We start from the raw sequence: 140,645 nt of genomic DNA, 5'->3' as shown, positions 1-140,645 counted from the left end.
TATAGGCTAAACCTACTTACAGTGATGCCTGAGAGTCTCCCCCAGAAAACCTCTTTTGTGCTCAGATGTGGCCTCTCTCTTGAAGCCAACTCATCAGGTAAACTCACTGCCCTCCCCACTACGTCGGACATGACTCCAAGGGATATATATGTCCCTGGCAATAAGGGACATGACTCCCAGGGATGAACCTGGACCCAGCATCGTGGGATTGAGAAAATCTTGGCCAAAATGGGTAAGAGAAATGAAAATAAGTTTGCCATGGCTGAGAGATTTCAAATAGAGTCAAGAGGTCGTTCTGGAGGTTATTCTTATGCATGCATTATGTAGATACCCCTTTTTAGTTTTTGTGTGTTAGAATAGCTAGAAGGAAATACCTGAAACTTGAACTGTATTCCTAGTAGCCTTGATTCTTGAAGATGATTGTATAACTATATAGCTTTTACAATATGACTGTGATTGTGAAAAGTTTGTGGCTGACACTCCTTTATCCAGTGTATGAACAGATAAGAGTTATGGGATGTTTGGGGTATTCTTTTTCATTTTTATTTTTATTCTTACATGTGTTTTTATTTTGAAGATGCTCAAAAGTTGATTGTGATGAATGCACAACTATATGATGATACTGTGAAGTATTGATTATACACTTTGGATGATTGTATGGTATGTGAATATAGGTCACGAAAATTGCATTTTTTAAAAAGTACAACTGAATGAAGCTGAATATGAGAATGATAGAGGGAGGAAGGCTGGGGTCACATATGAAACTGGGAGGAAAGATAGACAATAAAGACTGAGATGTATAATCTAGGAATGCCTTAAGTGTACAATGATAGTGACTAAATGTAAAAATTAAAAAATATTTTTAGGGCCACGGTGGCTCAGCAGGCAAGAATGCTTGCCTGCCATGCCAGAGGACCTGGGTTCGGTTCCTGGTGCCTGCCCATGTTAAAAAAAAATGAAATAAATATATTTTTACATGAGGAAGAACAAAGGAATGTCAATATTGTAGGGTGTTGAAAATAGGTGGTTATTCATATTTTAAAACTTCAACTTCTGTGTAGACTGAAGCAAGAAATGTTTATTTGGTACAAAATTTATATTTTGACTAGTGCATTTTCTAATTTAACTTTATATAGACAGTTTAATTGATACCATTAGTACACATGACCTTGAATAGGGCATGAGATTTTGTTGGTTTGTCCAGGTTAGTGTGATGCCCCAATATATCCCAGAGTGATCTGAACAGTGAATAAAGAAGTATTTGCAAAGTCCCCTTGGGTCGGAATGGTGAGAAAGGGGGGAAATTCAACTTCCCCATATGGAGAATTCCTGGTATTCTTACAAGCAGTGGAGACAACCAAATCAATAAGCCAAACCCTCAATTTTGGGGTTTGTTCCTATGAAACCTATCCCCACAAAGGATAGACTAACCCTTAAAATTAGGCCTAAGAGTCACCCCCAGAGAACCTCTTTTTGTTGCTCAGATGTGGCTTCTCTCAGCCAACATGGCAGGCAAACTCACTGCCCTCCCCTCTCTACATGGGACATGACTCCCAGGGGTGTAACTCTCCCTGGCAATGTGGGACAGAAATCCTAGAATGATCTGGGACTCAGCATCAAGGATTGAGAAAACTTTCTCTACCAAAAGGGGTAAGAGAGAAATGAGACAAAGTGTCAGTGGCTGAGAGATTTCAAACAGAGAGGTTATCCTGGAGGTTATTCTTACACATTATATAGAAATCTGCTTTTTAGTTTAAGGTGTATTAGAAGGCTAGAGGGAAGTGCCTGAAACTGTAGAGCTGTGTTCCAGTAACCATGTTTCTTTAAGAAAATTGTATAATGATATAGCTTTCACAATGTGACTGTGTGATTGTGAAAGTCTTGTGCCTGATGCTTCTTTTATCTACGGTATGGGCAGATGAGTAAAACATAGGGATTAAAAATAAATAAATAATAGAGGGAACAAATGTTAAAATAAATTGAGTAGATTGAAATACTAGTGATTAATGAAAGGGAGTGCTAAGGGGTATAGAAAAAAAGGGGGAAACAAAGGTTAAAATATATTGGGTAGATGGAGATACTAGTGGTCAATGAGAGGGAGGAGTAAAGGGTTTGGTACATATGAGTTTTTTTCTCTTTCCTTTTTATTTTTCTGGAGTGATACAAATGTTCTGAGAAATGATCATGGTGATGAATATACAACTATGTGATGATATTGTGAGCCATTGATTATATACCAAGAATGTAATGTTTTTATGTTAAGAATGTTCATATTTGTGTGTTATGTTTTGTCGATAAAAATATATATATATATAAAGAAAATCTCTCAAATCACTAGCTGTATGCAAACTTAAGGAACAGACAGTGTTAACAGTTCAAAGCATTAAAATGTACAGCACACTACAAAAGATTACAGGACAAAAATAAATTTTAAAAAGAAGAAACAAGAAATGACCCATCCAAAGGAACAACATAAAAATCCAAAATCATCAACAAAGAAGATCAGATTTGGACATACCAGTCTAAAACTTTTTAAAAATGATGTTCATTTATTGTGTCCAGAAGTTAGGTTTTCTGTAGCACATAATCTAATTCAACCTGTCTGGATAGATCATTTAAACAATCCAAACACAGGAAGCCGGAATAACCTACAGTGGAGGTGCCAAGACAGCGGCTTAGCAAGGTGCGTGATTTAGTTCGTTCTCCAGAACACCTACTAAATAACCAGAAACAGTACAGAACATCTCCTGGGGCCACGTCAGTGACCGGACACACAGTGTACCCCAGTCTGGACCAGCTGAACCAGCTGCGAGAACTGTGAGTTCCCCAAGCTGTGGTGGCTGGCACCCCTTCCCCACAGGCTGCTTCCCAGACGGGAAAGGAAAGAGACTTTACCAGCAGCAGGGGCTGAGCACAACCAAACACAGATTGTGAAATTAATTAACAAATTCTGACAACTAAAAATAGGCCCCTAGTTCAGGTGAACCTGGTCAAAGCGGATGTTGCTCATTTTTGCCCAGACACCAAGGGGGCAGGCTGACAGAAAAAGAAAAAAAAAAAGAAACAGAGGTTTTTGTGGCTGTGTTTCTACAAAGACTTGACTGCCTTTGGATATAGTGGCAGGACTTCTCAGGCTGCAACTGCCCCAGGCATAGGCAAAAACAAGCTTGTTTGAGGGCTTATCTGGAGCCTGCACCTTCCCCAGGGGAGGGGTGAAGCCCAACTCAGGTGGAATCCCTCCCTTAAGGAATTCAGACACCAGGTCTTGGTAATTTGAAGCCATTAAAACCAGGCTACAACCTCTCCTCTGTCTCCACCACGCCCCAGCAGGGAGAGTCTGCCAAAGTTAAAGGTACTGCATCATCTTATGCTGGTGGGACCTACAGGCAGACAAGTGCCACATACTGGGCAGGATAAGAAAAACAGAGCCCAGAAACTTCACAGGAAAGTCTTTCATCCTGCTGGGTCTTACCCTCAGGAAAAACTGATGCAGGTGACTCTTTCCTCCTGACAGGAGGCCACTTTGGTCTGGGAAAATCCAGCTGGGGTCTATAATTCCTAAGTAGACCCTCCTAAGGGTGGGGGGAGGGGGAAAGACACCATACAGGCAGGGCAAGAAACAAGAACTGAAAAATTCTCCTCTCTTAAACAAAAGCTAAGCTAGAGGTCCAGAAAGCGCTGAACCGAATGTGAAAGAACAGACAGACAACAAATTCACCCAGCAAGAAAACCCTAGATAGAAGATGTGAAAACAATCTCCAGAATAAACTAATTAAGGTAATTAAATGCCTAGACACCAGCAAAAAATAACAGATCACAATAGGAAAATTGAAGATATGGCCCAGTCAAAGGAACAAACCAAAGATTCAAATGAGATACAGGAGTTGAAACAATTACTTCAGAATATACAAACAGACATGGAAAACCTCATCAAAAATCAAATAATGAATTGAGGGAGGATATAAAGAAGGCAAGGAATGAACAAAAAGAAGAAATGGAAAGTCTGAAAAAACAAATCATCAGAACTTATGGGAATGAAAGGCAAGGTAGAAAAGATGAAAAAAAACAATGGAAACCTACAATGGTAGATTATGAGAGGCAGAAGATAGGATTAGTGAACTGGAGGATGGAACATCTGATATCCGACAAGCAGAAGAAAATTTAGAGAAAAAAAATGAAAAAATATGAGCAGGGACTCAGGGAATTGAATGACAATATGAAGCGCACAAATGTATGTGTTGTGGGTGTCCCAGAAGGAGAAGAGAAGGGAAAAGGAGGAGAAAAACTAATGGAAGAAATTATCACTGAAAATTTCCCAACTCTTATGAAAGACTTAAAATTACAGATACAAGAAGTGCAATGCACCCCAAAGAGAATAGATCCAAATAGACATACTCCAAGACACTTACTAATCAAAATGTCAGAGGTCAAAGAGAAAGAGAGGATCTTGAAAGCAGCAAGAGAAAAACAATCCATCACATACAAGGGAAGCCCAATAAGACTATGCGTAGATCTCTCAGCAGAAACCATGGAGGTGAGAAGACAGTGGGGTGATATATTTAAATTACTAAAAGAGAAAAACTGCCAACCAAGAATTCTATATCCAGCAAAATTGTCCTTCAAAAATGAGGGAGAAATTAAAACATTTTCAGACAAAAAGTCACTGAGAGAATTTCTGACCAAGAGACCAGCTCTGCAAGAAATACTAAAGGGAGCACTAGAGACAGATACAAAAAGACAGAAGAGAGAGGTGTGGAGAAGAGTGTAGAAAGGAAGACTATGAGTAAAGGTAAAAAGAAGGAAAATTAGATATGACAGATAAAATCCAAAAGGCAAAATGGTAGCAGAAAGTACTACCCTTGCAGTAATAACACTAAATGTTAATGGATTAAGCTCCCCAATCAAAAGAAATAGATTGGCAGAATGGATTAAAAAACAAGACCCATCTATGTGCTGTCTGTATTCAGAGGACATGAGGGCAAGGACACAAACGGACATTTGCACATCAATGTTTATAGCAGCATTATTTACAATTACCAAGAGATGGAAACAGCCAAAATGTCCATCAACAGACAGTTGGCTAAACAAACTGTGGCATATACATAAGATGGAATATTATGCAGCTGTAAGACAGAATAAAGTTATGAAGTATGTAACAACATGACTGGACCTTAAAGATATTATGCTGAGTGTGATTAGCCAGAAACAAAAGGACAAATACTGTATGGTCTCACTGATATGAACTGACATTAGTGAATAAAGTTGGAATATTTTGTTGGTAACAGAGACCATCAGGAGATAGAAATAGGGTAAGATACTGGGTAATTGGAGCTGAAGAGATACAGATTGTGCAACAGGACTGAATATAAAAACTCAGAAATGGACAGCACAACACTACCTAACTGTAATACAATTATGTTAAAACACTGAATGACGCTGCATGTGAGAATGAAAGAGGGAGGAGGGCTGGGGGCATAAATGAAATTACAAAGAAAGATAGATGATAAAGATTGAGATGGTGTAATCTGGGAATGCCTAGAATGTATAATAATGGTGACTACATGTGCAAATTAAAAAAATGTTTTTGCATGAGGAAGAACGAAAGAATGTAATTACTGCAGTGTGCTGAAAATAGATCGTAATTAATATTTTAAAATTTCAACTTGTGTGTGAGACTGAAGCAAAAAATGTTTATTTGGTACAAATATATATTTTGACTAGTGCATCTCCTAATATAACTTATGTAGATAGTTGGTTGAACATCTTAAGTGCATGGAACTTTGGGTAGGACATGAGATTTTGTTGGTTTGTCCAGGTGATGCCCTGATGAATCCCAGAGTGGTTTGATCAGTGAGTGGAAAAGTATTTGCAGAGTCCCCTTCAGGGAATGGTGAGAACGGGGGAAAACTCAACTTCCCCAAATTGATTTCTTGATATTCTCACAAGCAGTGTGGACAACCAAAGCTATAGGCTGAGCCTCCAGTCTTGGGGTTTGTTCATATGAAACTTAACCCCACAGGGGTCAAGCCTACTTAAAATTAAGCCTAAGAGTCACCCTGAAGGGAACCTCTTTTTTTGCTCAGATGTGGCCTCTCTCTCCAGCCAACACAACAAGCAAACTCACCACTTTCCCCCTGTCTACGTGGGACATGACTCCCAGCAGTGTGGATCTTCCTGGCAACGTGGGATAGAAGTCCCAGAATGAGCTGAGATTCAGCATCAAGGGATTGAGAAAAACTCTAGAATGAGCTGAGACCCAGCATCAAGGGATTGAGAAAACCTTCTCGACCAAAAGGGGGAAGAGTGAAATGGGTCAAAGTGTCAGTGGCTGAGAGATTCCAAACAGAATTGAGAGGTTATCCTGGAGGTTATTCTTATGTATTAAGTAGATGTCACCTTGTTATCCAGGATGTAATGGAGAGGCTGGAGGGAACTGCCTGAAAATGTAGAGCTGTGTTCCAGTAGCCATGTTTCTTGATGATGATTGTATAATGATAAAGCTTTCACAATGTGACTGATTGTGAAAACCTTGTGTCTGATGCTCCTTTTATCTACCTTGTCGACAGATGAGTAGAACATATGGAATAAAAATAAATAAGAGGGGCAACAAATGTTAAAATTAATTTAGTTTGAAATGCTAGTGATCAATGAAAGGGAGGGGTAAGGAGTATGGTATGTAAAATGTTTTTTTTTCTTTCTGTTTTTGTTTTATTTTTCTGTTGTCCTTTTATTTCTTTTTCTGAATTGATGCAAATGTTCTGGGAAATGATCATGATGATGAATATGCAACTATATGATGATATTGTGAATTGCTGAGAGTATGTGTAGAGCGGAATGAGCATGTGTTGGGAATGTTTGTGCTTCTTTCTTGTAATTTTTTTTAATTAATAAAAAATTTTTTAAAAATACTCAAAATAAATTTAGTATTTGAAATGCTATTGGTCAATGAAAGGGAGTGGTAAGGGGCATAGAAAAAATAGGGGAAAGAAGGGCTGAAATATATTGGGTAGATGGAAATACTAGCAGTCAATGAGAGGGAGTGGTAAGGGGTGTGGTATGTATGAGTTTTTTTCTTTTTATTTCTTTTTCTGAATTGATGCAAATGTTCTAAGAAATGATTATGGCAATGAATATACAACTATGTGATGATACTGTGAATTATTGATGATATACCTAGAATGGAAAACCCGTATGTTAAAAATGTTCATGTTTTTATGTCGTTATGTTAAAACAAATTTTTTAATAAAAATAAAAATAGGAAATAAAAAAAAGCTCAATACAAACTAAAGAAAAAAAAGTAAATGGGTTAAACTTTGTTGTCAAAAGGCAGAGATTGGCAGAAGGAACACAAAAAAAGCATTACCCAACTAAATGCTATTTATTAGAGACTCATCTTAAATTCAAAGACATAAATAGGTTGAAACTGAAAGGATGGGAAAAAGTATACCACACAATAGTACCAAAAGAAAACTGGGGTAGCTATACTAATATCAGATAAAACAGACCTTCAGTCATAAACTTTTACAAGGGACAAAGAAGGACACCATATACTATAGACTTAAAATTATAAATATATATACAGCTAACAGCAGGGTCCCCAAATGAAGCAAATATTGACAGATTTGTAGGAAAAAATGGATGTTTCTACATTAATTAAAAGAGGTTTAAATGCATCATTTTCAATAATGGATAGACCATCTAGACAGAAGATTAATAAGGAAATAGACGACATGATACTCTAATCCAACTAGAGCTAACAGATATATATTGAATACTTCATCCAACAGCTGCAGAATATACATTCTCTGGTGCTCATGGATCATTCACCAGGATAGACCATACGTTAGATGACAAAACATGTATCAATAATTCAATAATATTGAAATCATATGATGTGTCTTCTTTGGCCACAATGCAATGAAGCTAGAAATAACAGAAATGGAAAATCCACAAACATGTAGAAATTAAACAATGTACTGTTCACCAATGAGTCAAAGAAGAATTCACACAAGGGAAATTAGGAAATATCTTCAGGAGAATGAAAATTAAAACGCAACATACCAAAACATATGGAATGCAGTGAAAGCAGTGAGAGGAATATTTATGGCTGTAAATGTTTCCAGTAGAATAAAGATTTCAGATCAGAGAGCTAACCTCAAAACTGGAAGATCTAGGAAAAGGCACAAACTAAACACAAAGCAAGCAGAAGGAAGGAAATAACAAAAATTAGAGCAGAGATACGTGAAATAAAGAAAAAAAGCATCAACAAAACCAGAGGTTGGTTCCTTGGAAGGATCAATAATTATTGACAAATTTTTAGGTATACTGACAGGAAAAAGAGAGGGGATAAAAATAACTAAAATCAGAAATGGAAAAGAAGACATTAAAACTTGATCTCTGAAAACCTTGTGTCTGTTGCTCCTTTTATCTATGGTATGGATAAATGAGTCCATATGGATTAAAAATAAATAAATAAAAGGGGGAACAAATGTTAAAAAATAGTAATAGATGGATACATGGGGGGAAATGTACCTATTGCAAACTATAGACTACGGTTAAAAGTAGTATTTTAATATTCTTTCATTAATAATTAACAAATGTACTACACCAAAACTATGGGTTAATGGGTGGGTGAGGGGGAAGGATAAGGGTTATGGGAGGATTTGGGTTTTTTTTTTAATTTTTATTTCCTTTCTGGAGTAATGAAAATGTTCCAAAATTGATCATGGGGGTGTATGCACAACAATGTGATGATGCTGTGAGCCAGTGATTGTATACTTCAGATGGTTTGTATGGTGTGTGAGTATATCTTAATAAAACTGTATTTAAAAAAAACAAAAACAAAAAGCTTGATCTCACAACAACAAATTAGATAACCTAGATGAAGTGAATAAATTCCTAGAAACACAAAATACCTACTGAAGAAGAAATAGAAGAGCTCAACAAGCCAATCACTAGTAGACAGATTGAATCAAAAACCTCCTAACAAAGAGAAGTCCAGAATCAGATGGTTTCACTGGTGCATTTTACCAAACATTCCCATCCTGCTGAACATTCATTCACCAATCCTTGAAAAAAAATGAAGAAGAGGGAACATTCCCAATTCATTCTATGAGGCCAACATCACCCTAATACCAAAGGTAGATAAAGAAACCACAAGAAAAGAAAATTATAGTCCAATGTCCCTTATGAATATAGATGCAAAGATCCCCAAAATACTAGCAAAATGAATCCAACAGCACATTACAAGAATTATACATCATGATGCAAGGGTGGTTCAGCATAAGAAAAATCAACTAATGTGAGGTATCACATTAAAGGAATAAAGGGGGGAAACGCATGATCATCTCAATTTATGCAGAAAAGTCATTTGACAAAATCCAGCACCCTTCTTGATAAAAACACATAGAAAACTAAGAATAGTAGGAAACTTCTTCAAAATGATAAAGGACATCTATGAAAAACCCACAGCTAATATCACACTCTGGTGAAAGACCAAAGGCTTTCCCTCCACATAAGGAACAAGGCAGGGACAATGTAATGAAAGTTCTGGATAGGGTAATTAGGCAAGAGAAAGAAAAGTTGTTCAAATTGGAAAGGGAAAACTGAAACTTTTCCTATTTGCAGATGATATGACCCTATATATGCAGAAAATCTTTAAAAATACAACTACTACAACAAATAAATGAATTCAGCAAAGTGGTGGGGTTCAAAATCAACACGTGAAAATCAATAGTGTTTCTCAATAGTAATGAACAATCTGAAGAAGAAATGAAGAAAGATATTCCATTTACAATAGCAACTGTAAGAATCAAATATCTAGAAACAAATTTAACCAAGGATGTAAAGGACTTATACATGGAAAACTGCAATTGCTAAAAGAAATAAAAGAAGATCTAAATAAATGAAAGAACATTCCATGTTCATAGACTGCAAGGTTAAATGTTGTCAAGATATTGATTGTATCCATAGCAATTTACAGATTCAGTGCAATACCAATTAAAATTCCCAAAGCCTTCTTATCAAAAATGGAAAACCCAATCAAATTTATATGGAAAGGTACGGAGCCCCACATAGCCAAAACTATCTTGAAAAAGAGCAAAGTTGTAATACTCACACTTACCAGATTTAAAATTTATTACAAAGCTATAGTAATCAAAACAACATGCTATTGGCACAAGAATACATATATAGAGAAATTGGAACCACACTGAGACTTCCTAAGTCAACCCTCAAATATATAGTCAACTGATTTTTGACAAAGATGTGAAGTCTACTCAACTGGGAAAGAACAGTTCTTTTAAATGAATGATACCATGAAAACTGGATATCCACATGCAAAAGAGTGAAGGCAGACCCCTACCTCACACCATATACAAAAATTAACTCAAAATGGCTCAAAAATCTACATTTAAAAACCAAAACTATAAAACTCCTAGAAGAAAACATAAGGAAGCATCCTTAGGACCTTTGTGTTAGGCAATGGTTTCTTAGACTTTATACTCAAAGCACAAGCAATGAAAGAAAAAAATTAGATAAATGGGACTTATTAAAATAAAATAAAAAAAACAAATTTGTGCATCAGAGGACTTCAAATTGAAAGTAAAAAGACAATCTACAGGATGGGAGAAAATATTTGGAAATATATCTACATATCCAGAATATATAAAGAAATCCTGTAACAACACAGTAAGAAACAACTCTATTTAAAAATGGATTGAAGGCCTAAGAGTCACCCCCAGGAGAACCTCTTTTGTGGCTCAGATGTGGCCCCTCTCTCCAGCCAACACAACAAGCAAGTGTACCACCCTCCCACTGTCTACGTGGGACATGACTCCCAGGGATGTGGAACTTCCTGGCAATGTGGGGCAGAAATCCCAGAATGAGCTGAGACTCAGCATCAAGGGATTGAGAAAAACCCTAGAATGAGCTGGGACTCAGCATCAAGGGATTGAGAAAAACCCTAGAATGAGCTGGGACTCAGCATCAAGGGATTGAGAAAACTTCCTCAACCAAAAGGGGGAAGAGTGAAATGAAACTAAGTGTCAATGGCTGAGAGATTCCAAACAGAGTCAAGAGGTTATCCTGTAGGTTATTCTTACGCATTAAATAGAGATCACCTTGTTAGTCAAGATGTAGCGGAGAGGCTGGAGGGAACTGCCTGAAAATGTGGAGCTGTGTTCCAGTAGCCATATTTCTTGAAGATGATTGTATAATGATATAGCTTTCACAATGTGACTGTGTGATTGTGAAAACCTTGTGTCTGATGCTCCTTTTATCTACCTTATCAACAGACCAGTAAAGCATATGGAATAAAGATGAAGAATAGGGGGAACAAATGTTAAAATAAATTTAGAGTGAAATGCTGGTGATCGGTGAGGGGGAGGAGTGGGGGTAATGGTATGTATGAATTTTTTTCTGTTTTCATTTTATTTCTTTTTCTGAATAGATGCAGATGTTCCAAGAAATGATCATGATGATGAATATGCAACTATGTGGTGATATTATGAAATACGGATTATATATATAGAACAGAATGATCAAAAGTTACAAATGTTTGCATTTGTTTTGTAATATTTGGGATTTTAAAAAAATTTAAAAATTAATAAAAGAAAAACAAATTTTGTAAATGGATTGAAGACTTGAATAAACATTTCTCTAAAGAAAATACACAAATGGCCAAAAGCACAAGAAAAGATGCTCAACATCATTTGCTATTAGGGAAATGCAAATCAAAACCACAAAGATATCCCATTTCACACCCACTAGAGTGGCTATTATAAAAAAAAAAACAGAGAGGAATGAGTATTAGAGGAGATGTGGAGAAATGGGAACACTTGCTCATTGTTGGTGGAAATGTAAAATGGTGCAACCACTGTGAAAAACAGTTGGCACTTCCTCAAAGTTAAGTATAAAGTGACCTTATGACCTGGCAGTTCCACTTACGTACCTATATATCCAGAAGAATTGAAAGCAGAGACTCGAACGTATATTAGCACCCTAAAATTCATAGTGGCATTATTCACAATTGCCAAAATTTGGAAGCAACCCAAGTGTCCATCAACAGATGAATGGATAAACAAAATGTGGTATATACATACAATGGAATATTATTCAGCCATAAAAGAGAATGGAGTTCTGATACATGCAACATATGGTTGAATCTTGAAGACATCGTGTTGAGTGAAATGAACCCTGAAGACATCGTGTTGAGTAAAATACAGCCTAACACAGAAGGATAAATACTGTATGATCTCATTAATATGAAATAACTAAAATCAGTAAATTCATAGAGTCAGAAACTAGAACACAGTTTACCAGGGGCTGGATCAGGGACTGGAATGGGTCCCTGCTTAACTGGAACAGAATTTCTGTTTGGGGTGATGGAAAAGTTTTGGTAATGAATGGTAATAACAGTAGCACTACATTATGAATGTAATTAACACCACTGAATTAATTATATATGTGAATATGGCCAAAAGGAGAAATTTAACATGTATACATGTTACATGTATACAACACACTACTAGAATAAATATTTTTTAAAAAAACAGGACTGTATAATGCTAACATTGAGCCCTAATGTAAACTAGGGACTAGTATTATTGTACTATTAAATACAATTGTAATAAAATTATTTCAGCAATTATAACAAAGGTAATACACTAATGCAAAATGTTAATAGATAAATCTATGTGTGTGGGTGTATATAGGCATTCTACATTTTCTGCATGATTTTTCTGTAAACTACAACTTTTCTAACTTGTATATGCATTTTTTAGAAATTGTTTTTTTGGTTTGTTTTGTTTTTTGCATGGGCAGGCACTGGGAATCAAACCCAGGTCTCCGGCATGACAGGCAAGAACTCTGCCTGCTGAGCCACTGTGGCCTTATATATACTTTTTAAAACAGTAAATTTTGGTTAAAAAAAAGTATTAAGATGGAAAAGAATATATAATGCAAACTAATAAAAAACAAACTACTGTGATTTTGTTAACATCAGACAAAATAGGTTTCTAAGTCTATTTGAATAGACTGCAAAGAAAATTTTCAGGGATAAAGAGAGTCAATATAATGATAAAAGGTCAATCAATTCACCAAGAAGACATAATAATGTTAAATGTGATTTCACATAAAAAGCAGAGCTTCCTAGTACATGAAGAAAAAACTGACATAACTGAAAGAGTAACAATCCACAATTATAGTTGAAGACCTTAATGCTCCTCTTCCAGTAGTAATAAAACGAGTATATAGAGAATTGAACAAGATATAGAAGAACTGAATGACATCGTCAGTCAACTGGGCCCAATTGACATTTTAGAGCCCTCCACTCAGCAACAACAGAAGACATTCTCTTCAAGTGCTTGTGGAATACTCACAAACATCCTAATGGAAGTCCTAGCAATGTAAAAAGGCAAGAAAAAGAAAAGACACCCTAACTGGAAAGGAAAAAGTAATTGTCTTTACTTGCACACACTTGATCATCTACATAGAAAGTCCAAAGGAAACTACCCCACAAAAAAAGCAATTGGTGCTAATAAGTGGGTTTAGCAAGATTGCAAAAGTTATAAGGTTAATATATCCTGGTGCTTTGGGGTGTAACAATCTATATATATCTGTTAGGCCTAATTTATAAGTTCTCTGTTTCTTTGTTGATCCTCTGTCTGGTTGTTTTATCTATAGAGGAGAGTGGTGTATTGAAGTCTCCCACTGTTACCGTTGAAACATCTATAGCTCCCTTCAGTTTTGCAATGTTTGCCTTATGTACTTTAGAGTTCCTTGATTGGGAGCATAGACAGTTATGATTGTTATTCCTTCTTGGTGCATTACTGTCCCTTTTATTAATATGTAGTGTCCTTCCTTGTCTCTTATGATGTCTTATGAAGTCTATTTTGTCTGATATTAGTAGAGCTACTTCTGCTTTCTTTTGGTTACAGCTTGCATGGAACATCTTTTTCCATCATTTCACTATAAATTTGTATCCTTGTTTCTAAGATGAGTCTCGTGTAAGCAGCATATAGATGGATCATACTTCTTAATCCCTCCCACCAATCTGTATCTTTTAATTGGTGAGTTTAGTCTGTTAACATTCAAATTTATTACTGCAAAAGCATTTCTTGAATCTGCCATCTTATCCTTTGGTTTTTTGTTTTTGTTTTTGTTTTTGTTTTGTCAGATCTATATTCTTTACCCTGTTTCTCTTTTTTTCCTTGAAGTTACCCTTCCTGGTAGTCTTCAATTCTGTGCCCTCTTCCAGACCTCCCTCTCCTGTCTTTTTTTTATTTTTTATTTTTTTCAGGCAACAGAACTCCCTTTAGTATTTCTTGTAGGGCCAGTCTCTTGCTGATAAATTCTCTCAGATTTTGTCTGTCTGAAAATTTTAATCTTCCCTCACTTTTGAATGACAACTTGGCTGAATAAAGAATTCTTGGCTGGAAGTCTTTCTCTTTCAGGATCTTAAATATATCATACCACTGCCCTTTTGCCTCCATAGTGCCTGTGCAGTAGTCTGAATTCAGTCTTATGTAGTTTCCCTTGTACGTAGTGCATTGCTTTTCTCTTGACACTTTCGGGACTTTCTGCTTCTCTTCAACATTTGATAGACTGATTAGTATGTGTCTTGGAGCAGGCCTCTTTGGATTTATTCTATTTGGGGTTCATTGGCTTCTTTGATATTTATATGTTATAAGGGAAATTTTCTCCCATTATTTTCTCAACTTATCTTCCTAACCCTTTACTCTTCCTTTCTCCTTCTGGGATACTGATGATTCCTATATTTGTGTGCTTCATGTTGTCCATCATTTCCCTGAAATACAATTCAAAAATTTCCATCACTTTTGCCATTTGTTCTTTTGTCTGCTCAAATTCAATTGTCCTGTCCTCTGGTTCATTTATTCTTTCTTCTACCTCTTTGCATCTGCTGTTGTGTGTCTGTCTGTAGTATATTTTTAATTTGATCTACAGTATCTTTCATCTCTGCTATATCTGCTATTTTTCTATTTATTCTTTCAAATTCTTTTTTATGCTTGTGTTAGTTTGTTAAGCTGCCAGAATGCAATATGCCAGAAATGGATTAGCTTTTATAAAGGGGATCTATTCAGTTGTAAAATGTACAGTTCTAAGGCTGAGAAAATGCCCAAACAAAGGCACCAACAAAAGGTTACCTTTACTCAAGAAAGGCTGATACTGTGCGGAGCACCTCTGTCAACTGGAATGGCATATGGCTGGCCTCTTGCTCCTCCCTTGCTCCTGGGCTCCATTGCCTTCAGCCTCTATTTCCTGTGGTGGTTCCTCACTTGGCATCTGGGAGCCTTCCCTTAGCTTCTCTGGGACACAACTCTGGTTTCTGGCCTGCTTAGTATCTCGTGGGAAGGCACAGGAGATGACTGCTGAGCACTGCATCTCAAATGTCTGGGTCTCATGTTGGCTCTAAAGCAACTGTTCTCCATGTGTCTGCATCTGTTGGGTCTCCAAGCATCTAAGGTTTCTTTAAAATGTTCCCCCTTTTAAAGGACTCCAGTAAACTAATCAAGACCCACCTTGAAACTGAAACACAGGAAGCACAGAATAAGAAAGAGATCCTTTAATCCTGTATAGATTATTGAAATGCCTGGAAACATCCTAGAATATATTAAGCAGATAATCAAAAACTATTGGCAAAGTCCCCTGAAGGAGGGGAGAAAGAATATGGAACTATTAAACCTTACTATCAGGGAATCCCCTGATACTGTGTCAAACTTCAGGGATACACAAATCAATAGACCATGCCCTCAATCATGAGGCTTACTCTTGTGAAACTTATGTAGGTAGTAGAGATGCTTAGACTACCTATAGGCCTAAGAATTACTTCTGGAAGACCTCTGTTGTTGCTCAGATGTGGCCTCAGTCTCTCTAAGCCCAACTCTGCAAGTGAAATCATTGCCCTTCCCCCTACATGGGACATGAGATCCAGGGGTGAAAGTCTCCCTGGCAACGTGGGAATTGACTCCCAGGAATGAATCCAGACCTGGCACCATGGGATCAACAATTCCATCCTGACCAAAAGGGGGGAAAGAAGTGTAATTAATAAAGTATCAGTGGCAGAGAGAGTTCAAATAGAGTCAAGAGGCTACTCTGGAGGTTGCTCTTATCAAGCTTCAGGTAGAACTTGCTTCCTATCATAACCTGTCAACCCCCAACCAGGACCATTCCAGTCAATCCTAAAGAACACCTAGGGCAATATATAAGATTCCACAAGAGTTCCAGGCACTAGAGTAACTTTCCAGAAACCTACAACCTCCTCAGATGGGTCCCTGATTCAGATAAGTCCTGAAACCTAGCCCAGCCTCTCCAGAACATCAGATAGTTCCATCTCCCTACCCCATATTAGTGACATATCCTTCCAATATAAAAATTTAGAACTGCCATAGCCCAAACAACCCCAAAGAGAGGTATGGAAAGATCAAAGGTGATGGTGGAATTATACATAGAAGATAGGACTTAAGAAATGACTGTGAATGCTGAATCCTTAAATTGATATTTCTTTTAGTCCTCCAGTATTTTAGAGCAGCTAGAAGTAAAATCCTAAAATTGTGAAATTGTAACCCATGTCAACCTATGAAATATGTTCTATGAATAATTGTGGTGCTGTGCTTTGAAATTTATAGCTTTTTTGTTTATGTTATTGTTCACAAAAAAAAGAAGGGAAAGAAAGTCAATTGTGATGATAAAAAAGTATTTAAGCCCTCTAGCCTCCTATATTCTGGAGGAGCTAGAAGGAAAAATACAAGAGGATTGTATGGTAGCCCATGACAAATTTTGGGATCTATCCTATAACCACTTTTTGAAGAGTGCTTTGAAAACCATTGCTTTTTTATTTCTTTACTTTGTATATATGTTATACTATATAATAAAAAAAAGTTTAAAAAATATTTAAAAATGCATCTTGGAAACTATTCCATATGGTACATAAAGAGCCAGCTGACATTTTAAGCTGCTGCATTGTCATTTCCATTTTATAGCTGTATTACTGTTTATTCAACCAAGACCATTGGTGGAGATTTATGTTGTTGACATTCTTTCACTATTAAATACAGTGGATTTAGGTCGTTTCACATACATGTGAATGCAAAAGGTAGACATGGAGGATGAATACCTGGAAGTGGGAATCTCTGGGTCAAAGGACTTGTGCATATGTAGTATTGATAGATCCTGTCAAATTGTTCTCCAAAAAGGTTATACCAGTTTACACAATCCAAGCAATAAAGAGAGCCCATTTCCCCACTTCTACATCGTAAAATACGTGTTACCAAAAAGTATGTTATCCCATGTGGTAATGTGAAGCTTTATATACCTCAGAGAAACATGTTGTTAAATCTCATACATGCCTGTGGGTGTGAACCTGTTGTAAATAGGACCTTTTGATGAGAGTTCTTCAGTCAAGGTGTGGCCCAACTCATGAACAATGGGATTTAATCCTGTTACTGGAGTTTATGAGAGAATGAATTCAGACACAGAGCAGAAAGCCACAGTAAAGCAAGAAGCTGAAATGGAACCCAGAAGAGCAGGAAGAGGTAAGGAGATGCTGCCATGTGCAGAGGAGCCCAGGACCAGGGATCACCAGCGACCAGCCCCAGGATGCCACAGACTTCTGGAAGAAAGCATCATTGGCTGATGTCTTAATTTGGACATTTTTCCCACCTCAAAATCATGAGTGAATAAATTTCCATCATGTAAGCTGGAAAAAAAGACCCACCTTGAATGGACATAGTCATATTTCCATCTAACCAAAAGTCCACACCCACAATTGGATAAGCCACATCTTTGTGGAGATAACCTAATGAAAGGGTTTCTACCCTATAATACTGAATCAGGATTGAAGGACATGGCTTTCCTGGGATACATAGCAACTTCAAACTGGCGCAATCCTCTTCTACTGTCTTCTTGATATCCTTTATATCATTAGCAAACCCATCGAATTTATTTAGGAGATTTATATGAACATCTTTGATTGGCTTTTCCAAAGTCTGTGTCTCCACTGGGGTTTTAATTTGGTCATTTGCTGGGCCATATCTGCCTGCATCTTCACATGTTTTGTGATTTTCTACTTGCTTTGAGGCATTTGATTATCTTGATAGGGTTATTTTGAAAGTTTGATTTCCCTCAGTCATCTAAGGTTTTGTATTTGCATGGGTTTCTCTTTTGCACTTGTTTCTTTAGTTATCTCCCACCAAAGCAAGGCCTAGACCTCAAGCAGGGGATGCAACTCTACTTAAGTATCTATTTGAAGTTAGACAGGTAGGCAGTTTACTAGACTGCACTTTGCATTTCTTCCAAGCTGATGGAGCTCTTGGGCCTCCTTTTCTCCTCAGGTCCTCCTTTCCCCACTGCAGCAGCAGCTGAACTGGATGGCGACCTGGTGCAAGTCCAACCAGGTCCACTGGTCCCAGTGCACCTGAAAGCCTCCAACCCCAGGGCTGGGGGTAGGCAGTGTGCATCTAAGCAGAGACTCTACTTGTGGGCCTGATGGGTCTGGTGGCCCCCAGACTCCCTCTTGGAATGACCTTAGGCTGTGGGACTGGGTATGTCATCTGCCCCCTGTCCACAGCCAACCTGGACATGCCTTCTGGCTAAGTGTGACACAGGGTGAGGCAGGGGAGTGCAGGGCATGGCCCTGGGGTGGGACATGTGGTGTGACATGGGGCTTGGGGCACAGTGTGGGGGCATGGGGCATGGCATGGGGTGTGGGGTCATTGGACAGCTTGCTTTTTTTTCCCCACCTCCCTACCTGTGGTAGTTAGATTCAGTTGTCAACTTGGCCACGTGAAGGCACCTAGTTCTGTTGCTGTGGACATGAGCCAATGTATGTGAACTTCATCTCTTGCTGATTACATCTGCAGTCGGCTAGGAAGCGTGCCTGCTGCAATGAATGACGTTTGACTTAATTGGCTGGTGCTTAAATAAGACAGTGCAACATAGCACAGCCAAAGCAGTTCAGCATACCTCATCTTAGCACTCGCAGCTCAGCCCAGGCCTTTGGAGATGCAGAAAGAAGTCACCCTGGGGAAAGTTGTTGGAACCCAGAGGCCTGGAGAGAAGGCCAGCAGAGACCATCCTGTGCCTTCCCACATAAGAAAGAACCTCAGTTGAAAGTTGGCTGCCTTTCCTCTGAAGAGCTAATGAAATAAATCCCCTTTTATTAAAAGCCAATCCATCTCTGGTGTGTTGCATTCTGGCAGCTAGCAAACTAGAACACCATCCATGTACTGCCAAGGCCTCTGTATGGAAAGGGGAGCAGTAGGCTCTGGGTGCTAGCTGGATGGTTTCTGTGAAGAGGCAAAGCAAGTTTGCCTGCTTCCAGGATCTCCAAGGGAGCGCCTGGCTATGGAGCTGAGAAGCTGGTATCCCAAGCCAGCTGCAGGGCAGGCAATGTCCTGGGCATGGCCTCTTGTCCCCGGTGGAGTCACGACCGTGCCCACTCACCCCGTTCTCTGTGTCCCAATTCCTCAGGTTTTTTATCCAAGACCTTCCTGTGTAGTGTAGAAAGCCCTCTCAGGTTACTCAGACCCTGGAACTGCTGTCCTGGTCATTTTTCTGTCATTTCTCTAGTTGTTCCATGGAGTAAACTCAGCCGGTCCTATTCTACCATCTTTCCATATGGTATTTTTAAAAAAAGTAAAAGAAAAGAGGGAGAGAACCTGATGCAAAGACTGAGTTAGCTGACAGCCTACCAGTTGTGGGACTTGTGAAATTTGTTCCATTGTTCACACCGAGGCTAGGTTCTTCCTGGGCAGCTCCCGGCCAATAACTGAGTGTGGCCGAGGTACCAGTGTCAGGCCAGCCCAGTGCCCAGCATTGCCTGGCCAAGACCTCCCCAGTGCTGCTCTGCAGTCAGAGGATCTTCCTATAACCAGTCTTCCTTTCTCCCTTCACAAGTGACCGATCAGCAAATGTCTGTGGCTCCTGCCTGCTCCTGCTTCCCCTCCCCTTCACAGATATTTCTACCAATAAATCTCCTGGATTTCTTATTCCTTCTTGATATGTGCTTTCTGGTGGGTCTGAGCTGACGGTTTCTTTTCAAATATTTGTTGCCATGTACTAAAAAACAATCATAGTGATGAATGCACAACGATGTGATGATATCCTGAGTCATTGATTGTACACCATGTATGAAATGTATGTGTGTGAAAATTTGTCAATAAAAATAGTTTTTAAAAAGTTCATTACCAATTTAATTTCCTCTTCTATGAAATGTTTACATTCTTTGCTAATTTTCTGTTGGGTTGTTTTCTTTTCTTCAAGGCTGTATGAGACCTTGGGCAAGTTACTTAACCTCAGTGCCTCAGTTTCCTCAATTACAAAATAATAATAATAATACTTATTGTTATTGCAATAACAATAGTATTCACTTCATAAGGTTGTTATACGGATTAAACAAATTTAATTGATTAGTACTTATAAAGCACTTAGAACAGTGCTTGGCACATATTAATTTCTATGTTCATTAAATAAAAACAAATAGTTCCCTAGATATTCTGAAAATCCTTTGTTAAATATGTTACAAACACTCTCTCCCATTTTGTTGCTCATATTTTCTCTTTCGGTATGGATGCAGTATTAGTTTCCTGTTACCACTGTAACAAATACCACATCCTTAGTGACTAGAAATTACTCATATTTATTCTCTCACAGTTCTGGAGGTGAGAAGTTGAAATGAGTTTTATAGGGTTAAAATCAAGGCATCATCATGGCTGGTTCCTTCTGGCTGCTGGAGAACAGAATCTGTTCCCTTGACTTTTCCAGCTTCTATACATTCTCTGCATTTCTTAGCTCAGAGCCCCTCATTACATCGCTTTTTCTCACCTTGCTTCCATCGTCCCATCACCTTCCTCCTTTGACCTTCTTACTCCCCTCTTCCAAGGGGAGGTACTAGTGTCAGGCCAGCCCTGTGCCCAGCGTTGCCTGGCCAAGACTTCCAATTACAACTGTGATTACAATTAAGTTCCCCCTAAATAACAAGGATGCTCTTTCCACTTTAATGACATCTGCAAAGTCCCTTTTGCTGTACAAGTTCTGGGAATTGGGAAGTGGCTATCTTTGGAGAATGAGTATTGAGCCTGTCACAGATACTTTTTATAGTGCAGAAGTTTTAAATTTTATATAGCCACTTAAGTCTATTCCTTTTTGGTTTTTGCCTGACATAAGTCTCCTTGGCACTCACACCCATACAACCCAAAGTACATTGTTCCTTTTCTTGAAGAAGTGTCTCTGAAGCCTTCTGACCTGCCTCCAGTCTGGACTGGCTGCTCCATGCCTGGTACACAGCTCTCATCCTGAGTTCTTCTTTCACCCTCATCCTAGAGAATCGTTCCTGCTTTCCTGTGTTAGGATCCTGCTTTTCCTAGATTCCACATGTTCCTCTTTCCGGGGTCACTTTGTTTCAGAGGAACACATCCTCTTGACGTAGATCACTGTTCCCGGTCATTCAATGCTCATATATTCCTGCCCTTTGCCGTGTAACCTCTGATGCCTCTCTGTGAATGAAGATACTTCCCTTCATCACTGACATCAGGCTTGGACAAAAGACTTGCTTTGGTCAATGGCAGGTGACAGGACCGCTGAGCAAAAGTTTAAGAGCCATTATGAAGTTCTACTCTTTCATCTTGAATTCTGATATGGAGATACTAGAGCGGGAGCAAGGCTCCGGAGCCACTGAGACCCATATTCAAGTGCAGGGATTTGGGAGGTTACTTGTTACCTCAGTAAGACTTAAATCTAACTTGTCTGAAAAGTGTCTTTATTTAATGCTTCCCACAAATAGTTTGGCTGGATATAATACTCTAGAATGGAAATAATTTTCCTTCAGAATTTTGGAGGCATTGCTCCACCATCTTCTAGTTTCCAGTATTGCTCTCTGTGGGAGCCATTTGAAAACCAGACACTAGGAGACAAGCCCAGCAGACACTGCCATGTGCCTTCCCATGAGATTCTAAGCAAGGGCCTCAGACACCAGCCACATGCCATTCCAGCTGACAGAGAAATCCTGGACGCCGTTCAGTCTTTCTTTGAAGTCAAGGTATCTTTCTCTGGATGCCTGAATTTGGAGATTTTTAAGGCCTTTGAAGTGTAAACTTGTAATTTAATAATTCCCCGTTGTAAAAATCATTCCATTTCTGGTATATTGCATTCCAGCAGCACTGGTAAACTAAAACAGGAGGTAAATATTAAAGGAATCAGGTAAAAGAGCTGAAAGTGTCTGTTGCTTTTCAAAAAATAGGAATGGGGCAAGGGAACGAGGCTGAAAACTGCTGTTATCTTAAAAATGTTGCAAAATCTGTTAATTCTTCGATCAAGTGACTCTGATTAAAAACTGTTTCAGGAACAGTCTGTTCCTCTGTAAAACAGGAACAAAATCGTTCTCTTATTCAAATAATGCACAGTCATGATGCAATGTGTCATACAGGCCCATAGGGGGGTTCAGGAGGGCCTTTACTGCATGTGAACTATGTGTTTACAGACCAGTACCTTTATTTTCTTATGTAAACTTTTGACCTTCACTCTATTATCTTCTTGACCATTGCCTTGAAATCCTAGGGATGTAATATTGTCAGAGATTTCAAGAAGTCCCTGAGAAAATTATAGGTTGGGGTGAGAGGGGTGTCTGGGGCGTGGTGGGGGTGGGAAGGTCAGTATAAAACCAGTGTAAAGGATTTTCAGGATTGAATGAATAATAATGTGGCCTTCCTCCTTTTTTGTGGACAAAAGAAAAACTCTTGAATTTCCACCATTTGCATCTTCCCTCTTCATTTGCATCTTTTTATAAAATGTAAAATATTTCTGATATTTTCCAGCAGATATCTTCGAAATTATCTTGTCCATTTTAAATGGGAAAGCTTCAAGAAACTGAAAATTCTGCTTAAATTGTGCTTCTGTTTTTTTTGTTGGTGGGTAGCATCATTGCAAATGATTGGTAAATAGGCTTAATTATAGAAATGATGAGGAGACACCGATATAAAACAATCCCATATAACTGGCATTCTTACAAAAGCCTCTCTCTTTAGGATATTTTGTAAACTAGCTATTTGCTATCCCTATCCCCACCACCCTTTTAATCTCCCAATAGATTTATAAGCTGTTAATCATTAAGTAGATAACATTTTGTAATAAGTAATGGGTGACATGCCCTTTGGAAGATCTGACTGTAATAAACTACATACAGAGTCTGGTGTAATCAGTGATGTTTAATTTGGCATCTATCCTTTATGGCAATAAAGGAATTTATTGATATATGTAGGGAGAGATCAGAGAGCAGAGGGTGTAGAGAAGAAGCCAAGTGGTGAATAAGAATGAGCAGTAGAAGGAAACAGCGAGTCATTGGAACTGATCTGAAGGAATTTGGAAGAGTGCAAATAAACTGCTTTAGAATCCAGTTTAAAAAAAAAAAACAATGAATTTGGGCATGTCTGATTGTAACCGAGAAATTGGGACTTAAGGGATGATTTTGATTACTAACTTATTGTACAGATAATCCTTTTTGCTTTCTGGTATATTAGAGTACACAAAGAGAAACACCTGAAATCTCTAAACTGCATTCCAGCTGCCTTGATCTCTGATAATGGTTGTATAGCCTTTGTCTTGTGCCCCTGTGATTGTAAAACCTTTGTGACTAACCTTCACTTGTACCCATTTACCCTTTTTTTTTTTTTACTTTAGAGGCTGGTGGTCACTAAAGACAGCCCCTAATGCTTATTAATGAAGGGTCCTGGGCCAGGCCAGAACTAACCCACCCCAAGTCCAAAATTAACTTGATAACCGAGATTGGTTCTAACCAAAGTGGGCCCACCTGACATGCCCAGTAGCTTGGACTTTAACCTACAAGCCACCTATACTTCATCATAATACTAAAAATCATGCCTATCATCACATCAAAGCCACCATTTTCTTACATACGTTCTATGACTTAGCATGTAATCAATCTGCGCAAGCTCAATTATTCTATCACCTCTAATCACATCATCTGGGGCCATTGTACTCATTATCCTAAAACCTACCCCTCTTTTAATTAATACTATAAAACTACCAGAATGACTGCAATTCAGGGAGACAGATTTTGGACTGATAAGCCATCACCATCCTGCTATGCTCCCAGTAATAAACTTTTTCTGTTTGAATCCCAGGCATCTCAGGAATTGGTCATTTAAGCACACCGGGCAAAATAATCCACCACTTTTGTTTGGTACCCAGAAAGGATGATGCCTGAGGCGCTGGAGCCCCACAAGCAGGTGAGCCAGGTCCCCAGCCTTTGGCGGGCACGGGTCTGAATTTAGTCTAGAGGCTTGGCAACCGGGGTTTCTCTGTTCTGCTGGCACTTACAAAGCTTCAACGAGAATAACCATTTAGAGTTCCATGTCCGGACATCTGACTGGGTGAGTGGGTCATCAGGGTAAAAATGGATCAGGGAGTAAATAGGTGCTTCCGGTCCCGTGGACCTAAGCCTGGATCATGCTTCCAGCATGATCCCTCTTGCTCTGGGTACCATACTGTAAGCGGTTTGAGTCCCTGACTGAAATTTGTCTTTAGTATACTCCTAGAAATGAGTAATCCAACAATTAATTGGTATTTAATGAAGTAGGCCTGTTTCAGTGCTAGCTGGTGTATTACCTAGGTACAGTAAGAGTTTAATGCTTGTTTAATTGTTAGCTGGTGTGTTAAGCATCTAATGCCTCTTTAGTTGTTAGTTGGTGTGTTTGATACACTTATTAATTGGTATGTTACTTAAATATGAAAAGTGTTAAGTGTCTGTTTAAATTTGTTAGTTGATTTCCTATTGCATTGGTTTGATCAAGTGTCCCTATCTGGTTACTGATTATGGAAATTCTCTAAAAAGTGAAGCTTTGGGCTGTATTGAAAATTGAAAAGATTTTAGTTATAAGTCTATTTAAAAAGGGTTTATTTCTGTAACATAATCTGGCCTCAACATGATTTAAAAAGAAAATACTACCATTACAGTTAAAATTAAAGATATTATAGTTAAAACTGTTCTTTAAAAAGGTAGAAATGGGATGAGATAATATATTCAATCTTTTATTTTTGCCTCTCAAAAGATCTTTCCCAACTGTCCAGGTCACAGCTTTTAGTGAGTTAGATCTAATATTTGAACGTAGTTAAAAGAAGAGTACAGGAACTCTGAAATTCCAGGGGCCTCAGCTAAAACTTTCAAATCCAAGTTCAACAAGCCAAGCTTCATTCTTTCTGTGCAACTCTCCCCGCACCCAGGGCCTAAGCACCTAAGGCCAGAAGGAAGGTCTGGGTGTGGAAAGATGGAGAGGTATGGTTAAGAATTCTTTTATTACAGGCCTGGAGATTAGAAATGGTGAGCATAGAAAACTTTGGAATAGGCCATGTCTGTTAAAATTATTTTTTCCAATAATACCTTGCAATAGAAATCCTAGTAATCAGATCATTAATAAAATATGAATAACCTTGGGATAGGAGTGATTGAATAAAATGTAATCACCAAATTTCAGTAAGTGAAATGAAAAGGCTTTTGAAAGATGTGGAAAAGTCTTCCTGGATTTAGCTTGGGACAAATTTAAAAATTGCAGTTTATTTTCCAGAACTTGATAGTCAATGTACTTTTAAAATTGTTTATACCATGAAAACAAAGAAATTTTTTTCCAACCTCCAATAAATGAAATTTGTAATAAATTTTTGAATTGAACAAATGCAATTTTATTCTGCTTGGATATATTCTCCCTAAATTTATACAAGCGAACTGATCAAGTACTATAAGTGCATTCTCAAAATTCCTCTTAAAAATAGCCTAACTAGGGGTGAGATGGTAGTTCAGTGGTAGAATTTTGCCTGCCATGTGGGAGATCGGGGTTCTATTCCCAGCCCATGCACTTCCCAAACAAGCAAGCAAGCCAACAAATGAAAAACCAAACAAACAGAAATTCAACAAGTGGTGCTGCAATAAGGGGCTATGCACATGGAAACAGAATGAAATGTGATCCCCACCATACAGCATACAAAAACAAAGCCTAACTAGATAGTTACATGAATTGAGCAATCCTGGTAATGAGGGCACTTATAAAATGTAATAAAATAAGAATATGCCGATGCTTCAGATATATCCTATTTAAGAAATCAGTTCAATTTAATAAGAAATATAAATGGATTTTTTATAACCTTGATTACCTGGATTTTAGAGAAACTGGCTTTTTAGTTACTTAACCATTTGTTACCTCCGTATGTAGAAGAATTTGGATTTGTAGTGGTTTTGTTAATGTCAATCAGTATATTTCTATTAGTAAATGCTGCCCAAAATAGGGAAAACATTATTGTTAGTTTCAAGGAGTTTATATTCTAGTTAGAATAAACATGTACTTTGGCATAATATAAGACAATAGGAATAAAGGAATAAAAATACTGGAAGAATTTTAAAAAGTAGATAAAGAGTAACCTAAGAAAACCTCATAGAAGAGATGACACTTGTTAGACCTTTAAATAAGAAAGTAGCCTTTAGAGCTCTGAACTAGTTTTTTGTTTGTTTTTTAGAAGCCGTAACTTAATTTTGTGAACTAACATATTCTAGGTATTTAGCATTTGGCAATAATGTTGAGAAAAATTTGAGTTTTAGATATTAAAGTTAAGGTTTGGATATAAAGCTCTTAAATATAGAAAAGCTGATTGTATTTTAAACTTGAGGCTTTCTGACCTTTGAAGGCAGTGCTATATTGGACTGAGGAATTTTAAATATATTATATATTATAAAGTAATCATTTGTGTGTTGTGGGTATAAAGTATATGGATGCCTGGCTATGTTGTAAACCCAAACATAAATTTCTTCCTTCTTCCATTATTCTGTAGTATCTCTGTCTCTTCTCCCCTTCATGAATACTGTTATTGAAAGAAAGTATGCATGGTCAAAGAGCTTTGTGAATTTGTTGCCAAATTTATTTCTGATTATGTTCAGTCTAAATTCTATAGGTGGGGTAGATAGTATCTTTATTATTTCCCATACCAAGGTGATCATATTCTCTGAGTGAATTGTTTGTACACTGACTACAAGCCCTGAATAAATATAAAAATTTAAGAAAGTCAATAGAAGTGAATTCTGTCTGTCACAGTCAGAGCTGATCAAAAATTTAATAAGCCTGTTTATCATATATTAAGAAAGGCTTTTGTGTCAAACTGTGTATTCATACAAAACTGAGGTTTAGTTTATTTCTGTAAAAATAATTTGGATTGTTAGTCTGCTCTTAAGGTAAAGTTTTTAAAAGTTTTTCTTAATCATACAAGAACTCTGCCTAGAAAACAATGATTTTACACCAGAATAATAGCCTTGTTAATGTGTATGTTGGCCTTATTTCAGAAGTCAAGTCATCTCACTGTTAAGGGAAAAACTATTACAAAGAATTTGTTCTTTCACTTTGTAAAAGTAAGGTGCTAAAATAGTTTAACATATTGCCTGGGAGGTGTTTGGGAAGTATTACAGTGAGTAAAAGGATTTTCTATCCTGTCTTTAGTTACATTTATATGAGTAAATTTTGATGCGCATACTTTGAAATTGTTTAGAAATTTCTAGAGACTTAACAATGTCCATGTTATATCCTGATGCTAATCTGCATGATGTTAAAACAATGGTATAATGTTATTGGTCATGGTTTTAGTTCTTAGAAAAAGGTTATAGATCATAGAAATAGCCAGATTGACTGGTCATTTGCACTGCTTTGCTCTAATGCTTCTCTAAAAGTATATGTGATCAGCAATAGGTCAGAGGCTTATCTGCAACAAGGAGAGACTTTTAAAAAAAGAGTCAGGACAAATGTATCAATTGTATTTTATCTGTTAATTAACATAACTCTGGTAAATGTGTAAAAGTGAAATAGAACAAACTTTGGGCTCAGTTTGTTAATATAAAACAATGGGCTAATGTTTTTATTTCTAAAAGTAGCTTAGTTTGAAATGCTTATAAAAATTAGAGCTTAGATTGTAAGTATTAACTGTTATCTTTGAATTCTGAAATGTTTGCTCTTTGTGTAATATAGTTGTTCCCTGGAATTGTAAGTATGCGTGTGACACCTGAAACTCAGATTTATTCTCCAGCTCTGAAAGTCAGCATTGCTCCACATAACAACTGTTAAAAAACAAAGCAAACAAAATTGAAAAAGATCAAAGTCCAATTAAAGATGTGACTGAAACTGATCTTGTTAAAACTAATGTAAATCAATATACAAGGTAAAAAAATAATATAGTCTGTATTTTAAAACTTTAACTTTTGTGTGAGACCAAAACAAAACTGTTTATTTTGTCCAAAATTTAACTTTTCTGTTGCACACTATCTAATTTAACCTGTCTGGTCAGTTTATTTAAACAGCCTAGTTCAGCTTTAATTGATATGAAACCTAGAATAAGGAATAAAATCTTAATATTCTGTACAAACTAATGTGAAACCCTAATGCATTTTCAGAGTATTTGGGGCAAAAAATGAAAAGTATTCTCAAAATCCTTAGAGGGACTGGAAAAAATAGAACTATTGAACTTCCCGACCTTGAGAATTCCCGACATTTTCTTAAGCAAGAGGAGCTCTCAATTTAATAAACCAGGGCCTCAATTTGAGGCTTGCCCTTATGAAACTTATCTGAACTTACTTATAATTAATGCCTAAGAGTCATCTCCAGAAAACCTCTGCTGTTACTCAAATGTGGTCTCTTTCTAAGCCAAACTTTGACCTTCCCCCCTTTATGGGACATGATTTCCAGGGTGTAAATCTGGTGCTGGCATTGTGGGACATGCATCTCAGGATTAAGCCTAGCCCTGGCATCGTGAGATATGACTCCCAGGGACGAATCTGGCCCTGGCATCATGGGATTAATGACCAAAAGGGGGAAAAGAAACAGAGTTTCAATGGCTAAGAGATTTCAAATTGAGTCAAGAGGCCATTATGGAGGTTACTCTTATGTGCCATATATTGCAAACTGCCACAATATAACAATCCCCAAACAACAGTATTCCTGGAAACTCTGAAAGTCTTAAAATTTTACTTATTGTTTGCTTTTCAGAGACTTAAATCCTTTGGATTATTCCAATACCAGATAAGCTTTGAAACCCAGAGATACCAGCCTTTCAGAGGACAGCAACCAGTTTCATCCCTTTGCCCTTTAACGACAATGCCCCTTTTCAGCCTTGAAGAAGTTAGATGAAGAGTCCCCAGATATCCCTCAATATTGAGAAATAATCATCAAATGAGAGGGAGGAATTATAACTGAGAAATTGGGATTTAAGGGATGATTCTGATCACTGAATTATTGTATAGATGTTCTGGTACATTGCTTTCTGGTACATTGGAGTAGACAGAGGGAAACACCTGAAATCTCTAATTGTAATCGCCTTGATCTCTGATCAAATATAAACCACAATGAGATATCATCTCACACCCACCAGAATGGCCATTATCAATAAAACAGAAAACAACAAGTGCTGGAGAGGCACACTTACCCACTGTTGGTGGGAATGTCAAATGGTACAACCACTGTGGAAGGCAGTTTGATGGTTCCTCAGAAAGCTAAGTATAGAATTGCCATATGATCCAGCAATACTATTGCTAGGTATCTACTCAGAGGACATGAGGACAGGACATAAACGGACATTTACACACCAAGGTTTATAGCATAATTATTTACAATTGCCAAGAGATGGAAACAGCTGAAATGTCCATGAACAAATGAGTGGCCAAACAAGCTGTGGTATATATATACAATGGAATATTATACAGCTGTAAGACAGAATGAAGTTATGAAGTATGTAACAACATAGGTGGACCTTGAGGATGTTATGCTGAGTGAGATTAGCCAGAAACAAAAGGACAAATACTGTATGCTCTCACTGATCTGAACTAACAAGTGATGAATGAACTTGGAGAATTTCAGGTAAGAACAGAGACCATCAGGAGATAGAGATAGGGTAGATATAGGGTAATTGGAGCTGAAGGGATACAGATTGAGCAACAGGACTGATTGTAAAAATTCAGAAATGGATAGCACACTACCTTACTGTAATACAATAATGTTAGGACACTGAATGAAGCTGAATGTGAGAATGATAGGAGGAGGGCTGGGGGCACAAATGAAATCAGAAGGAAAGATAGACGATAAAGACTGAGATGGTACAATCTAGGATACCTAGAGTGTACAAGGATAGTGATTAAATTTGCAAGTTAAAAAATGTTTTCGTATGAGGAAGAACAAAGGAATATCAATATTGCAGGGTGTTGAAAATAGATGGTAATCCATATTTTAAAACTTTAACTTATGTATGAGACTAAAGCAAAAAATGTTTATTTGGTACAAAATTTATATTTTGACTAGTGCATCTCCTAATATAACTTATATGGACATTTAATAGAACACCGTAAGGACATGCAACCTTGAGTACGGCATGAGATTTTGTTGGTTTGCCCAGAGTAATGCCCTGATAAATCCCAGAGTTATTTAAACAAGTTTCCTCATGATCAGATTCATATTGTGTATTTTTTTGGCATGAAGAATGTTCCCTTCTCAGTGCATCAGGAGGCACTGAGCTACAATTTTTATCCAGGAGTGTCCCACATACACAGTATTTTTCATTGTACCTGATATACCTGGAAACTTTCCAGAAGTTCATAGGGTGGCACAGTCTTTGTTCTGAATTTTCAAATTATGATTCATTCAAGAGATCACATGATATCCATTTTTTTGCTCAATAAATCTCTCAACGGTTTTGGCCAAAAGCAGTAAAAATCTGAGTGTTTATGCTTGCCCTGCTGAGGTGGACTCTGTGACTTATTAATTTATTGACTGCCTGTATGTGTATTATACTTTGAACTATCCTGCACTATCTTAAGTTTGCTATTCTAATATTGGGTAAATGATCTAACCAAAGAGAATGATATTAGGATACAGGAGTGAGGAATGAGGTTATCATCACACTGCAATTTTTTTGGGGGGTGGGGAGGGTGCATGGTCCAGGAATCGAACCCGGGTGTCTGGCATGAAAGGAAGCATTCTACCACTAAACCACTGTGCACCGTGCAATTTTTTTTAATAACAATTTTATTGAGATATAATTCACAGAACCATAAAACTCACCCTTTTAAAGTGAACAATTTAGTGGGGTTAGTGTAGCCGCAGTGATGCAACCATTACCAATATCTAATTTTAGAACAATGTTAAGGGTATTAAATTGGAATCCCTGGTGAAGTGGCCAGAGGCAGGACTTCTGTTTAAATTATTTGGATGGAGTGGGGGAATCTGACAGATGGCAGGGTAAGTAGATATTCCAGAGACCAGAGGGGCAGGAGTAGGCTTTTGCAAGGAGTGTAGAACTAAAGGTCAGGAAGCTTCCATGTTGGGAGGAGGGTGTCCTGAGGAGGCCTGGCAGGTAGGACAGAGTGGGGTATGTTTGCTGGACAGTGACAGCCTGTCTCAGCTGAAATGGAGAGTTATGGGGCCAGAAAGAGAACAGTTGGAGAGATCCCAGGTGGCCAAGGGACTGAACCATATCCCAAAATTGTGTGCAGCGTCCTTGGCACACGAAAGTGGCACAGGAGCAACCCTGGCCTACTCAGGGTGGCAGTCAGGAGGTGAACTCCTGGCAGCAGACTCTGCACATGGCCTCCTTACTGTGTCCATCCCCTGAGATCTTGAGGATACACGCTTGATTAACCAGTTACAATCTGTGCACGAGAAGAGGTGTTGGCAGGGGTTTAAGGCGGACCAGTGGTGACTGAGGTGATAGGACACATCTCCTAAGGCATGAGGAACTGGGACTTGATGCTGTTGCAGAAGCCATAGGAGCCCCCCCAGTCCACCGGACCTGGGTGCGAGATCCCACACGCTCAGCGGTTACTCTCCAGACAGCAGGCTCAGTACTGCGCATCGCATTGGCCTCGCCACCCAGGCCCCTTGGAGGGAGTCCTACCTCCATCTCCACCAGTGCTTCTCAGGCTATCTGTGGTGAAAACAATTTGTTTTTACATTTCCCCATCTGTCATGGGCCAGTATGTTTGTAAAACGCAGTAATAATGCACTGATAGAAAAATGAAATTAAAAAGACATACACAGAGTGAAATGAGACAACATACAGTGTCAATGGCTGAGAGATTCCAGAGTCAAGAGGTTATCTTGGAGGTTATTCTTATGCATCAAGTAGATATCATCTTGTTATTCAAGATGTAATGGAGAGGCTGGAGGGAACTGCCTGAAAATGTGGTAGCCACATTTCTTGAAGATGATTGTGTAATGATAAAGCTTTCACAGTGTGACTGTGTAATTGTGAGAACCTTGTGTCTGATGCTCCTTTTATCTACCTTATTAACAGATGAGTAAAATGTATGGAATAAAGATGAATAATAGGGGGAACAAATGTTAAAATAAATTTAGTTTGAAATGCTAGTGATCAATGAAAGGGAGGGGTAAGGGGTATGGTATGTATGAATTTTTTTCTGTTTTCTTTTTATTTCTTTTTCTGAATAGATGCAAATGTTCCAAGAAATGATCTTGATGATGAATATGCAACTATGTGATGATATTGTGAATTACTGATTATATATGTAGAATGGAATGATCAAAAGGTGAGAATGTTTGTGTTTGGTGCTTTTTGGTATTTTAAAAAAATTAATTAATTAATTAAAAAGAAAAACAAAAAACAAAAAACAAAAAAAACAGACTGAAAAAAAAAAAAGACACAGATAAGTTAGCAGGGGATGGAGTGGAGATAAGTTGGCGCTTCAAATGTGTAGTGTTCCTCTCTGGAATGATGGAAATGTTTCGGTGATGGACGGTGGTGACAGCAAAGCATCGTGAACACAATTAACAGCCCTGAAAATATGCATGTGACTCTGATTCAAAAGGGAAATATTAGATTATATATAATGGTAACAATAAAAGTTGGGGTTTTTTTTTAATCCATGGAACTACATTATACAGTGACCCCTAAATTAAGCCATGGACTTTATTTAGTAGTACAAGTATGTATTTTAAAAGTGCTACCATCAGTTGTAACAAATATTGCACACCGGTGCGAGGTTTTGGTGGGAAAGCGTGTGGGATTCTTGTATTTTCTGCATGATTGCTCTGTAAACCCACAACTTCTCTAAGAAAGAAAAAAACAACAACGCCATATAACATGCAGGCTTGGGTTTCTGTTGTTGTAGACTCAAATGTCAAAGCGGCTGCAGCGGATGTATAATGCTCACGCTCGCCCACACGCGGGCTCTGTGGCTCTCCGGTCCTCGGACGCCTCTGGGCGGCTCTTCTCCCCAGTGGGGGCGGAGCTGGGGCGGGTCATAAAGCCTCTCTGGGGCCCTCGAAGGTGGAGCCAAGGGCCAGGGCGGCCTTGCGGACACCGACGTGCGGAGGGGAGCGGACGGAGGCAGTGCTCGGGCCGGGCGTGCAGTGTCCACCGCTGACGGGATCCCGCGCCAGGTACCCGCGGCGGGGCCGAGGGTGGGGCCAGGGGACGTGGCCGGGCCTGTCCGGCAGCGCAGGCTCCAAGGATTTGCAGACCCCCGACACAGTCGGCCCTCCCCACCCCCCACCCCCGCTCCTTGCTTCCCCTGCTCCACCCCCAGACCAACAACCCTGGAGACCGGCCATGGCGGCCCAGGCCTCCGGGGACTTTGCGGGGCACCAAGGGGATGTGGCCCGGCTCAGCAGTGGAGTCTAGGGCCGGACCCGCTGGACAGTGCCGCCGCCCCCAGTTCCGTCCCTTCCCGAAAAGCCAACTCACTGAGGAGCTTCAACCTCTGGGCAGCGCGCTTCTCCGGCCCCCCGAAACCTTGAGGGTCGAAGGGTCTACGGCAATGTTAGGTTCCTAATTTTGAGTTATTTCCTGGAAGCTGGTGACTGCCCGCCTCCGCTCCCGGCTGTGGTGTAAACTCAGCCCCGGGGCACCTGCGCCCTGCGCGACCCGGACGCCCCTTCCTCTCGCCCTGCCGTTGGCGAGCGCGGCCTTGGCCGGGATTTGCAGCGGCTGCAGAGAACCGCGAGGATACAGATCTGTGCCGCTCGGCGCCACTCCACAGCCTCTGAATTCAACACGACTTAAAGTTTCTCAGGAAATCGCAGCAACAGGAAGTAACAGTGTTACTTTCTCCAGCCTGGGGGGCTGGTGATGGCCTGCGCCGTAGGTCCGTGGAGGCTTAGAAACTAAGCTCCTGCTGCTTTTCCTCCCCTTCCTACCCCCCGCTCCCCAATTCTAGGAAGGGATCTTCCACGAGAAAGAACTGCTCAGCAAGGAGCTGGCATGAGCACGCCACCCTCTAACCCGCGCTCTCTGCGTGACTTGCCTACCGCTTAGCTCTGCTTTGTGCGCATTTCTGACGGGCTCACCAGGGAGACATGCCTGTGGGAACAACTGAAAGGGAGCTCCTGGGGTAGAGGGGTCTGTAGGGACACGGAGGAAGGGGAGTGCGGCCCTGCCCCTCCCCACTGACACTGAGTCCAACATGCCCAGCCTTGGTCACCCAGCACCTCATCTTCTAGGCCCTGGCAGGTGGGAGAGTGTGCTTCCCAGAGTCCATTCCTCACTCTGGAGCTGAGAGACTCAAAGGCACTGAGTGCAGCTGAGCTTACAGAGTGAAGAAGGGCTAAGAAGGGACTGGTCACTATTGCTGAAGAAATTGCTCAGCCTGCTCGGGACTAGAGTGGGTGCAGCTAGGGTAGGAGTTGGTGATTTGAGGGGCCTCTAGGATCTGATGCTTCAAACCCACCTCTGGTGGCACCCTGACTGCCACCACTAGCCGTCCGTTGCTTTGAGAGGTAATGCAAGTGAAGGGGAAAGAGAACTGGCCCAGAACAAAGAACATCATGTCTCAGCTCTGCTAATCCCCAGAACTCAGCTTTCTCATGTAGAAAGTGAGGATTTGGAGCTAGATAAGCTGCAAAACTCCTTGCAGCCGTAAGATGTAACGATTCTGTGGTAAGGAGACCAGGAAAGGAAAAGTGTAGATGGGGAGCCTGAGTTATGCTAGGGCCTCAGTACTCCCTGCAGCCTCTACTGGGTCCGTGAGGATAGCTGCGGGCGGGGGAGGGACGGCCTTGGCCCCAGGGTCAGAGCCTCAGGCAGAAGACAAGGTCCCCGTTGGGAGAGGCAACAGGGTCACTGCTCTGCTAGCCTCCTGGGGTCACCCATGGGTGGTCTGTGGGTGGTTCCTGGCCCCGGCCCTGCAGGTAAGGGGGGCACTGGGTATGGGGAGATGTAGCAGGGAGAAGGTGCCCCAGCAGTTCCCCCAAGAAAGAACCAAAGCTTTGCCAAGGATCCAGCCACCCGCCCTCCGGAGGGAGGAGGAGCTGGAGGCACTGGCAAAGAGCTCCCTCTTGCCAAAGAGAACTACGAGCCCATTCTTGTTATATAATCGGCACACAATTGTACAAACCGAAGGTCTCAGCTGAAGCAAGTTCTTTTGAGGTCAGGGTTTGCTTACTTTCCTAAACGAGGGTCGTAGTTCATCCCTGCTCACTGCGGGGCAACTGCTTTAACTCTGACAGTGTAGCCTTCAGAATTCCTCCTGGGGTCAGGCAGTGGAAGGGACCCCAGTGGCGGGTGGGCGGCACTGCGCTCCACAGGACGCTGCAAAGCCAACCCTGTGGGGCGCTCTGAGTGCTCACGTGAGCAAAACTGCTGCTGTTTCTATAAGGGGCCTCAAGGACCTTCTAGAAAATTCTCTAGTGAAACACAAACTGGGCCTACGATCCCTGTCCTGGCCCGGAGTAGGAGTTGTTGCTTCTGGGAAGACGGGGATTGGCTGACCGAACGCGAACGTCTACTTGGCACTAACTAGTGGATTAACTTGAGCAAACTACTTACCCTCTCTGAAGTTCGTTTGTACATCATTTAAAATAGGGAAAATGGCCCTTTACCTCTCGGGTGATTGCGTAAGGTGATGTGTTTAGAGAGGCTTCCTGCCATTGCCACACTCCAGGACATCCCTGGGCTTCCTCCAGAAGCTGTGGGCATCCAGACCTAGGGCCAGTGGCCTGTGGGGCTGGAGAGTGGCCTGCCCGGGCTGTGTGCCAGTGCCGCCTGGCAGTGGCCTGCACCAAAAGTCCATGGAGGATGCGGAAGCTGATGACAGGGGCAGGGGACCGTGTGTCTCCCCAGAGCAACAGAGCCTTGTGCCGGTCCGGGAGGGGGCAGCAGCAGCTGTCACCCACACCCCTTGGCCAGCCTTTCTCATGGCTGCAGCTCAGCCTGAGGACGCGGCCCCTCCTGGGCACTGAGCACCTTTGCTGGCTCGAGGGGTGACTTTTTGGTCACACGAACTGGAGCTCTATTCCCATTAGGACCGGAGAGACTTGCACCTTTGGAAAGTAAGATGACTACTTTGGTTTCAGTACTAAGCTCCTAGACTGCCTCTTCAGATACAGTTAGCCCCTGTGATAATAAGGGCAGTGCAGGGAAGTTGGACCCACTTATCTACTCTGGAAAGAAATGGATGTATTTTTGTGCTCTCGGTTCTTTCGCCTATGACAGGACTCGCCAGGTAGAATAAGTGGCTGCTCGGAGGAGGCAGGGGCAGGCCCAGTGTCCCTGGAAGGCGGCTCCAGCCCCCACCCGGTGTCTGCTTCCAGGCCTGTCTGCTCGCTGTCCTCAGGGGCACAGTGACGCTGTGCTAAGATCGAGCATCCTCATTTCAGCAGGCGCCCCAGCCTTTCTTTTTACTGAACTCCAGAAGTAGTTTTAGCCTTTTATGACTTTTGTGCTTCTTGTTGTAACCTAGACATTGCCACATGGAAACTCAATACCCACCAGATGCCAACAACCCAGAACACGCCTCAGAACTGGCCCTCACGGAGCCAGGCTGCCCTCTCCCTGCCCACCTGGACAAAAGAGCTCACTCAGGTCCCTCGGCGAGGCCCCGCCCAGTGCTGTCCTGTTACACAGGCTGTTGAGAAAGTTTCCAGGCCATGGAGCACATTGTTGAGAAAAAGCATTGAGACTAGGGGAGGAGAGGGATACGCAGAGTTGTACTTAATGTCACGGTGGAAGGAAAGCGAGCAGGTGTATTGTTTGCCCAACCCTATTATTCCCAGAAACAGGAGTCTGTCTCTACTCAGAGAATGCCAAGCACTGAAACTCCACGGAGCTAGTGCCTTTTCCACCTAGGTAGTGAACTGTACTCCGCTCGGAACTTTAGTCTGGTAATTTAGAACCAATGGAAACCCAAGAGCTCTTATTTAATTGGTAGAACATGAGACAGAACAGAACAAATGAACCTCCCCAAGGGTGATTGCGGGGGAACCCACAATCCGGGGAGAATCTGTTGCCCTCTCCCCAGAGGCCCCCTTGGTTATGTAATATGAAGCCTGCATGGACGGTTCATGGGAGAGTCCACCTGAACGTAGCCCCCCTTTCTGCAAGTGTTGGGGCCAAGCAGCCTGTGCCCGGGCCCCCCTCCCACCCATCCACACCCCTTGGCTCAGAGCTGGGAGCCCCTGAGCAGAACCCCACAAGAAGGTTCCCCCTCACCCGTGTTTTTACTTCTGTTTTACTGCCCTTGGTTTTTGCCTAAAAACTACATTTTTCCCTTTCCCTTGTTTGACTGCTGGCTATAGCTGCTTGTCTCTCAGGACATGACTGGCAGGGAGTGAAACGAGACTCTTGGCCTGTGCCTTGTGTCCCCCTAGCCCAGCTTGCTCTCAGCGTCCCCCCTCCCAGGGCTGCTACGCCCACCGCGGAGTTCAAGGAAAGTTCAAGGACTGGCCACCAGCTGAGCTCAGCAGATCTCAGAGGGACGCTCCCTGAGGGAAACTGGCCTGGCTTTGAGGGAGGGTAGTGTCCCGGCTTGGCTGGCATACCTGCCCAATCCCACGTCTGTGTTCAGCAAGCTCCTGAGTCTGTACTCCACCATTTGCAATCCCCAAACTTGGTATCTGGAACACAGGCTTGCCAGTCTTCTTGTCATAACACCACATGCCACCTTCAACCCTTTTCTTGCACTGTTCTATCTGTCCCTACAAACGAGGCTGAGAAGTAGGTTGTATCTTATTCCACAGGAAGGATTCAGCCATCTTTCTGTTCTAGAGTTATGATAATTTTTATATTATCTATATTATATTATATTATTAGCTAGCATTCCAAGAAAAATTTTTAATTCATCCGTTCATTCAACAGATAGTTGCAGAGTATCTGATCAATGCCAGGCAGTGGGGATAGAGGGGAGCAAAGACAGACCTGGCCTCTGCCTGCGAGGAGCTCACTGCTGCTGCAGTGGGGAAGACTGACAGTGGGCACACGCAGACAAATGTGACAGTGACAGGCACTGAGAATGAGGATGCACTGTGCTGAGATAGGTCTGGAAAGGTTGCCCAGAGAGGGTCACTTGATCCGAACCTGAAGGATGAATAGAAGTTAAGGAGGTGAATAGGGGAGGGAACAGCATTCCAGATAGGGGAACAGCATTCGCAAAGCCCTACGTAGGGGGAGAGCTGGATGAGTACAGGGGACTGAAAGAGAAGGTGGGGAGTAGAACCCAGGGAGTGGGGAGAGGTTTCCTCGTCTGTTTTCAGGGACAGAGGATCTGCCATGGGTGGCTTCAGGCTGCTCAGTGGTGCCTCGCATTTCTCTTGCAGGCTATGAGAAGTAGAGGGTAGGGGACTTCCGGAGTTTCCCTCCTAGGAAAAGAGAGAGCTGGCTAACATTTGAGGAAATTGGCTATGATCCTCTTACGGGTCTGGCTGGGGGGCTGCAGTCACCCCAGGAGCTGCCTACTTCCTTCACATTCTGGCGGAACCTGGGCACCCCTTCCCCAGAGGGTCGTAGCCGGTAGGGCAGCTTGTGTCCAGCTTCCAGCCTGGGACCCATTCACCAGCTCTGCGGGCAGGGGAGGTGCTGGGGTTCTCTGCCCTCTTTGCCTTTCTTCTTGACGCTGGAGAGAGCCTCAGTGCCCCCCACCCCAGCCCCAGGAGTTCTTTCCACAGCTGCTGACTGGGCCCCTGTGTCTGCCAGCGCTGGGCTTGTGCTGGCGTCACCCCATGTGTTGGGAGCTGGCCCAGCCTTCACAGGGCACATCCTCTCGAGCAGGGGCCCTACATGTGACACCCCGGACCAGCAGCTGCAGCAGCAGCATGGGAGCAGCTGTTAGGAATGCAGATTCCCTGGCCCCACCCCCGCCCCCCTGGATCTGAAACTCTGGATTGTAACAAAGCTTCCTGGGTGATCCCAGTGTACCCTGAAGTTGAGCCACTGGCCTGCAGCAGCGGTTCTCACCTGAGGGTGGCCCCTACACACCCAGGAGACACTCAGTTTGGAGACGTGTCTGTTCATCAAGTGAGGGGAGCTCCTGATGCCTCATGGGCAGAGGCCAGGTTTGCTGTCCCACCACCCAACAGTGCACCTGGCTGCTCCACAAGGAGTTATCTTGTCTGAAATGTCAATAAGTGACAAGGTTGAGAAACCTGCTGTTCTAGTTTGCTAACTGCCAGAATACAATATACCAGAAACAGAATGGCTTTTAAAAGGGGGAATTTACTAAGTTATAAATGGACAGTTTTTGGATGGTGGAAATGTCCCAATTAAAGCAAGTCTATAGAAATGACCAATCTAAGGCATCCAGCGAAGGATACCTTGGTTCAAAAAGGCCAGTGAAATTCAGGGTTTCTCTCTCATCTGCAAGGGTGCATGGCTAACATGGCATCATCTGTTAGCTTCCTCTCCAGTTCCTGGTAGGTGTTTTCCTTCTTCATCTCCAAAAGTCTCTGGCTGGTGGACTCTGCTTTGTGGTTCTGCGGTATTCTCTGCTCTCTCAGAATCTCCAAAGGTCACTGGATGGCTCCAAAACATGTCTCCTCTTTTATAGGATCCCAGTAAAGTAATCAAGACCCACGAGGAATGGGTGGAGACATGTCTCCACCTAATCAAGTTTAATACCCAAATCTGATTGAGTCACATCTCCATGGAGATAATCTAATTAAAGTTTCCGCCATACAGTACTGGGATTAGAAAAAACGCTGTCTTTTCAAAATGGGATTAGGATTAAAACATGGCATTTCTAGGGTATGTAAACCCTTTCAAACCAGTGCAGCTGCTCTAGAGCAAGTACCGCCAAGGGCAGGGATGCAGTAAATCTCCTTCCGTCCAGATGTGCCACTCCCTGGCCGCATGACCTGGGACAAGTCACTTCCCCCTCTGGCCTCAATTTCCCCAGCTGTGAAGTGAGGTAGTGGGACTCAAGGCTGCTGCGTTCCTATCAAGCCTTGCAGTCCAGTAGCTCTGACCCATCAGCTGGTCGGCCCCATGGAGGTGGGGCTGATATGACCTTTTCTCCCTCTTGGCTTCCAGGTGGCCACAGGAGAGGCCTTTGTGGGTGGGGGGAGGCAGCAATGCCGTCTCCTGGTGCCACCCCCTCCCCAGCCCAGGAATGCTGTTGCTGACAGTACAGCTGGGCTTGGGTTTCCCCCATTGTGGGGAGTGTTTTCTCCCACTGTTCCAAGCCCCAGGAGCCCACCCTGGGAGGAATGAGAGAGAGTGGACCGCTGGCTCCACACCTTGTCCGCCTTGTCCAGTGAGCTGGCCAGACACAGGTGCGCCCACATTGTTGAGCCTCAAACCATCACTTTCCTCATACTCCAAATCAAGCAGCAGCTCCTGAGCAGCCTTGGTGAGGGAGCTCCAGAGGACACCGGGATGCCGCAGCCTTCTTCGATGGGCAAAGCCCAAGACCTTCCGAGCCCTGGGCGGTGATTGTGACAACAGTCCTATCTGGCAGGAGTGGATGGTGTAGATGAGTTAAGCAGATGGTACAGGTGGGGCTTGAACTCCCGACTGGTCCGACCCCAAGGCCCTACCTCTTTGCAGGGTACAAGCCAGGTGACCCACCTCCTTCTCCACTGAGCCTCCATTCTTCTTGTGGCTAGGAAAAGGAAAGGTTTATTGTTATCATTTTGGAGAAAAGATGCACAGGCCTGGGAGACAGGCTCAGGCACAAGGCTCCTAGGCAATCCTGGCTGTGAGCTCTTGTGGCCCAGAGAGCAGGTATGGGGGCTTCAGGCTAAAGGGAGCATCAAGGGGAGATGGGATGGGGTAGCAGGTGCAACGTGCCAAATGACAGTTGGGAAATTAAGTCTTTGACTACAAATTCTAATTCTCACAATTGCTGTGTGATTTGGGAAAAGGTTCTTCCCTACCTTGATTCTTAACCTTAAATAAGTGAAAAGGAAAATCAAGTCGATGCATTTAGTCAATATTGCCCCTCACCCTGAATTCCCTTCATTTAGATGGGACTCCCAGGACTGATCAGTTCCACGTTTTGTCTCTGGGGCCAGCATGGGGCCGTCCATGAAGTACAGGGGACGTGAACCCGCTGAACACATGTCATATCAGCTGAGTCAGGAGACTGCAGAATGGCTCCCAGGCCAAGGATGCATATGGCTGTGCTGAGAGGGCAGGTGGGGCAGGGAGGCCAGCTCCTGCAAGTCACCAAGGAGGTGATCCAGCCCATAACAGATGAGCATGAGTCGGGTGACTTGAAATAGCAATTTATTCTCTCACGGTTCTAGAAGCCAGAAGTCCAAAACCACGGTGTCGGTGGAGTTGGTTCCTTTTGGAAGTGCTGAGGGAGATTCTGCTCCGTGTTTCCCTCCTGGCTTCTGGAGGTTGCTGGTGACCCTTGGCATGTCTTGGTTTGTGGCTGCGCCATCCAGTCTCTGCCTCCATTGTCTCATGGTCTTTTCCCCTCTGTCTCTTTGACTCCTAATCTCTGTTTATAAAGACACCAGTTATTGGATTAGCTCACTAATCCAGTGAGCTCATCTTGACTTAACCAATGTTTTCTGTAAAGACCCTATTTCCAAATAAGATCACATTTGCAGATGGGTAACTGGGGATTAGGACTTGAACATGTCTTTTTGGGAGACACAAATTCAACCCAGAACATCAGGTAAGCAGGACAGTTTGTAAAGTTTGCTTGGGAGTTTGACCCTTTTTATTGTGAACTATGCTTTAGCTCCCTGCTTTAGTTTCTTGGCTGCTAAAACAAATACCATGCAATGGGGTGGTTTAAACAACAGGAATTTTTGGTTCACAGTTTGAGGGTAGGAGAAGTTCAAGATCAAGGTGCCATCAAGATAATGCTTTCTCCCAGAAGACTCTGGCATTTTGGTGCTGGCTACCAGCCATCTTGACTCTTCTGTCACATGGCAACACATGTGATGGCCTCTTCTGGCTTCTCCCCATGGCTTTCTCTCCCTCTGTCTGAATTTCATTCTGCTTATAAAGGTCTCCAGTAGTAGGATTAAGACCCATCCTGACTCATTTTGGCCTCACCTTAACTAAAGTAACCTCATCAAAAGGTCCTGTTTACAATGGGTTCACACCCACAAGAATGGATTAAGATTGAGAACATGTTTTCTCTGGACTACACAGCTACAACCCACCATCCTCCCTTTACAACCTCATACAAAATTCACTTTTGCTTCCACCATATACACTATTTGCACAAATGTCAACTGAGGGCCGCACTCTGCCAGGCTTTATACTGGGTGCTGGGTGAGGGCAGGGTCCAGCGCTGACTTAGCGCCTCCCTCCTGAGCTGGTGGCTTGTTGTGGTGCAGCCTGCTCCGCCTTGTGAGCTGTGCACATCTGCTCTGTGTACTGCTAGGGCCTGCTCTGCCCTCTGCCTGCATTCTGCCTCTGCCCTCCCCCACATGCTCCTCCCTCCTGCCCCATACTCCCTGAGCTTAGCCTGACTTCAGATAACACAAAGATAATAGTTAACTCTTCTCCATTCTCTGAAAGGCTAGAATTTCTCAGCAGGAAGAGGATCTCTCTCTGGAAATGGAGGAAACCTGTAGAAGTTTTCTTTTCTGAGCTCCTTAAAATAGGAGGGGACTCCTCACCAATTATTCTTCACCTTGTTTTCATATAGGAGGGCTGGTACCAGCCACCCATCCAATTAACAGTAATTGGACCAGGTCCTGTTGGTGGGAGATAAAATCAGGCCTGGCATAGAACACACACCAACGAACCTCATGCCACATCTCTAACTGCAATGGCAGAAGCCTGCTCTGTGGCACATCTTAGATTTTCACTAAAGATTGGGTGAATGGGACTTGTGCCACTTCTGAGTCTCACGGCTCAAAGAGGGAGATAAGTCCAAGGCTAACCATGTTGGAAGTCTAAGGGTTGGACACACTGCAGTAAGTATGTGGCTTGTGATCAAATAAGTACACCAGTCACCTAAGCAATGGTGCTAGAGGTTTCCTCTCCTGAAACCCGCCCTGGTAATCTGGATGTGCGGTGATGAGAGCTCTGGGCCAGGAGAGGGGACTGTGCATGGAGGGGCTGAATCGAGTGGCATCGGGATTTGGTGATTGACTGGTACAAAGGAAGTATCAGGGATGGCACCAGGGACTGAGTACTGGAACTGGGAGGTCTGGGAGCTCTCTGACAGAAGCTGAGATGAACAAGCCAATTTCCTGATGAGATTTCTGCTGAGCTGCAGAGGGAGGAGGGAGCCAGGGCCTAGGCTGACTCTCTGGAAGCTCCATGTCTGGACAGCTCTGGACAAATATCTTGGGGAATGGTTCCCAAGTCGCCCAATTCTCAGCTTAGAGGGGCAGCTTTTAGCAGAACTAAACTGCAGGATCCTGAGCACGTAACGTGTGGAGGACAGAACCCACTGAGAATAGGGGCACCCACAGGATGGGTTCCTAGTCAAGGAGCCAAGGCCTGACCTCAGACACAAAGCTTTTTCACTGGACTGGGTCCTAACTGCACCATCTCCAGCAGACTCTTCCCCCTCTGGTATGAGGAGAGTTGTTGTAAGAAGGTAGGTTTCTGATATTCTTGCAAGCATTGGGGACAACCAAATCAATAGGCCGAGCCCTCATTCTTGGGGTTTGCCCCTATGAAACCTATTCCTATGAAGAATAAGCTAAGCCTACTTATAATTATCCTTAAGAGTCACCTCCAGAGAACCTCTTTTGTTGCTCAGATGTGGCTTCTCTCTTGAAGTCAACACAGCAAGTAAACTCATTGCCCTCCCTCCTATGTGGGACATGACTCCCAAGGGTGCAACTTTTCCTGATAATGTGGGACAGGGCTTCAGGGATGAGCCAGGACCCAGCATCGTGGGACTGAGAAAGGCTTCTTGACCAAAAGAAGAAAGAGACAAAGCAAAGTTGCAGTGGCTGAGAAATTTCAAACACAGTTGAGAGGTTATCCGGGAGGTTACTCTTATGCATGACATAGATATCCCTTTTAAGTTTATGGTGTGTTGGAGTGGCTGAAGGGGAAGTACCTGAAACTGTTGAACTGTGTTCCAGGTGCCTTGTTTCTTGAAGACAATTGTATAACTATATAGCTTTTACAGTGTGACTGTGTGATTGTGAAAACCTTGTGTCTCATGCTCCTTTTATCCAGGATATGAACAGATGAGTAAAAAAGTATGGATGAAAAATAAACAAATAATAGGGAGATAAGGCATAAAATAAATTGGGTAGATGGAAATACTAATGGTCAATGAGAGGGAGGTGTTGAGGTGTGTGATATGTATGAGTATTTTCTTTTTATTTCTTTTTCTGGAGTGATACAGATGTTAAAAAAAAAGAGATCATGGTGAAGAATACACAACTATATGATGATATTGTGAACCACTAATTGTACACCATGTATTGATCATAGGTGTGGGAAGATTTCTCAATAAAAATATTTTTAAAAAAATAAGAATGCAGGTTTCAACAGTCATTGCAGCATGTAGAGCTCTAAGAGACAGTGCCGGGCATGCGTGAGCCAGGAGACTGTGCCTCACAGACGAAAATAACTAGACATAGGCAAAGGAGACCCTAAAAACCCAAGAAGCAAAGTGTCATTGTGTGCATTCTTCCTGCAGACTTGCTGTGAGAAGCACAAGAAGAAGCACCCAAATGCTTTGGTCAGCTTTTCAGGGTTTTCTAAGAAGTGCTCAGACAGGTAGAAAACCATGCCTGGTAAAAAGAAAGGAACATTTGAAGACATGGCCAAGGCAGACAAGGCCCACTATGAAAGAGAAATGAAAACTTATATTCCTTCTAAAGGGGGAAATTAAAAAAGAAGTTCAAGGATCCCAGTGCATCCAAAAGGCCTCCTTCAGCCTTTTTCCTGCTTTGTTCTGGGAGTGAGCCCCAAATCAAAGGCAGGCCTCCTGGCCTACCCACTGGCCACACTGCAGAGAAACTGGGAGAGCTGTGGAATGGCACCACTGCAGGTGACAAGCAGCCTTGTGACGAAGATGGAGAAGTATGAGAAGGATGTTGCTGCATACCGAGCTAAAGGAAAGCCTCATGCGGCAAGAATGGTAGTTCTCAAAGCTGAGAAAAGCCAGAAAAAGGCGGAGGAGGAAGATGAAGATGATGAGGAAAGCAAAAAAGGCGAAGATGAAGGTGATGACGGTGAATAAGTTGGTTCTAGCAGAGTTTTTTTCTCTTGTCTATAAAAAAGTTAAGCCACCTTTGCATAATTCTCTCCTTCTAAAGAGAAATTTAAAATGTAAGGCTGTGTGAGATTTGTTTTTAAACTGCACAGCGTCGTCTTTCTGTATGGGTAACGTACTACCAGATGTGTCATTAGAGAGCCCTGGTCTAGTGATCTTTTCAGGGGCCATTACGCCTGCGTGGTGCAGTATGGGGGTTGTAAATTGGCATGGAAATCTGGAGTAGGTTCTTGTTGCTGCACAGCACAAATTAATTATAGATAGGGATAGTAGTTTTTTCATCTTCAGCTGTCTCTCATGCAACTTCTCCAGTTGTTGTTAAGCAAATACTACTCTGTAATTGCAAAAAAAAAAAAAAAAAGTTGCAGCTGTTTTGTTAACATTCTGAATGCTTCTGAATAAATATAATTTTTTTATTAGTATTGCTGTTCTTTTCACAGACTGAAATTATTCTTCTTGAATAGAAGCTGGTCTTTCACTTTTGTCATTTTGCATGATATTCTGACTGTTCATCTTTTTCTGTAGTTTGCTGATAAAAAATTTTGATCTGCACACTCATGGTGGGGGTGATAAAATTGAATTGTGACAGTTTTCATCCATAACTGATACTCAGAAATCTAGATCAGTTGATATCAAACTTTGCATAGCCCGGTTACCACTTTATAAAGTGAAGAGTAACCAGTCTGTTCACTGGGTGGGATTGTTAGAGTCAAACGTTCTGTAAGTCTGTCATTGAAGGACTAATAGAGAGAAAGATACATGCTAATCTTTGCATGAGGACGGTACAGTCCTTTTTTTTTTTAAGGACTCTGCAGTCTTTAACTCCTGTTACCACATAATGACAGTTATTTTTGCAGTTCCCATGTTAAAAATGTATCTCCAAAACCCCAAGCTTAGAGTACAAGAGTGCCATGTTAAACTTTGTTGACGTTAGACCCACCAAGAGATCTATGAAAGTGCTGGCCGTAAATGTCTTTCCAGTTTATCTAAATATGGACTGCTTAGGAACTTGAGATGCTCCATATAATTAAATATTTTTAATTGATTGTGCCAGCTTCTGAAAGGATGGGGTCACATTTAGTGTAGGGTATGTCTTCATGCATTTTGGTTTGCCCCTTTATGAATGAAATTAGACCCAAGGTAAAAAGACACTTGAACTTTGCATCTCAGGGCTAGTTATCCAATGTATTTGAATTTGATTTTTCTTAACAAAACTCAAACTCATCAATTATGGCCATTTTTTTTACATGCTTGGCTTCTTAGGGAACAATTTGACAACATTATGGGTTTTGAGATTATCATTCTCCTAAGGTGCCTGTGTGTCAAAATAGCATTCTTGTAATATAAAAGTTTTGTGATAGTGTACTGTTTCGTTATATTATATTGGCTTTTGTATTCTTTCCATTTGCATTGCTTATGTATAATTTCAGGAAGAATTCTGAATGCCTGAGTCCTGGATAATACTAATTAAGCCATAATTGCAGAGGTTTAAAAAAAAATGCAAGTTTCTTTGACCATAGATATTCTGTGGCTTACTTCCCTGAGAATTTGGAATATGAGGAGCTAGATAACAATGCTAAGCTAGTAGCTTCCTGGTATTGGGTGTGAGGGGACTAAGCTCCTCTTTCTTCCCCTTCTCAGAAAAAAGATACACAGGGATCGAAATACTGCTGTGATGGGTTTCCTAACCCTTGCCCCTGAGGTGAACTCCAGTGCCCAGCCCTAAGATCTGTTCCCTCACCCCTCATATATCCTGGTACGGGCCCTTCTCAGAGGGAGTGACAGAGCAAGGTGCTGGGCCAGGGAGGCTCCGAGCCTTCTCCTGAGCCTACCACTCAGAGAAGTCACCCCCCCCTCCCAGAAGACAGGAAGTCAAGAGCAGGTGGGCGAGCAAAAAGCCCCTCACTGAGCGTGAGGCCTCAGAAATGCACTCAGAAAAGCCACACCCATGGCTGGGCAGAAGTTTTCCAATTTGAATCATGAACTTCCTAGCTTAAGAGGCATTTGGTTTGTTAAAGCTGCTGGAATGCAATATGCCAGAAACAGAATGGCTTTTTTAAAGGGAATTTATTGTGGACTCTAAAGATACCTCTGATGAGGCTCTAAACAGAAATGAAGCATGTGTTTTTGCAGACTGGAAGGAAGGTGATCCTTTTTTAAAATGGCAGGTTATCAGGAAAAATTGACTAGTGGCTTTGGCTGGAAGACAGATTTTTAAAGCCATGAACTTGGATATTTAGCAGAAGAGATTTCCAAATTAAACGTGGAAAGTGCAGCCTGGTTTCTCCTCACAGCTTATAGTGAAATGTGACAGGAAAGAAGTAAACTAGGAACTGAACTCTTGGATACAAAGAAACCAGAAATTGATGTTCTGGAAAATTCTGGGCTTCCAGGAGGGGAGACCACAGAGAATAGTGCCCCACGTGAGGATTTGGCCAAATGTGGAACCAGCCAGCCACTTCACAGAAAGCCAAGATTGGACATGGAGTTATCCAGGAAGGATTTGTGGAAACACCTTATGTCTGATGGGCATGATCTGAGGCTACTGTATAGAAAGCCAACGAGAGTGTTGCAGAATCTGTATAAAGAGAACCACTGCCAGTTGGGACTGAGAGGGACAGAGAAGGGACACATTGGAAGAAAAGTAACTCCAGAGACCCCATGGTGGGGTCTGAAGTCAAGAAGCCTTGGGCCAGGAGAACGGACCTACCCAAGCACAGGGAGAGGATGAGTTTGCCCCGAAGGCAGAGGATGGGCCTTCCACCTTGTTTCAGTGGAACAGTCATGCCGCCTCAGGCCTTGGAGAGGGTGAAGCATTTGGGTTTGGGGAGAGCCTGGCTGCCACCACATGGTGGGTTGAGCATATGCCCCAGAGATGGCAGAGAGCCTGGGTGCAACCCTGATGCTTGGAGAGGGTGGAGCCGAGAAAACAGTATCTCCCCAATGTCCCCCAAGATTGCGTTTAGAGAGAGGCAGGCCTCTGCATAGGCCCTTGGAAGGGGAGGGACTGCCGCTTTCTAAAGCCTTGAAGATAAATGACTCAGACTTTGAAGTCTAATGGATTTTGCCTTTTGGGTTTTTGAAACTGCATGGGTCCTGTCACCCCTGCGCTCCTTCCTCCTCTATGGATATGGGTATACGTATCCCATGACTGTTTCTCCTTTGTATGTTGGCTGCAGATAACTTGTTCTGAGTTTCACAGGTCCAGAACCAGAGGAAAATTTTGACTTAGAACAGACCATGCCTGTAACTAACTTTGATAGAAATTTGTACTGTTTCTAACTTTATATTTCATTTGTATTGCTACTGAAATGGTTTAAGGATTTCTGATATTGTGATGGAATTAATGTGTTTTATGTATGGGACAAACATGTCTTTTTTAGGTCCAGAGGGTGGAATGTGCTGGTTTGAAAGGATGTATGTACCCTAGGAAAGCCATATTTTTGTAAAGGCAGCCATAATCCCTATTCAGCACTATATGTTTGAAACTTTAATTAGATCATCTCCCTGGAGATGGGATTCAATCAAAAGTGGTTGTTGGGCGGGCAATGGTGATGCAGGGGCAGAGTTCTCGCCTGCCATGCCGGAGACCCAGGTTTGATTCCTGGTGCCTGCTCATGCAAAAAAAAAAAAAGGGTGGTTGTTAAACTGGATTAGGTGGAGATGTGTCTCCAACCCATTCTAGGTGGGTCTTGGTTGGTTTTACTAGAATCCTTTCAAAGAAGAAGCACTTTGGAAAAAGCTAGAAAACTAAAAGAGAAAAAGCCATGAGATTCTGAGAGAACAGAGAATGGCATAGCTACGAGAAGCAAAGAGTTCACCAGCCAGTGACCTTTGGAAATGAAGAAGGAAAATGCCTCCCGGGGAGCTTCACGAAAAGAAACCAAGAGAGAAAGCTAGCAGATGATGCTGTATTTGCCACATACCTTTCCAGATGAGAGGGAAACCCTGACCATTTTGCCATGTGCCTTTCCAGATGAGAGAACAACCTTGAACTTTAGCAGCTGTTCTAGTTTGCTAGCTGCCAAAATGCTATATACCAGAAACAGAACGGCTTTTAAAAAGGGGAATTTAATAAGTTGCTAGTTTGCAGTTCCAAGGCTGAGAAAATGTCCTAATTAAAACAAGTCTAGGGTGGGCCGCGGTGGCTCAGCGGGCAAAGTGCTTGCCTGCTATGCCGGAGGACCTCGGTTCGATTCCCGGCCCCAGCCCATGTAACAAATACGGAGAAACAGAATACAATAAAACAAGAAAATGTTTAAAGATGTTTCCCTTTCTTCCTTCCTTCCTTCCTTCTATCCTTCCTTCCTTCTCTCTGTCTTTCCTTTAAAAAAAAAAAAAAAAAAAAAAAAAACAAGTCTATAGAAATGTCCAATCAAAGGTATCCAGGGAAAGATACTTTGGTTCAAGAAGGACAATGAAGTTCAGGGTCTCTCTCTCATCCGAGGAGGCACATGACAAACACAGTCATGGTTTCTCTCTCATCTGGAAAAGCTCATGGTGAGCACAGCGTCATCTGTTAGCTTTCTTTCCTGGCTTCCTGTTTCATGACGCTTCCCGGGAGGCATTTTCCTTCATCTCCAAAACACTGGCTGATGGACTCTCTGCTTCATGGTACTGCAGCATTCTCTGCTCTCTCTGAATCTCTCATTTCCAAAATGTTTCCTCTTTTATAGGACTCCAGTAAACCAATCAAGACCCACTCAAATGGGTGGAGACATGTCATCACCTAATCCAGTTTAACAATTAACAATCACTCTTGATTGGGTTACATCATTAGGGAGATGAACTAATTACAGATTCAAACATATAGTATTGTATAGGGATTATTCTGCCTTTATGTGATGGATTTTGATTAAAACATGGCTTTTCAGGGCCGCAGTGGCTTAGCAGGTAAGAACGCTTGCCTGCCAAGCCCGAGGACTCGGGTTCGTTTCCCAGTGCCTGCCCATGTAAAAAAATAAAAATAATAAAACATGGCTTTTCAAGGGTACATACATTCTTTCAAACCAGCACAGCAGCCTTCTTAAGTCAAGGTATCTTTCCTTATATGCCTTAGTTTGGGCATTTCTATAGACTTGCTTTAATTGGGACATTTCCACAGCCTAAAAATAATTAACTTGCAATTTATTAAATTCCCCCTTTATAAAAGCCAAAAGAGGGGGGATTTATTAAGTTGCAAGTTTACAATTCTAAGGCTATAAAAAGTCCAAATTAAGGCTCCAACAAGATGTTACTTTCATTCAGGAAAGGCTGATGCCATCCAGAACATTTCTGTCAGCTGGAAAGACACTTGGCTACATCTGCTGGCTTTCTCTCCTCATTTCATAAAGCTTCTTCACAGGCATTTTCCTTCTGCATCTCCAAAGGTCTCTGATTGTGTGGGCTCTGTCAGCTCTGTGGGCTCTGAAGCTTTTTCCAAAATGATTCCATCTTAAAGGACTCTAGTAATCAACTCTACCGTGAATGGGTGGGTCATATATCCACGGAAACAACTTAATTGAAAAGATCCCACCCAAGGAGGCAGGGCAAGATGGTGGCATAGTGAGATGGGGAATTTAGTTCGTCCTCCAGAGCAGCTGGTAAGTAGCCAACAACAATACAGAACAACTGCTGGTGCCACATCAGTGACCAGACACGCAGCTTACACCAGTCTGGACCAGGTGGAACAGCTGAGACCCCACACAGAATTGTAAGTCCCCAAGCCGCAGAGGCTGGTGCCGCTCCCCCACAGGCATGGCAGGCTGGCTCCCCAAGGGGTAAAGAAACAGACTTTGCTAGCAACAAGGGTTTCGCTCAACCAAGCTCCAATAGCAGAATTAAGTAACAAATTCTGACTACTGAAAACAGGCCCCCAGCACAGGTAAATCTGGAATAAGCACTAAAGGAACTAGGAGTTTTGCCTGGCAGAGGGGGGGTAGGGTTGACAGAAAAAGAAGAAGAAAAAAAAAAGCAGAACAAAACCAGAGTCTTTTTTAATTGAACAGCACAAAATACTTGAAAAGGGCTGCACCCCAAGGAAAGAGGGCATACAGAGCCTGTGGATACATAGAGCCAGGTACCAACTTAAGCTCTTGATTGACAAACCCAAGGAGCAGGGGTCTGGCTCTGAAAAGGGTTTTTTTGCTTTTGCCTGTTTTTTTAATTATTACCTCAACAGTTCATTAGATAGAACTGGAAGCACTCTCAGCTCCAGCATTGCCCCAGGCAAGAGTCAAAATAAGCTTGTCTGAGAGGCAAAGTAATTAGTCAATTAAAAGGAGTTAAATCTCTAAAGCATGTATCTTCCCCAAGAAAAAAAGATAGGGACTAGCTCAAGTGGAATCCCTCCTTCAAGGAATTCAGGTCCCAAGGACTGGAAAACTGAAGGAATCAAAGCGATCCTATTACCTCCCCTCTGTCTCAACCATGCCCCAGGCAGGAAGAGGCTGCTGAAGTTGAAGGTACCACATCACTTTATGCTGGTGGGACCAACAGGCAGATAAGTGTCACATCCTTTGCAGGACAGGAAAAGTACAGAGTCTAAAGTCTTCATAGGAAAGTCTGTCAACCTGCTGGTTTTCACCTTAAGGAAAAACTGATGCTGGTGATCCTTTCCTCCAGAGACATGAGCCTGTCTAGTCTGGGAAAATCTGACTGGGATCTATAATATCTGAGGAGAACCTTCTCAGAAAGGGGGGTGAGGGCTTTATATGGGCAGGGCAAGAAACAGAAAAACAGGAACTGAAAAATTCTGATCAGTTAAACTGAACCTATGCTAGAGGTCTAGAATAAGTTGAACTGGATATCAGAGAACAGATAGAGAACAAAGCCATCCAGCGAGAAAACCATAGGTAAAGGAGTGAAAACAACCTCCATAATAAACTAATTAAGGAAATTAAATGCCTAGATGCCAGCAAAAAATAATGAGTCATGCTAGGAAAATCAAAGACAGGGCCCAGTCAAAGAAACAAACCAATTCAAATGAGATACAGGAGTCGAAACAACTAATTCAGGGTGTTGGAACAGACATAGAAAATCACATCAAAACTCAGATCAGTGAGTTGAGAAACGATATAAGGAAGACATTGGATGAACAAAAAGAAGAAATTGAAAGTTTGAAAGAACAAATCGCAGAACTTATGGGAATGAAAGACCCAATAGAATAGATGAAGGAAAAAACAACATTGGAAACCTACAACTATAGATTTGAGGAGGAAAAGAAAGAATTAGTGAACTAGAGGATTGGACATCTGAAATCTGACACACAAAAGAAAATATAAGGAAAAGAATGGAAAAATATGAGCATGGTTTCAGGAAATTGGATGACAACATGAAGCACACGAATATACATGTTGTGGGTGTCCCAGAAGGAGAAGAGAAGGGAAAAGGAAGAGAAAGACTAATGCAGGAAATAGTCACTGAAAACTTCCCATCTCTTATGAAAGACATAAAATTACAGGTCCAAGAAGTGCAGTGTACCCAGAACAGAATACATCCAAATAGACATACTTCAAGAAACATATTAATCAGATTGTCAAATGTCAAAGGCAAAGAGAATTTTGAAAGCAGCAAGAGAAAGCAAAAGGAAAGCTCGTTAAGACTATGTGTATATTTCTCAAAGGAAGCCATGGAGACAAGAAGGCAATGGTATGATATATTTAAGATTCTAAAAGAGAAAAACTGCCAACCAAGAATTCTATATCCGGCAAAATTGCCCTTCAAAAATGAGGGGGAAATTAAAACATTTTCAGACAAAAAATCACTGAGAGAATTTGTGACCAAAAGACCAACTCTGCAAGAAATACTAAAGGGAGCACTAGAGGCAGGTAGGAAAAGACAAGAGGGAGAGGTGTGGAGAAGAGTGTAGAAATGAAGACTATCAGTAAAGGTAAAAAGAAGAAAAATTAGATATGACATATAGAACCCAAAAGGCAAAATGGTAGAAGAAAGTACTGCCCTTACAGTAATAACACTAATGGATTAACCCTGCCAATCAAAAGACATAGACTGGCAGAATGGGTTAAAAAACAGAACCATCTATATACTGTCTACAGAAGATGCATTTTAGACACAAGGACAAACATAGGTTGAAAGTGAAAGGTTGGGAAAAGATACTTTATGCAAACAAGAATCAGAAAAGATCAGGAGTAGCTATATTAATATCCAACAAATTAGACTTCAAATGTAAAACAATTAAGAGACAAAGAAGGGCACTATGTATTAATAAAAGGAACAATTCAACAAGAAGACACAGCAATTATAAATATTTATGCACTGAGTCAGAGTGCTCCAAAATACATGAGACAAACACTGAAAAGAGAAATAGACACATCTACCATAATAGTTGGAGACTTCAATTCCCCATTCTCATCCATGGACATGTTCTAGTTTCCTAGCTGCCAGAATGCAGTATACCAGAAATGAAATGACTTTTTAAAAGGGGGATTTAATAGGTTGCTAGTTTACAATTCTAAGGCTGAGAAAATGTCCCAATTAAAACAAGTCTATAGAAATGTTCGATCTAAGGCATCCAGGGAAAGATACCTTGGTTCAAGAAGGCCGATAAAGTTCAGAGTTTCTCTCTCAAGTGAGAAGGCACATGACAAACACAGTCAGCCTTTCTCTCTCATCTGGAAAGGCATGTAGCAAACACGGCATCATCTGCTAGCTTCTTTCCTGGCTTCCTGTTTCATGAAACTCCCCAGGAGGCAGTTTCCTTCTTCATCTCCAAAGGTCACTGGCTGGTGGACTTTCTGCTTCTCGTGGCTATGTCGTTCTGCTCTACTCTCTCTGAATCTCCTCCTTCCTCCAAAATGTTTCCTCTTTTATAGGATTCCAGTAAACTAATCAAGACCCACATAAAATGGGTGGAGACATGTCTCTATCTAATCAAGTTTAATACCCGCATTGATTGGGTCATATCTCCATGGAGATAACCCAATCAAGTTTCCAACCTATAGTACAGAATAGGGATTAAGAGAAATGGTTGCTCCCACTAGATTGCCTAGGATTAAATCATGGCTTTTCTAGGGTACACGAATCATTTCAAACCAGCACAGGACAGAACATCTAGACAGATGATCAATTAAAAAAAACAATTTGAATAACAATAAACAAACTACAATTAACAGACATTTATAGACCATTATACCCCACAGTACAGGATACACCTTTTTCTCAAGTGCTCATGGGTCATCCTCAAGGATAGACCATATGCTGGGTCACAAAGCAAGTCTCAATAAATTTAAAGAGATTGAAATTGTACAGAGCACTTTCTTGGATCATAAAAGAATGAAGTTGGAAATCAATAACAGGCAGAGGGCCAGAAAATTCACAAACATATGGAGGCTCAACAACACACTCTTAAACAATCAGTGGGTCAAGGAAGAAATTACAAGAAAAATCAGTAAATATCTCAAGGTAAAAGAAAATGAAAATGTAACATTTCAAAATTTATGGGATGCAGCAAAGGCAGTGCTAAGAGGGAAATTTATTGCCCTAAATGCCTATATCGATAAAAGAAGAAAGAGCAAAAATTGAGGAATTAACTGTTCACTTGGAAGAACTAGAGAAAGAACAGCAAACTAACCCCAAAGCAAGCAAAAGGAAAGAAATAACGAAGATTAGAGCAGAAATAAATGAAATTGAGAACATGAAAACAATAGAGAAAATCAGTAAAACCATAAGTTGGTTCTATGAGAAAATCAGTGAGATCGATGGACCCTTAGCAAAGTTGACAAAAAGAAGAAGAGAGAGGATGCAAATAAATAAAATCAGAAATGGAAGAGGAGACATAACCACTGACCCTGCAGAAATAAAGGAGCTAATGAGAAGACATTATGAACAACTTTATGCTAATAAACTAGACAAAGTAGATGAAATGGACAACTTCATAGAAAGGCATGAACAACCAACATTGACTCAAGAAGGAATAGACGACCTCAGCAAACCAATCACAAGTAAAGAAATGGAATCAGTCCTTAAGAAACTCCCCAAAAAGAAAAGTCCAGGACCAGATGGCTTCACATGTGAATTCTACCAAATATTCAAGAAAGGATTAGTACCAATCTTGCTCAAAAATGTCAAAAAATTGAAGAGGAGGGATGGCTACGTAACTCTTTCTTTAAAGCCAATATCGCCCTCATACCAAAGCCAGACAAAGATACTACAAGAAAAGGAAATTACAGACCAATCTCTCTAACGAATATACAAAACATGCAAAAATCCTCTACAAAATTCATGCAAATAGAATCCAGCAGTACATTAAAAGAATTATACACCATGACCAAGTAGGATTCATCCCAGGTATGTGAGGGTGGTTCAACATAAGAAAGTTAATTAATGTAATAATGCCATATCAACAAATCAAAGCAGAAAAACCTCATGATCATTTCAGATGTGGAGAAAGAAGCACACTTATCTACTGTTGGTGGGAATGTAAAATGGTACAACCGCTGTGGAAGGCAGTTTGGCGGTTCCTCAGGAAGCTAAGTATAAAATTACCATATGATCCAGCAATACCATTGCTCGTTATCTATTCAGAAGACATGAGAGCAAGGACACAAACAGACATTTGCACACCAATGTTTAGAACAGCATTATTTACAATTGCCAAGAGATGAAAACAGCCCAAGTGTCCATCAACAGATGAGTGGCTAAACAAGCTGTGGTATAAACATACGATCGAATATTACACAGCTGTAAGACAGACTAAAGTCATGAAGCATGTAACAACGTGGATGGACCTTGAGGACATTATCCTGATTGAGATTAGCCAGAAACAAAAGGGCAAATACTGTACGGTCTCACTGATATAAACTACCATTAATGAATGAACTTGGAGAGTTTCAGTTAAGAACAGAGACCATCAGGAGATAGAAACAGGGTAGATACTGGGTAATTGGAGCTGAAAAGATACAGACTGTGAAACAGGACTGATTGTAAAAATTCAGAAATGGATACTCAATACTACCTAATTGTAGCACAATAATGTTAGTACACTGAATGAAGCTGAATGTGAGAATAATGGAGGAGGGCTGGGGGCACAAATGAAACCAGGAGGAAAGATATGCGATAAAGACTGAGATGGTATTATCTAAGAATGCCTAGAGTGTACAATGATAGTGACTACATGTTCAAATTAAAACATGTTTTTTGCATGAGGAAGAACAAAGGAATGTCAGTATTGGAGGGTGTTGAAAATACATGGTAATTCATATTTTAAAACTAACTTATGTGTGAGACTAAAGCAAAAAAATGTTTATTTTAGTACAAAATTTATATTTTGACTAGTGCATTTCCTAATATAACTTATATGGACAGCTTAATTGAACACCATAAATACCTGGAACCTTGAATAGGGTATGAGATTTTGTAGGTTTGTCTAGAGTGATACCCCAATAAATCCCAGAGTGATCTGAACAGTGAATAAAAAAGTATTTGCAAAGTCCCCTTGGGGGAATGGCAAGAAAGGGGGAAAATTCAACTTCCCCATTGGGAGAAGGCCTGACATTTTTGCAGGCAGTGGGAACAACTAAATCAATAGGCCAGCCCTCAATCCTGGGATTAGTTCATATGAAACTTATCCCCACAAAGGATAGGCTAAACCTACCTAAAATTAGGCCTAAGAGTTACCCCCAAAGAACCTCTTTTGTTGCTCAGATGTGGCCTGTCTCTCAGCCAACACAACAAGCAAACTCACCACCCACCCCCACTCTATGTGGGACATGACTCCCAGGGGTATAAACTTCCCTGGCAACGTGGGACAGAAATCCTAGTATGAGCTGAGCCTCAGCATCAAGGGATTGAGGAAACCTTCTCGACTGAAAGGGGGAAGAGAGTTATGAGACAAAGTGTTAGTGACTGAGAGATTTCAAACATAGTCAAGAGGTTACCCTGGAGGTTATTTTTACGCATTATATAAATTTCCCCTTTTTAGTTGAAGGTATATTAGAGAGGCAAGAGGAAGTACCTGAAACTGTAGAGCTGTGTTCCAGTAGCCATGTTTCTTTAAGATGATTGTATAATGATATAGCTTTCATGATGTGACTGTGTGATTGTGGAAACCTTGTTCTGATGCTCCTTTTATCTATGGTTTGGACAGATGAGTAAAAAATATGGATTAAAAATAAATAAAATAAGGGGAACAAATGTTAAAATAAATTAGGTAGAGGGGAATACTAGTGATCAGTGAGAGAAAGAGTTCAGGGGTATGGTATGTATGAGTTTTTTTCTTTTTTCTTTTCATTTTTTTTTCTGGAGTGATAGAAATATTCTAAGAAATGATCATGGTAATGAACATACAACTATTGGATGATATTGTGAGTCATTGATTGCACGCCAAGTATGGAATGTTCATATGTTAAGAATGTTTGTGTTTGTATGTTGTTTGGTTTTATAATTTAAAAAAAAAGAATAGAGAGAAATAAGTGCTAGAGAAAACGTAGAGAAAGAGATGTACCTATTCACTGTTGGTAGGAAAATGAGAGGTGCAGCCCCTTGGAGGGCAGTGTGGTGATTCCACAGGAGGCTAGGGGTGGGGTTGTCATATGATCCTGATATGCTGTGGCTCAGTATATACCTGGAGGAGCTGAGTGTGGGGCCAGAAATGAACATTTGCACACTGGTGTTATGGCAGCAGTGCTCCTGACCCACAATGGATGGAGATGGCCTAAGGGCACAAGGACTGAGGAATGGAAGGGGGAACTGTGGTGTACACTGAGCAGCTGCAAGAAGGAATGAAGTTGTGAGGTATGCAACTAGAGGAATGAACCTTAAGGACTGTATGTTGGATGAAATGTCAGAAAGATAAAGACAAATATTATCATGCCTCACTCACATGGACTAACTATAATATAAATACTCGATGAACGGAAATCGAGAGCATAGGTTATCAGGTTGGGGCCTACTGTAAAGGGTCCTAGATTGTAAGCTCTTACAGCAGTCACATAAATGCAGAAGTTGTAACCTATTTCTAAATTCTGAGGTACTGAGCTGTTTGTATGTAACCTGGTCGTTCCCAGAAATTTTAGGTATTTGTGTGACAACTGAGACTCAGAGGTAGATCTCTGAAGCTATGAAAATCAGCAGTACCCCGTAAAGAAACTGTTGAAAAAGTTGACAAAGGGATGAGACTTTGACTAGAAATATGAATGCAGCTGATTGGGATAGGACTAACATAGATCAGAATACAGGATAAAGGATCATATCTTTCATATTTTAAAACTTCAACTTCTGTGAGAGACCAAAGAGAGATGTTTATTTGGTGCTAAATTTATATTTTGGGTAGCATATTACCTAATGTAACTTGTATGGCTAACTGGACACCATTAGTACATGGAATCTTGAATAGGGTGTGAGATTTTGTTGGTTTGTCCAGTTAGTGTAATGCTCCAATATATCCCAGAGTAATTTGGGCAGAAAATAAAAAAGAATTTTTCAGAGTCCCTTTGGGGGAATAGGGAGAAAGGGAGAAAAATTCAAGTATCCCACTTGGAGAATTCCTGCTACTCTCGCAAGCAGTAGGGACAACCAAATCAATAGGCCAAGCCCTCGATCTTGGGGTTCACACCTATGAAACTTATTCCTGCAAAGGATAGGCTACTTAAAATTAGGCCTAAAAGTCACCCCCAGAGAACCTCTTTTGTTGCTCAGGTGTGGCCTCTCTCTCTAAGCTAACTTGGCAGGTGAACTCACTGCTCTCCCCACTACGTGGGACATGACTCCCAGGGATGTAAATCTCACTGACAATGTGGGACAGAACTCCCGGGATGAGCTGGGACCCAGCATCATGGGACTGAGAAAGGCTTCTTGACCAAAAAAACGGGCAAGAGAGAAATGAGCCAAAATAAAATTTCAGTGACTGAGATTTCAAACAGAGTTGAGAGGTTTTCCTGGAGGTTGTTCTTGTGCATTATATAGATATCCCCTTTTTAGTTTATGGGGTATTGGGGCGGTTGTAGGGAAGTACCTGAAACAGCTGAATTGTGTTCCAGTAGCCTTGATTCTTGAAGACAGTTGTATAACTATATAGCTTTTACAATGTGACCATGTGATTGTGAAAACCTTGTGTCTGATGCACCTTTTATCCAGGGGATGGGCAGATGAGTAAAAAAATGTGGATAAAAATAAAATAAATAACAGGCGTGACAATGGGTAAAAGAAATTGGGTAGATGAAAATACTAGTGGTCAGTGAGAGGGAGGGGTAAGGGGAATGGGTTGTATGAGTTTTTTCTTTTTTATTTCTTTTTCTGGAGTGATGCAGATGTTCAAAAAAATGATCATCGGTGATGAGGACACAACTATGTGATGATATCGTGAGCCATTGATTGTACACCATGTATGGACTGTATGTGTGTGAAGACGTGTCTCAAAAATATTTTTTTAAATAAGCTCCCACCCAGCAATATTGAGCGAGGAGTAAAGAACTTGGCTTTTCTGGGGTCCACAGTGGTTCAAACTAGTGCAGGAGGGTCAGGGGTGATGTTGGCTTTTTCTATAGTTCCTGTACTATGCTTATTTAATTTTTTTACTTCAAGAATAAATAAAACCATGGGTTGGGTGGGCTAGAAGCAGCAGGGTTGGGGCGGGGGGGAGCCTGCCGGGTGGGGCTTTGAGGCTGATGGGTCTCCCCGCCCCTTGCAGGAATCATGTGGCTGGAGATCTTCCTGACCTTCATGCTGGCCTATGCCATCTACCGGTTCATGTCCCGGGACAAGGAGGAGACCCTGCCGCTGGAAGACGGGTGGTGGGGGCCAGGACCGAAGCCCTCAGCCAGGGAGGACGACAGCATCCGCCCTTTCACGGTGGAGATAGTGGCCGAGGAGGTCAACGTAAGGCATCTTCCCCTGGGCAGGGCTGGGGCGGAAGGGGCTGGGAGCTGGGAGAGTCGCCCCCCCTTTGGAGTGATTTTAGTCTTTCCCCCCCCTGAGTAGGCACCCATTGCTCCAGAGCAGAGTTCCCAGCTCCCCCACCCCATTCCTTCTAGGCCCTTCCCCTCCCCAAGAGCCCAGCAGCCCCCGGCAGGAGAGGGATGCAGCTAGACACATTTAAGGGCATCAGAGGTCACAGACATTGGTGGTTCTCAGCAACTTGTGCCCCACCTGAAACCTTGGCAGTGAGCCTACGGGGAAAAGCAAGCAGGTCCTGCCAGGAGCTGGGTGGAGACCTGAGTGAAAACCAAGGCAGTGCTGGCACAAAACCTGTAGTTTCAGGAAGGCAGAGGCCAGCGTGGGTTAAGCACCTGCTGGGCATCCAGCCACTGATGACCACGTCCAGTCGCTGTGGGAATCCTGTAGGTGAGGACAAATGTCCCCATTTTACAGATGTAGAGACTGAGGCTTGGAGATGTATAACAATCTGTCCAAGGTGACACAAGGATTGGAACTCAGTCTGCATACCTCCAAAGCCGCTGCCCTCAGCCCACCCAGGACTAGAGGAGGGAAGAAAATAATGGGGTGGGGGATTGGAGAGGGCAGCTGCCTGGAAGGCTTGAGCAGGCCAGGAGGGTGGCTGGGGCCTGGAATGTCCCTGGTCATGATTTCTTTCACTCTGTTAGGAGCTTGGAAGGAGAGAGAAACCGTTCTCTCAAATAGCTCATAGCTCAATAGGGAAGAAAAGGGATGTGATTAATAGGGATAAAGGCCATAAAAGGCACCAATAAAAAGGCGTGAGTGCTCTGAGGAGGAGAGGATTAAAAAGTAGAAGCTGGGCTGCCCCAAGAGAAATGAGGCTGATGCTCCCTTCGTAGGATTTGCTGGGGCCTTACTTTGTACTGCAGAGGCTGAGCCCAAGGGTTGCTCGCTCCCGTAGGATTCTAAGATTTCTTAACTGTTTGGGATGACTGAAGTCCTTAGAAGAAGCACTGGGAAGCGTGACACAGGAGAGACTCTGTGAGCAGAGCAGGACGTCCCCCAGTGGGGGTCGGTCCTTTACTCTGGCACATGCCCTATAGATTTGCACCCGCTCTCCTGGCCTATAATTTTTATCCCAAATGAGAGTGTGTCACTCAATGCTATATATCAGGGGCTGGCAAACTATGGCCCAAACCTTGCCTGCAACCTGTTTTCATATAGCCCACATTGCTAAGAATGCTTCTTATATTTTTAAATGGTTGGGGAAAAAAAAAATCAAAAGAATAGTATTTTGTGACCCATGAAAATTAGATGACATTCCATTTTCAGTGTCCATAAATAAAGTTTTATTGGGACACAGCCACGTGCATCCATCTCCGTGTTGTCTAGGGCTGCACCCCATGAGCAGAGTGAGCTGTTTTGGCCAGTAAAGCCTAAATTATTTACTATCCTTTTGCCGACCCCTGCTGTATATAAACCTCGGTAAATTAAAAGTGAATGTTGTTCATACATTTAAAAACTTCAAGATGAGAAGTAAGCCTGAACACACAAGCTTTGGGAATAGCCAGGGTTGGGGGAAGCAATGAGGTGTCCCGGGCATAAACCTGACAAGCCGAGAGCACAGATCTGCCTGCCCGCCTTCCACCCTCTGCCCTGAAACTTGGCCTTGACCTACTATAGTGCAGGGTCTGTGGCTTCAGGGTTTGCTTGTCTCCCCCCCATCCCCCCACCCTCCACGGGGCGCACTTCTCTGCAGGACTTACACCAGAGGATTGATAAGACCCGCTTTACCCCGTCGTTGGAGGACAGCTGCTTCCACTACGGGTTCAACTCCAAGTATCTGAAGAAAGTCGTGTCCTACTGGAGAAATGAGTTTGACTGGAAGAAGCAAGTGGAGATCCTCAACAGGTACCGTCACTTCAAGACCAAGATTGAAGGTATGTTTCCAAAACGCCAGCAGAGGGTTAGGTCTGTCGTGGGAAAGGCCATCTTGTGTTATGTGACTTAGGCACAGCTGGGGTGACCCAGAATCCAGTGACGTGGTCATTGAAATGTATAGTCCTACACAGAAAAGTCGGAACTCTGCCGGAAAATGAAAAGGACGCAAATTCCCAACAAAGCCAATGGTCTTTAGAGCTAGACAGAAAAACACGCAAATAACTTAAAAACCAAAGAAATGCAGACGCCAGTCCAATGATGTAACTGTGTTAAGTGGGGATGACAGATTTCTTTGAGAAGATAGAGATAAGACTTAAACCTGGCTGCAGCCTCGGGGCCACCCTTCTTGAATTTTGGACTCCATGATATCATAGCCATTCATAGATGCTCAGCCTGTCAGGTAAGTCCTAAGAAAACCTGCCCTGTCTGTCTGCAGCTCTAGGCCTCATGCCCCAACTGTATCCCAGGTTGGAAATCTTACCGAGTTTATATGCAGTATTGGAACATTAATTATAAATTTAATTTATTAGAATTCTAAGAATTATTTGAAGTGCGTGAAAGATTTATTCATCAGTCAGATTACTCAAGTTCTTAAAAAGAAAATTGAACTTATAAACGCAGTTTATAATGTTTAAAGGTGTGTTGTTGACAAAACTTATAAATTCAACCACTTCTTAAAGTGACTTTCAACATTTGATAAACTTACCAACCTACGGCATAAGATCTGCAGGGAGAACCCAAATACTTAAAGAACTAAGTTTTTAATGTGTAATTCAATAAATTGAATATCAATTTTTAAAACCCAAGTAATCTCTGAATAAATTCTTTGACACTTAAAAATCATCCTCAAGGTCACTAAAAGCTCCACAGAGACCGTGTAGCTGGCAGACTTCTCAGGATGCTGTGTCGAGAGCAGTGAGAACCTTGGCTAATGGCTGATGAGGATGATAGGAAAGGACAGCTGGAAGCCTGGTCAGCAAATGCCCCTGTCGTCCAGACACGAGGATGTGGGGCCTGAGGGAGAGCTGTTTGAATAAGAGGCATGTATCCTGAAGCTGCAGCTAAGCCAAGAGTAGAAAAAAAAATCTGGAATTTTTGGAAGTCCTTATAAGTATTATTGCACCCTTTAGAGGATTTAGCAGTCTTCCGTCATGAGCCTAATGATCTAAGCCACTTCTGGTCCCCATATATAACTTCCAGAAGCTGCCGCTTGGATCCCTGCTGCTGGCTTGGCTGGCTTCCTTGAGTAGGTCGTGGATCACTGCTGCCCCAGCTCTTCAACATTCATCCAGCAGATGTTCAGAGGGCACGTCCTATACTCAGGCTTTCTGCTGGGGCTGGGGGCACATAGCGTCCCTAACTTCATGGTTCACAGGTTTTTCAAGGGCAGTTAGAGCATATGGAGAGGAATGCAGTGAGGGAGGCAGCTCCAGGTGTACCGTGAGCCATGCACACCCCATCTGGGAGTGTGAAGGAAGGCTTCCTGGAGGAGGTGATATCTAAGCTGAGACTTAGAGGATGAATAGGAGTTTGCTAAGTGTATAGGAAGGGTGGTCTAGGAGAAGGGAAGAGCATGTAGAGGCAGGGGGAGATAAAGGGCCGTTTATCTCCTAGAGGCTACAAGCCTGGGCCAAAGTCTCACCCCACTGGACATCTCAGGGGCTCCTCAGGACATTATGGGATGTCAGGTGTTTTGGCAGTTTTCCGAAGGGGGCAATCTGTGGCATCGAGGTCATTGTGGACAGCAGCATTCTCAGTCTTAGTCCGTGGGCAAGTCTGGGGCACATCCCCAGGCGGGGCTTGTCTTGCCTCTGACCCTTGCAGTGTATGTCCTGCCACTGGGCCCAGATTCACAGCCATCCTTCATCACGCCTCTTCTCAGGCTCCCCATCCTGGGACTGGCCCAAGGCCTCCCTCCTCACCCTTCATTTACTGCCGCCTCCCTCCTCCGTGTTTTGATCTCTCTTAGGATCCTCTCCTTCCCTGCTTCTGCCTCCCGTGCTCCTAGCTGATTGGTGTCCTGTCCTCCTTCTCCCTGCTGGCCTCAACACTCAGCCTCCCTCTTCTTGCCACTTTCCTGCTTGTTCTGGGATGAGCTTCTGGATCTAACTGATGCCCTGGGCCTCCCGCTACACTTCAGTCTCTAGCTCTCAGTGACTCTTGATCCTGAAGGAGTTTCAGAGGCCACCGTAAGTCCAGCCCCAGCATGGCCAGAAAGGAGGAGGGATTTGCCTGGCTGACAGGGAGGTGGACGGGATCCAGGTGTCCAGTCCTCCAGCTGGTCCCTCTCCTTCAGCATCCCCCCCCCACACTCTCATGGCTCAGGGCATTTGACCATAAAGCCCCTGTACCCCTCTACCCCACGCCCTCACTCACCAGGCCCGGTGCTGCCTTCCCAAGCCCAGATCTTTTCCTAACTTCTGACCCAGCAACCTCAGCATAGAGTGTCCTGTAGTCCACAGAAATGTAGGAAACCTGGGGAGAGAGCATTTCCTTCCTCAAAGAGAAAGAAGGGGCTGAGAGGGTAAATTATGAAGAATGGGTTTTTAAATATTTTTCTTAATTTTTGAATATGAAAGGCATATACAAGGTATAAAATTCAAAATGTACAGAAGGATAAGCAGTAAAAAGGAAGTCTCGCTTTGGCCCCAGCTCCCCTCCCCAAGGACAGCTTTGCTTTTCTTGCACTTCCAGGGATAATCCGTGAACACTCAAGCACATATGTATGTGTATATTTTTTTCTAATTTGGTCCAAGTTAATAAAAAATAATCTCACCTCCTGTAGTGCATTCCAAGGGACACAAGATTACCTGCTAAAATAAACTTTAGAATAGGGGAAAATTTAGCAACATAGAAGAATACCCAGAGGCCATTCCAAAATAGAAAGTAGGTAGGGTTCTATTTTTATTAAAAGAAGGTTATGGTCTCTAAGTAGTTTTTTAAAATGTCTGAACAGCTACAGCTGAGGGTTGCCTAAAGAGACAAGACAACTAAATGTAATGTGAGATCCCAGAGCAGAAAAAGAACATTAGGTGAAAACTAAGGAAATCTAAATAAACTATGAACTTTAGTTAATGGTAATGTATCAACATGGGTTCAATAATAGTTACAAATGTACCACACTAATGTAAGATGTTAAGAATAGGAGAAGCTGGATATGGGTGTATGTAAATTCTCTGTACTATCTTCTCATTTTTCCTGAAACTCTAAAACTACTTTAAAAGCTTATTAAAAAAAAAAAGTTTAGACACAGCCCAATGTTCTCCTCAGACAGCAGGGCTACATATGGTTTCTTTTTCTGTTGGTTTATCTGTGTTTTCCAAGTTGTCTACTGTGGACGTGTGTTGTTTGCATAATGAATCACCAGCACGAGGGAACAGAAACATTAGCAAGGTCACGTGGCCTGCCACAACCCAGCAGTGCTGGCGTTTGCCCTGAGCGCCAAGGAGCCACTTGCCTGGAATGAGCTGTTCACTACAGAGACTCGGGCTCATAGGAACTAGGGAGAGACTTGAATCTTTCATCTGCCCTTGGCTAGGACAGTGGCTCCAAATGCCCAGTACTCAGCTTTTTGTTGTTGTTATTATTGTTTTTCTGCAGTTTTATTGATACATGTGCATGCACCCTAGAGACCATCCAGGTATGCAGTCAGGGGCTCACAGTGTCATCACAGGGTTGTGCATCCCTGAGATCAATTTTAGAGCATTTTCATTACCCCAGAAGATAAATAAGAATAAAAAATAAAAGCCAAATCTTCCTCCTCTACCCCTTGTCCCCCAAAATCCTCCTATACCCCTTGTTGACCTATAGTATTGGTATGGTACATTTGTTAGTGGTGATGAAATAATATTAAAATACTACTGTTGGGTGGGCCACAGTGGCTCAGCAGGCAGAGTTGTCGCCTGTCATGCCGGAGACCTGGGCTCAATTCCCAGTGCCTGCCCATGCAAAAAAAAAAAATAAACAAATACTACTGTTAACTCTAGTCCATAGTTTGCAATAGGTACATTTTCACCATATGTCCTTCTATTATTAGCACCTTGTAATAGTGTAGTACATTTGTTCTCGTTCATGAAAGAAGTTTTAAACTATTTTTTTTGTTTATACAGTTAATCACATAGTCCACCACAAGATTCACTGTGATATAAATTCCCATGTTTTAATCTCCAACTTTCCTTCTGGTGACATACATGACTCTATCCATTTAAAGTGTACAATTTATTGATTTTCAACATATTCTCGTTATGCAACCATTACTACAATGAATTTGAGAACATGTCCATCACCCCTGAAAGAAATCCTATAGCCCATTTGCAGTCATTCTCATTTCTTCCCAAACTTCTTAGCCCTAGGCAACCATTAATTTACTTTCTATGTATAAATGCGTCTATTCCAGACATTTTATATAAATGGAATCATAAATATGTGGACTTTTGTGATGGGCTTCTTTCATTTAGCATAATGTCTTCAAGGCTCATCCATATTGTCACTTGTCTCAGAACTTCCTTTCTTTTTATGACTGAATAATATTCCCCTATATCTATGCCATGTTTTGTTTATTCATCCATCAGTTGATGGATATTTGAGTTGTTTCCACTTTTTGCCTATTTTGAATAATGCTGTTGTCAATATTCATGTAAAAGTTTTGTGTGGACGTATGCTTTCATTTCTTTTGAGTATATACATAGGAGTGGGATTGCTGGGCCACATACTAACTCTATGTTTAACCATTTGAGGAACCACCAAATTCTTTTCCAAAGTGACTGCGCCATTTTACATTTCGACTAATGGTACATGGGGGTTCCAATTTCTCCACATCCTAGCCAACAAGTTTTAATTTTCTGTCGTTTCTCTTATAGCTGTTCTAGTGGGTATGAGAGGCTGTGTGCTTTTGGTGTGCAATTCCCTGATGAGTAATGATGTTGAGCATCTTTTCATGTGCTTATTAGTCATTTGTTTATCTTCCTAGAAAGAATGTCTGTTTGGATCCTTTGCCCCCTTTAAATGGGATTATTTGTCTTTTTATTATTGAGCTGTAAAAGCTCTTTATATATTTAGATACACGACCCTTATCATGTATGTGATTTTCAAAAACTTTCTCCATTCTGTGGGTTGTCTTCTCATTTTCTTGATGGTGTCCTTTGCAACACAAAAGTTTTTTTTAATTTTGGTGAAGTCCAATTTATGTATATTTTCTTTGATTGCTTGTGCTTTTGGTACCATATCTAGAAAACCATTGCCTAATCTAATGCCATGAAGACTTATGCCTGTTTTCTTATTAAAGTTTGTAATTGTAACTCTTACATTTAGGTCTCTGATCTGCTTTGAGTTAATTTTTGTGTACAGTATGAGGTAGGAATTCAACTTCATTCTCTTCCATGTGGCTGTCCAGTTCCAGCACCATTTGTTGAAAAGACTGTTTTTCCCTGCTGAATTGTCTTGGCAGCCTTGTCAAAATCAATGGAGCATAATGTGAGGGCTTATTTCTGGACTTTCAATTTATTACAGTGATCTCTATGTCTGCCCTTGTGCCAGTCTACTTATCTTGATTACTGTAGCTTCGTACTAAGTGTTGAAATCAGGAAGTTTGAGTCCTCCAAATTTGTTCTTGTTTTTCAAGATTGTTTTAGCTAATCTGGGTCCCTTGCCATGCAACATAAATTTTAGTAACAGCGTGTAAATTTTGCATGAAACGCAGCTGGGATTTTGATAGGGATGTGTTGACTCTGTAGATAATTTCAAGAGTACTGCCATTTTAACAATCTTATCTTCCAATCCATGAGCGTGGGATGTTGTTTTAATTTCCTGGCTTCTAAAGCAAATGCCATGCAGTAGATTGGCTTAAACAATTGGAATTTATTGACTTGCGGAGTTGAGGCTAGGAGTCCAAAATCTAGTGTCATGAAGGTGATGCTTTCTCCCAGAAGACTGTGGTATTCTGAGGCTGACTGCCAGTGATCCTTGGTCCTTGGCTTTTTGTCACATTACAGTGCACATGGTGGCCTTCCCTGCCATCTCTCTTCTCTTCTAGTTCTGTTGACTTTGAGCTTCTGGCAACTCCCTCAGGCACTCTCTTTCCCTGTGACCTTCCCTATAAGCCTTCGGCAATTCGATTGAGACTGACCCTTGGCCATGCCTGAATTGAAGTAACCTCATCAAAATGTCCTCTTTTCAAAACTTCATACCCACAGGAATCAATTAAGTTTAAGAATATGTTTTCTGGGTGTGCTGGTTTGAAAGGATGTATGGACCCTAGAAAAACCATGTTTTAATCCTAATCCCATTTTGTAATGGCAGAATAATCCCTATTCAATACTGTGTGTTTGAAAGTGTAATCAGATCATCTCTCTGGATGATGTGATTTAGTCAAGAGTGGTTGTTAAGCTGGATTAGGTGACGACATGTCTCCACCCATTTGGGTGGGTCTTGATAAGTTTCTGAAGTCCTATAAAAGAGGAAGCATTTTGGAGAATGAAGGAGATTTGGAGACAGCAGAGAATGCTGCAGCACCACAAAGCAGAGAGTCCATCAGCCAGAGCTTTGGCAATGAAGAAGGAAAACGTCTCCTGGGGAGCTTCATGAAATTGGAAGCCAGGAGAGAAAGCTAGCAGATGACACTGTGCTCACCATGTGCCCTTCCAGCCAAGGGAAAAACCATGACTGTGTTCACCATGTGCTTTCTTGGATGAGTGAGAAACCCTGAACTTCATCAACCTTCTTGAACCAAGGTATCTTTCCCTGGATGCCTTTGATTGGACATTTCTATAGACTTGTTTTAATTAGGACATTTTCTTGGCCTTAGAACTGTAAACTAGCAATTCATTAAATCCTCTTTTTAAAAGCCATTCCATTTCCGGTATATTGCATTCCAGCAGCTAGCAAACTAGAACACTGGGGTACATAGTTCCAAACCATAACAAATGTCTTTCCATTTATTTTAGTCATCTTTAAGTTTTTTTCAACAATGTTTTGTAGTTTTCAGAGTATATGTTTTGAACTTCATTTGTTAAATTGATTGTTCTAAATTTTTATTCTTTTTGATGCTATTGTAAATGAAATTTTCTTAACTTCATTTGCAGATTGTTCATTGCAAGTATTTAGAAATACAATTGATTATTTTATATTGATCTTATATCCTGCAACTTTGCTGTGCTCATTAGTTCTAATTAATTTTTAGTGGGTTCCTTAGGATTTTCTATTTACAAGTTTGTGCCAGTTTGAAGCATTTATGTACCCCAGAAATGCCATGCCCTTTTTCCTGATCCAATCTTGTGGGGGGAGGCCATGTTTCTTTTAATCCTAATTCAATATTGTGGGGTGAAAACTTGATTGGATTGTTTCCATGGAGATACAGCACATGCAATTGTGTGGCTTTTAGTTAAATTGAGATGTGACTCTGCCCATCCCAGGTAGGTCTTGATTCGTTTACTGGAGTACTTTAAAAGGGGAAACATTTTGGAGAAACCTCAGATGTAGACACTTGGAGTACACTGCTTCATATCCAGCATGAGACTCAGACATATGGAGATGCAGAAAGCAAATACCCCAAGGGAAGCTGCCCAGCAGATGCCAGCCATCTGCCTACCCAGCTAACAGAGGTGTTCCAGATCCATAAGCCTTCTTGAGTCATGGTATCTCTCTCTGGGTGCCTTAGTTTAGACATTTTTATGGCCTTAGGACTGTAAACTTGCAACTTATTAAATTCCCTTTATAAAAGCCAATTCATGGGTGCACAGGTAGTTCAGTGGTATAATGCTCACCTTTCATGCAGTTCCATTCCCAGACCATGCACCCTGTTCCCCCCTCCCCCCAAAAACTGCCAACTCATTTCTGATATACTGCATTCTAGCAGCTTTAACAAACCAATGCAAAGATCATATCATCCATGACTACAGATTGTTTTATTTCTTCCTTTTCAATCTAGATGCCTTTGGTTCATTTTCTTCCCTAATTGGCCTTATTAGAAACTCTAGTATAATGTTGAGTAGAAGTGGTGAGAGTATCATCCTTGCCTTGTTCTTCCTTTTATGGTAAGAATTCTGTCTTTCACCATGATATATGTCAGCTGTGGGTTTTTCTTAAATACTCTTTATCAGGGGTTTTAGTTTGTTAAGCAGCTGGAATGCAATGTACCAGAAATGGAATGGCTTTTAAAAAGGGAATTTAATAAGTTATAAATTTACAGTTCTAAGCATATGTAAATGTCCAAACCAAGGCATCTAAGGAAGATACCTTAATTCAAGAAAGGCTGATGGAATACCTCTGTCAGCTGGGAAGCCATGTGGCTGGCATCTGCTGGTCCCTTGCTCCTGGGCTCCATTGCCTTCAGCATCTGTTCCTGTGGGGGTTTCTCACTTTGCTTCTCCAGGGCTGGCTTTCATCTCTTGGCCTCCCTTGGCTCTCTCCAGGTTCTGACTTGCTTAAAATCTCATGGCAATTTCTGCTGGGCTCCAAGCATCTCCAAGCATCCGAGTCTCTGTTGTCCAAGTGTTGGCATCCGTGTCAGCTCTCTCTGTTTCTGTCGGCTCTGGCTCTCTCCAAAATGTTTCCTCTTTTAAAGGATTCCAGTAAACTAATCAAGTTTATTGGAGTAAACTAGCATGGGTGGAGTCACATCTCCATCTAATCAAAAGGTCATTCCCACAAGTGGGTGTGTCACGTCTTCGTGGAGAAAATCTAATCAAATGTTTCTGCCCTACAAAACTAAATCAGGATTAAAAGAAATGACTGCCCCCACAGGATAGGATCAGTATTAAAACATGCGTTTTCTGGAGTACATAATAGCTTCAAACTGGCACATCAGGTTAAGAAAGTTCCCTTCTAGTCTTAGTTTTTCGAGGGCTTTTATCATGAAAAAGAGTCAAACTTTTTCAAATGCTTTTCTGCATCTGTTAAGAAGATCACGTGGCTTTTGTTCTTTATTCTATTGATGTAGTGTATTACATTAATTGATTCTCGGTTGTCAAACCAACCTTGCACTCCTGGAATAAATCACATTTGGTCATGGAGAATAATTTTTTTTTACCTGTTGCTGGATTTGGTTTGCAGATTTTGCATCTATATTCATGAGTGTTTTAGTTTGCTTTGCAGCTGAAAGCAGATACCAAAAAAAATGGTTTGACTTTTAACAATGGGAATTTTATTAGCTTACAAACTTACAGTTTGTCAAAGCATCAAATGATGCTTTCGTCCTGAAGACTAGCTGCCTGTGATCCTGGATTCCTCTATCATATGGCAAGGCACATGGCAGCATCTGCTAGCCTCTCCCTGTATGCCTCCCATGTGCTCCAGTAAGAGGGCTAACACCCACCCTGGGCCACGCCTTAACTGAATTAACCTCATCAGAGGGTCCTACTGATAATAGGTTCACATCCACAAAAATGGATTAGCTTAAGAATATGATTTCTGGAGTACATTTATTTCCAAACTACCACAATACTGGGCTGCAGTTTTGTTTTCCTGTGATGTCTTTGTCTGGTTTCATATCAGGGTAATATTGGCTTCATATAATGAGTTGAGAAGAGTTCCCTTCCCTTCTATTTTTGGAAGCATTTATGAAGAATTGATATTAATTCTTCTTTAAACGTTATAGTATTTCTATGTAAAGACATTTAAATCTTTATGTGCTCAAATTTATTTTTATGAATTTTACCTTTAGATTCTATAAAGGCAGTCTCTCTTTTCTTCTAGACAATTTCATTTTTTTACATTGAAACCTTTATTCCAGCATTTCTACTCTTAGAAATGTCTCTGAAGGAAGTAATAAGGGATAACTGGAAGATTTAACAAGTATTGCTGATGTTTAAAAACAAAAGTCTTCAGATAGAGAGACCATCAGCACCTCATGCCAGGGTTGGACAGTTGTTCTGACAGGTCTCTGTGCCTTCCGCTGCCATGCAGCAGGCTCACCCACCTGTCCACGTAGCTGGAGCGAATTCTTTCCTGCCTCTGGGCAGATTGCAGCATGCAGGAGGCTACTGGAAATGCAGAAAGACTCTGTAGGGATGCAGAGGACAGAGGGTTCTAGAGGGCTGCCCCTCATAGCCCACCTCCAGAAGTTTCCCGGGTCCAAGTCAGAGTCACCAAACCTCCATTAAGTGTCAGTTTAACTCACAAGCCCTTTAATATCTGTGCCATATTTCACCTTTTCAACAACTTTGTGAGTCAAGAATTGTCATCCCCATTTTACAGAGACTGAAGTAAAGGCTCAGAGAGATGACAGAAGACATGTGCGTTGAGAACCCAAAGGATTCCAAGTCCAGCGTTCTTTCCCCTGTCTGATTTTACACCCACTGTGTCTTTGGATCTGCCTCCCTCCCACCCCAATGCGTGTATCAATCAGCCCATCTGTCAATCAGCTATCCAGTCAGGGGATTTATTAAGCACTCCCTCTGTGCCTAGATCTAGTAGGAAATACACCAGAGGGCATCCAAGGGTAACTTGGGGCGTCGACGTTGGTTTACTAGGGTTTGTCTCAGAATCAGAATGACCCCCAACAGAGCAGAACTAGGTGTCCTCTGCATGGGGGGTGCAGGCCTGGGGTTCAAACCAAGCCCTGTTTTTCTGTCATCCTCAGCGAGTTCCCCCTCTTCTCCAGGGTTCCTTTCCCCGCTGTGACAGGGGATAATAGTTCCTCTTGTAGGGTTCCCTGTAGCCACCCCCGCCGGAGTGCTCACCCAAGGGTGTTGCCTGTAATTGCTGAGGTTGATGCCAGGATACAGGGGAATAGCCCCGCGGGGGTGGGGAGCCCGGATGAGGGGACGGTCTGTCCCCCGGGCCATGCTCCAGGGCACTGGCCTCCCCCGCCTTGGGCTCCCCCTGACTGCCCTCCTCCCCCCAGGGCTGGACATCCACTTTATTCACGTGAAGCCACCATGGCTGCCCCCCGGCCGCACCCCCAAGCCCTTGCTGATGGTGCACGGCTGGCCTGGCTCCTTCTACGAGTTTTATAAGATCATCCCGTTCCTGACTGACCCCAAGAGCCACGGCCTGAGCGACAAACATGTTTTTGAGGTCATCTGCCCTTCCATCCCTGGCTACGGCTTCTCCGAGGCCGCCTCCAAAAAGGGTAAGGCCTCCTCCACCCTGGCCCAGAGCTCCTCCCCTGGGCACATCGGGGAGGATGAGGGGGGCAGGTGGGGCTGAGGTGGAGGGGCCTGAGGCTGCCGGGAGGAGGCAGCGAGGAGGGCCTCAGTGCACGAGCCCCCCGCGGCCCCCGATTCTCTCCCCTTCACAACCAGGCCTGAACTCGGTGGCAGTCGCCAGGATCTTCTATAAGCTGCTCCTGCGCCTGGGCTTCCAGGAATTCTACATTCAAGGCGGAGACTGGGGGTCCCTGATCTGTACCAACATTGCGCAGCTGGTCCCCAGGTGAGGCTCACACACAGATGTGAGTGTGTTTGCACACTCATGCCTCCTGAAGGCGGGCCTTTGAGGCTCCTGTGCAGGGTGGCAGTGCCATTCCCTGGGTTAGGCCTGGGCCTCGGCCTCTCCTGCTGGAGCCACCCAGGCCATCTGCGCAGGAGCGGCGGGAGGGCCCTATCAGTGGCGTCTGTCCGGTGTAACCCAGGGCTGATGGCGCTGTGCCTGGTGTCCCATCACCAGGGCCAGTGGGAAGAAGGGAAGGTCAGGACTGGGCCTTTCTGATGGGCCAAGCACTGGAGAGAGACTGATTGGAACTTTCCAGAAGCTCCATATTCTGCCCCCAAGCACCCCCGAGGGGCAGGAGATGAGGGGGCTGGCACTGCGCCCCTCAGCCCTGTGGCTTGCTCCTGCCCACCTCTTCCCCCCCCTGTGCTCACCTGGTCTCCCCTCCCTGCCCGCAGCCACGTGAAAGGTCTGCACGTGAACATGGCTTTCATTATGAGGACGACCCCCAACATCCCGGCCCTTCTGCTGGGACGGCACTTCCGGCGCCTGTTCGGCTTCACGGAGAGGGACGTGGAGCTGATGTTCCCTTGGAAGGAGAAGTTTTTGTACAGCGTAGCGAGGGAGAGCGGCTACCTGCACATCCAGGCCACCAAGCCGGACACCGTGGGTAAGCGGGGCCCTGCCCACGGCCCTTGGCTTTCCATCCGGTCCTTTCCGGAAGGCACCCTGCAGAACACTGCTCTCAGGACCAAACCCCTCCGTAAGGAACGCAAAATTCCATCCCCCTTATACTGCATTTTCCCCTGAAGTAAGTTTGTGCATGGCTGTCAGATCCCCGTGCCAGCCCAGACAGCTGCATGTAGCTGATTCCGGCCCTGACCCAACCCCATCACTGCTGAGGATCTGCTAGATGACTCCCCAAAGGCCACTGACAAGACACCCAGTCATCTTTTTTTTTTTTAACCCGTTTCAAAGGCTTCTGCAGTTTTCATGACAGTCCCGTGTTCACACACGTGAGGCAGCCCAAGATGATAACAGCACTTCATAAAGCTGTTTTCTGGTTATAAAAGTAATCCATGTACATTGTCAAAAACTAAAAAATGGAAAAAAGCCAAAGGCATCGTCTGTAACTCCCCTCCCTCCCCCCAGCCTTCAGATGCTGGCGCTTTGGCTGATGGATTGTCACAAATGGAATTCCCGCATAACCGGCCCTCACACTGGGAAACAAAACATGACCCCTTGTCACAGAAGCCCCTTGCGCTCTCTCACCCACTGCCCTCCCAGGGCAGCCACTCTCCTGACCTCTGAGAGATGACTGGTTTTGTCTGTTTTTATACTTTATATGAAAGAAGTCATAGAGTATGTACTCTTTTGAGTCTGGTTTTTGCTCAGTATTATGTTTGTGAGATTCATCTATATATTAACTACACAGTATTTTAGTTTATGGGTCTATCAATATTGATTTTCAACTGATCTATTCATTTGGACTTTTAGATTATCTCTCATTTTCCATTAGCCACAGAATATAGACCAAAAAACACATTTAGAAAAAACAGTATTCACATCAATATATATTTCTTCTTTGAGCTTTGCAGAACCCAGAGTTGTAGGCCCTTCGGGTCTGAAGGAAGCCGCTTGTATCGTGTAGAAATCCCAGGATGTAGTGGGGAGAGGTGTTACCCTGTTTATCAGATTGAGGATCCCAAGGCTGAGGGTTGAGGAAGGGAGGGGCAGGTGCACCCCAAGAGCTGGGGCAGAGCTGTGACTCCAACCCAGGCTTCCCACCCGTGGCGTGGCCCTGTGGAGCCAGCACACCTCACTCCTGAGGAGGGGCTCCCTGGCACCCAGGCCTGAGCCCTATCCTCATTCCTTCCCACCCCAGGCTGTGCCCTCAATGACTCCCCCGTGGGACTGGCTGCCTATATTCTGGAGAAATTTTCTACCTGGACCAATTCAGATTTCCGGGACATGGAGGATGGAGGCCTAGAGAGGTAAGACCTGCTGTTTCTACTGTTGGCCCCCACCCCAGCAGCCATCTCCTTCACCCACCACCCTCCTCTCCATCCTCAGCTATGCTGCTTTATCTTGGTGGAGGCATCTGTGAGTTCCGTCTGTTTTTGACTGACCCACAGATCCTCACTCTGGGACCAGCTTCACTTCATTTTATGGATGAGGAAGTTGATGCACAGAGAGGGCTAGTGATTGACCCTAAGCCTCGCAGAGGTGCCCAGGAATAGGAGGCTCCATTTGCTAAACAACCCATCCTGGGATCAGGGAGTCCAGAAGGCAGTGAGTGCCCTTTTATTACCTCGAGGAGGGAGCCGCTTGGCTTCTCCTACCTGAAGCCCCTGGAGAGCTGCATCGTGGCCACATAACCGCTCAACCTCACCTGGAGTGTGGCTGGCGGGAAGACTTGGTAGGCTGTCCTAGCCCATCTCCCAGAGTCCTAGAAGACTGTAGCCTCTACATGCAGTGGCTCCCGGGTCCTTGATCTAACTCAGCCTTCATCAAGGTCATCTGTGAGCCCCCTTCTCCCAGGCCCATCCCTTTCTTCATCGGTGGCCCACAGCATCAGACACAGTGCTGGGGCTGGGGATTGGGAGTGCATGAGTCTGGATCCCTGCCTTAGGCCATGCTGTAACTTCACTACCTAGAACAGTGCCTGGTGTAGAGTAGCTGCTCATATTTGTTAAATGAATGAAGTTCTAGAATACAGAGACATGCAAAGGACTGTGGGGGTCTAGAGAAAGGAGGATTTGCTTTGTCTGCGGGGGAGGGAGGAGAAATGATTGGGAGAATCTATTTGAACCTGGCCTTGAAGAATGCATAGGAGTTTGCCAGGTGGAGAAGGGTAGGGGAAGGGAATTTCAGCAACAAGAACAGCAGACGCGAAAGCTGGAGTGATTAGCATGAAAGGTGTGCTTGGCTTGTCCAGGGGCTGGTGCAGATGATGACCTCATTCCCGGGGGTAGGCCCTCCAGGAGCCTCAGCAAGCCCTTGTCCTGGAATCGGTTTCCCCTACCCTCGTTCAGTAGAACCAGGGGCTGATGGATCTCCGTTAGGCCCATCTTGGCAAGAGGCCTGACCTTGCTACTTGCACACGAGTTCCCGGAGCGGTGGTCAGACCCCAGGCCCTGCCCTGCCGCCCCAGTGGACTGCCCCTCCAACTCCTGCCTAGGCTACCAGGAGCACCAAGGCTTTGAGCAAGGGCCGGACAAGATCAGTTCTGTGTTCTAGAAAGATCGGTCTCATTGCAGTAAGGTGGAGAATGGTTATCATGATAGTCCTCAAGTTGTGGTCAGAGGCCACGGGGAGATGGGAGCAGGCCAACTTACTGAAAATGGAAAGGTTCAGTGTAATTATTTCACTTTCAATGACTGGTTTCATTTTGTCCTCAAATATGTGTTTTAAAGGACGTTCATGTCTTCTTCTCTGTCCCACTCCACCCCCACCCCGTGCTGTGGCTGCACGTTCAGAAGCTCAGAGAGGGGGAACTGAGGACATAGGAAAGACATAGACCCAAATGTAGGAAGTCTGGTGAATGTATTCTTCATTCCCAAGAAGCCTCTTTTCACAAGATTCTCCATGATTTCACAATTAATATTAACACCTTCCCCGTGTACCTCCTGTACCTCAGTCTCCCCGACGCCACACGTGTCTCCAGCTGCACTCGTGGGAGCAGGGGCAGAGATGAACCGTACGCTCCTTGGGATGTGGTTCTCAGAATAAAAACATGATTAGTCAACTGCATCTCAACAGCTGGCCCAAACAAGCAGATTGACCTCTAGTAAACCGATTAATTGCCTAGAGCTGGGGAACAAGGCGAGAGGACAAACAAATGTGTTTTAATTCAGACAGCAGTAGCGTGAGGAGGTGCTTGACCAGGACGGCTTGGGGGTGGGGCCCGGGAGATGGAGGCGGGAGGGCGGCCAGGGTTGATGGCCAACCAGGTGTGGGAACTGCAGTTCCTAACTTGGCTTCCAGGGCCTGGGCATGCCTTCATCAGGCATGTCCCTTCCTCAGGGACAGAGGAAGAGGAGGGGCACTGGTGTGCGTGCACATGCATGTGGTCATGACTGAACGTGTGTGAGTACACATGTAAGTGTGTGAGTGCACGCTTATGCACATGGCCTGTGTACGTGTGTGCGTGTTGTCAGGAGCAGGCTGAGCAGAGGTGCTGAGCTCTTATCATGACCTGTTGAGTTGGCGCTGCTGGTGGGGTGCAGGTGGAGATGCCCACCTGGGGACTGGAACACAGGTGAGGGTTGGGATTGGAGGCAACCACTTCCACTGCACCTTGGTGGCACTGGCAGGCAGAACCCTGTTGGAGGGCAGGTCTCTTCAGAGTGTAGACAGAGCAGCATCCAGGGATGCTGGGGAAAGCAGTGCTGTGGGAGGAGGACGGGGCCCACCTGGCATCTGGCAGGGGCAGGCCCACCTGCAGGGTGGTCTGGGGATGGCCTGCACTGGACAGCCCGGGAGTGGGCACCCTGCCCGGAGAAGGGGTCCCAGCAGCCCAGTTCACGGGCCTTCTGGATGTCCACCTGCATGACAGCCAAAGCCCCCTGGGCATGGCCCTCACCTGCTCACTCCCACCTGAGCTCAGCCTCCTGGGGGTGGCGGGGAGGGGCTGGCTGCTGTCACCCAGGAGGAAGGTGAGAACCAGCACAAGACGTGTTATTTCTGGCCAGTACAAGACTAGCCAATTTACGGACACCTTTTCCACAGGAAGCTTACTCCAGAGGCCACACCCCTATGGGGACACAGCCTCTGCCCCTTCCAGTACTCCCTGGCCTCTGGGACATTGTGGGTGTCTCTGCTGTTTCCCACTTCCATGGTTTTCCCTAGTCTCAGGGTAGTTTCCCCAGAGCTGCCTGGTCTAGACACTGCCCTCCCCCAGCCCGCACGGCAAGGCTGAACCTCCCACCTTCCCTGAATCCCAAACCCTGTCAGGAGAGGAGCAGCAACCCCGGGGACAGCAGTTGGTGTCCACTGTGACCAGAGGCCCTCCTGCATGCCAGCAGAAACCCAGGGGATGGGGTCCCCGGGGCCCTCAAAGCTGTTGGCAGTGCTGCGGCCAGAGGCCTCCCCTATACTGCAGACAGGTTGGGAATGTCGACTCACAGGGTGAGGGGAAGCCATGAGGGTCTGCGGCCCCCTGCGCCTCCTCAGAGCCTCCCCCAGCCTGCACACTGCACCCCGAATGCAGGCTCTTCAGGGTTTCTTCGAAAGGGATGGCAATGGGGAGCCGCTGCAGCGCCCTGGAGTGGGGCTGCCTCAGCCAGGAAGTCATGGCCCTCTCTCTGCAGGCCTGGGCAGCTGGGGCTGTAAACAGCTACTTAAATAGCAAATTACAATTGTGAGGCATCTGCCCCTCCCACCGGACTCAGATTTCCTTGAGATTCTAGGCCCTGTCCTCACATGCCCTGTGAGGAACTATTAAGTTTTGGGTCTCTGCTCTATTACTTTTTACTGAAACTAACAACTTGCTGTTGGTGACAAACTCCAGGCAGAATTAATATGGTCCTCTATGACCCAACTGGACGCATACTCCCCAACCCCTGCCTCCCAATGCTGGGTGTTAGCCAGGCCTCATGGCCCCTCCGCCAGTCCCTGAAGCTGCCCTTGCAGCTCTGTTCATGCTCATTTTGTCTGGAACTCGTTTCCCCCATTTTATTCTCCTTTCAAAATCCAATGTAAAGGTCACCTCCTCTGAGAAGCCTTCCCTGACTTCTTCCTGTGCCACGAGGAATTTGTCCTTGTGCCTTGTCTACCCCGCCTCTGCCACAGGGCACACAGTCAGTGCCTCCTGGCTCTGCCTCCCAGCCAGAACCCAGTCAGATTCATCCCTGGGTCCTCAGCACCCACCTCAGCGTCTGGCCCATGGTAGTGCTCAGGACGCTTTCCTCAACTGTGAGCTTGCTGGGAGTCAGTGACCAGGTTCCAGACTCAGCTGTGCCCTGGAACTCTAGCAGTGGTTTACCCTGTCTGTGCCCCAGAGTTTCCCCTTTGTACAAATAGGATTCATAATAGCTGGAAAATGTGCGGAAGTGTGAAAAACACTGTATGAACTCCAGGCCCATTGACACGGCAGCCTGTTCAGCCCCAGAGCTGGTACCTCCAGGCTAACCATGTTAAAGGGACAGTGTGCACAATTCACTACTGCTCCCTAGTTGTAGGAGAGCTGCCACTGGCGCTGAGAGTGGGTTTTCTACTCTGCTTCCTCAGGAAGTTCTCCCTGGATGATCTGCTGACCAACATCATGCTCTACTGGACAACAGGGTCCATTACGTCCTCCCAGCGCTTCTACAAGGAGAACTTGGGACAGGGCTTAAACGTCCAGAAGCACGAGCAGTGAGTCTGGCTAGAGCCCGCAGTGGAGTCCTCTCAGGGTGGGGGTGGGGGGCTGACTCAGTCTTGAACTCAGGGAAGGACTCTTGGAAAAAGAGCAGCCTTGCCCAGTGCCCTGCCTGCCGTGGACACAGAGCGCTTCTGGATGACACTTCAGAAAACATCAGGGCTGTCTAGGGAAGCCCCTGTGCCATTCGAGTTGGCTCACGGAGGGAGCACTGGGCCTGGCGCCCGACCCCGCACCCCAGGTGCTGATCGGGTACAGCCAGGATTTCCCTGGACCCAACTGGGGCTGTTTTCCAAATCTCATATGGATAACTTCAGATGGCCTTAAGGGAAAGGGGAGCAAAGATGGAGAGTTAAGGCTGTCCCATCCCCACCCTCAGCCACGTTCACCCTGCCTGGGTGGCCGTCCCAGGAAAGAGAAGGCCTTAGTGGGTGGAATTGAACAGGGGAGGGGAGGCCGGGCAGTTAGAGCCCCGGATCTCTCCTTCCTGACTCTGAGAGGGCCCGGGGGGTGGATGAGCGAACCCCACCTCTGAGCCCCCCGTGTGGAGAACACAGAGGCGGGTGGAGGCCTCACCTCAGTTTATCTCGCCCTCAGGATGAAGGTCTACGTGCCCACGGGCTATGCAGCCTTCCCGCATGAGTTACTCCACTTTCCAGAAAAGTGGATAAGGCTGAAGTACCCGAAGCTCATCTCCTACTCCTACATGCCCCGGGGGGGGCACTTCGCTGCCTTTGAGGAGCCGGAGCTGCTGGCCCGGGACTTACACAAGTTCGTGGCACTGCTGGAGCAGCAGTGAGCCTGGGGGACTGGCCCAGCCGGACAGGTGACCCGGTCCCCAGGCCGCGTCGCAGCTCCTCCCGTACCCACCCCTCCATACCCAGCACCCTCGGAGCTGCCGCCCTCCTTTTCCAGCAAACCAGCCAGGCTTTGCTCGACCAAGAGGAAATGAGTTTGCACCCTTCCCTGCCCATGCTGAGATCCTTCATCCCACAGGCCCCCACCTCACACGCACGGCAAGAAGCACAGCTTTGATAATAAATGATTCTATATGCGTCAGCAGCTGAAACCAAGAGAGCGCAGCCCCCTGACTCTGTACCAGGTTCCTCTTCCCCAGGAGAGGGGGAGGTTCTGCAGGCTGTGCCAGAGAGGGGTCTGCACCGGCCACGCCCGTGCCTCCTCCCAGCGCCCACCTGCCCAGGGCCAGCCAGGCCAAGGCAGCAGTCTCGGTGACTGTCAAGGAAGGTTCGGGGGAGATGGCAGGCCCTGCCCTGCTGCCTGCAGCCGGCAGGTCCAAGCCGGTCTGAAATGTCCGTGGAGGCTGTAGAGGGAAAACTACCCCCGTAAACGGCCTTAGTGGCGTCCCAGCCCCAGGACCCCAAACAGAGAGAAAAGGCAGAGGGCTGTGGGTCCTTCCTGCACAGTTACAGGCTCAAGAGTGGTGTGCACTGGGCCCAGACACAGCTTCCTCCTCCTCACGATCCCGCCCACGCGCCCCTCCCAGGGCTCCTGCAGGCCTGAGTACTGTCCAACCCCCACCTTGGGGGGAGCCTGGTGGAGGAGGGGGGCTCCAAGACCTCAGCCACGAAGATGTGCAGAAGCTGGGCTCACAGGTCCACCCGAAGGGGCTGGGTTCTTTATTAGTTACATCCCCACTGTCCCTGACCTGACCCAACCACACTGTCAACACGCGACAAAAAACCATCAGAGATGAGATGTGGGAGGCAGAGGTGTGTGCACAGCTGGCTGGGCTGCTGCAGCTGAGCACTGGGTCAGCTCCTTCCTCCCGCCCACAGCTGACTCCTCACAATGTCAAGGGCCACCCAGGCCGGGGTGGGGACAGGGTGGATGACTTAATACGTGGGAGGAAGCTGGAATGACATGGGCTCACCTGGACCCCATCTCAGACCTGGGACTGCTCTAGGCTCTTTGGTTATCTGTGTGTGTGTGTGTGTGCACATAAAAATCCATCTGTGTGTGCATATATCTATGTCTAAAGAGGGGTATTTGAGGGTTCAGAAGGGAAAAAGTCTTCCACTCACAGCATTTCTCTCTATTATCTGCTAGGGATAGTGGACCTGGGAGGCAAAATTCCAACACATGATACTGGCTAAAAATCACGGGAGACATCATTTCAGCTACAGGTCTGGAAGGTGGTACAGAAGAGGGCATGGAAAATGAGAAGAGCCTCTAGTAAGGGCAGGGAGCTGAATGTGCTCCCTTCACTGCTCTAGCCAAAGGACCACCCACACGGCTCTGAGCCAGCAGTCCCCCTTCCCGCCTCAGCTGAGGACCCGAGTCCCTGGTCTGTCTAGTTCCACCCTTTCCCAACAGCGGTGCTGTCAATGGATGGAAAGCAGCCTGCACTTGGTGGGGGTGAGCGACTTCTCCTCCTGGTCCCCTCGCCACCAGGCTCCCCCTAAGCTGGGCCCAGCTGGCCACACATCTCAGGCTTCCTGGTGGGCAGCGGCCATGTTGTCCGCAGGGCTCCGCGCCCAGCACTGCCCAGGGAGGGCCCCACTGATGTTGTGGACAGCACCATAGGTCTGTTGCTGATGTGGGGACAGGGCTGTCTTCTCCGAGGCCAAGCCGCTCAGGATCCGGGGTACATAAGGCTACAGCAAACAGGGGGAGTTAGCAAGTGGGGCACGTGACATTCCCTACCCATTCCTCCCCCATGGCCACGTGTGATAATCAAACCCCCCTCCCTTCTGTTCAGCAAAGATGCACAAACTGAAATAATACAGACTTAGGGAGTCAGGACCCAAAATATGCCTAATGCCCAGTTCCCTAGCAGCCAGAGCAAGATGAAAAACACAATCATTAGAATTCTCTTTATCAAAGAAAAGGAAGCACACATTTCTCAGAGGAAACGAAACTTTTTCTAGCACTGAATTCCAAGAGAAATTTCTTACTTTATATTGTGAATAAGTCTCTACCTGTGCCGGGTAGGCTTACAATGCTGTCAGTGGAACTCATGGGATGCTGAAGAGATCTATGTAAGTTACATGCCTCCCTCCACCCCATCTCAGGCTCCAAATGGGACCCCAGGCCCAGGGCACTGCTCCACCCCACCCCCACCCCACCCCCAGACCCAGGCTGAGATGGAGGGATTTGTACCATCCACCTGTCCTGGCCCATCCCTCATGTGGCTGGCCTGGCCACAGGTGTGCCTCTGAGGAAGGAAACTTTCCAAGGACCTTTTCCTTTGGGGCTGGATGAAAAGCGGGCAGTACCTGGGAGGCAGCACCTGCTTATGCGCTTAGCTGCTCCCGGCATCTGTCAAGAAAGGTCTGTGCTCCCAGCTCTGCCATCCTGTAGCCCCGTTTTCTTTCCCCGCCTCACCCTAGGAGCAGGACCCTGGTGTGGGAAGCAGGGAGAACCAGGCAGGAAAGTGTTCCTGAGGTCTTCCTAACACATGCCTTCCTCTTAAGTGGGTGCTCCGTCCATTCCTTGAATTATGAGGGGAGTCTCTTTGTCACCCTCACAGCAGGAGCTAATGAAATGCTCCTGATAAAGCTTCATCAAACCATCAAGCCTTACCATATTGCTTCACTAGAGCCAAAATTCACCACACATTAAATATGCAGAGAAGGAGAGTGAGCAGGGAGCTGAACCCAGCGGGGGATGGGCATGCATCCTGGCAAGGCTGATTATCTTCTTGGTGACACAAGTTAGAATACCCAGAGGGACTAGGGATTGTTTCTCCATTGACACTGTTTCAGAACCTTGCCTGCCATGTGATCAAGGTCCTTCTCTCTTTACAAGATGAACAAAGCGTGTCTACCCGGGGCCCATCTGCTTAGGACCTGTACCAGGGCCACAGGGGAAAAGAACCAGAGCTTACCGTGAACGATGGAGGCACGTGGGTCTCTGCCCCACCTCCTTTGTCATTTGCCAATTCTTCTGTCTACAAAAAACAGCAAAAGATTGTAATGTTAAACAAAACTGATCTTCCCAAACCACAGCCTCCAAACAAGCAGACCCTTAACACCCCAGAATAACAGTACCAGCTGGCCCCAACCTCTCAGCGCAGACAGAGGACTGAGGGGGTGGGGGTGCAGGGCGCAGACAGAGAGCAGGAATGGGGGGGGAAGCACACATGACAAATGGCCACCCAGGCCTTTCCTAGGGATAAAGAGAACCTGAGAAGGCTGTGGATGTGTGAAAGGGGAGGGAGAGAGTGAACACACTGTCTCCTTTTCTTCCCAGGCCCCGGGTGGAGGGTCTCTTTACCTTGTAGTTCAGGGGGCTGAGGTGCCTGAACCACCCGAAGGCGGTGTAAGCCAGGCAGACCAGGATGGTGAGCAGCACGACCAGGAAGGTGAACACGGTGGAAGGGGCCTTCAGACCTGGAAACAGCAGATGCCAGCCTTAGGGCACTGGCAGGAGGGGGTGCCACCCACCCTCACCCCACGGAGGAAAGGGGGCCACACCTGGTACACAAAACTGCAGCAGGACCCCCCTCTCAGGGGTGCCTTCTCCCTCATACAGAAAACAAAGTGCACTCCCTCCAGCAGCTGGGAGAGTGCCTTCCAGCCAGGAGCACACAGAGCGACCCATTGAACGGCTGGCAGCATCTCCTCTCAGAAGGCCCAGCAGGTTCCAGGACAAAATGACTATTTGCCAACTTCCTTGCCAGGTTGGTTCCCTCTAGTGTCTGAAGGCCTGGGCTAGGTAGGGTGAGATCTCTTGCCAGCCTGATTGGGGCAGAGTCACCTTTCTCTTCTGCCTTTTTCTTTTCCCCAAAAGAGTCCCCTCTAACATGTCCCTTCCATACTGTGAGGTGTGAGGATCTGGGCCTCTCCACCACCTCCAGTTCCACAAAGAGCAATGGAGATCGGCATCCCACCTCCTCTGGCTCAGCCCCTCCAGAGCTGATAAAGGGAACATCTCCCCCTGCTTGTCGGGGGCCGATGGGTTCGCCAGCATTCCTCCTGAGCTTCAGCTAGCCTGACAGCCAGGCCGTCAGCTGCCCCACCCGATCAGCCTGCACCCTGGGGCACCACGTTCTGATGGGCCTCAGTCTGAGGGCCCGCCTGGCTGGTGGCCGGGGCGGCAGGGGCCTCACCCAGGCGCAGGAAGGAGAAGAAGAAGAGCCAGAAGAGGCACAGGATGGGGGCAGCCAAGGCCTGGTTCACAGCAGCCGAGTGGATCCTCTTTTCCAGCTTGGCCGGGAGGTAGACGAAGTAGAGGTTGTGCCTGTCCACCAGGTGCTTAAGCAGGATGTAGATGAGGCCTGCGGAGGTGGGGCCGTCAAGCGGAGACCCCGCGGGGCCAGGAAGGCCGCCCTGCCCCCTCCCTCCCGGGGCCTGGCTGGTTTTGTGCAGAGCCGGGGTCGGGAGGAGGGAAAAGTCTGCTGCAGGAACCCTTAACTGGGCAAAATGCTTATCCTGGCTGCTAGTTTGTTCTCTTTCTGACCACTGGGAGAGGGGCATCTGTGCTTCTGGATCCACAAAACACAGAGATTCTAGAACCATTTTGGGGAAAGAGGCTATTTTACACAGACACCGGACCCCTCCCATGCCCCCTCCTCCCATACTCTCTGTCCCCTACCCAGATGACTTCCTACCCTCACCGCCCAAGTAACCTTACCCAGGGACAGCACAGACGGTGGGTGCTGCCGTTTCTACATCAGGCTATTTTTAAATGTATTTTAAAAATAATACCACAGATTTTTAAAATAGTACAAAAGGGTATACAGGGGAAAAGACAACTTCCTCTTACCCCCTAAACCTTAGCTACCACGGCCAGCTGTTTCTTCGGTGTTGCGTTTCCTTCCTGAGTCTTTTACTCATCTGCTGGTGCTTTATTTTACAGTACTAGTCAAAATCTTGGCCTTTAAAGTCCTGAGTTCAAATCCTGACTCTGCCCCTGTCACAGTGTGTCTCTCAAGGCCTCATCCGTGAAAGGAGGACAGAAACAAGCCCTTCCTTGTAGGGCTGTGGGATCGCCCATGCACAGCCAGGGGCGACTGGCCCAGGAGTACACAAGCATGATGGCTACAAACGTCAGCACCAGTGCTGTCTTAGTGGCCGATAAAAAAATCTAAGGGTTAAAGCCCAGAATGAAAGGGTCAGCTGGCAAAGAACCTGATGCCTGGAGAAATACTAACAGGGGTCACAGTTTGGACGGCCGGTGGAAGGAATTCATTTAACAATGAAATTAAATGTGGTATCACACATTGTTCAATGGCTACAAGGGGTCTGCTGTTTCTGGGATTCCATGTTGTCCTGGGATAGCTGTCCTGGAATGCTGAAGGGACTGGCCATCCGCCTACCGTGGGGCCAGCTCCCAGAGACCACTCACCAAAAGGCACGATGATGGGGCAGGTGATGCTGTAGGCCATGATGACGGTGAAGACACACAGCATCCATGCGTACATGGCTCCAAACTCATACTGGAAGGCCTGGTTCTGGGAGAGGGTGGGAGGAGCTCACCGGCTTGTTCCGCCCCCAACCCTCCCCCCACCCCCAATGGTAAAGGGAGAGACAGTGGGATAGAGAAGGACTCTGGAAGTAGGAGGCTCGTAGTCACCCACCTCTTTGGGTCCTTTCCATCCCTCCACAAACCTCCAACTTTACCCAGCTCATACCCAGGCCCCAAGGAACAGGAACCACATGTTCTCTTAGTGTTTCCCTAGTTCTAATAATGTCTACCCAACAGGATGGTGAGCCCCACTGAGGGCAGACCAGTGAAGGGTTCCCCAGAGTGTGGGCATCTGATGGACGGAAGGCTCTGCCCCTTGCAGGAGAAGGGTTTCACCTGCCCACGGCTTAGTTTGCTCCTCAGTGGACACCAGCAGGGCCCATCTATGAGGGATCCGGAAGTTTAAAGAAAAGAAGGCAGCGCTTCCAACTTTCCTATCACATACCCACAATGGCAAAGGAGCACAGAACAGAATCCCTCAGCCCCGATTTAGGGTATCTTGGAACAAATACCACAAGCCCCAAATGCAGTTTACATCGTGGTAACCCCAGGAGATCGTACAAGTTGTTGCCCCCTGGGAAAGGCATTGCTGATGTTAGTCGTATGCATGTACGTGTGTGTGCGTGTGTGTGTGTGTGTGACCACACGGCCACAGGGGTGGCAGAGCCCCTCCTGGCCCGTTTCCCTGCAGCGCGGAGGGGCCTCCTGGGGCTGAGGCCGCCCCGCACCCCCCCCCCCCACACACACACACACCCGGCCGGTGGCCCCGCCCCCTGTGGCCCGCACCTGCCGGATGTTCCTGCGGTCGGCTGCCGTCTTGGCCATGGCCATGCGGAAGGTGTAGAGCACGAGGCCCGGCAGCCGCAGGAGCTCCATGCCGTTGCCGATGAAGGCGGAGGCGATGACGTAGTTCACAAAGAAGGCGCCCTGGTCCGGTAGGAAGACGCACCTGGAAAAGGCAAGGTCCGGGCCGGAGGCTGGGGTCCCCCTCCGCCGCAGCGGCCTTCCCGCGGGAGCACTAGGGAGGGGTCCCTGTTGGGGCAGCAGCACAGCCCGGGGGCGTCACACCCAGGCCCGCGCAGAGGGTACCGGTGGCTGCACCGTGTGCCAGGCACTGACCGAGGAATGGCGAACTGAAGCCCGCCCACCTCCCGGTTGGGGAGACACCCAAGCCAACAAGTAAGCTGATAAGCGCACTGGAGAAAAGCCAGCAGGCCAGGGGCGGGTCGGAGGCGGAGAGGGGGGCATTTACTGTCGTATATACATCAATCAGAAAACCCCTCCTTCAGGTGAGATCTGAACAGAGGCGGGAAGGAGGAGGAGGAGCAGGTCAGGGAGATGTCTGGGAAGGACCCCTCGGAGCGGTGCGCACACAGCGAGGTCTGCGGGGCGGAACACGGCTGCACGGCCGGCTGCGGAGGTGGGGGAGGTCCCGGCCTGGGACGCCGGAGGGGAGGGGCCCTGGCGACAGCGAGGGCACCTGGGTAAGGTGGGAGCAGGAGACCAGGTGGGGCGGGACCGGGGCCTGGTGGGAGATGGTCGGATTCTGGGTACTCCTTAGAGAAAAAGCCATCAGGAGTTGCTGAGGGATCCGGTGTGGTGTGCAAGGGAAAGAGAGGAAACAAGAATAACTCTGAGGTTTTTGCCCAAGCAACTGGAAGAACAGAGTAATGTGTCAGAGAAAATCATGGGAGTGGCAGATTTGGGGATAAAAGCCAGGAGTATGTTTTGGGGCAGGTAAAGTCTGACATGCCCAGATCTCCAAATGGCGTCATGGGCAGGCAGTTGGATATAGGAGTCTGGTGGTGTGGGCTGTACTTATATGTCACCAGCGTGATTTAATTTGGGAGTAGTCAAGCAGTAGTTAAAGCTATGAGACCAGCTGGGGGAAAAGGCTGAGTCCTCACCATGGGCTTGGTGACCTCCAAGTCACTCCGACCTAGACCAGAGCTGGGTGGGTGTCTGCATGTCTGCCTGAGGCTGCTGGCTCAAGTCACTAGCAAGTGGCTACTTAAAATAATTCACCCCTTCCTTACAGGTAAGCAGCCTTCCCTATAAATGTTCCTTTGGAAGAATCAATCCTGGGCCATAGGCCCTACTTAAGACCTAAAGTATAATGCAGTGGGGACTGGGGTTACCTCCGAGCTCCATCTTCTAACTAGCTGAGTAACCTTGTAAAGAAGGATTTTATAAAGAAAAGAGTTATGGGCCCCATCAGGTTAAAACAACCCGGGACTTCCCAGGGGCGGTTATCTGCTGCCTTTGTTATGCAAGGTTTTCTGCTGCCTTGGTTATGCAAGGTTGTAACTGCCGGAGAAAGTTTATCTAAGAATGCAACTGAGAAGGTTGAGTAAGGGAGTTTTGCACGAGACAGCTGCTTCTTGCAAGAAGCAGCTCCCATGACTCATGCGCGAAAAATGTTTGTTATCTGCTTCTTGCAAAATGTTCGTTATCTACTTCCTGCATAAAGCAGAACCTGCAACTAATGTTCAACCCTCAAACCCCACACCCTTATCCTGACCCTCAAAAGGCTTCCCAAAACCCAGGTTTGGGGCTCTCTGTTCCTGCGTGTTCAGTGAGCCCCACGCATGTGTGGTAAATAAACCCCTTGCGTGTTGCATGAGAGAACGTCTCTTGGAGTCCTCCTTTGCGCGGCAAAACTCTCAAATTCTTACATTTGGAGGTCCCACCGAGATCGGCTCTTCGTAGGGGAAGGCTCCAACAGCTCTTTCTCTCGGGGTAAGTAAGGCCTTTTTTGTCTGAGGTGCGATCGCTTAGTCTGTCAGACTGGCAGTGACTGTCGGGGAGTCGCGTGAGCACTCCCCGACTGCAACCGACAGACGTGTCCGGGGTTGCAGGTCACTCTCCCGAGGGACGCCTCGGGATTGGGGGACCTCCGGGGACGCCTGGAGGCTTCCTACAGGGCCGACTCTGATTCTGTTTCCCTTCTGACGGGGGGAGACTCGATCACAGTCATCGGGCCAGTCTGAGCTGTGTCTCTGAAACTGTGTAAACGTGGTGTGCCGGCTCTGTGTGTGTCTGTCTGTATTTGTGTGTTAGGAATTGTTTTTGTTTTACCAAAGATGGGTCAGGGAATGTCGACTCCACTTTCTCTGACCTTAAGACACTGGTCGGAGGTCAGGGAAAGAGGTCAGAATCTATCTCTTATTGTAAAGAAAGGCAAATGGCAGACCTTCTGCTCGGCCGAGTGGCCCTCCTTTAACGTGGAATGGCCTCGTGAAGGAACTTTTCATCTACCCTTGATTCGGGCCGTCAAGTCAGTCATCTTCCGCCCTGACCCGTATGGCCACCCGGACCAGCAGCCCTACATCATGGTTTGGCAGGACCTGTGTGAAAACCCACCTCCATGGGTAAAGCCGTTTCTTACTCCTCTTGGTCAACATGACTCTCACTCTGTACTCCCAATCAAGGTGCCGGGTCCTTCTCAAGCTCCGAAACTCTATCCTTCTTTGTCTCCTGCAGTCCTACCGGAATCCCAATCGGATCTAATCCTCTTCGATGCAGGTCCTTCTTCCCCTCCTCCCTACCCTTCAGCTCCGGTACAGGACCCCCCCTCTCTTAGCTCACCTTCTCCCTCCTCTAGTTCTCTCTCCCCGCCCTCTTCCATTTCCTCTCCGCAGGTTCACCAACAGACGATCCCAGATGAACCAGGACCGGCACATAGTACACGAAGCAGACGAGCACTAAGCCCATCTGATGTGGCGGTCACTCTCCCCCTCAGACCGTACGGGCCTCCAGTGGATGACGGACACGGGGGAGAAATGCCCGCTCTACAATACTGGCCCTTTTCCTCCTCTGACTTATATAATTGGAAAAATAATAACCCTCCTTTTTCCGAGGCTCCCACTAGGCTGACTGGATTGGTGGAGTCCCTTATGTTCTCTCACCAGCCCACTTGGGATGATTGTCAACAACTCCTGGGGACTCTCTTCACCACGGAGGAGCGAGATCGGATCCTACTGGAAGCCAGGAAGCAAGTTCCTGGACAAGACGGGAGACCCACCCAACTCCAGCATGTCATCGACGATCGGTTCCCGCTGCGCCGCCCTAATTGGGACCCGAACACCTCTGAAGGTAGGGAGCATCTGTCCATCTATCGCCAGACTCTAGTAGCGGGTCTCCGAGCAGCCGCACGCCGGCCCACCAATTTGGCCAAGGTAAGAGAGGTTATTCAGGGAGCGGACGAATCGCCCTCAGTCTTTTTAGAAAAACTAATGGAAGCATACCGTAGGTATACTCCCTTTGACCCTCAATCGGAGGATCAAAGAGCCTCAGTGGCCATGGCCTTTATCGGCCAATCAGCTCCAGATATTAGACGCAAGCTGCAGCGCTTAGAGGGGTTGCAGGACCTAGCCTTGCGAGATTTAGTCAAAGAAGCTGAAAAAGTGTTTTATAAGAGAGAAACAGAGGAGGAAAAAGAACAAAGGAGAGAGAGAGAGAGAGAGGAAAAAGAGTTGGTAAGAGAGAAAAGGAGAACAAAAGAATTAACAAAGATCCTGGCCACAGTAGTTGAAAGAAACACTGAAGGTAGAGGACGAGCTGGAGAAAATCCCTCTGGTCGGCGTTATTGTACCCCTCTTAGTCCAGACCAGTGCGCCTACTGCAAAGAAACTGGGCACTGGGCCAAAAACTGTCCGAAAAAAACGGAGGGGTACTAGGCCCCCAAATTGGCAACAACCGGCCACATTGGCTCTAGAAAGTGAGGACTAGGGGAGTCAGGGCTCGGCACCCCTCCCCGAGCTCAGGGTAAAATTTAATGTGGAGGGGGTACCAATTAATTTTGAAGTCGACACAGGAGCAGTAGTGTCGGCCCTCCAAGAACCTATAGGCCCACTCTCTACAAAAAGGTCCTTAGTGCGGGGAGCAAATGGCAGTCGCTACCGCGCCTGGACTACTAAAAGAACCATGGACCTGGGGAAGGGGAAGCTTCAACACTCCTTCCTAGTTATCCCTGAGTGCCCTGCCCCGCTTATGGGAAGAGACTTGTTAACTAAACTAAGGGCGAGAATCACCTTCAATCCTAAGGGGCCAAAGGTGGAATTTTTAAACCCGCTAGTAAGCCAACCTGTAATAACTGCCCTCACCTTGCCAGTCGAAGAAGAATATCAGCTGTACATAAAACCAGAACAGCTCCACAGTTCAATTCCTCAGGCCTGGCTTGAAGAATTCCCTAATTCCTGGGCAGAAGTTGCCGGGTTAGGGTTGGCAGTCAATCAGCCCCCAGTAGTAGTGACCCTAAAGCCCACCGCCTCTCCAATTCGGGTAAAACAATACTACTTAAGCAAGGAAGCCCGGGAAGGAATCAAGCCCCATATAGAGAAATTCCTTGGCTTGGGAGTACTTAAGCCCTGTCAATCAGCCTGGAACACTCCCTTATTGCCGGTCAAAAAGCCAGGGACTAGAGACTATAGACCGGTGCAAGACTTACGGGAAGTAAATAGCAGAGTGCAGGATATACATCCTACGGTGCCAAATCCCTATAACCTGCTCAGCACTCTCCATCCTGAAAAGACTTGGTATACTGTGCTTGATCTAAAAGATGCTTTCTTCTGCCTGCCCTTGCATAAGGACAGTCAACCCTTGTTCGCTTTCGAGTGGATCGATCCAGAGACGGGATCCTCGAACCAACTGACTTGGACACGCTTGCCCCAGGGGTTCAAAAAACTCCCCCACCATTTTTGACGAAGCTCTTCATAAAGACTTAAGCTCCTTCAGAATTCAGCATCCCAGAGTCACCTTGCTACAATATGTGGACGACTTACTGTTGGCAGCAGACACTAAGGAGGACTGTGAGTATGGAACCCGAAAACTGTTAAGTGAGCTAGCCGCACTGGGGTACCGAGCCTCGGCCAAAAAGGCCCAAATCTGTAAAAGGGAAGTAATCTTCCTGGGATATACTCTTAAGAATGGAAAGCGATGGCTCACTGAGGCTAGAAAGAAAACTGTAACACAGATACCCCCGCCCACGACCCGAAAGCAGCTACGAGAGTTCTTAGGGACAGCGGGATTCTGCCGGTTGTGGATCCCAGGGTTTGCAGCCCTTGCTGCCCCATTATTCCCCTTGCTCAAAGGGAGTGCTGATTTCCAGTGGGGAATAGAACAGCAGGAAGCTTTCGACAGCATTAAGAAAGCGCTCCTGTCAGCTCCAGCTTTAACCCTCCCAGACGTGAATAAACCTTTCACGCTCTACATAGAAGAAAGGAGAGGCGTGGCTAGAGGGGTCCTAACACAGGCTTTAGGCCCCTGGAGGAGACCGGTGGCCTATCTGTCCAAGCGATTAGACTCAGTTGCCAGCGGATGGCCACGCTGTCTCAAGGCCATCGCGGCAGCTGCCCTCCTGGCAAAAGACGCAGACAAACTCACTCTAGGACAGAAGCTGACCATAATAGCCCCTCACGCCCTGGAGAGCATAATCCGCCAACCTCCAGATAGATGGATGTCAAATGCCAGAATTACCCACTATCAGAGCATCCTCCTAGACAAAGACAGGGTGACTTTTGGGGCCCCATCAGCTTTAAACCCGGCTACCCTGCTCCCGGACGAGACCGCGGGACCTGTGCTGCACACTTGCCAAGAGATATTAGCTGAAGAGACCGGAATCCGCAGAGACTTAAAAGACCAACCATTACCTAACTCGGAGGTAACCTGGTTTTCGGACGGAAGCAGCTTTCTCCAACACGGTAAGAGGCGAGCGGGAGCAGCGGTAGTCAGTGGGACAAAAGTTATTTGGTCTTCTAGCCTCCCGGAGGGAACATCTGCCCAAAAAGCTGAACTAATTGCCCTCACAAAAGCTCTAGAATTAGCAAAAGAAAAACGAGCGACTATCTATACAGATAGCCGTTATGCCTTTGCTACTGCCCACGTACATGGGGCAATTTACCAACAAAGAGGGCTATTAACCTCAGCTGGTAAAGAAATCAAACACAAGGAGGAAATTCTTAAACTCCTGGCAGCAGTCATGTTTCCCAAAGAACTAGCCATTGTCCACTGTGCTAGCCACCAAAGAGGTTCAGACCCAATAACCATGGGTAATAAGCGAGCAGATGAAGAAGCAAAAGCGGCAGCATTAAGGGACCCTGTAAACTTGGTCCTAATAACCAAAGAAAACCAGCAACCCCCTGAAACACTATCTGAGGTTACACCCCAAGGAGAATCGGAAGCCCTAGCTTACATACAGCAGGTCCATCAGCTCACCCACCTGGGGACAGGGAAACTACAGCAGCTCCTGCAAGACCAGAGGGAATTGTACCCTCTGGCAGCCTCAAAAAGGAAAGAACTGGCAGATCGCGTAGCCAGAGAATGTCAGGCATGTCAAATTGTGAACGCCTACCCCACCAAAGCTCCTAACGGAAAAAGACTAAGGGGAACTCGACCTGGGCAGTTCTGGGAAGTCGACTTTACTGAAATTAAACCTGCAAAGTATGGACTTAAATACTTACTAGTTTTTGTAGACACCTTTTCAGGATGGGTTGAAGCCTACCCAACTAAGAGAGAAACGGCCCAGGTCGTAGTCAAGAAGATTATGGAAGAAATTTTTCCCCGGTTCGGTCTACCAAAGGTAATAGGGTCAGATAACGGACCCGCATTTGTAGCCCAGGTAAGTCAGGGTGTGGCCAGGATATTGGGGATTGATTGGAAATTGCATTGCGCATACAGACCCCAAAGCTCAGGACAGGTAGAAAGAATGAACAGGACAATTAAAGAGACCCTAACCAAATTAGCTATAGAGACTGGCTTGAAGGATTGGACCATGCTCCTGCCTTATGCCCTGTTCAGGGCCCGGAATACCCCCTCTGCTCTCATGTGTAATCTAACCCCTTATGAAATCTTATATGGGGCACCACCTCCAGTCAAGGACATGTCTTCCATTCTAGAGATTAATAGTTCCCTTCATACCCCCTTGCTTGACAGGCTGCGAGCCTTGGAAAAAGCCCAGCGGTTCCTGTGGCGGCAGCTCTCCACCTCCTACCAGCCAGGAGACAACAGAACTCCGCATCAATATCAGGTGGGAGACTTTGTCTACGTCCGCCGCCACCAGGTACAGACTCTTGAACCTCGCTGGAAAGGACCGTATCAAGTACTCTTGACCACCCCCACCGCAGTCAAGGTCGATGGCATCGCATCCTGGATCCATGCGTCTCATCTCAAACCTGCGCCTTCGCCCTCTGAGTCCCAGTGGAAACTGGAAAGGACTGACAATCCTCTCAAGCTGCGGGTTCGTAGGGTTACTACTTCTTCTCCTCCTTCCCCCAGGGGAACCCAATTCCAACCCGCATAAGCCTTGGAAATGGACAATATCCAGATGGGAAAATGGGAAGACTATAAAAACTTGGGAGGGAGCAGGGGGGCCTTCGTTCCTGGTACCCCCTTGTAAACTTACCACTCTGGGGAATGAACCCTGTTGTGACCTGACCCCCATTTATCTATGCCCTGCATCCAATCCGGGTAGAAGTTATTGTAACAGCCCAGGACATTATTATTGTGCCTACTGGGGCTGTGAAACCTTAGCAACAAAATGGACAACCTCAGGTGACCCCTTCCTCAAAATAGGATTCCAATGGAACTGTACTAACCGCGGAGGCTGTGGGTCTGAAGGGTGGCTCAGGGAGCGTCTCAGGGCCCACGCCACAGGTGCTAGTCTTAAAACAGATTACTCATACAACCCTTGTGATAAAGTTTGGCTTAATATCACTAACCCTTCAGACGATAGTTGGATAACTGGAAAGACCTGGGGAACCAGATTCTACGAAGCCGGCACAGACAGGGGGGGACTGATGTTCATTAAGAAGGAAGAGATTCCCCAAAAAGCTATCCGGATAGGCCCCAACCCTGTTCTGACTATGAAAAACTCAGGGCCTCGTACAGAACCTGCACCCTCACGAAGGCCTAGCCATACTCCCCAGAACCCCACGAGTTCCATAATTCCCACTTCTTCCCCCCTTCCAACTCCCAATAGTACTTCTCCCTACAATCCAGAGACTCCTGGTGACCGATTATACAACCTAATTCTAGGAGCCTTTTCTGCCCTCAATCACTCCCGAGCTAATCTCACCCAGTCATGCTGGCTTTGCCTGTCGGCTTCGCCGCCCTATTATGAAGGAATAGCTATAAATAAGTCATATACCATCCTCCCTAATGGCACATCTTGCGACTGGGACAGCGACCATAAACTCACCTTGTCTGAAGTTACGGGACAAGGAACTTGTATAGGTAACCCTCCTCCCCACGTTAAAATCTTATGTGCCACCATTAACCAAACCCAAGATAATAATAAATTCCTTCAACCTCCCCCAGGTTTAAAGTGGGCATGTGACACCGGAATTACCCCTTGTGTATCTACAAAGGTTTTTAACAACTCTGTCAACCATTGTGTATTAGTTTCTATATACCCCCGAATTCTCTATCATTCAGAGACAGAATTAGAAACTACACTAATAAGCCAAATCAGATACAAAAGAGAACCAATCTCAATAACTCTAGCAGTCCTTATGGGGGTAACTGTCGCTGCCGGTATAGGCACGGGGACTGCTGCCATTGTACATAGCAATCAACAAACCAGTCAATTACAGGCCGCGATAGATCAAGACTTAAAAGAAATAGAAAGATCTGTCTCAGCCCTTCAGAACTCTCTAACCTCCCTTTCAGAAGTAGTTCTGCAGAATAGGCGGGGACTTGACTTACTTTTCCTCAAAGAGGGGGGACTATGTGCAGCTTTAAAAGAACAGTGCTGTTTCTATGCGGATCACTCTGGTGTTGTTAAAGAGTCCATGACAAAACTCAGAGAGCGCCTTCGTGAAAGACAAAAAGAACGAGAGGCGCAACAGGGGTGGTTTGAATCTTGGTTTACTAAGTCCCCCTGGTTGACAACGCTATTATCTGCTCTCGCTGGGCCCTTAACTGTGTTACTTTTAATAATGACTATAGGACCATGTATTCTAAATAAAATTATACAGTTTTTACAGGGGCAGATTGGAAATGTCAAACTAATGCTCATCAGACAACAGTACTCAGTATTAAATAACCCAGAAAATCTCTAAGATTAGAGATATGTACAAAAAGGAGTGGGGAATGTAAAGAAGGATTTTATAAAGAAAAGAGTTATGGGCCCCATCAGGCTAAAACAACCCAGGACTTCCCAGGGGCGGTTATCTGCTGCCTTTGTTATGCAAGGTTTTCTGCTGCCTTGGTTATGCAAGGTTGTAACTGCCGGAGAAAGTTTATCTAAGAATGCAACTGAGAAGGTTGAGTAAGGGAGTTTTGCACGAGACAGCTGCTTCTTGCAAGAAGCAGCTCCCATGACTCATGCGCGAAAAATGTTTGTTATCTGCTTCTTGCAAAATGTTCGTTATCTACTTCCTGCATAAAGCAGAACCTGTAACTAATGTTCAACCCTCAAACCCCACACCCTTATCCTGACCCTCAAAAGGCTTCCCAAAACCCAGGTTCGGGGCTCTCTGTTCCTGCGTGTTCAGTGAGCCCCACGCATGTGTGGTAAATAAACCCCTTGCATGTTGCATGAGAGAACGTCTCTTGGAGTCCTCCTTTGCGCGGCAAAACTCTCAAATTCTTACAACCTTGAGCAAGGTACTTAACATCTCTGAGCCTCTATCTCCCCAGCTATAACGTGAAAATAATAATAGTATCTATTGCATAGTTTGTTGTAAAGATTCAATAAGAAAAAGAAATATAAAGCACTTAGCATGTGCTTTCTTAAATAAGTTATTACTATTAAGTGGGTGTGGTAGAAGCTTAAAATACTAACAGGAACCGACATCAGCAATAAGTTTAATTCCATTCTATTGGCAAAAATAATTCCTAGATCAGACAGTCATTCTGGTCTCAATGTTTAATTATTATTTTCCTTCCCTCCTCTCTGCACCACGGAGACCCAGTAGTTCTGTCTCCCCAAGAGATCTGTTCTCAGTGAGTAAGTTTCAAAGAATGAATGAGAATACCACTAATTGAGTTTCAGCCTAAAAATTAACCACATTTCTGTAAGCACACTACAAAATGGGTCAGCTCCCACGGTGTGACCCAGACTGTGCAGCGCCAGCCCAGCCAGGAACCTGGTGCTTGTGAAACCTCAGCCCGGCTGTCTTGGAACAGGGGTGGGGACTCCCTGTTCTGAAGCACAGAGCTCCTCACCAGCCCCTCTGGGACTTTCCCCCAAGGCTGTTGCTCCAGGATTCAACCCGGCTGATACTTACTCCAACCTGATGGACGCCTCTGAAGAAGTTTTGTCAAAGAGCCACCGGAAGAAAAAATCCAAACTGAAAGACAAATGAACCTGTAAGATTTTACTTCCTGTGCGACATGTGATCACTACATGTTTCCATTATTTTCTGCTCTAAAAGCAGGACAGATCTCAAGATGTACATTTGTTCCTTAAGAACATGCCACTTACTACAGTGTGACTTATCGTGGCCTGCTTCAGAAGGTCCCGTCCTTGAGATAAACCAGGCCATGTTAAGACCCTCCCCAAGTGGCAGGGCCTTGGTAAGTTTTGTTTTCAGGGAGAAGGATCATATTTCCAGAAGAATCAGGGGTCAACACCATTGCACAGGCAGTGGGTTTAAACATTGTTAGGAATTTGCATCAGCTCCAAAACCATGTCTGTTCTCCCAGGACAGTACTCTCGGGATGAGCCGTGATTCAGGGTTTGGAGCAAAGGGGGCAGCGTGTACCTGGTGAGGCCGAGGGAGGGCAGGATCAGCACCATAAAGATCAAGAAGATGTAGACCTTGGTCATCATGACCCGGTTTTCCCCCGACCTGCAAGAGGTCAGAGGTGAGCATCTGCCGTCCCCCACAAAGCTCCAGGTGCCCCCGCGAGGCCCCCGCAGTGTCCCGTCATCCCGGGCAGGAAAGGGGAGTCAGAGACGTCCCTCTCAGGGCAGGCCCGGAGGCTCTCCCGGCCACTCACTTGGTCCAGTGAGACTCCAGCAGCGTGGAGTAGTAGACGGCGGACGGGAGAAGGGCCGAGAAGGACCAGAGGAGGAGAGTCGGGAAGAACTGGCTGATGATCGGGTTCTAGGAAACAACCGCACAGACGAGTCACGGGACTGTTAGCATGGCGGCTCCGTGAGCTCCGGGGGGAGGGACAGAATTTTGGTTCACCCTTCATCCCAGAACCAAAACTAGTGCCCAGCACAGGGCAGGTATTCCTTAAATGTCAACTGAATGAAGAATAACAGAACCTTACATGTATATAGCTCTTTATAGCGAAGAAAGCAATCTCACATGCAGCTGAACCCCACTTACCTGGCCAGATGAGATGACCTTCTCCAGTCCCTGCAGAAAACTGAGTGACGACCATTAAGGCCCACTTAGCCCCCACTGGTCAACAGCAGCTTTCCAGGAGGCCACTGAGTTTGCTGCCAATCCTGTCTATGCCACTGTACTTGTTGTAATTACGTGCCTTAACTTATCACTTTGATGAAGTGAACATTAAAATAGAAAATTTCTTTGAAAACCAATTGAGTACTTTGGAAAGACTTGACAAAGGCAAATTTCTAAAAAAAAAAAAAAAAAAGTGCTGTTGCATTAGAGAGAGTAAATTAACTGTAAAGGCTGAGGAAATGAAATCCAGGAGGGTTCTATACTTAAAATGGCTTTGCAAGTATCTACTTACTCTACTTTAAAGAAATAAAAACTGGAATCACAAATGATGAAATCAAGGTGGGAATAATGCAAAGCAGACAAAGGAGAACTCTAATCAGCCCATCTATCCTCAAATAGATCTTGACCCTATATCAAAAGACTGCTAAAGAAGTGCACATTTACATGCTTCAAATCTAGATGAAACTGCTAAATATATACTCGTGTATTTTTATTATGTACTGAGTCAGGTAGAGTCTCAACCACACATTCTCTCACTTGGCCAGCATCACAGCAGCCCGCTGAGTATAATATGACAGGTCTTAAAGCATCCCCGTTTTTGGATGAACAAAAAACTGAGGCTCAAAATACACTAAAGGATGGCAAAGCTAGGATTAGGATTCTAGGTTCTCCAGCCCTGTGTGCTTTCCCAGAAGACAATTAGCCAAATGCCAAAAGAAACTGGGAAAAAGAAAAGATTCTGGCAGTCTTTTGAGCAAAGCTTATTATGGAAAGCCAATATGTTTTCTAAGTGGATTTCAGTTTAGGGAAGGCTTAGCTATTATCTCATCCACTTGTCTATGATTTTTAAAAAATCATTCACTACCAATATAGTATAAATGACTTTATAACAAAAGTATCAGAAACTAAAATATAAAAGAAATCATTCATGATCCTGCCACCTTGGCCAGTGAGGCCCATCCCATTTTCCTGTCCTCTCCGTAGTGCATGCTGCACACACACATCCCGGCACACCACACACGCATCCCGGCACACCCCTCCAACTGCTGCTTAGGTGTGGCTCCACACGCTGCTCTCATCAGAAGCCTCCATGTTTGCCACCAAGTCTGTTGGGGCCTATCATCCTATTCGGCTGAAAATATTTCATTCAACTCAAATGGCCCTGACTGTTGAATTTAGATTGATTTCATTAAAAAAAAATTTTTTTTTGCATTATAATAAAGACATTGCAATAAACACGATCATGCTTAGGGCGTCACGACATGGCCTCATGGTTCGGTGCCCCCTCCCCGGCTCTCATTCCCACCCCCACCCCCCACCAGCCCTCCTGTGATGGGTCTTGCATAACGGTCACTTACATTCAGAGCGTGGATGGGTTTGGTGACATTGAACTTGTCTATGGTGGACAAGATGATGGAGGGTGTGGTCAAGAAAAACAGCCCCACGAAGAGAGTGAAGTTGATGCCCAGCCACTGGAGCCACCAGCGGAGGCCCTGGACAGACAGGTTCTTCCTGCAGAGGGGAGGGCGCAGGCCCCAGAGGCTTATCTTTGGGGGCTCTGGCTCCCAGAACACCCACAGTGCTCAGGCCTAGTTGGGTCTGAAGGACAAATTTAGACTGGACAAGAGACTTAGCTGAGGCCAAACGACAGAGGATTCATTTGGGCCTCTGGAGTAAAAGGCAAGTTCTCTGCACTGACTTTCAGCCACAAGAAGGCCAGATCCCCCTATGAGCTCGGAAAGCAGGTTACTCACTAAAGAGATGCCATGGCCCCTAAACAGATAAAGAGGCACTGAGAGCATTTCTCGGACAGGTCTGCAGTGCTGTGGCTAACGGCACCACTTTCCAATACGGCCCTGGCTGGGAGCAAGGCAAAGGCCCAGAGGGAATCTGCCCTGCCTCTGAACCCCACCAAGAACAGATCAACCAATCCCAGGTTTAGAAAACCCTACGAATCAAAGAGCAAAACCAACAGAGGTTGACCTATAAGGGAATGGAGCTGGCACCCAAAGCTCACCCTGTGAGAGGCCGCCACTTCCATGGCAGCGCTTAAGGCTTGCCTGGGGCCCCTGTGGCCACAGCTTAGCTCAACAGGATATCCCCAGGGTAGAAGGTGGCTGACACTTGACCTCACACTGCCCTATCCAAATCAGTAGCCATAGGCCACACACGAGTATTAAACACTTGAAACGTGGCTAGTCTGGACTGAGATGTGCTAGAAAGGTAAAATACACACCAGATTTTGAAGAAGTGTGAAAAGGAGAACATAAAACATGTCGATTTTTTAAAAGTTTGGTTACATTTGAAATGATCATATTTTTGGATAATATGGGGTAAATAAAATGTATTATTAAAATCAATTACAACTGTTTCTTTTTGCTTTTTAAAACGTGGGTTCTACGGAATGATCATATGTTAAGAATGTGCTTCTTGTCTTTTTTTTAATTTAAAAATTAATTTAAAAAAATTTTAAAAAAGTGTGGCTTCTAGAAATGTTTGAATTATATATATGGCTTCTATTCTGTTTCTACTGGACAGCTGAGAGCAAAGCTGGCGTGAGGAACTGGGTGCACCCCCCAGACTGAGGCCCATAGAGCACGCAACAGCACCCCAAGCTCCCAGAGTTTCAGGAGGCAGGTGCAGATGGCCACTCAGGACCTGTCCTGAGTGTCGGGTCACAGCTGTACTTCCAGGTGGCCGGGGCAGCCCCCATCAGGCCCAACTGCTCACCAGCAGATGTCCTCGGGGTACGCGGCAAAGGTGACAGTCCAGTTGGAGATGCAGAGCTCCGTGCTGAGGGAGGACGGCTGGGGCTCACCTTTGCACCGAAGGCCCTGACACTTGCAGGCATTGAAGTCTTTTAGGATGCTGTCAGGAAATGCAGAGACATCAGGACCAGCCCTTTGGGGCTCAACACCATTGCATGCCAACAGGGGCCAAGACAGAAGGCTGGTCTAGGGAGGTTGGGGAAGCCTTCTGCACAGGATCGTGGCCTTTGCTTTATTATTATTTTATGCCACACTGTGTGAAGGATTTTATTTATTCCTCAAAGCAAACCTGTAAGCCAAGAATTACTATCCTCATTTTACTATGCCCTGAAGTGGCTTAGGTTTTATGCCCCCAACTGTCTGACTCCAAATCCTATGCTGTATCCAATACCCCAACACATGGCTCCCTGAGCCAGAAGCTGGAGCTCTGATCCTGCTGCCAAGCCAATGACTCTCATCTGTTCATTGCCTCACCTATTCCCCGGCTCTATAGCGGCATTCGACCACATTACATGGCCCTGTTCTCCTTCTAACCCCACGATTTCCCTCCCCAGGACTCCCACCTCGATCCTTACCATATCAATGGGTCTCAGTCTTTCCCCCTTTGGCCTCCCATAAATAATTCACAAGCCTCTCTACTTCTGTCTTCTTTTCCACTGGCCTCCTCCCACCTCATGTGCCTACAGCCCCTAAACTGAGGAGGGAACCCTGCAGGAAACATCCAGGACACTGTTCCCAGGATCCTTGATTCCCGAGGTCAGGAAGGCAGGGGAAGGGCCATCTGCCTGGCCACCTGCTCTCTGCATCTTCTCCTGACCCCAGTGCCTGCTGCTTCCAAGGAGAGATGACCCTGAGATCACAGGCATGAGAGCCCTTCAGAAGTTGAAAGCCCATGCCATAGCGCAGTTAAAACCCACCCCCTGGTGCAGGCTCCCACAGCCTGCCTTTGTAGGAAGAGCCGAAGCCCACGGACAAGAAGGATTTGTGGTTCTAGGGCAGACATCTGAAAAGGAGGGTGGCATCTACCCCACCTGGCAGAATTCTGGGATGCAGGAGAGCCAATGAGGTGCCTGGGGCACCCTGGCAAGAGCCGGCTGCACCCTCTTCAGGCTGCTGCCACGCCCAGGCCTGCCGCTGTCACACAAACAAGGGCCCGGCCCAGCCAAGGAGTGAGTACAGCTGGCTGCCTCCCAGCCACACCTAGGGAAGGATGTGTAAACCAATCCGAGCATTGCTGATTCAGCAATACCATCTTTATCCAAGAGCCTGACATCTGGAGAGAGATAAAAGAATGACTAAAGAGCCAACACAAATCGAGAAAGGGCCCAGCACGAGCCCACACTCACTAGGTGGCCATGGACTTCTCCTGGAAGGTGACAAAAGCCATTCCCAGCGGCTGTTCCTGGACTTTGCATTCCTCTTCTGAGATCTTCTCCATCAGTCTGTCCTTCACGCGAGTGTAGTAAGAGATGGCATCCTCCTGCCGGAAGACACGGGCCCCCTTGTGCTGACACAGCTCCAGGTGGGTGTCCGAGGACGCCCAGCACTGTGCCCATACTCCCTGCCTGGCACTGTGCCCATACTCCCTGTCAGGCACTGTGCCCATACTCCCTGCCCAGCACTGTGCCCATACTCCCTGCCCGTGCCCATACTCCCTGTCCAGCACTGTGCCCATACTCCCTGCCCGGCACTGTGCCCATACTCCCTGCCCGGCACTGTGCCCATACTCCCTGCCCGGCACTGTGCCCATACTCCCTGCCCGGCACTGTGCCCATACTCCCTGCCCAGCACTGTGCCCATACTCCCTGCCAGGCACTGTGCCCATACTCCCTGCCCAGCACTGTGCCCATACTCCCTGCCAGGCACAAGGCCCTCACCCACTCATAGCCCCGCACGTCGCAGCAGCAGAACCGGCCACAGAGCCTGGGGTTGATGAGGGTCCGCTGGCCTGTCTTTGCCTGCAGGTTTGTGTAATAGGTCAGGCTCTTCTCAGTCTTCTTTCTACCGTGAGGAGGGGTGGAAAAATCACAGACCTCAGACTCCCAATCAATAATTCAACTATTGTTGACCAAGCCAGAACCAGGAGCTCACTTTCTGAACAAGAAAGGGGCAGGACAATCTTCCTACCTTCCCAGCCACAGACTAGAGGCCAGCGTGGAAGGAACATTGGGCTCTCAGAGCGGGGAGGGGTCAGAAAGCTCCAGGCCAGCCTAACCCAAGGCACGCTCTCTTCCCCCACCAACCCTCCCTTACCTTTCCTTGCATAGGTAGATCAGTTTGGCCACGTTGTAGCACAGCTGGGCCTCCACCACCTCGCAGGTGGGATATGCGTCCCTGTCCCCAGGGAGGAAAAGAGGCAAAAGACAGTCATTGAAATAGAGAACGCCCCAGGCAAGAGAGACCCCACCCACTCCAGTCTCCAAGGGAAAGGGCACAAAGAAATCACTCTGTTCTCTGTCTCAGCAGAGACCTCTTTTCAGCTTGAAATTTAATACAAAAAGGCTATTTTAATAGCATAAATGTAACTACCTGATATTTTAAAACTGAAAATAAGCACTGGAAAGGATGCTGAGAAAGTGGAACCCTCATGCACCGTTGGTGGAAACATAAAATGGTGCAGCCACTATGGAAAGCAATATGGCACTTCCTGAAAAGTTACATATAGAATTACCATATAACCTGGCAATCCCACTGCTGGGTATATACCCCCAAAGAACTGAAAACAAGGACTCAAACAGATAGTTGTACACCAGTGTTCATAGCAGTATTATTCACAATAGCCAAAAGGTGGAAGCAACCCAAATAACTATCAATAAATCACTAGATAACAAACGGTGGTATATGCATATAATGGAATATTATTAAACCATGAAAAAGAATGGGGTTCTGATATATGCTACAACATGAATGAACCTTGAAAACATGATACTAAGTGAAATAAGCTAGACACAAAAGGACAAATATTATATTATTCCGCTTATGTGAAATATTTAGAATAAGCAAATCCATAGAGATAGAAAGTGGACCGGAGGTTACCGAGGGCTGGAAGAATGGAGGAATAGAGAGGTACCACTTAGTGGGTACAGAGCTTCTGTTTGGAGTGATGAAAAAGTTTTGACAAAAAATGGAGGAGATGGTAGCAGAACATTGTAAATGAAATTAATGCCATTGGAGTGTACACATAAAATTGGTTAAAATGGCTAATTTTATCTAATAGATAACGTTACCATTGTTAAGTAAAATAAAATGGCCAACTGCATTGGGAGTTGCCAGGAGTCGCTCTCTTTCTAAGGAACGGCAGGGACTTTTTAAAAGATAAAAACTGACAAAGACAAATACAGCCCAAGAAATTCCTAATAAACTGAGCATTTCTGAGACGTTGCAATTTGAGCAACATTTAACAATAAGATGGTCTCAGTCTGGTAGGAATAGCCTATTAAAAATGAGCAAGTATAATATATTAAATAATATATGTCCGTTCCCCCCTCTGTAAGACCCTCCTATGAAATGAAGAACTCAATTGACAATCAGTCATTGTAACTTCCTGTTTGGAAATACACGAAGTGCCTCTTTAAGTGGCTGTGATCAGATGCCTATTAAGACTCTCACTCCAACTTCCCCAGTTTGAGATCTCACTGCTGGAGCAGTTTCACTTTCAATAAACCCTTTAAATATTTTAATTTGTATGTGGTGAATTGTTTCTTTTAACATTTATGGTTTCAGAAATGGGGTCCAGAGCAGACTTCTGACTGTCCCTGTGTCTGGTGAGTGACCAGGTGTGGTCACCACAGGAAATAGTGTGTCTGTTGCTCTTACCACCCATGGAGTGCTGGGGTGAGTTTCGCTTGCATCCGAGCTCTGTTCTTTCTGCCTTTGAGGCTCTCTGGGCTTGTTAGAACTGATTTTGGTGTGGTCTGAACATCTCCTTGGTGAGTGCCCTGCTCTGTCTGGTGCCGAGGGGGGCAGGGCATGGAGGGTATGTACACCTTAAGGCAGCTGCTTTTCGTTTTCAGAACCTTTGAGGATGGGCTCTTCTCGCCCTAAATCCCCCTCTCCCCATTCTGCAAAATCCCCTTGCTGCCTGTATGTTTTCTGTCCAGTTCATGTAAATCTCACGAAGGATAACTTCGGTCTGGAGTGGCCAGTTTTAGAGACACCTGAGAGGTACTTGAGAAAAACAGGATCCAAAATCTCCCAAAAACAATGGAGCACATTCTCTAATTGGGATTCAGAAGCTTCTGAAAGATGTAAGATTCTAAAATAGCCTCTTTAAAGGATTCCTTGAGCCATGCTGAAAACAGCAAAGACAAAAAGCCTGCTCTTTTATGTAAATTAGTGAGTTTTATGTTTCTGTGTCTGTCTTACCATATTTCTGAATCAGTTTTTTCTGGCTCATTGCTGAAAATTTTAAGCTACAATTCTATTTGTCTGTCTGTATATGTATATGTTCTATGTATGATATTTCCTTATCTCCAGATGGTATTTATATTACCAAATTAACTTATAAAATCCCTAAATGGAATTCTTTGCTAATTGGCTTAAAAATAAATGTTTATATAAATTAAGTACTCTTAAAGTCCCAGATATTAAGGAAACCAAACTTTTCATGCTTCAAATGCTCTTAAATACTAACCCAAATATTTAAAAATTCAAGTCCACATGACATATAAAATTTTGGCAAAGAAGACTAATTTAATATTGTCAATTTAAAAGAAAAAACAGCTATGTCTTCTGAGTTATCAGTGTTAAGTACAAAACAAGCATGCATTTTGGAGATGTTCTTCCTAAGCTTATTCAGTTTTACTAATAAAATAAGCTAGCAATACATCTACTAGATGTTTAAAGTGATTTTTTTTAAAGTAAGTTTGTATTTAACCAAATTGAGTCATTATTTTGAGAAGGGTTATATCAACAGTGATTGTGTTTTGTAGGATGTCAGCTTGAGGACAGTTTCCAAGATCTTTTTGGTAACTTAAATATGCAAGGCATACAGGATGTGTTTTGAGTAAGAAAAAAAGAGAGTAGTTTTATCCCAAAGTAAAATGACTGGTTGTTGCAGAATGAGCAGAAGGAAAATGTAGGACAAAACCTGATTGGATATAGAAAGTTGTAGAGGTTTGCAGAAGAGGAATTTTATTTCTTATGGTCAAAGTTGGGTAAGATTTGAAGGGTCTTTCTATAAGGCTTTTAAGAGCCTCAGTATCAATAGAATACTGATGCAAAACTAGAATTTGATTTCCTCTCTATTAAAATGACAAAGTTTTCTTGTACTATTGGTCTATTCTTAATAAGAGGTTGTAAAGCTTTTTTTCTGAATAATAATAAAAAGCAGAGAGTCTGTGTTTTATCAGGATAATTTGTTGTACTTTATGTTGACTTTATCCTGTCCTTTATTGTTTAAAAAAAAAACTGTTCTTCTCACTTTTGAGGAAAAACTAAGTTGTTGGGTTTTTTTTCCTACCATTGCATTAAAATATTTTATTGTCACTTTGGTTGAATAGAGAGCCAAGTATTGTTTCACGATGACCCATAATCCTCTTTAACCAAGTGTTCAAACTTCCTAACAAATTTTGACATTTTCTCAAATCAAACTGTCTTTTTTTTTTTTAATCTTCACCTGTCTTTGGGATTTTCCAGAGGGCACCTGGCAGATCACAAAGGTTGTTCTTTCACCTTGTAAAAAGAGAAGTACTAGATGTAACTAGCTTTATTTGGTAAATTATGAGCTGCATGAGAATTGTTGTCAAATTAAATTAGAAGCTTAACCTTTTCTGGATAAAAATGTGTATGAGTGAAATGTTATTAATATAAACATTTCGGAAACCCTATAAAGTCCTGAGATTTGTCAGTGTCCTCACTGTCCATGCTGTGACCTGCTGCTGATCTGCCTAATATTGGGCAACAGATAATGTCATCAGTCCTAATTTCAGTTATTCTTAAAAATGTGTCATATGCCACAGAAACAACCACATTTCCTTCTTAGTTGCATTATTTTGTAATGAACTCTCAGATTTTTTACTTTTGTAAGAATAACAAGTTAAACATGGCCATTTTTCGCCTTTTGTGTCTTTTACTTTTGGTTTTGTTTTAAACATGGCCATTCTTTGCCTTTTGTGTCTTTTATTTTTGGTTTTGGTTTTGTTTTTTTGGCATGGGCAGGCCCAGGGAATTGAACCCAGGCCTCCGGCATGGCAGGTGAGAATTCTGCCACTGAGCCATCATTGCACCACCCTGCCTTTTGTGTTTTAAGTCTTCTGTTATCCATGAAAAGTTCAAGCTTATATCCACTTGGCTTTAAATCGGCTGGCACTCCCATGGAAAAAAATTAACATTATCCTTTACCCCCTCTGCCCACCCAAAAGAATATACTTATTGTTTGCTCTAGGCCACTGTCTTGGATCACTGAAATATTATTCTGTTCTTAATCTTTTTGAATGTCACAGACCTCAGTTTAATAAAAGCAAAGAACCCTCATTCCAGAAAATTTATACATACACGTTAACAATCGTAGCAAATTACTTACGTATTTCCTATCCGCCAGGTAGTTATGTGTACTAACTCATTTAATCATCAACATAACCTGTGAGGTTATGTCTTCATTATACAGAAGAGGAAACCGAGGCCCAGAGAGGTTAAGGATTTATGCCCAGGGTCACACAGCTAGTGAGTGCCCGAGCCAGGATGTGACTCCGAGCAGCCTGGCTCCAAAATCTAAGCTCGTAGTCACCATGCAATGCTTTCTTGCCACCCACATAACTTCTGGGGATCCCTGGACCACATAAATCCCGACTAACTATGTGCCAAGCACTGTTCTGGGTGCTGGGGATGGAGCCAGAATAGGTTTATGTTTTAGTAAGAGAGACGGCCTGGAGACAAAGCATTCCCTTAATCAGTAGGATAATGTCAGCCCAGTTTAAGCACTCCTGCCCTGAGGCCATTTCACATGCCTGTCCTCTGGATAGCAACAGTGGTCACCAAAGGCACCTCCAAAGCAGGGGAAAGCATGACAGTGTGCATGAGAATGCAGGGACCTTTATCTCTCTTTAAGTTTATAAACAAGTGGAACTATTGTTTCCACATGTTGCCTAGCAGGAGTCTTTTGGGAGTTGTTTCAATGAATAGAGAAAAATGATTCTAGTAGTGGGGGTTTGTATATATGAATATTTCTAACATGCTTGGAGTTTCTGAAGAAGAGGTTGGTCAACAGAGTTTAAACATCCATTTTGTGATTCTGTTTATACTATTAATTTGCTGAGCAAGTATTTTCTTTAGAAATAGCACAGTTAAACTTTCACCCACGCTGGGGTCCATACTCCAAATTAGTAACGGCCGAGTTGATAAGGAATGAAAGCAGAATACAAGGTTCAGCAACTTAACCGGCCTCCAGGCCCTGCACCCTGGAGCCCAGAGAGGTTTCCCAGTCCACTCACCCCCACCCACCTCCTTCCCTGCACCTCGGACACTGCAGACACCGCCTTCTCATCCACCTCCCCCTGCAGGGAGCGTTCAGTACAGATGCTCCGGGGGCCTGTGAGCACAGGGTGGGGCCTCCTGGGGGGAACCCAGCACTCATCAACCCACACTTGTGAGTGGGTGGCTGGGCCAGTAGATGAGCACATGGCCCCAGGGTCCTCCCACCTCCGGCTCCAGCTCACAGATCTCCTACCCCGCCAAACTGATGCTGAGAATCCAGCGTGAATTATTTTATTATGGGGCTCTCAAGACAGTTTAATTGTACCTACATCCTGCACACATTCCAGCTGCTATGGTTCTGGGAGCAGCGGCGGCCACTTGTAGAGGACGAGCCACTCCCAACCCTGCCCCTCCAGGGCACCACAGGGGCCTGGCACACTCTGTACTCTATGGCAGGGGCATGTCTTTCCCGGGTTCACCAGTTACCAAACAAAAGACCTCCAGGCACGCCAGAGGCCCTGCCCCTGCGAGACCGTGCCGGCCCCGCCTGGAAGGACGCAGCTCCTCTGGCTGGCCCTGGCTCTGCCTCTTGCCTGGCCCTGGCAAGCCGGCGACAGCCCTGCTCACCGGAAATGGCTCTCCACAGTCTCCTGCTTGGTGCTTCTAGGGAGCCCCGTGATGAACAGGGTCCGCCTCACCTGTGGGAAACCACACCAGGGAAGAGCGTCACTGCGGCAAGCTGGCTTACGGTGGACTCAGGTGTCCTCCGTATTCCAGCCTCCAGAAAGAAAACCAGAGGTCAGAAGGCTCCTGTCTTCTGTCTTCCCAAGGCCGGGGGAGCCCCACATTACTTAGCATCTCCTAAAACTGTACAAAGAATACATTTCCACAGCAACTCTATCAGCCTCCTTGCATGACAGGAGACTGAGAAAAACCCAGAGAGGGGAGAGGGACACAGCAGGACCACGCCTGGAACCCAGGTAGTAGTTACCCTCTGCCCTTCCGCAAAGAGACAGGTTCCAGCTGAACTTCTTAGAAATTACTCAGAATCAATAATTACCAGCCCTAGCCCCACAAATGAAAGGAGAATGGGGAGGGGGGGGGGCGGTATCCAAATCCTAAAAATGCCCACCAGGAAAGTTTTAAAAAACAAACAAAAAAACAGACAATGTCAACTCCGAGCCCAAATATTACGCCAGGTCCTACGGAGGCCCCTCCTTATGCCCTTGGAATGGGCCTCGACCCGGTCCTCTTGGCTCCCCTCCCCCACCCCTTCCTGCACAGCCCCCCACCCCCCGGCCCGGGGCGCCCCACTCACCAGGTTCTCCTCTCTGTACTTGATGGACTGGGTGTGGTGCCGCATGAAGCCCACGGTGAGGAGGAGGTAGAAGACTGCAAAGATGGTGTGCAGCCAGAGAAGGCTATTGCTGAGGAGAGAGCACCCCCTGCCATCAGGCTGGGCTCCCAGGCGGAGGGGACGGGGCCAGGCCACCCTGGGCACTGGGGGCCAGTGGCTTCACACCACAGGGACCCATGCTCTTGGCCCACACTGGGCTCGTGGGGTGGTCCCCTGGGGCCTGCTGTGATAAAGGAATTCCACATGCAGAGGGCCCCTCTGTGCTGGAAAGCCCCACGAAGCGCAGGCGAGCTGCAGGGGAGGTTCAGACCTCAGCCTGTCTGCTGTGGACACCTCTGGTCTACCTGGGGCTCCCAAAAAGGACAATCTCACCGCCCACCCCATACTCACTCAGTCTCTAAGTTTGCTATTGTTGTCCTCCCAAAACTGTAAGGGTCTTTATCTGTAGAGAAACACAGATGCTTTGTTCCAGGGTCACGGTGGGAAAATTGAGGAGGGGGAAGGAGGTACGTTATTAGGACCACAAGACGCACAGAGCAATCAGGAAACAGGGAGGTCCAGTCTTTTTAGAGCCCCACCACCCAAAGTCTCTGCTTTACCCGATGACATGCCTTCTCACCCTACTATGTGGGTAAAGTTACAATCTGAATTCATCTTACTTCAAGATTCTTATGGCATCCTTTGAGAAAACTAGAAACCTCCTTTGCTGTTATCAAAACCAAGATTGGGAATCTCTGGGTATGGTAAGTGCATTCGCATTTTGGTTATCATTTTCTGCAGTAACTGGAAATATAATTCCACACTGATTTTGACTTTGAGCACCACGAACATATTGTGGGCCCATTAGTTGTGGCTTCCTGATTTGGGTGAGGGCAGGGAAACATAAAACGCTCTCCAAAAGCCCTTGAATCTATAAATCTCTTTTTTTTTTCCCCCTCCTACAACCAGCAATCGCTATTAGGGGTGGGTGCCAGCTCTTGGCGCTGGGTTTGGGGTGGATTCCTCTCCAGGTCTTGAACGATGTGGGAAAGCTCAGGAACCCACCTGAGACCTTCTCCCATCTAGATCTGAGCAAGGGTCCTGCACCCTGGCCCCCCCAGCGTGCCCCCTTTCCCTGGCATGCGGCTCTCCTGGCCCAGCACAGGCCAGCAGGGAGAGTCCTCACCCAGCAAGTTGCCTGAGAGGTTGACGGGCAGGATGATGCCCAGGGACAGGCCGCTGACCAGCACCAGCAGGAAGATGATGTGCCTCTGGAAGGACAGGTAGTGGATGGCGTCCTCCCCACACCACTCCAGGATCTGCTCATCCCTGGCCAAGACACACACAGGGGCCCTTGTTGAGCAGAGGGGCCGGCAGGGCCTTGGGGCATTGGATGGGTTACCCCCTTACTCCTCATGACAATCCTACAGGGTGGATTCTGTTTTTATCCCCACTTTCTTACCTATGAGGAGACAGAGGTACAGCAGACGGAGCCTGCCCTTTTAGTCCTACCCTGTTCTCCTGGGTGATGGGACCGACCCCCACTCCATTTTATATTGCTAGAAACATCTGCACCCACATCAAGTGTGTGGGGTGGTGTGCAAATACAGCCATCCCACAACCCTTTCCTGCTTCCATGAACAAAGTCCTGAGAAGATGGCTGTTGGGATCCACCGTCAGAATGAAACGGGCGTGTCCAGCTCACGGCCATGCCCTCCTCTGCTCCCCTCCCACCCCATCCCCAGGGAGCTGGGGGAGACAGAGGTGGATGGAGCCAGTGTTCTAAATGTTCAAACTCTCCCTCCAGCCTACAGCCGCTACCAGCTACCTGTGTCCCTGCGCCCCCACCCTCAGTGCCACATTGGGAAGCTCTGGTTCAGTTGTGGAGGTGGAGATACCAGGGTTCAGACAGCCACATCTGTGCTACAGAGTCTCCCTCTTTCCTGATCTTGGAGGTGGCCCTGCTTCCCAGAAGGTTGAAAGGCACTGCCCTGGGAATAGCTCCTACTAGGGGAGCAAGTTCTGCAGCATAAAAAGGAGATCTGAAGGGACTGAGCAGGGCCTTACAGTCAGACTGTAAGGAGTCCTGTGACTTATGAGGGACTCACACTTACAGCAGGGAAACCACTGCCCACAACCTACTGCATCAGTTTACCAGGGGCTTAAAAGTGACAATGAGGATAAAGCACCTAATGCTATGCTTAGCACATGGCAGATGCTCAAAAAACGTGATTGTCAATATTGCTAATTTTTACTGTTTATCGTGAGGACAAAACTTTGCAAGTAACTTCTAAATAAGCTATCAAAATGCAGTAGTGTGTTTAATAAGTGAATATTAATGAATATTAAAACCCAAAAATTAGTACTCTTCATTCCAGTTTTTCAGAAGACACGCTTCTGACTTTCCCATCTTGCTGGGGAAAGGCAAGGAAGGAAACTGAGAGACCTCTTTAAATATTAATTGTAATGTGGACAGGGAGAAGTTGTTAAAATTTAACTGCAGCTTTAAAAAAGCCAAAGGGTAGTCTTTTCTGAGGCTAGAATAAAAGAAAAAACTCTGGTAGTTGAATTGCAAAAAATATTTCGATATAGCATTAAAATAATAAAGCAGAGTACATAGCTATATAGATACCACAACTGAAATCAGTGAACCTGCATCACTGCCCAGAAGAGAGCTGGAAGTGGACACCGGAAGAAGGAAACAGCAGCTACACCAGAGCTGGGGCTGCTGAAATGTTTTGACAGGTTTTGCCAGTTCCCTTGAGCAGGGTGAGTCAGAGTTTCTGCTTTTGCTGAGACTCTGGATCCAGGCTGAGAGGCGGCTCCCTCCTGTGATGGGGGCGGTGAGGGGACCTAAGCCTCAGCCAGCGGAGAGTGGCCCACCAGGGGACGGGAGCCTATTCCAGAGGCAGGCTCAAGGATGACCTAACAATCTGCTCTCATCAGTTCTTCTCTGTTTGAATCCTCGTGACAGAATTTTGGGGTAGGCATGGAAGAGCAGAGGTGACAAACCCACTCTCCCTCCACTGTCCCCTCTCTCCTGCTTCCTCCTGCTCCAGGCCAGAATTCACTGGCTTCCGCCACAGAAACTCTGCCTCCTGTCACCTCCCCTGGTAATAACTTTGCACCATCCTTGACCATTTATAACACTCTCTCGCACATATTAGTCCATTTGAATTAGGCAGAACAGGTATTATCCTTGGCTCCCTTTTACAGTTTGGGAAACTGAGTCACAGAGGGAGGGACTTACCTAATCTCATTTAACTATGAAGATGTTCCTTTCATATTTTAACACCTCTGAAATGGGGTGCACACTGTAATCAGTAGCCGATCATAGTTTAGTTGGCTGCGCTTTATCTTTCTTAGTGCTATCTATATTATTCTAATGTGCGTCTTATAATGATGGCATCGTGGAGTCGACGAGATACGGCGCCAGATGGCAGAGCCAGAGCTCCCGTGTCAGTGCTTCTCCTGCCATTCGACAGGTGATTGACCAGCTCTTTCTCACCAAGGACCTCTTTCAGGATTTCTCTCCACAGCCGTCAAGTTTTGAAGAAAAGAAAACTTCTAACCAAATGAGCTGAATGTACTAATTACTTCTCTGCTTTTCATTGACTCAAAGATATGTAAAACTGTCTAGCAGCCCTTCCACCCACATCTTATCAATGTTAGATAAACAGACCTAATTCCTACCCAAAGCATTTTGCCTTACTTGGCTTGGGTAGCATTATGAAAGATGAATATACGATTTCCACTGAATTTTTTAAACTAAATAAGGTTCGCTGCTACCCTGGATCCGACTGCACTTGGGAAGTCCTAAGCTATACACAGCAGGGACTGTGTCCCCCCAGCCCCGAAGCTCCACCCTAGAGGACCCCTGACCCCCACCCTGGGGCTGCCTGGGTGACCTTTACTCCCAGCCTCCTCATACCACTGAGAGCCAAACTGAGAAGTATCCAGGAGACACCAGGCCCCTCTTTACACCCAAACAGAGGCCCTGGCGCTGCCTGGGGCATACTCACTGCAGGCGAAATATTGCAGTCATCCAGGAGCAGCAGCCCTGCAAACAGAGACCCGGGATTAGCTTCCAACACCTGTGCCTTTAGGGGGTAGATGTCCTAACCCGTTTGACATTAAGTGACCATTTAACTTCCCGTTGTGCACAACGGAGCTACCATCCCCCCATCCGGAACATGACAGTGTCTGCCCCCAATCCATGGCCATGAGCACTATGCGCACGGGACTCTTGAGTCCACGCCTCAAGTCTCGGCAACTGTGGGACTAAACAAACTCCAGGGTTGAGTCACTAAATTTCAACCAAGCGCTGACGAAAGCTCAGGGCTGCCTGGAGAAACTGACGTGGGCTCTGTTTGATAGTTTCGAAACAAGTGAATGAATGTCGTTTCAAGCTTTTGCATTGGGCCGTACCCCGGAGTGGGCTTTAGAGAGGGAAAAGGACATTTATCGATGTTATTGTCTATCACATCTTTTGAACTGAATGCTCCCTAAAGCTGAGCTGTTACCCAGGTGGGAAAGACAAATATTTGTTCATCATTCATTCAATAGTTCCGAAGCACCTACTGGCTATCAGGTACTTGGGAACAGAGCCGGATAAGGCATGGTTTTGTCCACATTTGGCTCATAATCTAGCAGGGGAAACAAACAAGTCAATAATTAACTATAATCCAAAGTCGTAAATATGATAACACAGAGAAAGCAGAGACAGGTGCTGGGGGACACAGAGGACCCCGCAGCTGGCTCTGCCAATGAGTTCATAGATCCTGGGCAGCCAGCTACCACCCTCCTGATGGTATTTTCCAAGCTCGGGTGCCCATGTTGATACAGGGAAGTCCTTTCTCCAGCACTTGCCACTCAAGATCCAGAAGAGCAAGCTAGTGCCCTGCCCCCACAAACCGATGCTGTGGGTTCCCTCCCTGGCCACAACCAAAACCATCCCTTAAATACCAACCAGCTCGCTTTCAAATTCTTGTTGTCCAAAGGAGGAAGATGACAATCTCTGGAATCTGGACTCACTAGAGGTAAAAAAAAAAAAAGAGAGAGAGAGAGAGAGAACAAATTACAGATAATTCTAAAAATGAAATCTGAAGAGTGATGTCTGGTGTGCTGCTGCCTCTGGAGCACAAGAGCAGAGCTGCCAACCTTCAACGTCTAGGACAAAATATATCACTCTGCCAAAAGCATAGAGGAGGGCCATGGACCCTGTCCAGGAATGGTGTAAGGCTCAGTCCGAGCCGTGGGTGAATAAACGTGGACTTGGAGCATCTCTGTGTGCCTCGCCCTCCAACCTCAGAAGGGTGACCAGTCCACCTAAAGTCACTTCACAGTGCTTTCTGTTTATACTGTATTTCCTAATACATCAAATAAAACTTGGAATAGTACTGGGCTTCATCAAGTCCAAAACACCATTGGTTGTAAGGTATATAATTATTTTATGAACCACCAAGAAAGAAAAAATGTCACCTATAAAACTATGACCGCCATTGATAAGATACATCCTGATTTCAGAAATGTGAAAACGTACGGTTTAGAGTTGATGAATTATAGCATTTAAAATTATGGCATTTTAATCAAATCCTTTCTTCTGAGAACCCCTTAAAAACATCCCATGCACTGCAAGCTGGAGGTATTTGCAATAGGTGAATTTTTGCTTTCCTCTACTTTCCTATTTGTGACCCCAGTAGCCCACTACTGATGACATAAAACACAATGAAATTTAACTTCCAAAGCATTTAAGACACACGATCTCATCTGAACTTCCCCGTAACCCTGTGGGGAAGAGAAGGCAAAAGGAAATAAACCCTAAGAGGCTTGCAAGCTTGACTAAGATCACAAGCCAGAAAAGTGCAGAGGTCTCATGATTGCCAAGAGCTCTTTTCTATTATAGGGGCTGCTTCTTTTCAGGGTGAATATGCTGCAAAAGCATGATTTCCCAGAAGGTCCTGGCTGCAAACAGCCTCAGGTTGCAACACTACAGAAGCAAGAGGCTTTCTGAAATGCCAGGGCTGGGATCGGAGAAGGAAGGCGCATTTACACACTTTCCTCCCCTTCCCGCTACACACCCCATTTCACCACCGACACGGGCTTCCTGTCAAGAGCTGAGGGTCGGCCCAGGTGAGCCCTGGAGAGGCCTGGGCTGCCCTCTGCTTTCCCCACCTGCTTCCCATCACGGCATCTGACACAAGATCCCAGGGTGTGCACAGCCAGCTGGAGCTAGAGATTCCTGCCGTACAGATCTATAATTCATTTCCACGCTTCTGGTGAGGCGAGCAGAGAGCAGCAGAGTCCAAGATGAAATGGGAAGGACACAATATCGACCCAGGAAGCCTGTGCCTTGTCCCAGACTCGCCTGAAGTGGCAGACTCAGAGCTTTACTATGCTCCTTAATTAACCTCAAAGTTAGTTAATTTCAGCGACTTCACCAGCCTCTGACATCCAGCTACAAACGGGGAGAGGCAGGTGCAGACACCAGCTTTGCAAGGAAGAGGTCCCACAGCTTTTTTTTTTTAACGTGGGCAGGCACCAGGAATCGAACCCGGGTCTCTGGCATGGCAGGCAAGAACTCTGCCTGCTGAGCCACCATGGCCCACCCGCCCCACAGCTTTTTAAACAGCAACGGGCAGAGCTACTTCCTCCTTAGCCCACTCCCACCTCCCCGCAAATCTCTACCCACCTGGTAGGCAGCCAGGTGGAAGGCAGCGACGGTCGGCCCTGAAGCTAGTACCCAGGCATGCTCAGCCCACACGTCCCCACCCCTGTAACACACACACACACAAAAGCACTGCGTCTTTTTTACCTGTTTGCTTCTGACACCAGAGCAATGCGGCCATAATCCCAGAATTTTCTTCTAATGACGGAAAACACCAATATTAAAAGCTAAAAGTAGAAAAGAAAAAAGAAAATCACATTGGGTGGCTTCTAACTAGAAGTGGCAGTGGTCATAGGGGCATAGGGGCCCACCTGCTTAGAATCAGTCCGGGCAGAGTGCCTTGAGCCACACAGGCCAAAGCCCTCGTTGTAGGTGGGAGGCAGTCCTGCCCAGAGGGGGCACCGAACCGCCCCAGGCCAACGCCTGGCTCTGCAGCTCCTTCACGTGGGCCTGTGTCAGGACAGTCTGCCAGTGCTGACACTAAACCTGTCTGCGCCACGCCAGCACACCAGCCCTGCCCTTTCCTTCCTTGGCAGGTGCTGTCAGCAGCCACGACCTACCTCAGTCCTGACCCGCCTTCAGCTGCCCCTGAGCAAGAAGGCAAGGCGTTCCTCACAGCAGCCCTGGGGACCAGCTGCCTTCTTCACCTTGCATAGAATTTCGTTTTAAATTACAGTACCAAGGTAGTAGGCCCTCCCCAGGCTGAGTTAGAAGTGCTCAGATATTTAATTTGCATTTGGACCTCATGAAGGCAAGTCCTGTGGGTCTGGACCCAGAACACATGGACAGCGGGGGCCCGGGGCGGGGGGGCAGGGAAGGCCCCAGAGGCGTGCCTAACCACATGACAGGCTGGACTGGAGGTCTTTTAGCTCTCAAAATCTGTAAATCCTGGAATGTGTCCCCACTCCCTCCACGTCCACCTTGCAGGTTCTCTGACCTGTTCCTTCCTCTCTCCCGTCTCTACAAGGGCTCTCTCCCTCTGCCATTCAGGGAGGTAGAGAGATACTTTTTAATTGATACTAGATTGCATATCCCCTGCCTGCCTTGGTCAGAAACTGGAATTTTAAACATGGGGCTATTTTCACTGAAGGGAACCCAGTGGGCCTGGACTCCAGTGGCACTGAGTTCCTGCAAGAATTTCTCAAGGCGAATCAGGAAGCTGGTGATAAATTTTCAAAGGCAGGTGAGTCAGGCTGTGGGATGAACACTAAGGCTGCTCAACAAGCGCCTGCCATCCTTCCCCCAGCTGCTGCTCTCTCGGCATGGGCAGTACGGATATTTCCTCTACGCCCATGTTTCCCAGGCCGCTCTGGCTCTCATGTGCTTCCTTATCCCACAACTTCCTGCTATGAAAATCTGCTCGCCTTTTTAGAGCAATGAGATGTTCTCAAATTGATTGTGGTGATGAATGCACAACTCTGTGATTATACTGAGAGCCACTGATGGTACTCTTTGGGTGGATTGTAGGCTCTGTGAAAATATCTGTTTAAAAAGAAAAAAAAATCCTGCCCCCCCCCCACCACCACCACCACCACGCACTTCTCTGGAGAGCGAAGGATCCCCTCTCAGATATTCCAGCCACAGGCACCCCGGCCTGCCCGGCACACTGCCCATTCCTCCCCCTCGACTCTACACCTTTGCCCAAATGCTCCCCACACTGAAGGTGCTGGATGGCAGCTCAGGGGCCACTTGCTCCACTGATCCCACGGACTCCCAAATCCATCAGCACACCGCTGCCTGCTCCTCCCTCCACCGACACAGGCAAACAGGAGAGTGTTCTCAACCTACAGTGGGCTTTGGTGCCAATAAAACTTCATACTTAGCCCAACTTCCGGGAGAGCAGCGCGGGAGGCACACCGTTCCCCATATCAACCCACAAAGGACAAACACTGAAGCAAACCTCTGATGCAACAATTTAGACCTTACGCTAGAGAGCAAAAAATGGGACGAAAAGAGGAGAGCTCCCCCCCACCGCCTCATTTCATCTGAACACTGTTGGTGCCAACAAGCTTGAATTTGATGCCCTCCCTTCCTACCACCCAGAGCCTGGGGCCCTCACACTGCCCTGAACACCCCACCCTCCCAGCGCCCCACCCAAGCAGTCCAAGGGTATCCACTCTCTCTGCCCCCCACATTTACCCCGTTCACTTGGGTGGTCTCTGCTACCCATGAGGAGAAGGCATAGGAGGGACTGGCCATCCATGGGCATTTGTAAAAAGAAGATGAAGCTTAACCCCAGCCAATCTCAACTAGCCAATGTTCAATCAGTGAAAGGAAGGAAAGGGGCACGCTGGGATCCAGAAGAGATCCTTGTAAACAAGGGGTCTGTGTTAGAGGAAGACTGCCGGCTGAGGGCCTGCTCTGAAAAGGTATGCCTTTCACAGTTTCCTCTTTTCTCCACTTCTGGTTTTCTCTGATTCTCTAAAAGCCGCAAGGATCTCAGTGGGGAAGGTGGAGAACTGCAACCACTCTATTTCTAGACCAGACTCTGCAGTCACATCTCTCTTCCAGGTAACACTGACCTTCCCCAAGGCCCTTCAAGGCATGATAGGCTGGTTACTCCCTAGAAATGATCATAACCCAAGGAACAGCTATGTGTGTTCTTTACATACATTGCTGCATATTATTTTCTCCAAAACTCTCTGAGGCAGGAACTATTCTCTTCATTCTACAGACTAGAAAAATGGGGTTCGAAGAAGCTATGTGACACGCACAAGGCCACACAGCTGATAAGAAGCAGACTTGGAATCTAGACTCAGGTATGTCAGACACCTCCCCTGAGGCGTCTCAGCAAGCCCTGGGCAGGGAAATTACACAAATCACGGGAGGGCCCGTGGCTCAGGAGGGGCTCACCAGGAAGCAGGTGGCATCTATGAGCAGGACGGTGGGGACGCCGCCGAAACTGATGCCCTGGAGCACGGTGCTGTTTTTGGCTGAGTTGTAACAATAGGAGTCATTCGGCCGGTTCCCGATGCCCAGCCGCTCCTGGGTGGCCAGCGTCCGCGACTGCCACAGCTCCGGGAACGTGGAGGCGCTCATTGCGCCCGTTCTCTCTGCAGAGCGAGACGAGACAGGGGTCTGGCTCAGGCTCCCCCATCGTCCCCAGCCAGCCTTGACAGAGCGACAGGCGGGGCGCAGCGGGGGAATCGGGGAGAGCTGGACACTGGCCGCCCCCTGCGTGCCTGGCAGTGTCCGCAGAGAATAGCTGCATTGTGGGACAGTCCGGGGGTCATATGGTTGGGGATGGGCTCAGCCAGCACCCAGCCGGCAGACTCCCCAGACGGGGGTGAGGGAGAAGACAGGGAGGGGCAAGAGCTGCTGCCACTCCCTGTAAGCAGTGCCGAAGTTCTTCTAGCATCAAGAACATAATTCCTGTGGGAGCCCCTGGAGATCTAGAGTAGAGTAGAGGCAGGAGGGTGGAGGGTGGCACGGAAGAGGAAAACAGTGGAGTCAGCAAATGAGAAGAAGGGAATGAACATCCAAATATGCAACACCTGTGGGCCATGTGGGCCTCAGACAGGACCTTGCTCCCCCTCTTCACTGAATGTCGGAGCAGGGACCTCAGAGTTGGGGCCCTTGGACACACCTGGAAACTGAGGCTCAAAAACTCAATAGCTTGCCCCAAGATTACAGAGCTGGTCGGGGCAGAATTGGGTCTCAAATGCAGCCTCCTGACTCCTGGAGGCCAGTTTTTCTTTTGCTATATCACACTCCCTCTCCTGTCAACGCACAGAAACAAGTGTTAGCTCATTGAGAGATTAAAGGCAGCAGAGGAAGAGACACCCAGAAAAGAGGAGACGTGGGAATGAGAAGGCAGAGGAGAAGGTAAAGAGGGTGCAGACGAGGGCAGGGAGGAGGAGGGGATCTCAGGGCCCCTAGCTCATGCACTATGCCCCCCACCCCCAGCTCCACTGTGCACCTTCCCCGTCACTCCCAGGTGCCTTCCTCTAGCAGGGAGGCCCAGCTTTTCCAAAGCAAATACCCACTCTAGGTGGGGTTCTGAACTTTCCTTTCTGAGGTTCCCGGCACTTCCTGTGAAACTAATGGAAACCTCCAGTGTTTGTCTCCAACACCAAAGTCCTGGGAGTTAGTGCCCAAGTTCCGGCCAGTTTTTCACAGTGTTTGTGGCTATTTGTCCCAAGGGACAGTGAGTCATGGCGGGGTACCTCTGCTAGGTCTAGTCCTTCTACCTGTTATGACAGAAAAACCTTGCATACAAGAAGAAAAGGTACAGACAGTCCCAACAGATGTTTAGTCTACTTGCGGTAGTTGGGGGGAGACGGTTTCCAATTCTGACCCCTGGGAATGCTGTGCTAGAGACAATCATGGAAGAAAGAAGAAAGAAGGAGAAGAGGAGGCGGAGGAAGAAGAAGAAAATACTTAATAAGTACAAGAAGAGGGGTGGTTGGCAGGTTCAAGGCATGGAGGATTCCCCAGAATTTCCCCACTTCCCCATGCCCACGAGACCCTTGGGAGGTTGCGGTGTTGGGCCCAGAACCACGGAGTTGGCGGCTTAGACCAGAGTCATGACAGCTTCCTTTGGGAAACAGATGGCCTTGACTCCTTCCTTTAAACGCCGCCCAGTGACACCGACCATCCCCCCACAGAATACCCAAGCCTGGTGCTGCAAGGCTGGTGTTCCCACCTTATCCCCACACTCAGCAGGGGCGGAAGGACATAGAGGAGGCCTGGGAAGAGGTCCTCAGTTGGAACTGTCTCTGGCAAAGTCTGCCTTCCAGGCTGCTGGCGGTCAGGCCTCAGGCCTCGGCCTCCTGCTCACTTCCTGCAGGCCTTTTCTGGCCAGTGTCAGGGGCACCTGCCCTCGCAGACTCCCCTGGAGGGAGGCAGATGCCCAGAGTCACATAGGAGCTGCCTTTTCCGGTTTAGGGTACTAGCCTCAAATTCTCAGGTACCTTCCCCCCAAGCACTCAAACCTGCCCAAAATGTTGAACTCAGATGTTTACAAGGAGCTTTGGGTTCTGCCCAGCGGGCTCCCTGCAGCCCTGGCTCTCTCCCCAGACCCCAAAACGGCTTCCCCAACCATGTGCTGTGCCCCTCTCTCCCTATTCAGCACCTCTCCCCGCCTCAGCCTTTCCCCGCTCTTGAGGGCTTAAGGTCCTGCTGGGGCCAGGAAAGTGGTCCTCTCTATTTACCCTTCCTACATGGAAGCATCAAGACCATGGGCTTCAGGCAAGACCCTGAGCCAAAGATGGCATTTGGACCCACAGGGCTCTGCCACCCAGGAGGCTCCCCAAGGTCCCTCAAGGGCCAGAACCAGGAAGAAGGAACAGAGAAGCATAAACAAGGAGAGTTGAAAAGTGAAGTGGAAGGAAAGCCCTCCCCACTAAATGCTCCCAGAGGCAGCAGTATCCCTGGGAAGGGGACGCGGTGGGCCGGCCCTCGCTGGCCAGGGCTGTTTTATGCTGCGTTTAGAAGAGCAGAGGCCCCAGCCACAACTCCTTCTCCCCCTTCAGCCCTGTCGCAGCCTCTAAACCATTCTCCTCTTGCCAAACAGACTCCCACAGGCAGTATTACCAAGTTTGATAAGAGGAACTCAGCACCATCAGCCAGCAAATCCTGCCAGCCTGGGGGGCCGGGCAGACTTGGCCTCGGGGCAATACTGGCCACCTTTCCTCCAAGAGGGGCGCCCAAGTAGGGCCAGTGCTGGGGACCTGAGGTCTCTTTCGGGGTATTGCTGGCTTTTAGAAGAAGGTCCCATACAAATTCAGAGTATTCTACTATCACCAAATCTGCCAACTGTGTTAAGATGGTAACAAGACGAGAAGCAGCTCCAGCCTTTCTGCCACAGGAGATAATCTGAACTTCCAGAGGCAGAAGTTTGCACGGTAAACAGATCTTCTCCTTAAGCACCACCAATCAGACCCAGGAACCCACCGACACCCTTGGCCAAAACGGGAGGCAGGGTGGTGTAGGGGCTACGAGCAGGCTCTGGAGTTATGATCCTGGCACCAAGTAGCTTAGACAAGTTGCCTAAACACTGCCTCAGCTTCCTTCTCCATAAAATGGGGGTGATAGTGCTGCATCTCTTATAAAGCTGCTGGGAGGCATAAACCTGAGGCATCGCCAGGACCCCTAGTGAGCGTTGAGAAGCTGTTTGCTTTTATGTTAAGTCACCCCTCCAGGTTATGAGGAACACAACAGCTGGCCCCTGCTAGAGCCCAGTGGCCACCCAGGATAAAGCCCTGGCTTCTGCTTACACCCACCTTAAAGCAGAAGCAGGCTCAGAGGAGTGAGGGAAGGCAGTGGCAGGGCAGGTGAAGCAGTCGTCACTAAGGGTCCTTTCTCCACTAAGGGATGGCCTAGAGTCTATCTTATTCCTGCCCAGGAAGCATCCATGACCCTGCCAGTCAGGGGCTCTGAGAGTCCTCCCCCTGCCCATGTCTCCCAGAGCCCCTTGGGCCCACCAGGTGGTGGGTGAGGGAAGGGAGACCACACAGGTGAGCGCCATCCACTGGCTTATCTTCAACCCTCTACAATCTAGAGGCTGAACACAGCCACAGAGCTTCAGGGCTGGAGGGAAGCTTGGCAGTCACCTGGACTGCTAGTAGTGACACCCTTAGGCCACTCAGGGTCTCAGGTAGCCAGTCTTATCAGATCCTGGAACCTCAGCGGATTGGGTTTCTGTGCAGGGCTCTCCTCCCTCCCTCTCCTCCCCCAAGTTCCCCTCCACCAGGGCTGCAAGGCGTCACCGAGGCACAGCCCCAAGGCGGTCCCATCTCCCCGGAGGCAGAGGCAGAGGCCTTCTTCTGCCCTTCCCCAGGCCTGCCTCCCAGATAAGTCAAGAGAGAAAAGTCTCATGGCTGAGCTGCTGGCTAGGCTGGAAGGTGCGACTCCCACCCGACAAATCCCCAAAGGAAGGGGTGGGGAAGAGGGAGGATCAGGTGCGAGCGCGAAAAGCTAAGGCCTGGGAGAGGGACGCCCGGAAAAGCTGAAGGGAAGTGTGGCGCGAGGTCCCGAGGCCCCGGACGGCTGCTCCTCCCTCCTCACATCCTTTGCAGTCCCTCCGGCGTGGCCGGACACCATATTCCGGAACCGGACGCTGGATGTGAGATCCTGGCGCGGACTTCGCTCCTGCACGTCCCAGGAAAAGTGGAGGGCGGCAGTCCCCTCCTCAGCGCCCCCTGCCCGCCTTACCTGAGGCGACGGCGGCGGCCCGTCCCGGCTGGCGCGCCCGGGGGACTGTCTGGCCCCACCTGGCCGGGCGGGGCCGCGTCCCGGCCACTTAAAAGTGACAGTGAAACTTCCAGCTCCTTCGGCGCATGCGCGGAGCCTGTCCTGCCCGATTTGGAGCTGCACCCGCGCCTGCCCGAGGCCGCCAACTGCGCCCAGTGGATGCTCCACGCCCGCCCCGGCTGGCCCCAGGGTCAGCGCTCAGCCCGCCCACGATCCTTCCCAGCGGTCCGAAAGCCCCGGCCCGGCCACCGTGACGCCTGTCATCCACTCGCGCCTAGTCCCCATTCCCGGGACTCGGCGAGGTGCGGAAACCCCCGCCCAGCGCCGGGTGGTCGCGGCCGCGGAGCGCGCATTGAGAGATCGCCAGCTAACTGTCCTTATGCCTGTGGGAATTGAACCTCCTGGAAGAATTCACAAGCCCCCAAACACAGGATGTGTGGGAGTGGGAGACTGGGGGACAAAAGCGGGATTCGGCCGGCACGGGGTCCCGAGGCAGGACGCGGCCACCCGCGGTGCCAAAGGTCCCGACCGCGAGGCGGGACCCTGAAATCACCCGGGCCCTGGGACCGCCATACCCGGGGTATGGCGCCATACCCGTACTCCCTGGGACCCTCGATGGTCAGCCCTAGCGGCCTCCTGGGGCCAGGCCTGATATTACCCGCACTGGGGCCTCCTTGCTTCCCCCCCGGCCCTGGTCTGGCTTGCTGAGCGCACAGGCTGACGACCGAGGCGTTTGCAATCAAAGAGCGGCCTCCGCAGCTAGACCGAGGGCATGTGCCTGGCGGCACCACCGCGCCTGACACCGGGGTATGCACTAAGCAGGACGCAGGACAGGGTTGAGTCAGGGCCGCACATCCTGGGAAGAGAGCACAGGGACTGGCTGCTGCAAACTGCCCCATCTCTGCAGGCCTCAATTGGCTTATCTGTGAAATGAAGGCATTAGATCAAAACTTCCTCTCAGGTCTTTTTAGCACTAAAAATCTCTAAAATTCAGCTCTCACTCCACACAGCTTCTCAGGTTCTCTGACATGGCTCTCACCTCTCTTCCATTTCTTTCATTGCAATGATTATAATAATAGCCTCTTCTTCTCCCTGTCCCTGGTTCTAGCACCGGCCTGTGGCTGAGTGCCTCCTCCTGCCTCTTCTGACAGTTCTTTTCCGTCCCATCTGGCATCTTCCTCTCCCTGCACACCCAATCATTAGCCATTTCCCAGTTTGCCTTCTGCCCCCTCTGCTCTTAGCTCTTGTCCCTCTGTCCACCCTACCTGGCCATCTCTCCTCTCCTGCTTTGTCCCGCCTGCTGCCAAGTTCCTCACCCCTGACCTCCTGACCGGCCCTCCCCTGGGAGGCAGTTCCTGGGCGTGGACTTCCACTGGCTCCTCCAATCCCCATGGCCACTCTTCCTCCCACACCCCTACCCTGGCTGCCCACTCCGTCCTCCTTCCCCTGCCACAGTTAATGGTGCCCCCACCTGTCTGGTCTGTGCTGTGGGGTCCGGGGAAGTACGGGGTTCTGCCCCTCAGTGATTAGAAAGATAGAGCCATTGAGAAAAAAAAGTAGAGGAACATTAAAATCCTTGATTCCGTAAAGGGAAGGAATTTCTAAATATGACCTTCAATAAGGTCAAGTTTATTTCAAAATCAGGAGAAGGCTAAAGTGGATCAGAATGTAAGGTGAGATAACCCCAGTCCACAGTGCTTGCTAAGTGTCAGGCAATGTGTGGAGAGCTTGTGTAAACACTATTTCCTTAATCCCCCAGTAAAAGTATGTGAGTTGGGTTGTCCCTATTTGATAGGAAAGGAAATAGAGGCTTGGAGATAAGTGAATTTATCCCTAGTAAGAGCAGCCTGACTGTGAAGGAAGCCAGGATGTCTGTGCCCCAGGCTAGGATCCTGAACCCATGTCATGCCTTAAAAGCACTTTTATTCTTGGCATTCTAAAATCTTATATACAACCTTTTGGACATTGCTTCCTCCACCTGACCCAAAATCTCATCGTAATGACTACATAATGACTACATTCTTATATTACTGATAATGATACTGATCATAAATTTTTTTTGTTTAGTTTTTGATGCAAGTAGAATCAAAATAAGCCCACTTGCTGTGTCCAGAAAGTCAAAATGTCAACAACAAAAAAATTTCTGCCTGGATTCTGATAGAATCGGCACCACAGAAACTAGAATATAAATACATTTCAATCCTCACTTCCTCTGTTACTTAACCAAGACCTTGGCGCAGTAATTTCCAGCTTTCCAATCAAATTCATGTATTCCTTGTAGAACTTTCTGCTTCCTTCTTATAATTTGCAGGGTTCTGGGTAAAATTCAGACATGCAAGATGACCGTGCATCCTTATTTTATTTGTTTCTTATACAGCGCCCTTATAGTCTGAGTTAGGGGTATGTCTTAGGGCCAGAGTGAAGGCTGAATCTCCCCACCCCCACTACCCCCAGAACAGGCAAACAATGATGAGTTGGGTTTTCTGCCTTCTGTTGCAGTTTCTGCTAATATAAGTGCTTAAGAAACAGTGCAGTAAATAATATTAAGTCAGAGAAGACTGAGAAGGTGCCACCCATTGGCCAGAGTCTTATTCCTGAAAACAAAAACTGGAGGGGACCTGGCTGTTCAGAGGAAACAAATCCAGAGGTCCCATCAGAATTGTGGTCTTCTGGTGGACCTAACAGATCTTCGTAGAGAGCACAGAACTACCATTAGCTGTCCAGTAGTCCTCGTCTCTCCTCAGGCCCTGGGACAGATCTGAGGTGCACAAAGCAAATCCCGCAGCAGCAACACTGGCGCCTAGGATTCCAGCCTCCGTGGCACTGGAGCCCCGTCTGAGGCACAGCTGCACTTCTGCACCCGCATGTTGGGCAGGCTGACCACCTGGGGCCTGGCTCTGTCTCCTTCCTTGACGGCAACGATCACGGGCAGTGAGGCCATCTCCGAGGCGATGCACTGCCGCGGCCCCAGAAACGGCCACTTGAAGGTCACGGACTCCTGGGGCTGCTGGCAGGGGCCCACACACTCATAGGTCAGGAAGCCCGGGGGCTCCAGGACCCAGTTCTGGGCCCACCTCAGCCCCTGCAGGTCGATGTACATCTCCTGGCGGCAGCAGCGGGTCACCGGTGCCCCAGGGTCGCAGTCACCCTGGGCCCTGTGGGGCAGGAGAGGCAGGGTCAGAAGTCAGCTAGGAGGGTGGGAGTGAGGAGGCAGGGGGCTTAGCGGGCATCTGGAAGGGACACTATGGTCCATCCCTCAGGATGTTCAGAAAGCTGGATATTTGTGATAAAGGCTGAATGAACAAATGTATCCGGAACATAAGCAATAATGATGTTTATGGAGGGCCTCCTAGGCCATGATGTAGGAATTTTATGTGTTGTCTAGTCATCATGAGCACAGCAGTCTGAAAGCAGGGCCCGGTTCCAGGACGGGGTGGGCGCCCCACGTCAGGAGCCCCACCCATCAGCTCGCCGCCAGCACCCACCCGTAGTCCTTCAGGTCCAGGGCGAGCAGCTCCAGCTGGGGCTCGCGCTGCCCGCCCGCCGCCGCCTGCCAGGCGAAGCGCACCAGCTGGTGGGCGCGCGAGGCCGCAGGGCCCAGCTGCCCCCTCTGCACCGACACCTGCAGCAGCAGCGGCTGCCGCGGGCGGCCCAGCTGCTGCCAGAAGGCCACCGCCTCGGTCACGTCGAAGGCCTGCCAGCCGCTCTCGTGGATGGACACCAGCCTAGGACGCAGAGACAGAGGCCGCGGTGAGCCGCGGGGCTGGGAACGCGTGGTCGGGACCGCGGGTCCGGGAGGGGCGTCTCCCTGCCTCTCCTTCTGGGGTGACTCCGTCGGAACCCCGCCCCCTCCCCTCCCCACCGCCCCGGTCCCCACCCAGCGGCCCCCAAGCCCCGCCCCGCCTCTCCTTTTGGGGTGTCCCCGTCGGAACCCCGCCCCCCTCCCTCCCCTCCCCACCTGGAGTCCACGAGGGAGGTGCGGTTGGAGCCGTCGTCGCGGACGCGCAGCCACTCGACCGAGACGCGGGCCTGGGAGCCGCGCGGGAATTGCCGCTCGTGCCTGCGGAGCGCGGCCCTGGGGACCGGCTCCTGGAAGAGGCGCAATACCGCCTGCACCAACTCACTGCCCGGCGGCAGCCGCTGCTCCAGGCCGAACACCAGCAGGTGCGTGGAGGCCTCGGACGCCAGGACCCTGCCGGCCACCTCTGCGGACACGAGCAGCGTCAGCAGGGCTCTCGGGCGCCCGGGGAGCTGGCACCGTGGACGCTGGCAGGGCGCCCAGTTTCGCAGCCAGACCAGGCCACGTTGGGGGAAACCAGCCCCTGTTCTGCTTCCCTGGGCCAGACCCAGGCACCTCAAATTCCCCTGGTGTCTGGGGCGCTGACTAGTGTAGCAGTCTCCACTCTCAGCAGTGGGGGGAGCGCTGGGACCCCGAGCCAACAAAATGGGCTCAGATGTTGGGACCAGAATGCTCACCTCTGGGCACCTGGCCTGGCTGTGGGGCCTGGCCTTGGGGCTAGCTCTGGACATGGAGAAGGTGAGAGGCTGCTGGAGCCCCCACCTGACAGCTCATTAACCCAGGATTATACTTCAGTCTGTATCAATTACTCTTCTGTCCACAATGGCTCATTAGTGTTCCCGATACCAAGAGATAGCTAAGGCATGGTGGAAGCAAATTTGAGGTGAGCAGACAGGTTCAGAAATGATTTAAATGCTCTGCTCAAGGCCGGGTGACCAGCTCTGAAAATGGAGCCCCAGGAGTCCTGAGGCTACCATGGGGTCTGAGGCTGGGTGGGGGCCTTGCCACAGCCCCCACTCCTGATGGGTCTGCTTGCTCTTTTCAGCCTCCTCTTTTCAACCCCGCCTTGGCTTTGCCGGCAGTCTGGCCTGACACACCTCTGTGTACAGCCAGAGGCCGGGGCCCGAGGCCCAGCCCTGCCACAGGGCCTGGGACCCCAGCCAGCCTCTCCCAGAGCCCCAGCCAGGGTCCCTTTCACACCCCAGAGCCAGCACAACCTGGCTCAGACCCCCTCCATCTTCCACCCCCCTCTCCAGGACCAAGGCATAGCAGGGAGGGAGGTCTCACCTCGGAATTTCTGGCTGAACCTCTTCCCACGGGAGTGGACCCCGTGGCTGCGCTGCAGCAGGGCCACGTACTGGGCCCTCACCTGGTCAGGGATGACCAGCTCCTCTGCTTCGGCCTTGGCCAGCACCGGCGCGGTGCTGAGCTGTAGCTGCTGCAGCAGGCGGCTCAGGACCTGCTCCTCGGTCAGGGCCGCCCCAGGGCCGGCCAGGGGCAGTACCCAGAGGGCCCAGCACAGCCACAGGAGCCGCATGCTGACCTCGGCCTGGGAGGCACCGGCGAGGGGCTTTGGTCCAGCTGGGTGTGCAGAGAACCGGGGTTGGGCCAAATTTATAGGCGCCCTGGGCCGGGCCTGCGGGGGGGCAGGAGAGGGAGGTCACACCCCTCTGACCTCCTGGGAGCTCATCAGCCAGACAGGCCCGGGGTCCCGAGGAGAAGGCTGTGTGTGAAGGGCACACAGGGCTGTATGGACGCCACACAGGCCTAGGGCCACTGGCCGCTGCTGTTTGGCTTGGGGTAACTGACCAGTTAAATTTAAAAGCTGGTTTACTAGTAGAGGTGAATGGAGGGTTCTTTCCCCCTCCTCCCCCACTCCCCATAGTCGCAGAGCTGAGTGAGTTCCAGTGTGTGCCCACAGTCCTGTTTTTGCTGGAACCAAACCCTCGGCAGTAGCGGTCACCACCCAACTTCTGAGGGAAAATCCTGCTCATAGCCTGAGTGTCTGGGGCCAGAGCTGAAAAGGCTCCTGGGGGACCTGAGAGCCTGATCAGATGGGCCATTGCTGGGAAACCCAGCGCTTCCCCTGTTCTGGAGTGACTTTTCCTAGGCAAAGAGCCAGGGAACGTTTAATACCAGTGGTGTTTTTGCCCGATCAGGAGTCCACCCTCTCATCTTCCCTGCTGTGCAGAGATGCAGGTTTTAAAAGTGAAAGGACCATCCAGTCCACCCCTCCCCCAATTTTTGAAGCAAGAAAACTGAGACTCAAGGAAGTAACTACTTTTCAAGCCTTCCTGAATGTGGATTTGGGGCTGGTTGAAGAGCTCTGCTGGAGAAATAAAATAATTGGGCAATCAGCCAAATGTAGGATTGCCAGATGTAATACAGCACACAATATCTAGGATATACTTACGCTAAAAAAATTTTTCGTCGATTATCTGAAATTCAAATTTAACTGGGAGTTCTATAATTTATGTGCTAAATCTGGGAACCCTAGCCAGGGTCCAAAGGAAGAACGCGAATGTGGATTGGGAGGTGTTTTTTACAATGGGCTGATTAGTGGTCGGCGGAGAAGGCAGTTTGCATCCTTTGTCATGCAGAGGAAGGAGCCGGCCTCCCCCACCCCCGCCTCCAGGGATGTGGCGGTCAGTCTGGCTCCAGGGCCTTGCAGGGGCAGGTGGGATCTGGCAGAGATGGCAGTGTGGCCCCAGGGCCAGTTATTCTGGCAGGGGGACAAGAGGGGCCAATGCCCTGCCTGAGGTCCACTGGGAACCCGCTCTTGGCCTAGACAGGAGAGGCCGAGGGTGTGGGCGGCAGACATAGTCCGGGGTAGTCTCAGCTGAGACTGTTGGGTGGAGGAAGCAGGTCATGTGCAGGGATTGACCCCAGCCAGAGGTCAGGCTGCTAGCTGAGAGTCAAGAGAAAATGCGGGTTTCAGGGGCCAATCCACGGTGCTGTCGGCAAGGGCTGGAGTCTAGAAATTGGTCATTTGTGGTCCTCAGGTTCCTGGCCCCTTCCTATCAGGGGCAGGTGGCACAATGGGTATCAGAGAAATGCCCCAAGGCTCAGCCCCAGCGCCCCATGCCACCCCAGCGCCCCATGCCACCCCAGCCCCCTCCCCTCGGCCTTCCCGACCCCCATGGGTGCAGGTGGCTCAGTGGGGGTCTCCACACAGCCCCTGGGTGGGCCTCCCTGTCCTCCCAGAGCAACCTGCCAGCTCTCAGTAAGGTGCCCCCTCCCTAGGGCTACCCGGGAGCCGCAGAGGGTAGGGGCAATGTAGGAATAAGGACCCTCATGTGGGGCTGTCTAGGTGACTCTGGGCCCCAGGCCCGTGCTGACCCCTGCCCGCTGGGTGGCCTCTGGTCCTGGAAGTGGGTGATGTGCCCTCCCAGCCAGGCAGCAAGCCAGGGGGCCGGCACAGGCCCCACACGGCCCTGTTCCAGGAATAAGAGTTTTTCGCACTGTTACTAACTTTTGCATTTTAAAACTTAAATTCAAGTTTACAATGTTTCTTAATCTGTTTGGTAATTAATACACCTAGTACAAAATTCAAAAGATATGAAAAGGCCATGCAGAGAATGTCAAATCTTTCTTTTGTTCCACCTGTGCACTTCCCTTCCCTAGAGGCAACCACTGTTCCATTTTCCAAAGATGGTTTGTGCTCTTACGAATACCATGTAAATATTACTATTCTATCACCATGATCTGTAAACTGCTTTTTTAGATTATAATTTTAATGAATCATTCTAATTTTGTTTTTTAAATGACACAGTAAAAAACCTCCCATTCTGGCCTTCAATCTCCCTATTCTCTTCTCTTTAGAGGCAACTAGTGATACACGTTGGATGGATTCTAAGGGGCTTTTGTTTTCCCTGGCAGTGAGCCTCTATGAAATCAGAGTTTATCTCATAGCCAGTGTCATGCAGGTAGCAGTCCAGACGCTGTTGTGTGAAAACCTTCTGGCCAGTTAAAGGAAGCACCAGCATCAAAGGATCTTAGTTTTAAGGAAATATGGTAGTTTCTTAGGTATCCTTCAGAGATATTCTCTGCAAGTGCAAGCAAATACATTCCCCCCACCCCTTTTTTTAAACTCAAGCATCAGCCCACTATACCTGTTGCTTTGTACTTAAAAAAAAAATTAACAGTGTATCTGTTCTACAACTAATTGTTGCATGTACTTTGCATTTTATTGCTTTTATGTATATAGGAGGAGGAGTGTAACAGAGAAGGTCAGGTTTAACAAATGAGTATAACTGCTGAATCATTATATTGATATTTCTGTTGGTCTCCAGTGTCTTGGAGCAGCTAAAAGAAAAAACAAAAATCATGGAACTGTAACCAATACCAAACTTTAAAATCTGTTCTATAACTACTTGTTAAAATGTATTTGGAAATTTATTGCTTTTTTGTATATATGCTATATTTCACAATTTTAAAAAACATTTAAAAAATTAGCAATGTGTGTTGGATAATCTTCTATATTAATCTTGCCCCATTCTTTTATTAATTTTTAGTTTCTATTGTGACAACGTATATACAACATAAACTTTCCCATTTTCGTTCTTTTATTTTATTTGCAGCTACATAAAATTCCTTTGTATAGATGTGCCATAATTGACATATCCAGATCCTTCCAATAGACATTTGGGTTGCTTGGTGGTTTGCAACTGTATGAACCTGAAAAAATATGTTCTTAAAGTTAAATGGGCTATGGCCCACCTCAAGCAGGGTGAAACTTAAATCTATTACTGAGGTATTCCATTTATAAATGGAATGAGGGGTGGGGGGAGGGAGAGACACAGGGGGAGGGAGAGACACAGAGGAGAGGGGAAGAGATGGAGGGAGGGAGAGAGAGAGGAAGCAAGAAGCTGAAACAGAAACTGGAAAAAAAGGAAGAGACCAGGAGAAGCTGCCATGTGACCAGCCTAGGACCCAGGGTCACTAACAGTCAGCCCTGTGACACCGTGACACCACCGTCTTGGGGAGAAAGCATCTCCTTGATGACACCGTTGGACATTTCCCCACCTTAAAACAGTGAGCGAATCAACTCCCATGGTCTAATTGGCTAATTTTATGGTATTTGCTTAAGCAACCTGGGAAACTAAAACAGGTTTCCAATAGTTTTCTATTACAAACAATGTTGCAATAAATAGTCTGGGATAAATGCCATTTTATATATACATGAATGTATGTTGGATGCGTTTTCCAAGTGGAAATGGTGGGTCACAGGGTATGTGTAGCTTCCACTCAGATAGATGTTGCCAAATTGACCTCCATTTACACCAACAAGTGAAAATGCCTGTTTGCTCACAGCCTCACCTGCACAGTGTGATTAAAGATCAAACTTAAGAAACAAAAAGTCAGTCTAGTAGATGAAAAATGACAATTCACTGTAGACTTCATTTGCATTTGTTTTATTATGAGTGAGCTTGAGCATTTTTCATACATTTAAAGCCATTTGTATTTCCATTCCTGAGAACTAGTAGTTCATAAATTGTGTCTATTTTTCTACAGAGTTGTTTTTTCTTATTGATTTGTAGACCTCCTAATACATTAGGGATATTAGTTCTTTTTCTGTTTTATGAGTTCCAAATATTTCTCTCTAGTTTATGATTCACTTTTTTACTTTATTTATGTTGTTTTTTTTCATACTCTACTATTTTATTGAATTATGTTATATTTATAGATTCAGGAAACATTGGCATCTTCTCATCCAATAACACAGTTCACCTTTCCCTCATTCATTGTTTTGTTGTTGTTGTTGGACTTATACCTTTTACCTAAATTATTAAATCAATTCCTAGGTAATTTATAATTTTTGTTATTGAAAATGGGATTTCTTATTCTGTGGCACTACTTAAGTTTCATTTGTATCTTTAAAGATCATTGATTTCTGTGTGTCAATTTTGAAGCCAGCCACCTTACTGAATTCATTTATCATTTATAATAGTTTTTAGTTTATTCTCTTGTGTTTTTAGGTCCAAAATTTTAATATTTGCTAATATTGATGATTAATTTCTCTTTTTCAAATTTTATTGCTCTGGTTTCTTTCTACTCTCTTATTTCATTGGCTAGTATTTCCAGAACAATATTAAATAAAAGTGATGATAGTAGATATTCTTGTCTTGTTTCTGGTTTTAGTAGGACTACTTAACCATTTCCTCATGAAGTAGGAGCTTTACAGTGGAGATAAATAAATTTTTCATGTTAAGGTAGCATCTGTAATTGGAGTTTAAAAATCAAGAATGGATGTTGGTGAAAAAGTTAAATGCCCCTAAGGAGTGGGAGAAAGATCAAAGGTGATGGTGGAGTTATACAGAGAAGGTAGGGTTTAACAAACGAGTATGACTGCTGAATCATACTGATATTTCTTTTAGTCTCCAGCTAGAGCAGCTAGAAGTAAAAACCTTAAAATGGCGCAGTTGTAACCCCATACCAAACTCTGAAATCGGTTCTACAACTAATTGTTGTGCTGTGCTTTGAAATTTATTGCTCTTTTGTATAAATGTTCTTTTTCACAAAAAAAGAAAAAAAAGTGATGATAAAAAATATATATATTCCTACAATGTTTTGGAGCAGCTAGAGGGAAAACTCTGAGATGATGGTATGGTAGCCCATGACAAACTGTGGGCTCTGTCCTGTAACTACATGTTAAAGAGTGTTTTGAAAACTATTGTTTTTTTTTCTTTCCTTGCTTTGTATATATGTTATACAATAAAAAAAAGTTTAGAAGACAAAAAAGGACGATGTGGGGTGACGTCATCAACGTGGCAATGTAAACAGCTACTGAGATTCAGCGTGACAAAGAATAATTCTCCATTATTCAGAAATCTGGAAGAGGATGTGGACTGGAGAGGAACCCTACAAACCCCAAATTGATGAAATAGAACACTATCAGGTGGAAAATACTCATGTACCAGCCAGGCTGGTCCTCCCCTCCCTTCCTTGGTGTCACAGCAGCAGGGACGGCCTCCCCGTGGGGACACAGAGTCCATGTTCCCTCACAGCAGTAGGGCAGAGCCTCACCTTGAGGGGACCTGGAGGACAGGGTAGAGCATTTCACGACCCAGGTCAGTGAGAGACGGAGACTGAGAAAACGTGGACAGAAGCTGTTTCCAGCCCTGGGGCTGAAACTCCTCCCTCCATCTGTGAGAAACGGCAGCAAGAGACCTGATCCTGCGTGGGGAACGGCTAAAGCCTGGGACAGCTGGGGGTACTCTACCATAAATCAGGACCCATACTGAGCCAGATTTTAGCTGGCCAAGAGAGGGAACATGAAACGTGCAGCTTCAGCCAGACCTGGAGAGACTTAAACAGGGCTCTGAGGATGATGACGTTATCGAACATCACCCCCTGCCGGACGAAATAGGAAGTGCAAGAGAATTGAAGCGTTTTTCCTGAGACCACCCAGAACATTATCTCAGGCTGCCTGAAGGAGGCCTAGACCCTGCACAGGACTCCTCCCCTGTATGGGCTGAAAAAACATGGACACCTATTAAAGTAGTGCCTAAAACAAACCCAGGTCTTGCGGGACGGTGAAAAACAGAGCCCCACGGGAGACAGCAGACTTGTTTTACCCACAGAGACTCCACTGTGTGCCCAGTTCCTGTCCCCAGCCCTGAGGCCACTGTAGGTGTCTGACTTGGGGGGAGGTTAGAGGGGCAAACAAATGTGACACCTGGATGGTGAGAGAGACAAATAGGTAGAGAGCAACTCCAACAGATAGGAAACCTTAGGCAAAAGAGATGAAATGACTTCTAGAACAAACTTAGCAAGAAAATCAGATTTCTCAACACCAGCAGAAAATCATAACTTTATACCAGGAAGAACTAACGTATGGCTCAACCAAAGGAACAAATTAACATCTCAACTGAGATGCAGGAATTGAAGCAACTAATTAACGATGTTGTATTAGTTAGGGTTCTCTAGAGAAACAGAATCAACAGGGAGCACTCGCAAATATAAAATTTATAAAAATGTCTCATGTGACTGCGGGAACACAGAGTCCAAAATCCACAGGGCAGGCTGTGAAACCAACAATTCTGATGGAGGGTCTGGACGAACTCCACAAGACAGGTTCACCAGCTGATGCAGGAATAGAGCCTGTCTCTTCTGAGTCCTCCTTAAAAGGCTTCCGGTGATTAAACTGAGCATCACTGATTGCAGAAGACACTCCCCTTGGCTGATTACAAATGGAATCAGCTGAGGATGCAACTGATGTGATCATGATTTAAGTCTATGAAATGTCCTCATTGCAACAGACAGGCCAGCATTTGCACAACCAGACAAACAGGTACCACCACTTGGCCAAGTTGACACATGAACCTGAACATGACAGTCCACCCCTTGTCAGCTTGGCAGCTATACATATCACTTTAAATCATACCTAATTTCTAAATATAAAACACATATTTTTTTCTCTTTCACCTAGCAATACTCAACTGTCCTGCATATAACTGGAAACACATTAACTCTCTCCAGAATAGGGTGCAAGTTCTTGGGTGATATTCATTCTTAAACTGGATATCTTACAACTTAAGCAGCATAACAGGAACAAAACAGCATCACAGTCCTTGTTTCTGTAACTGATCACATGGTCGTAGTTCATATTTATCACTACCTTCTTCCACTACCCATTCCATGTTCCCTTTACCCTCAGCAAGCACTTCAGCTGGCCATGGTTCTTTGCCTGGTGGGGTGACCCAAATCTTCATTCCTGAAGTTTCAGAGCCATTGGTAGTCCTGCCTGAATTGGGCTGTTGCAGTTTTCCACTGATTTTAATCACAGGAGATGGTAGTACTAAAAGACGCCCTTGGGGATCTCCTATATTCCCAGAAAACTCTTTTTTTACCTCCACTGTGTACTTGCAGTCCTATTTCCCCCTGATAGTCAGGGTCAATCACCCCAGACAATAAGGCAATCCCCCTCTTGGCTTTTTGATCCAGGGGCATGAGTAGCCCAAAGTGAACAGGTGGCAGTCTTAGATTCCAGTTCAATGGAATCATTGTTGTTTCTCCTGGTGGAAGCATTCCCCGTTTTGGAACTAAAACCTGTAGATCAGCAGAGCTCAGAGTCACAGAGACAGGAAGCAAAAATTTTCCTAATGGATCACTAGGAGTAATAGTGAGTGGCACCACTTCCATTTCCACCCCTTGGTTCCTGGACCCATGGATCCTGGCTATGGGAGAAACAGCACCATACAGCGGACGCTGATTCAGAGCACACACAGCTTCCTGGAGAACATTACCCCAGCCTTTCAAGGTATTGCCATCTAGTTGGCACCGTAACTGAGTTTTCAAAAGGCCATTCCACTGTTCTATCAATCCAGCTGCTTCTGGATGATGGGGTACATGATCAGAACAGAGAATTCCATGAGCATGTGCCCATTCCCATGCTTCATTTGCTTGGAAGTGTGTTCCTTGATCAGAAGCAATGCTGTGTGGAATACCGTGACAATGGATAAGGCATTCTGCAAGCCCATGGATGGTAGTTTTGGCAGAAGCATGGGATGTAGGGAAAGCAAACCCACATCCAGAGTATGTGTCTATTCCAGTTAGAACAAATCGCTGCCCCTTCCACGAAGGGAGTGGTCCAGTGTAACCAACCTGCCACCATGTAATTGGCTGGTCACCTCGGGGAATGGTGCCATATCAGGGGCTGAGTGTGGGTCTCTGCTGCTGGCAGATTGGGCACTCAGCAATGGCTGTAGCCAAGTCAGCCTTGGTGAGTGGAAGTCCATGTTACTGAGCCCATGCATAACCTCCATCCCTACCACCATGACCACTTTGTTCATGAGCCCATTGGGCAATGACAGGAGTTTCTGGGGAAAGAGGCTGACTAGTATCCACAGAGAGGGTCATCTTATCCACTTGATTATTAAAATCTTTCTCTGCTGAAGTCACCCTCTGGTGTGCATTCACATGAGACACAAATATCTTCATGTTTTTAGCCCACTCAGAAAGGTCTATCCACATACTTCTTCCCCAGACCTCTTTGTCACCAATTTTCCAATTATGGTCTTTCCAAGTCCCTGGCCATCCAGCCAAACCATTAACAACAGCCCATGAGTCAGTATACAAATGCACCTCTGGCCAGTTTTCCTTCCAAGCAAAATGAACAACCAGGTACACTGCTCGAAATTCTGCCCACTGGGAGGATTTCCCCTCACCACTAACCTTGAAGGACACCCCTGAAAGGGGATGTAGTACTGCAGCTGTCCACTTTTGGGTGGTACCTGCATATTGTGCTGAGCCATCTGTAAACCAGGCCCGAGTTTTCTCTTCCTCAGTCAATTCACTGTAAGGAACTCCCCAAGAGGCCATAGCTTTGGTCTGGGAAAGAGAAGGTAATGTGGCAGGAGTGGAGACCATGGGCATTTGGGCCACTTCTTCATGTAACTTACTTGTGCCTTCAGGCCCTGCTATCTTGTATATACCATTTCCATTTTACAATAGAGTGCTGCTGTGCACGCCCAACTTTCTGGCTTGGTGAGTCAGACAACATCCAACTCATGATAGGCAACTCAGGTCTCATGGTAACTTGGTGGCCCATGGTTAAACGTTCAGTCTCTACTAAGGCCCCGTAGCAGGCCAAAAGCTGTTTCTGAAAAGGAGAGTAGTTATCTGCAGCAGATGGTAAGGCTTTGCTCCAAAATCCTAAGGGTCTGCATTGTGATTCTCCTATGGGGACCTGCCATAGGCTTCAGACAGCATCTCTATTTGCCACTGACACTTTCAGCACCATTGGATCTGCTGGATCATATGGTCCAAGTGGCAGAGCAGCTTGTACAGCAGCCTGGACCTGTCACAGAGCCTCCTCTTGTTCAGGTCCCCACTCAAAATTAGCAGCTTTTCTGGTCACGCAATAAATGGGCTGGAGTAGCACACCCAAATGAGGAATATGTTGTTTCCAAAATCCAAAGAGACCAACTAGGCATTGTTCCTCTTTTTTGGTTGTAGGAGGGGCCAGATGCAGCAACTTATCCTTTACCTTAAAAGGGATTTCTCAACATACCCTACACCCCTGGACACCTAAAAATTTCACTGAGGTGGAAGGCCCCTGTATTTTTGTTGGATTTATCTTCCATCCTCTGACATGCAAATGCCTTACCAGTAAGTCTAGAGTAATTGCTATAAGTCTAGAGTAGTTGCTATTTCTTGCTCACTAGGTCCAATCAACATGATATCATCTATATAATGGACCAGTGTGATGTTTTGTGGGGGGAGAAACGATCAAGGTCCCTGCGGACAAGATTATGACATAGGACTGGAGAGTTGATATACCCCTGAGGTAGAACAGTGAAAGTATATTGCTGACCTTGCCAGCTGAAAATAAACTGTTTCTGGTGGTCCTTACTAATAGCTATTGAGAAAAAGCATTTGCCAGATCAACAGCTGCATATCAGGTACCAGGGGATGTATTGATTTGCTCAAGCAATGATACCACATCTGGAACAGCAACTGCAATTGGAGTTACCACCTGGTTGAGCTTACGATAATCCACTGTCATACTCCGAGACCCATCTGTTTTCTGCACAGGCCAAGTAGGAGAGTTGAATGGGGATGTGGTGGGAATCACCACCTCTGCATCCTTCAAGTCCTTAAGAGTGGCAGCAATCTCTGCAATCCCTCTAGGAATCCGGTATTGTTTCTGATTTACTATTTTGCTCAGTAGGGGCAGTTTTAGTGGCTTCCACTTGGCTTTTCCCACCATAATAACCCTCACTGCACAAGTTAGAGAGCCAATGTGGGGATTCTGCTAGTTGCTAAGTATGTCTATACCAATTGTACAATCTGGAACTGGGAAAATAACTACAGAATGGGTCCGGGTGCCCACTGGACCCACTGTGAGACAGACCTAAACTAAAACTCCATTGATCACCTGGCTTGCATAAGCCCCCACTCTGACCGGTGGACCAGAGTGACGTTTTGGGTCCCCTGGAATTAATGTCACTTCTGAACCAGTGTCTAATAATCCCTGCAATATCTGATCATTTCCTTTTCCCCAATACATAGTTACCCTGGTAAAAGGCCATTGGTCTCCTTGGGGAAGGCTTGGAGGAAAATTAACAGTATAAATTTGTGGCAGCATAACAGGGTTCTCCCTGAAAGGGACCTGGCCTCCCCTTCATTCAAGGGGCTCTGGGTCTGTAAACTGTCTCAAGTCTGGAAATTGATTAAGGGGCCGTGACTCTTTATTTTTGTAATTCAGATTGGACTTCTGTTTACTTGATCTAGAACTCTTGTTTATTCAGCTCAAACAAGAATTTAGTAGACTGCCCTTCTATTGTATTTCTAGGTACCCCATGATTTACTAGCCAATGCCACAAATCTCTGTGAATCGTATAACTTTGACTCCTGCTTTGAGTTTACTGTCTATTATAATAGCCACGTCCACCCTGTCTTTGGTGATTAAGTGCTGCCACCTGGCTTCTGCCAACTCGGGATCCGGTCATCCCATTGTGTTTAAGGATTCCAGCTCAGTGACAGCAGTTCCTGCAGTAATATCTGACCTACAGAGAAGTGCAACTACAGAGCTCTTCAGGGATGATAGTGCTAGTCTCACAAATTTATTTCTCACTGTTCTGGTAAAAGGTGCATCCTCTGGACATTCCTGGGGTGTAAGAGTAGGCTTTGCATGATAAATCCACTCTAACATTCCAATCTCTCTAAACCTCTGGATCCCCTCATCTACATTATACCAGGGCAGTTGTGGCATTTCAACCTCAGGTAATGTCAGCAACTTTTTG

General features: G+C 46.2%; 3 protein-coding genes and 1 pseudogene across 5 annotated transcripts; 2 read left to right on the top strand and 2 right to left on the bottom strand.

The window, feature by feature from the left end:
* Positions 1 to 33,313: 33,313 nt before the first annotated feature.
* On the top strand, positions 33,314 to 81,004 carry EPHX1 (epoxide hydrolase 1). The gene is made up of 9 exons (XM_077168585.1): positions 33,314 to 33,446; positions 60,057 to 60,244; positions 62,022 to 62,202; positions 73,044 to 73,271; positions 73,444 to 73,573; positions 74,029 to 74,240; positions 75,456 to 75,564; positions 79,802 to 79,927; positions 80,529 to 81,004. Exons 2-9 carry the CDS (start codon positions 60,062 to 60,064, stop codon positions 80,728 to 80,730), a joined length of 1,371 nt encoding a protein of 456 aa, XP_077024700.1. The 5' UTR covers positions 33,314 to 33,446; positions 60,057 to 60,061; the 3' UTR covers positions 80,731 to 81,004.
* Positions 41,382 to 49,556, top strand: LOC143690380 (high mobility group protein B1 pseudogene; annotated as a pseudogene).
* A 534-nt stretch (positions 81,005 to 81,538) lies between the features above and the next one.
* TMEM63A (transmembrane protein 63A) lies at positions 81,539 to 125,403 on the bottom strand. Of its 3 annotated transcripts, none has more exons than XM_077168583.1 (23): positions 125,363 to 125,403; positions 119,757 to 119,956; positions 117,051 to 117,130; positions 115,206 to 115,269; positions 114,259 to 114,296; positions 111,423 to 111,565; positions 110,648 to 110,699; positions 110,219 to 110,327; positions 109,528 to 109,598; positions 103,741 to 103,821; positions 103,365 to 103,488; positions 102,834 to 102,967; positions 101,450 to 101,587; positions 100,078 to 100,231; positions 98,304 to 98,410; positions 98,066 to 98,152; positions 97,589 to 97,651; positions 87,147 to 87,309; positions 86,241 to 86,346; positions 85,003 to 85,170; positions 84,168 to 84,283; positions 83,779 to 83,841; positions 81,539 to 82,546 (listed from the first exon to the last, which is right to left on the bottom strand). In XM_077168583.1, exons 2-23 carry the CDS (start codon positions 119,940 to 119,942, stop codon positions 82,379 to 82,381), a joined length of 2,415 nt encoding a protein of 804 aa, XP_077024698.1. In that variant the 5' UTR covers positions 119,943 to 119,956; positions 125,363 to 125,403; the 3' UTR covers positions 81,539 to 82,378. The 3 variants fall into 3 exon arrangements, with proteins under 3 accessions (XP_077024698.1, XP_077024697.1, XP_077024699.1); XM_077168582.1 differs by lacking the exon at positions 125,363 to 125,403 and adding an exon at positions 124,059 to 124,176; XM_077168584.1 differs by lacking the exon at positions 125,363 to 125,403 and adding an exon at positions 123,912 to 123,933.
* Positions 125,404 to 126,444: 1,041 nt separating this feature from the next.
* LOC143689526 (left-right determination factor 2-like) lies at positions 126,445 to 129,433 on the bottom strand. Its single transcript, XM_077167831.1, has 4 exons — positions 129,184 to 129,433; positions 128,056 to 128,302; positions 127,583 to 127,822; positions 126,445 to 127,252 (listed from the first exon to the last, which is right to left on the bottom strand). Exons 1-4 carry the CDS (start codon positions 129,431 to 129,433, stop codon positions 126,898 to 126,900), a joined length of 1,092 nt encoding a protein of 363 aa, XP_077023946.1. The 3' UTR covers positions 126,445 to 126,897.
* Between the last annotated feature and the right edge of the window lie 11,212 nt (positions 129,434 to 140,645).

The sequence above is a fragment of the Tamandua tetradactyla genome, chromosome 7 (assembly GCF_023851605.1).
Source record: "Tamandua tetradactyla isolate mTamTet1 chromosome 7, mTamTet1.pri, whole genome shotgun sequence".
Lineage (NCBI taxonomy): Eukaryota > Metazoa > Chordata > Mammalia > Pilosa > Myrmecophagidae > Tamandua > Tamandua tetradactyla.
The sequence above is the reverse complement of the archived record's forward strand: the minus strand, read 5'-3'. Positions and strand labels throughout refer to the sequence as shown.

Bases quoted from the DNA above. Each gene is read 5' to 3' on its own strand.
- EPHX1 (XM_077168585.1), top strand. From the start codon at position 60,062: ATGTGGCTGGAGATCTTCCTGACCTTCATGCTGGCCTATGCCATCTAC. The intron at 73,272-73,443 runs GTAAGGCCTCCT...CTTCACAACCAG, and splicing joins CGAGGCCGCCTCCAAAAAGG to GCCTGAACTCGGTGGCAGTC. The intron at 73,574-74,028 runs GTGAGGCTCACA...CCCTGCCCGCAG, and splicing joins ATTGCGCAGCTGGTCCCCAG to CCACGTGAAAGGTCTGCACG.
- TMEM63A (XM_077168583.1), bottom strand. From the start codon at position 119,942: ATGAGCGCCTCCACGTTCCCGGAGCTGTGGCAGTCGCGGACGCTGGCC. The intron at 109,599-110,218 runs GTGAGTGGGGCG...GGTTTCCCACAG, and splicing joins AGTACAGAGAGGAGAACCTG to GTGAGGCGGACCCTGTTCAT. The intron at 84,284-85,002 runs GTGAGGCCCCTG...TGCTGTTTCCAG, and splicing joins CTTCTCCTTCCTGCGCCTGG to GTCTGAAGGCCCCTTCCACC.
- LOC143689526 (XM_077167831.1), bottom strand. From the start codon at position 129,433: ATGCGGCTCCTGTGGCTGTGCTGGGCCCTCTGGGTACTGCCCCTGGCC. The intron at 128,303-129,183 runs GTGAGACCTCCC...TCGTGTCCGCAG, and splicing joins GTTCAGCCAGAAATTCCGAG to AGGTGGCCGGCAGGGTCCTG. The intron at 127,823-128,055 runs GTGGGGAGGGGA...TCTGCGTCCTAG, and splicing joins ACCTCCCTCGTGGACTCCAG to GCTGGTGTCCATCCACGAGA.